At 45.0% G+C, this 144179-nt stretch overlaps 2 protein-coding genes and 1 long non-coding RNA gene across 6 annotated transcripts; 2 read left to right on the top strand and 1 right to left on the bottom strand.

Moving 5' to 3' along the window:
- Positions 1–16196: 16196 nt before the first annotated feature.
- Positions 16197–22741, top strand: KCNK15 (potassium two pore domain channel subfamily K member 15). Its single transcript, XM_039497362.1, has 2 exons — positions 16197–16924; positions 21733–22741. Exons 1-2 carry the CDS (start codon positions 16642–16644, stop codon positions 22647–22649), a joined length of 1200 nt encoding a protein of 399 aa, XP_039353296.1. The 5' UTR covers positions 16197–16641; the 3' UTR covers positions 22650–22741.
- A 19747-nt stretch (positions 22742–42488) lies between these two features.
- Positions 42489–117965, bottom strand: RIMS4 (regulating synaptic membrane exocytosis 4). 4 transcript variants are annotated; one of them, XR_005587806.1, is made up of 8 exons: positions 117264–117965; positions 70378–70519; positions 55576–55688; positions 54811–54912; positions 54414–54553; positions 49215–49513; positions 49029–49068; positions 47506–47619 (listed from the first exon to the last, which is right to left on the bottom strand). XR_005587806.1 is itself a non-coding variant. In XM_039498385.1 (6 exons), exons 1-6 carry the CDS (start codon positions 117358–117360, stop codon positions 47401–47403), a joined length of 813 nt encoding a protein of 270 aa, XP_039354319.1. In that variant the 5' UTR covers positions 117361–117965; the 3' UTR covers positions 42489–47400. The 4 variants fall into 4 exon arrangements, 2 of the variants coding, with proteins under 2 accessions (XP_039354319.1, XP_039354320.1); XR_005587805.1 differs by lacking the exon at positions 49029–49068 and having other exon boundaries at positions 47482–47619; XM_039498385.1 differs by lacking the exons at positions 49029–49068; positions 49215–49513 and having other exon boundaries at positions 42489–47619.
- Positions 86844–94119, top strand: LOC120380570. The gene is made up of 3 exons (XR_005587807.1): positions 86844–86939; positions 87751–87832; positions 93958–94119. It is a non-coding gene; the product is annotated as an uncharacterized LOC120380570 (long non-coding RNA).
- Positions 117966–144179: the final 26214 nt, after the last annotated feature.

Below are 144179 nucleotides of genomic sequence, written 5' to 3'. Positions count from 1 at the left end.
CATCATGCAGAACAGATTCACTGGGATCCACAGCATCAGGCATGAAGTAAAGGAAAATGTTTTAGTGGGCAAAAGTATTTCTTTTGGGGGAAACCTATGTTTAAATAGGCTAGAATAGCTGGTGGGAGAAGCTCAAACCATAGGTAGCAAGGATGTATTCCATTGTCATTACATTAATTGTAGGAGCCAAGTATCGTGGTATTTTGATATCTCAGCTGTGCATTATTACCACAGACATGCCTTAATTTAATGATTAGTAATCAAGCAACATCACTTTTACCTCTTCACAGCATCTTTGCTCCTGAAGAACCCAGACTAACTTTACAGAATGTAAACAACCCAAAATGCAGCCAACTCTGGGGTGGAGTATGAAATCAGGAGATATTCTTTTTTGGTCCCTGTCATATGACATGGGTGAGGGTTACGCAGGGGTCATCCCCCACTGACTCCAGCAGTTAGTGTTACAGAGGTTGGAAACTAATGGGCAAAGCAAACTGCACACCAACAAGGAGAATGGAAACTTTGGCCAGGCACCCCAAAACAAAAGGTTTATTAAAAGTGCCCTATGGAATAATTAATGTTTAAGAGGCACAGACAGGACCTCAACTCATCCATCCAAGAGACTCACACATTGTAATCTGAGCAGCACTTCTTTTACTTAGAGCTAACTGTAAAATGGTTTTAACACCCTCCTCACTCCACGCCAAAATAAAGACCTTTCACAAGTTTCTGAGCAGGTTACACACATCTGAGCACTCCCTGGAGTACAGACAAGGCTTCCTGCCGAATGCGTCTAATTCCAGGAAAATGTCTAATTCCTGGCAGCACCAACAAATGGGTTGAATCACTGACAACACTAACATCAAGGGTGAAGTCCTGGCAAGGCAATCCGAACCACTCCATGGTCAGGGCAGTGCACTGAGATTGCAGGTGTGGTAGGACTTTAATAGTGACTATATGGTTGTTAACCGATGAGCATGATTCATGGAGTCAACAGGGTAACATGGGAAAATGTCCCCCTACTGGTGAAATGTGGTATTGCATAAAACAAAGTTTGCAGAGGCAGTACACCTTTTCTCAAATGTACTAGCTAAGAAAAGGGGTCAGTCAAACCAATGAGAAATAGTATATATAGGGCAGACACTGTGCAAAGTGAAAGCAGAAATGATGCTGGAGGCATTACAATCTAATTTATTTAGCACACACCCTTTAGAATACGAGTGAAGATCAAGAAGATCACTCCTTCTATGTTGTGCTGGACAAAGGGCCAGCAACTGTCATTACCTGTTGTTTCTGACCCAGAAGTTTGATACGCTATCCTGAAGAAGAGCTCTGTGTATCTCAGAAGTGTCTCTCTTTCCCCAATAGAAGTTGATCCAATAAAAGATATTACCTCACCCACCTTGTCTCTGTAATATAAGAACTAAGTTACTATAATTATTATTATATTAATTCTAATTTTTAAAGGTGCAATATGACCAAATATTGGCACAAGGTTTTTAAAAAATAAAGTTCTTAATGAAACCAAATTATTTTCACCTAATGATACATGAGAATTATGTTGCAGAGGCTTATATATCCCTGCCCTCTAAAGCCTGCTCCAAACCCCTTGAAGTGTCCCAGGGACCAGTGTGCTTTGGATGGAGGCTGGATCTGCACATGCCTAACAGTTCTCGCTTTTAGCTGAGCGAGTAGCAATGCCCCTTTAGGATAGTGCTTTTGAAGCCAAAGGAGTTGGGTCTGCAGAGTGATACTGTAGTGAGTCTTAGTGACGGGCCAGCCTCCAAAAGAGACATAAAGACATACAGAGATAGCTTGGGGGGAACCTCGTCCTCCCTCTGAGAGACTTCTGCCTCTCCAAAACTATTCAATTCTTAGCCACTACTGCTGCCCACAAGACAGAAAATTGGTGCATAGCCTAATTAGTATTTTCTGCAGAAGCTGGTTGGTTTAGAAAACTTAGATCCTTAAAATTAATTGCATTTACCCAACATACGCTTTGAATTGTAGCTGTATTTATTGCTGAGACTGAGCACTCGAAAATTTAGTCTATAGAAGGCAGAGCTAAATCAACACAAAAGCCAGTACAACACTACTGTCAGCTGTTATTAGGTAAAAATAGTTTGCTTTAGTTAAGAATGTTATTTAGACGAAGGAAAAAAACCAAACATCATTCTTGGTCTGCACGTTCGTTTCGTTAGCACCGTGTCAGTAGCTATTTGGGGGCAGGGATCATCTTTTTGTTCCATGTTTGTACAGCACCAAGCACAATGGTCTCTTGGTCCATAACTGGGGCTCCTAGGTGCTATTACAGTACAAAATAGAACAATTATTATTATTAAGACTCCTATTGAAGGGGAAACACCCAAAGGTTCAGCAAGGCTGGTTTTGAGGGGCATCTAAAAGGTTTCAATACTTATCAGAATCTTCTCTGAACCTCTTGGGTCTGCAGAATCAGCCTGGTAATCTCCCAAAAGTAGGTTCTGTCATGAGATTCCCTGCATTCTTGCTGGAGCTGCCCAAAAGAGCATCCTCTCTTCACTTACTGCCATTCCCTTTTGCTGCAGGAGAGACAGAACCTCCTGGAAATGAAAAATCATGGAGAAAAGTCAAGTTAACTAAGTGTTCACGAACCTCAAATTAGGTTCAGGCTTCAGTTCTTATCTGGCCGAGCTGCTTTGCCTTTCCCTAATTAGGTCTCATCTTGTTTTATCTCCTAAGATTGAGTCACATATTTTGTAAGTCTTGCAGATATGAGCAACTAGGACATCAGGAGCTGCAGCCCGTACGGACATTTGCTGTGTCAGAGGAACACGGCTGAAAGGAAAGGATCAGGACTGGAATGCGGCATAGTCACACCTGTACAACAGCACAAAGGAGTTGGCCTATAAAAATATGAACACTCCTTTAAACAGCTTTAATTTACAAAGCAGAGAGGATGTGTCTGATTCCTCTCAATTCATCATTCAGGAGAAGAGCCTGGAGTGAATGAGTTGGGAAAATATTTTCATGCAAAGCAAGACCAAAAGATTTTGCTATATTTTGCAGGGAAGGTGGGTGGGCGAGGAGCTGCTTTTACCAATAGGTAGAAAAAGTTGCATATGTTTTGCTGATTTGTTTTTATTCTCTTCTATCCTAAGCAAGAACCACATTCTTATCATGCACAGAGCTAATGAGAGAGTATTCATGTGGGTAAGTTTTAAATTTTATAGCTGAAACTCATCTAGGAAATTAACTGTGATCAGAGGAACTTTGTATGTTATGTTGGAGACTGAATATTCAGACTGGGCTTCATAACATTAATAATGGAAACAGATGAGAAAAAACAGATATTATCAAAGGGGTACTGGTACAACTATGGCTCCTTAGTGCTATGGTAATAAATAATAATAATAATAATAATACTAGAAGACAGTCAAAACTGAAGTAAGATAGAATTGAAGAGATTCCATAAGGGATCTGCCCGAGAAAAAGTAGTTACCTCCTTAATGTGATAATATTTACATGCCTTAGTCTGTGGCTTCAGGTAGTGTCAGAGAGCAGAAAAGTAACAATGCCCTGTTGATTCCCCATTAGATGTTCTTGAGGTCATTTCATTTGTATCTAGCTATTTTCAGAATCAACAGTGTCAGTCACTGAAAGCTGTCGGCTTTGGAAACCAAAGCTATGCACACAAGAATGTCTCTGTTACTATCCTATTGGACACCCAGGGAATTATACCCATTAAATCACCAGCAGCACACAGAACTATATGCAATATTCAGCCTCAACCCAGAAACAATGACTGAGTTTTTACTGACCTTGTACAGTGCCAGCTTATAAGAAGGGAATGGGAAGCTGCTGTTGACCCGAGGCAGGAACCAGTTATTCCATTGTGTCCGCATTTCACCGAGATCGCAATGACTGAAATCCTGATGCTGCTGTGTTCTCGGAGAGTAACTGGAAAGCAAATTGATGACACTGGCTTTCTGCTTCACTGAGCTTCCAGTTCCATTCCATTAACTCAGGGGTGGGACGGGGGTTAATTTCTCAGTTTCATCACTTCTAATTCTGCTAACTGGGGCCATATATCAACATCTGGTGAGGGGATATCAGAAAAAAGCTGAATAAGGGCTTCTTGCCTCCCAAGTTGCTAACAGGCCATTCTGACAAAGGCACATCCCTCGACCCGCGCCACTTCCCGCAGCTCCCATTGTCCTGGAGCAGTGAACCGCGGCCAGTGGGAGCTGCGATCAGCCGAACCTGTGGATGCAGCAGGTAAACAAACTGGCCTGGCCCGCCAGGGGCTTTCCCTGAACAAGCGGCGGACCAGCTTTGAGAACCACTGTGCTAGATCACACTGCCAGACTTCAAACCATTTACACTGGCAGAAAACTGGTCTGACTGTAGGCTGAGACACCCTTTGAGACAACACATGCCTAGAAGACTGTGCGTTAAAGTTTCAGTGAGAAGGAAAGCATAACAAAAGAGGCGATACTTGGTGAGCTGTACTGTAGCTGGGCAGAAAGCTGTAATGACTTCAAACGATTCCTGTGGCTCTAAGGAAAAGGAGGTGGGTTGGAGTGCACACCAGCTCTACTGGAGCGAAGAAAGTTACTCTGTAATCTTCATTCAAAACAAAAACAAACAAAATATAACTGGTTTTTCATTTGCATGAATGGACTGATTCTTTCCCTAACTGGACTAATGATTATGGGATAAAGTGTTGCTACAGGAGAGCTATAAGAGAAGATGTCAGCTGAAGAATGCATAGCCCTTGGCACTCTCACATTTCATACCTGTGTACTGCAGGAGGACACTATAAATTAATGATTAAAGACCAGATTTTCAAAATACCCAGACACCCAATTCCCTATGCAAAATGCAAGTGCAGTTGCACATCTAATGTGTACGCACAATCACCATGAATATATTCAAGTCAATAACTGTGCAGTCAGTCTAGTGTGCCTAACTAGCTATTCATGTGTGCATCAGAGGCACACATCTAAGCAAACTAAGCTGTTTTTGAAAGCAATCTGGCTTTAATCTAAGGACTCCAAATAAGGAGTGGGAACGTATTAGGAATGTAAAGAGATGAGTCTACTTAGAATATGGCAAACTTTCCCCCCATTCCATGGTTTGTTTATTCTTTATTACATTGGTGTCAAGGGAAGCAGCTTCAGTCTAAACAGCAGAAAGGCTACACAGACATAAGCACATATTTATACTGCATGAGATGCTCTTTGTTCTACACAAAACAAAAATTAATCAAAGCAAAATCATAAAACCTCAAATCCCATCTCCAGCTATTTAGCCTCTTATAAACCACAAGGAGAATGTCAGTAAGTGGCCTGTTGGCCTAGCCTGGCTCAAAAATGTAAATTGCTTACATATGCCAATACTATTAGTCTAAAAATGTTTTCAGAGCAGGATGCAGTATATGCAGGAAGCCCTGGGAACCACAGAACACTGCGGCAGTGAGTGGAATCAATAACTATCCAGGATGCAATGTGATCACGACAACATTTTCTGGTTACTTTGTGGGTGAAATTGATCCAGTACTGACCAGGCTGCGGTGGCAGAGCAATCAATATCCTGAGGGGAGAAATGGCTCATTTCTGCTTGAATTGTCGCCAATACCACAGCTGGAGGTTCTGAGTCTGTTAGGAGAACTTAGAGCCATGACCTGTAATTTGAACACTTGTTCCTCGTGGCTGGTGAAGGCCAGTTATAGGTCTTTGCTGGGAGAGACTGTCAACACCTCCCTTGAGGTGTGAGCAGGGTGCTGATTGCTTTAGAGGAAGGCTGTGTTTTGCCTCTGCTCAGAAAACCATCTCTTGATGCTGACACCATATCCCGATGGGAACCCACATCTAATCCTCCATTCTCAGCTCAGATTATGGAAAAGCTTGAGGCAGGACAACTCTCTGAGCATCTGGAAGCCTCCATCTTGACCCTGGGCCATCAGGACTTCAGTCTGTTCCATTAGTTGATGATCTTCTCCTGGCAATGGAATCTATTCAGAAGCTGAAGCTGGTGAAGAAGGTGGTGGCCTGCTTGTTGTATGGGATAACCTGCGGTGAGCTCATGCTCTGGGATCTGCCTGGTGACTTCCGGGTGGAGTTTAAAGTGTCACTTTTGACCTACAAAGCCCTAAGGGCCTTGAGACTTTTCCACTTGAAAGATGCCCCTGTCCCCACTCTGTACTGCTGCAGCTGAGATCAGCTGATGTGCTCAGGTTGGAACTCCCTTGCTATACAGGAATGGGACCTGCTGCAACTCTCAGAGCAGCCTCTCATATTTGGAATTCATTCCTACCTCTTTCTGTCTGAAATAGTCCCAAGCCTCTTGACCTTTCCAGGCAGCCCTGCAGTCTGAAATCAACACTCCCCGCTGGCTGGAGAGTGAGTTAAAACATCACAAAGTGATGAGGGATGGAGCGCACCATGCTGGCCAGAAGGGGAGCCGAGGGCACTCAGCAACTTGGTTTGGACTGCGCTCACACAGGAGTTTGACATGTACTGTATTTCTATGGTGAATTTGATGTCACAATTCAGGATGGCATTTCCACAGGATTGCTGTCTATTTTTTAGATTGTAAATTCCTTGGGGCAGAGACTGCCATTTATTATAGGTTCATACAGCACCTGGCACAATGGGGCTCAGTCTTCCATTGTTCACAATGGCCTTCCATTGTTTCTTGCAATACAAATATTAAACAACAACAACAACAACAGGGACAATGAAGAGAGGAAATATTGTTCTGGATTTGTTTTCAGGCTTCAGTCAGAAAGCCTGAGGTTCTCAGCATGTTTCCAAATATTATAAATAAATAAATATTTAAAAGTGGCGCAAACAAATAAATAAAAGTCACTCCGCTGTGAAACTTGGTAAAGCAGATCAATAATTATTCCAACTTGGTTAGGAATGCAACCCATCCGGTTTATTGCAGGCACTTTGAATCTGGCTCATGTCAAAGTGACGAGCTTATAAAAAAAAAAGTATTAAGCTGAAAATAGAGTTTGTGAACGTTAAATGCCAAGAACCGGCAAAGACAAAGATGTGCTGTCAGCATTTCCAGTCCAAGTCTCCTTCATAGATCAGCATCACAAATTCATGCAACACACGGAATGCAGCTGCATGGAAAGGGTTGTGTGACAACTTGCAGTCCTTATTTTCAGTCAAAAAGGGAAATGTTACAAGGCAGACAACTCAAAACCAGACAAACCAACAAGGACAGAGATCAGGTGTGCTCATTGCTAGATGCCCGGAGAGGAAACCAGATAGGGCTATCTCAGCATGAGGGCTGGTCATGGGATTAAGGAGTCTTTACACACAGACTGAAAAGAGAAGATAAAGTTAGCCATGGCATGTGGCTAGTAAAGCCTGAGATGAAACCCCATACTCTAGGTGTCCCTAAACCTCCAACTGCCAGAAGCTAGGAGTGGATGACAGGGGATGGATCACTTGAAATTGCCCAGTTCTGTTCATTCCCTCCGAAACATCTGGCATTGGCCCCTGTTGGAAGACAGGATAGTGGGCTAGATGGACCATTGGTCTGACCCAGTATGGCCGTTCTGATGTTGAGGGAAGGGCTGGGAAGAACATAACACCTTTTTTGCCTCCACACAATGTGCTGCTCCAGTCTAATCAGACTGTAGCTGGTCAGCTGTCAGGAGATAAACCTGTCCCATTCCCTCTCCAGTGATGACACAGGGATTTCAGGTACAAGGATCAAATCTCTACCTGCTCTGGAATTTCTAAGTTTAAAGTCAAGTATCAGAGGGGTAGCCGTGTTAGTCTGGATATGTAAAAGCAGCAAAGAATCCTGTGCCACAGGATTCTTTGCTAAGTTTAAAGTAACAACTGGTGGAGGAGTGCTTAAGGGTTTTGTTGTCATGACTCAGATACGTCCCCCACACAAGCTACTCCCCTTCTACTTTTCTCTCTAGTTACTTCCACCCTCCCATCTCGCTGTTTCTACCTCCCCTTCCCCATTTCTGCTTCTTTTTTCCCCCACCTCCTAACCATTGAGAATCATAAAGTACTAACACTCCCATTACTTGCAACCCTTGCAGTGCTGCTGAGAGCTGTGGACAAGTCACAACTAACATCCCAAGGTAATTGGAAAAGACCATCTAAACCCCTCGTTTGGATCTTAGTTGCCTTAAGGAAACCAAAGAAGGAGATGCAATTGAGATGCCCACCAAAGGTCTGCCAAGTTTGGTCTATACGGAGCCTTGCAAAAGCACTGAGGATGACAGCAACTGGAAGAAAAGGGAGCTGGGTAAATTCATAATATTTGGAGGTGCGGTTGTGTTTTATGTCTGGAAGCAATTTCCAGGCTGATAATTCTAGGGTAATCTGCATTTATAATATGTTTATACACCGCACCTTCTTTATTAACTAGTTGGTCTTTCCAAATACTTTGCTGAGCAAAATGTCTGCAGCTATCTGGACTAAAGCTCATGAAGAGACAGCAGGAAACACCCAGAGGTGACAGTAAGTTAAGAGGTTCCTTGAGGAGGCCACTGCAGTGACTTGGGTGCCAAGAAAAACCCATGATGGGTAGTGCATCTCTGCAATAGCTGAAGACAAGTATAGTGGGAGCCTAAAGTGACCTGGAATATGGCCTCTAGGGCAGAATGTGAGGCACACCCAGACACGTAAGCCTAGGACAAATAGGAGGTTGGGATGTCGGATTCCTGATCTGAAGACAAGAACTGCTAGGCAGGATCAAAACACGGATCCATCTAGTCTGGTATCTTACCTCTACAAGTGGTCTATCTAATCCAGTATCCTGTGTCTGGGTGCTTCAGAAGAAGGTGCAAACCCAGTATAATACACCTCGGTATAATACACTTCAGTATGCAATATTACCCGCTGGGGGAAGAAGGAATTACATCCTGTGCCCCCAGCTAGTGATCATCTCATGCCATGTAGCACAAGGACTGCCAGCTCTTGGAATTTGATTGGAGACAGTGTAACTGCAGATGCAATTGTTATTCATAGGACGGTCTAATCCTTTTTTGAAATTTACTAATCCTTTGCTTTAATAATATCCTCAGGCATTGTGAGTATATAATCTCAGTATTTAATTCAGAACTGCTGGCGCTTTTGCTAAAATTAAAAAAAGCAGGCATTTGTGCACAAAAATCAAACCATGCTGAGGCTTGCTTTAGAAAGACATTCAGGACTAAACTTGCATGGAACTCAATGGAGCTATGCCGACTTACTCCAGATGAGGATCTAGTCCTCACAGTATAATTCAAATATCAGTGTCTGGTCTTCAGCTCATTGTAACCTCTCCCATTGACTTCAAATAGAGTTGCAGATGCTTAGCCCTTCTGCAAATTAAGCCCTAGGTGTTTCATGTTGGGCATCCAAAAACAGAGGCAGCTAAAATTAGAGGTCACTTGAGAAAATTTGGCCCTGTATGACTTGACTAAGGGTGCATAATGTGTTAGTGGCAGAATGATGGGGACTAGAACCCAGGACTCCAGCATGCCAGTCCTGCACTGCACTGCTGGGTCTGGCGCTACCTCAGCTACTCACTTACATGGGGCATTTAAAATCCAAAGGGAGAGCTTTCTGTAATGCAAACCACCTACCTGTTTCATTATGCTGTGTAAATAAGTGAAGGAGAAAGAGCAGCAGAGGTAACATTGATTCAGAGTTCATCTTTTATTCTGTAGCTACCTATTAGTCAATATGAACATGTGCCTTGTACACATATCCAGCTCTCCACGGAGTGCTGGTGCTGTTTATGCTCTGAACCTCCTAACAGCCCAAGGGGGAGATATCCATCATCAGCAATTGCCAGGGACTAAATTTAAACAGATGCAATTTTGGCCTATATTTAGAATGCATCAAATTAGCATCTTTCAACAGTGAAGGTTAAGCAGCTTTGCTTATTCCAATCCATTACAACCAATAAAGCTTTTTAATAAACTCGCTGCCAGGACAGAATTATTAGGCACATTAATTAGATGCTGGTTTAAATACAAATGATGTTTGACCTTGTCTTCCATCTCCCCCTTGGTAACTAACAGGTTTTTCAAAATTCATCTTACAATGACTGGGAAAACAAACTAACTGTGTTCACTAAAACCTGTCTCATTACAACAATAATACATCATTTATTCTTGTGTCCTACGCTCAGAGCTTGCTCTCTCCCTCCCTCTCACTGTAATAAAAAAATAACAGACATTTAATCTCAGAATTAAACAACTTGCTGGAAACCAATGATAACATGCTTTACCTTGCAGGGCCTGATTCCACCAAGTTTGTATGAGCCTGATCCAAATTCCACTGAAGTCACGTTGATTTAAGTGGGCTTTGTATCAGGGTCCGAGTGTGAAACTTCCATTGAAACCAATGGGAATTGCAGCATCAAAGCCATAAAAGCAATGTGGTGCAGAATGCAATTTAAGCTAGGTAATGCTGCTATTCTCCCCTCATGGAGAAAGCGCAAATGCATTGCACTCAGGTACTATTGTATCACAAAGGTTTCAGAGCCTGCAATCTTCCATGCTATTTTCAAAACAAATGATACAGTGAGAGTGACGTTGATACAGTTCAAAAGACACTACCAACGTGTATTACACCTTCTAAAAACTCTCGTTTCTTCTCCCTCCCTGGCACGCATTACCTGACTTGTTATGGAATGGTAGCTCATGGAAACAGGTATGTGTGGGTTGTTCTTATTGTGGGGTTGCTTGTTATGGGCCTGATTCTGCCACTCTGATGCTGAGTAGTGCCTTACTTCACAAGCAGTCCCACTGATTTAACTGAAGCTGTATATGGACTGAGCTAATGCAAACAGGACACTGAAGAAAAAAACCAAACTGCCCCCCACCACTGTCAAAATGGCTGGAATGTGCATCACAGTGTTGATTTCAGAGTGGTCCTGATATTATCTTCCAAGATTATACATTACATCACTGGCCTCTGTTTTTAGCAACCAGAAGAATAATTTCTTCAATTACTAATGCCACAAGAAAGGGCCATACAGAGCCAGAGATGTAGGCAGGGTTTCCATAGCACAAGACATTGTAAAAACTGGGATTTATTTAGCGTGGTCAGGAGAAGATTTAGAGAGGACATGATTGAGGAAATCCAAATTATACAAATCTGAGAACTGATCAGAACTGGGTAAATGTGGATGCTAGCCCAGTAGAAGACCCCAATGGTCTTAGCCATAAGTGTGCCATAAGGAGAGGAGAGGGGATCGCTATGCTGTGAAAAGGCCATACTTCAATATCGTAATATAACTAGCCAATCAGTGTTGGCTATTGTGGCAATGGACTTCTGGACACATAGAACACAGATCTTTAAGCAGTGATGTTACTGAACCAGTAGCACTTTTGGGGCTCAGAGGCAGGGTGGGTGGGCAAAATCCTTTACAGAGCTATGGTAAAGAAACCCTCTTCAAAATACTGATGCTTTCTCAAGAAAGCAGAACAAATGGCAAGGGCTCAGATTAGCCCAAGGCAACCTCGGATGTGACACTACTATTAAGGCAACCATGAAAGAAAGAAAGAAAGAAACTTTCTTCATCTGGGAGGTGCAGTGTACGTGTGTCTCTCATAACACTTTACCAACATGAATGAATGAGGCTTTGCAGCACAGAGGGAGGGAGGTAAGAAATGTGCTGAAGGCAGCTGGCTCTGGGGTGGAATTCAGCAGCTACTTAACAGCACACAACAATGCTAAATAGCAATTATGGGGAAGAAGTGAGGAACACCAAATACAAGTGAGAGTGCAGTGTATGCGGGTGAGGGGGGAAATCGAGCACTAAGCGGACAATATGTAATTGTTCACAGTGCAATTTGCCCAGGACACCAGGGATAATGGGGTCCTAAATAACCAGCAGTGCTCCAAGATGAGATATTGACTCATAACTTGACACTGAGAAAATCACCACCTTCTGAACCAGCAGCATCTCGGATCTCTCCCATCCACCCATGGGCTCAGGTTGTAAGATCTGACAGGCTCCTAGCACATACTGGCAAGTCTGCACTGCTGAAGAAGGTGAACATAGAACAGACACATTCTTCCAACAGAGGCTTTACTTTTTTTTACCTAAAATGTGGCAATGATTCAGAGTTCATGAGCCGAACAGTACTTTGCTGATGAAACAGCTGAAGCAGTACTCTGTCACAATTTAGAGCAACTGCACCTACATTCCCCCTCTATGGTTCCACAAGACCACCAACTCTCAAGCTTCCAACTCTCCAGCCATCACCTCTCCTGGGCAGAGACCCGCATCTCTCTCCCCACCTGGCAAAGGTATTTCCAGCCTGCAGTTTCCTGACTACACTGTTAATTCCTCAGCAAAGCAGACTGCCTCCTCAGAGGCTATAAAGAGCGTAATTGCCCATGGCTTTAAGTTACTGCAGCGCTTTCCCTAAGCAAGCACATTTATTCTTAAAGTAAAAGCATTGGCAGAAAACATTAAAAGAACCTATTAGCATGCTAATAAGCTTACCAGAGATCACCCCCACCTCAGTTTCCACTAGAGCTGTGGTTGGTATCAGTCTATCCAACCCTTCCCTAAGGATTGGGGCCCTCCCTTTGGACGGAAGGTCCTGTCAATTTGCTGGATCAAAGAGAGGGCCTGGGTGAGTTTAAACTCAGGCTATTTATCCTAAAGTTGTTTCTTTGTCTGTTAGCCTCTGGAGAATCCAGACTGAACTAGTACAGGGGAGCTCCTAAGGAGGTGGTACCTCTCTGGAGGTGTTATAACTGAATGAATTTACCTAACCATGCCCACTGGTCTTAATTCCTAGTAGTCTGTAGTTACCCTTCCCCACAGAATTACACATAATCCCTGGCCCACAATGATACGTAAACTTAATACAGTGAAATCTCCCAAAGACATTGCAAGAAATTGCCATATCTGTCACAATTAGTCACACAGCACTTTGTTGATGGTTTCTGCTTGTGATGGTAAATGCAGATGCCTGTATTTTTTTCTCAGTAAGATCTCTCACTAATGGTGCTAATCTTGGATGTGGGCAGAGAGGAGTGAAGATGGCAGATGTCCAGAACCCAAACAGATTTTTTAAGAGAATTACAGCTAGAAATTGTCTTCTGAACAAGGAAATTATTCTGAAATATAGCCCTGCACCTTTAACACTGTAAGTGGAGTAAAGAGGATTAAAAACTTGCTGGTTTATTCTAAGATAACAAATGAGAGTTTATTTCTTGGAGAAGATATTGTCTCCAATAGCATGAGATTGAGAGAGAATTATCATTCTATTTTCAGAAGTGAAACATAAGGAATACAGGAAGGCTCAGAAAATGGAGCCCTTTTCCTCTTGCTTTTTGATTCATAGCTGAGGCAGTTCAGAGTGGTTGGAATTCATTCCCATCTAAACTGGTGGTTTTTCTAGCTTTATATTATAACAAGCCAGGAACAAAAGTAAACTTCTGTCTCACCACACCGGTTAACAAAACGTCAGAAGTTCAGTCTCCTTAGGCATTCCAGCTCTTGGCTTACCACCCAGACATTGGACTCTGTGATGAGCGGTTACTGAAAACCAATTTCATCAAATTATAGGGTCCTCTAATCCCCAAATATGATCCACTTAGCCAGGTCAATATATAACTCAGATCTTACCCAATAATCATGCTGATGCCAAGCCTTTAGTCACTAAAAACTAAAGAAATAATAATAATAAAAGGAAAGAAGAGAGTTAATAAATCATAAACAGACAAATACTTGCAAAGTCCTTATCTCCAGCTTGTAGCAGTGATGGAATAAACTGCTAGCTTGTAAAGTCTCTCTGATAACTTCCAAAAGATTGGAAGGTTTTCAGTCCATAGTTCAAAAGGCTCCTTTTTGTTGTAAGCCCAGAGAATCATAGTAGGAAAGAAACAAAATGGAGCTATCTCAGGGGCCTTTTATATCCTTTGCCGTGTGCATGGAATTTTACTGTCTCAAACACAGCTCTCAGCCTATGTTTGTGGAAAGTTTTACTAGTCCAAGATGGAGCCCAGCGTCACCTGGGCATATCACGTCTTTACATGCTTTGATGACTCACAGGGGCAGCCATTGCCCATATTCTTGTTGAGGCATCCACAGGAAGAGCTATCTGGGCCTATTATTAGAGTGAAGTGCCCCTAGGCCATCCCTAGCTATTCTGGGGCCCTACACAGCCTCCCTCCATGGGGGGGCAGGCTTGGGGGGCAGGGGAGAACCACCCCCCAGCACTCACTGGCAGTGCGGCTGGGGCCAGGTCCCTGCACCTCCCACCGCCGGCGAGTGCAGGCTTGGCCCTGCTGCACTCCTCAGGGGCGGGAAGAGGTGGGGCAGCGGCAGAACAGGGCAGGGGCTTTGGGGAAGGGGCGGAGCAGGGGCAGGGCTGGCAGGCCTGGGAAAGAGGCGGGGCAGGGGCTGGAGCAGCACATAGCCGCGTACTTTGCGTATGGGTAAGGACAGCCCTGAGTGTCCTTAGTGGACCATCAACACATCGCTGTCTGGCTCCATGCAACTTTTATCAGGTGGGTGTTACTCAGGAATGGAACACATATGTAAGATGCAAACCCACAGCCAATATTCATAACTTTAGATACAAAGATGATACATGCATATAAACAGGATAATCTTACTTAGCAAATCAGAACGTTTCCATTGACACTTTACATTATAGACTTTGTACAAGGTGTGTTGTAATTGTATAACGGTGACAATATCAACGATATAAATGGCCACAGTCAATCATACAGCATCACAAACATAAATCAACGCTTCACAACTAGCCCTTGTTGGCAGTCTCAATCAAAGGCCAAAGGCAGAGACTGAACTCCTCTCTGACCCTCTAGAGGTGGGGTCCCTCCAAGTTAGGGCTGATGCATACTGATGATGAAGGCATGCAGGGGGAGCTTACATTGCAGCATCTCATTCAAAGCAGAATTTGGGTATATTTGATCTGGGGTTGAAACATGTAACTTAGTTCTTTGGTTTTCTCCTTCTGTTTCCTCTGCTTCAAATAATACAGCAGCAGTTATGAGAATCTGATATCTAGGACTGGTGAGAAAATCAGAATAAACGTGATTTTTTTTAAAAATGTGGTTGATTCAATATTGTTGCTAATCGTGAAGTGCTACCTCCCTGGTGAGTCCTACCAAGCAGCACACCTTTTGCTTTCCACATCCGGCACTGCCACCCCAAAGAGTATTTTAGCTGCAACATGCTTTCTCCATGGCTGCATATCCAGCCTGGGTGAATCCTATTCCACTTGAAAGCTACCTGGATCCTGAAGCAAAACAGGGCAGCTTGGCTGCTCTCACTCACGTCAGCATCCAAAACACTCCTTCAACCTGGGAACACTGCCAGAAAGGTATGAACTCAGGCAAAGTTCCTGCTTTATGTAATATTTCCAATAAGTGACACAAAGCCAACCCAGCCTTGATGAAGCTAGAGGGTAGGTGAGAGTGAGCCAAGGTAGAAAGGCTCCCTGAGGAGTCCTCCTCCCCAGTTTGGGCTTAGTGACACCAAATGGAGAAAGATCACCTCTTCCAGTGCTCAGCAATGAGCCTCAGGGTAGGTCAGAGAAAAGCTGATTTTGACCTACCCAGCCCTAAACGGTCTGGGTCCTAGCTGCATTACGGACCAACCTCTCCCTCCCTTCATGGTACAGCAGCAGTGTGATCATTTGAAGGCCATGCGATAATAATCCTCATGTGTGAATGGGATGAGACTGGTGACAAATTCCTCTTCACAGTGGAAGGCCCTTTACTTTGGAACCACTTTGGCTGTGCTCAGGCAGGGGCTGAAAGCAGAAGCAGCTATTATTTAAGCCTAGGGCAGGCTCAGTGCAGCGGGGATGGGGAGACATGGGTTGCCATGACACATCTCGGAAGCGATGCCGCAGTAGGGGCTGCCTGGGGGAGTAGGGGACCGTTTACCTGGTTGGGCAGCACGGCGGAGTGGAAGGTGCTGAAGCAGCAGGTGCCTGTCCCCCTAAGCGGGGGGCTGGAACAATTTGTATAGTGGGGGTGCTGAGAGCCATTGACCCAAACTGTAACCCTGGCTAGGATGGACATCGCTTCAAGCCAGGGGGTGCAGCAGCAGCCCCCGAATCTCTAGTTCCACCAGCACCTATGTGGCCAGGGAAGCCTGAGGGTACGGGAAGGGAGGGGCTCGGCTGTGGTTCTGGAAGGGGGCGGTCCGCTCAGCCAGCCCGGGAACAGCCACAAGCTTCCCACACCCCCTGCGCCAGGAGAAGCGCATCCAGCTGCGTGCCTGCGGAGGGGGAGCGCGCAGCGGGAGGAGCAGCCGCAGGCGGAGCGGCCCCGGGACCAGCCCACCCTCCCCTGGTGCGGGAGGAGGGGACTCCCGGGGCCCTGGCAGCCGGCGCGCGGGCATCGCTACCTTCCAGCCCCTGCAGCAGCACCGCGCAGGGGGGTCTAGGGGCCGGCACCTGAGGGAGCCGCTGCCCGGGCTCTGTGCACGCAGCCGGTGCCGAGGGGAGCCGACACCCGCCGGCCGGTGCATGTCCGCTGCAGGCGGGCGCCGATAACCCGGGCCCAGCGCAGTGGGGAGCTGGCGGCCGGTGCATGCGGCAGGCGATGCCCGCCGGCCGGGGGCTGAGCAAGCCGGCGCTGGTCCCCGGCGCGGTGCCCCGGCCGAGCGCCCCCCAGGCCGCCCCTCGCCATGAAGCGGCAGAACCTGCGCACGGTCTCGCTGATCCTCTGCATCTTCTCCTACCTGCTGGTGGGCGCCGCCGTCTTCGACGCGCTGGAGTCGGAGGCCGAGAGCGGCCGCAGGCGGCTGCTGGAGCAGAAGCGGGGCGAGCTCCGCAGGAAGTACCGCTTCTCGGCCGACGACTACCGCGAGCTGGAGCGGCTGGTGCTGCAGGCCGAGCCGCACCGCGCCGGGGGGCAGTGGAAGTTCGCCGGCTCCTTCTACTTCGCCATCACGGTCATCACCACCATCGGTGAGTGCGGGCTCGGGCCGCCCCGTCCCCCCAGGGCAGCGGGCCGCCCCCCCCCGCCTGCCCCCAGCTCTCCACGGGCAGCGGGGCCGCCCCTGTCCATCCCTCCACGGGCACCAAGCCCCCCCCCTCCAGCCCTCTACGGGCACCCAGCACTCCGCCGCGCCCCTGTCCACCCCTCCCCGGACACCGGGCCGCCCCTGTCCATCCCTCCACGGGCACCAAGCCCCCCCCCCCCTCCAGCCCTCTACGGGCACCCAGCACTCCCCCGCGCCCCTGTCCACCCCTCCACGGACACCGAGCAGCCCCTGTCCATCCCTCTGTGGTCACCGAGCCCCTCACCTGCCCTCACTCCTCCCTGACACCCAGCCCCCTCCCGCCCTCCACGGGCACCCAGCACTCCCCCGCGCCACTGTCCACCCCTCCACGGGCACCGGGCCGTCCCATCCCCCCAGGGCACTGAGCCGCCCCCTGCCTGCACCCATCACCCTGGCCTCATGTGCACCGAGCCATCTGCCCCCACCCCTCCCTGGGCACCGAGCTGCACCTTGTCTCCCCAGCGCATTGATCCTCCCCCTGCCTGTGTCGATCCCCCTGCCCTCATGGGCACTGAGCTGTCCCCCGCCTCTCCCCATGCCTCTCCCCATCCCTCTATGCGTACTGAGCCACCCCCTGCTACCTGCTTCCCCATGTGTCCTCCCTCAGTCCCAGGGTCACTGCACCACTAACAGCTCACTTCTGCAGTCTCCTCCTGAGAGCCATCAGCAGCCCCCATGAACCCCGTCAGCTTGCAGGGTACAGCACAGTACTCTGGAATTTAAGGTTGCTGTCATTTTGGTATCTAAGTGCATCCATGTCATGCTCTGTGCAGCTTCCACCCCACTCCTTGGATTCAGCATCAGGCTCCTTCCCTCCCTGCCACCTGCAAAAAGACTCTTCTCCTTTGCCCCATCTTGCCCCGATGTAAGAAAGCCCCATCACACGCAGTCATGGGAACAAGGTTTTGAACAGCTGGGAGTTCTTATCCCCACTGCCTGCCCATGGTGTCCTTACCTCTGCCTTCAGATTATGCTAACACAGGGGTCGGCAACCTTTCAGAAGTGGTGTGCCGAGTCTTCATTTATTCACTCTGATTTAAGGTTTCGCGTGCCAGTAATATGTTTTAGCGTTTTTAGAAGGTCTCTTTCTATGTCTGTAATATATAACTAAGCTATTGTTGTATGTAAAGTAAATAAGGTTTTAAAAATGTTTAAGAAGCTTCATTTAAAATTAAATGAAAATGCAGAGCCCCCCAGAGCGGTGGCCAGGACCCGGGCAGCGTGAGTGCCACTGAAAATCAGCTCGCGTGCCATAGGTTGCCTACCCCTGTGCTAACAAGACTCAGAAGCCACCTTTCCCCTGATGTGCCCTGTGTGATGTTACGTAGTTCTCATATGCAACAAACTCATCCAACTGCCTGCATTTACCTCTGTGTGGGCACTGAGCACACCCCTGCTGCCTGCACCCCCACCTCTCCATGTGCACTGAGTTCACCCCCACTGCCTGCACCCAGGCACCCCCTCCTCGGGCAGCAAGACTTCATTTGTGGAAATGGGCAGCCTTTGAATTGTTGCAGGGAGCTAAGAGGAACTTTAATGTTGGAAATTGGCCAAAGACTTTAAGTGTCTTCACCTTTTCAGAGGTGTGCAAAATCAGGTTTACCAGTTCCAAAGCAGAGGACAGCATCCATGGATTCCACTCCCCGCTGTATTGCTGACTCCATGTGACCTCAGTTTCCCCATCTGCAAAATGGGAATAATAATAATTGAAAAGTAATATCTAATTCTCTGGGACTTTGGCCAGGGCTCCCTGATGTTTACAAAGCCACCTGAGATCCTATGATAGGAGGGGCTGTGAAAATGCAAAATATTATCAAAATGCTTATGCAAAATGTGAGTATTCTCACAGTCACGTGACAGTATACAGTGGGGGCTGAGCACAGGCCGCTGACTTCATTGCAGGCAGTAGCAAAAGGGCTGCAGGGAACAATGGGAAACCTGACAGGAAAAGACCTATTCCTCTCTATGGGGATGTACAAGTGTGAACATTTTAAGATTTGCTCTATTGAGAAAGTTCTCCAGGAACAGCCTGGATGCCCTCAGTACAATGCATGAAACCCTGACCCCAGGCAAAACTCCCACGGGGGCCCAGATTCCAGCCATATCTTCTCCTCAAAGCCCTGATGTTTGATTGTAGAAGACCTACTTGGGGAGCCTTGCCAGCCACCCCACCTTTGAGTCTCACTATAAAGTTCCAATGTCCCTTTGTGCTGGCTGAGCTGTAATTATTACTTGCAAGTGCAGCCTTGAGCCATGAACCTTGAGATCTAATCCCAGCCTTTTGCCATCCCACAGTCACCTTGGCTAATGGCTTAATCCTTACAGCGGGGTAAATTTTAGTGGAAAGGTGTAAAGCCTTTTCGCAATTGAAAATCAGAATGTAAATGGTAAGTATTTTACTTAGTTGATTGCACACATTCCGTGTGCACAATGATGGATTTAAGATGCTTTGTTTTAGGGTATGTTTCCACTGCCACTGGGAGCAAACTTCCCAGCCCAGGTAGACAGACTTGTGCTAGTGGGGCTCAGGTAGCACACTGAGAATAGCAGCATGGGCATTGTGGCTGGGGTGGCAGGTCTGGCTGTCAAGCCCACCCGTCCCCTGCATCTGAGGTTGGGTGGCAAGCCCGAGTCTCTGCCGAAGCTGCAGTGTCCACATTGCTATTTTTAGTATGCTGGCTCGAGCCCCATTAGTGTGAGTCTGACACACTGGGAGGCTTGCTCCCAGCGGCAGTGTAGGAGTACCTGTAGAGTCTTGCTGACAACATTCAAATGAATGAGTGTCCGTACTCTTCAGGGACATTCCCTGTGTTCTCAGGACAGATCAGAGCACTCTTTACTCAGCAAAATGCTTCATCCACATTTGTGTCACTTGAAGAGCTGTGAAAATAACTGATTTTTTTTCAGTTCACTGACAGTTCTGAGAGGGAAAAAATTATTTTCAAGTCAACCCCTAACCAAAATTTGTTTTGGGTGAATTGAAAGGCAGAAATATTTTTGCGGTTGAACAAAATGTTTCATTTGACCCAAAAGAGAACATTTCTGTCGATTTCAAGCAGTTGGTGTATCAGTGTTTACTCTCTCATTTCCTTTGTGGGTTTGAAAGCATCAGTCATATCCTCTTTTAAGAGTATTGGGGGGAACAACAGCTATTTCTCCACCTTATTGCTGCTTTAGATCATTATTTACCCCTTGGTGTTCCCACAGCATTCTCATGTACCCTAGTACCTGGTGATTGCTGCCAGACCTTGTGCTAAAGGTCTGGTAGCTTTCTGTCACTCAAGTCCTGATTTCGCTCTGTGTTCTGCAAAAGGTGCTTGTTTGATTGTATCAGAGAAAATGACATGAGGTAATTTAAACTCCTTTGACGTTGATGTGTGTATACACAAACAATGGGAAGCAAACTCTCTCTTAGAATATTGCAGTTGTGAGTTTACTACAGTCAGTTATGCAATACCTTGTCTTGCAACCCCATCCAATTTCCTGGAGTGGGAGGTGCACTTGAGAATCTACCAGAGACAGTGTGTGTAAATTGTCTCCTGATCAATCCATCATTGTGATCGGACAGTTTCCCTAAAAGCTCTGCCCTGTGCAACTGTAGGGGAAGCCCAGTCATAGTACTGAATGAGAACTAGAAAGAAAAAGAATGCCTCTTGATGAATATTTTTTCCATATTCTTCATTCAAGTTGTTTAAGTAACTGGAAAAAGTGAAAATTTTAAATAATTGTTTTCAAAAAACCATGCAGCAGTGCAGGGAAACAAACTGGCTCTGTCCCGTCTTAAATTAACTTTTATTGTTCTAGGATGTAAACCTGTCCACAAAAGAAGTTTCCATACCTATTGCCTTCTCAAATGTAGTGTGTTTTTTTGATGAGGCCTCCTGTCCCCATAATGATTACTGCAGGATACAGTATAATTCTTTTGTGTTGAATTTTATCCCTCCATCTGGGGCATAGATCACAAATTTCAATTAAGCTTATCAACTAAGTCAGGTGGGTGCAGAATCCTGAAGATCAGGACCTCAGTGAGTACCTTGTTCTTATCCTACTGTTCTCATGCGCCTCCTTGCTTAGTACACCAATTCTAAATCTCCAAACAAGACAAGGAAATTAAATTTTAATCTGTGTTGGTGAGGATGGAAGATGCAGCGCTTCAGCCTTCTCTGAGCTCTGTAGGGATGGAGTCAGCTCATGGCGCTTCAGTGAAATAAACACTTTGTATTTAAAACAATAGAGTGAAAATGAAAGTGCCTTTGGTCTGATTCTCCTCTCAATTCCCCTGGCATAAATCAGAAGAAAATCCACAGAAGTCAGTAGAGTTACACCGGTGTGAAACCAGCCTGGGAGGAGAAGCAGGCCCTGTCGGTCAAATCCTGCCCATAGGTACTCCAGTGCGAGCCCACAGGCTATCATGGGGTGCAAGAGGGGTAACGTTAGCCCTTTAAAGACCAAATGAAACTCCATCCTTAGTGTACTCTGTTGCAATTCGGAGATCAGCGTGGGTGACCTGCAGGGGAGCGTAGTCCCAAATCTCAGTAAGCGCAAACCATGAGCACACAAATCTGTCTACAAACATTGCTCTTTTCCCCCTCAACCCCCAATCCCCACAGAAACCAGTCTGTCAGCAGTGGAATTTGGCCTGCAATGCTGACATGGGATGCCATTGCTCCTGTGGGTTTAAGTAATGCCTGCCTTTCTCTCTTTCTGGTGCAGGTTATGGACATGCTGCCCCGGGCACAGATGCTGGCAAAGTTTTCTGCATGTTCTATGCAGTCCTTGGTATCCCCCTCACACTGGTTATGTTCCAAAGTCTTGGGGAACGCATGAACACTGTAGTCCGGTTACTGCTGAAGAAAATAAAGAAGTGTCTGGGCTTGAAGAAGACTAATGTCTCTATGAAAAACATGGTCTTCGTAGGCTTATTGTCATGCATGGGGACACTGTGTGTTGGAGCAGCTGCCTTCTCTTATTTTGAGGGCTGGACCTTCTTCCATGCCTATTATTACTGCTTCATAACCCTGACCACTATTGGCTTTGGCGACTTTGTAGCTCTGCAGAAAAACGAAGCTTTGCAGAAGAAGCCACCGTATGTGGCTTTCAGCTTCATGTACATCTTGGTCGGTTTGACTGTGATTGGTGCTTTCCTAAACTTAGTTGTCCTTAGGTTTTTGACTATGAACTCGGAAGATGAGAGGCGCGATGCAGAAGAGAGGGCATCCCTGAGGAGAGTCAGGAACAACATCCACCTGAAAGCTATGGAAGACAGTAAGAACAGAGATGCTATTTTTCTACCCATAGAAGACAGGACAAGTCAAATGAACCTCATCCCACTGATGCAGGAAGACGCTGATAGACCAAGACGTCACTCTTCAAACTCTACCACCAGAGTCCCTTCCTTCTGCACGTGTTTGTGCTACAGACCGCGGCTGTGTGGGAGCCCTGCCCCTTCCCATCCAGAGACCCTAAGCTGCCACACCAATCCCGTTTACTATAATTCCATTTCTTACAAAATTGATGAGGTCTCCCTGAGCATGAGGGATCCCACTGGCGTCTCCTCCCCTGGGAGCACTTTATCATCCAACAGCCCCCGCTGCAGGGAACACCACCACCTGCGAAGGAAATCCATCTAAATGTGCATGCTCTTTGGGAATTTTTACTCTGAACTGTATTCTACTACTGAAGTCATATTTTGATGATAAATTATTAACTGAGGTCATTGTTATTATTCTAATTTCTTCTCCTCTCTCCAGCTACCTGTTAGAATGACTTCAACTCCAGCAGCTGCCAGCTACATAATATGCTGACCAGTAATTTGTTTTAAATACCACTGATGAATAATTGTCTCTCTTAGCAGGAGATGTCAGACCATGTTACACTTTTTTTTGGCAGTATATTAAGGTAGCCGTGCTTATATAATAGCTCCCCACAAATTATAGAATCCGATGTCCTGTTTGTAGGACAGAATTGTTCCCTTGGAAATGGCTTTCAAAAAATCCAGACCCCGGCAGTGCAGTCTGTATTCCAGGTTTGCTCTGATTAATCCTTAGACTGCTGGCTCCTAGCGGTGTATGTCAGGAACCAAACAGGCTCAATGGTATGTGCCAAAATTTACTGAAAACAAAATCTGTATTAACAAGCTCTCCAGCAATGAAGATCCCTCTCTAAATTAGGGATCCTCACAAGTAGGGCACGTGTTCTTCAATGTAACATTTTAGAGATTTGTAAGTGATAATTTGCAGTGAGATAATATACAAAAGGATTTCCTCGCTGGATAGTCACATAATGTCCGAACAGCGAAGGAAGCAATGTTGGCAGAGATTTGCAAAAAGGGAGATGATAGTGTATCAGCTATGGAGATACCTTGTGCAACAGCAGAGGCACCAAGTTTAATGGGGTTACATTTGTGAACAATCCCTGTCTGTCCAAGTTACTTCAATGTCACGCTCACTTCATGTTTGAAACCACCCACAGTGAGGCTCCAAACATGATGCAGCTGGTCATTATGGCAGATAGACCACCTGCTTTTAAGTGGACTCTCCGTGCAAGCCCCAACCTGTGAGCAGGTTGCTCTGTCTTGACTGCAATGTTCTGGTTTCAAAGGAACATCCGGCGACCTCTCAGGTAGGGATGAAATACTCAAACCATCCCTCTGCCTCTGAACTCCACCTCTCTGATGAGGCATGGCCATAGGGCGAGGCTCTTCCAGAGACAGGATGGAGAAGGGTTTGGGGGAAGTGGAATTGGATTTTTTTTGAAGTGTAAGGTTAAAATTGAAGGCGAACAGACTTGGGAATAGTGTGCCTGAGCCACTATCCCCCCCACCTTTGAATCTGAGAGCTGACCCTGTCCTCCATTAGCTCTAAGAACCCCCATCATCGACCTCACTGCTCTAAGGGAGGCCAGAAAGTAGCTCTAGCTAGAATTTCTGTTGCCCCACTTTTGGCTCTTTCCCCAGCACCTGCAGCCTTCCTTACATTCTAGCGTGGAGGGAATCTGTGGTGTTAGCATTAGTCACTCCTGAGTACGATAACCTTCAGGTTCTGCTCAGAGCGATTTGTGCTCGTAAGAACAATGAAAACCCAAACTCATGCTGCCGAGGAGGTGGAGTCTGTGCTCTCAGAAATACTCAGAATTACAAGATCTCAAACCAGTTGGGGTGTTGGGTGCAACCTTGCACCTTCCCACTGTAGTTCAACCACAAAGATGTCACGCTCCAGGGAAGGGGTAAGCTCCTTGCTTTGCAAGACTTTGTGTCTCATCTGCTACTTGAAACGGACAAGCTCTTGTGGGCTGTATGAAAATCCATTCTACACTGGGATCCGTTGGCCTGGAATGGAGATTTCTGGGTAATCATGCCCATCTTGCACTCACAGCCACTGCTCTCATGAAGATTTTTGGCACCCAAAAGGGGCCCTATGAACGGCCCAGAATTGCTGTCTCTGCTCACTGAGATTGATCTTCACTTGTTCCTCTGGGGGACCCGGAGCCAGCTCCCTACCTGGTGTAAATCAGCATAGCTCTGTTTACTTCAGTGGAGCTGAGGTTCTGGCCATTAGTCTTCTGGGGCTTAGCAGCATTCTTCCCCTTCCCTCTCCTCTCATGGTAGCTTGTTGAGCCGTGATACTAAGTGGGGACATGGAGGGTGGCAAGAACAGCTGGGCCCTGACCCCCAGTCCCACTCCCCAGCAGCTGTGGGAAAAGGATCTGCCTCTTACGGAGCCTCAGTCCAGCAGCTGCCTTCGGGGTGAAGAGGATGAGCTTGCAGCCATTTCAAGCTGTTTGCTGGGAGCTTCTTCCCTGGAGAGCAGGAAAAGTGCCCTCCAATGCTCCTGCTATGATCGGCACCAGCTCTAGTAGGGAATTGCCATAGTCTCCTCCACATTTGGTCTCAGAACAGCTCCCAGTGATGCTGGAGTGGGAAGGCTCCAGCGTGGGCCTCACCAGACTTCCTTTCTCCTGACTAGGGAGTGGAGAGTAGAGTGAAAAGAGGTAGGGCTTGTGGTGGGACCTCTCCTTGCAATCCTCTTCCAATACTGGTACTGCCCCTGCATCTTCCTGCATCACCCTGCATCTTCACATATACTCCCCATCAGCCTCTGGCATGACAGCACTCTTCCCCCACAGGGGTCCTGGTCAAACCCACACTATGGAGGTTAACAAACTCTTCCTCTCCAGGCCTTACATACAGCCCTGGCAGAGTGCATACCAGCATGGGGCTGTGGGCTGGAGGGGTCTCATGTCCTTGCTCCTCTCCCACCCCATCCCCCAGCTCCTCAGAAGGCCGCACCGTCTCCTGAGATTTCCACCAACAACCCCCTGAGAGTCCTCTTCCTCGGCTGGGCCTCCTCCCAAGAAGAAGGTGGCAGTGAAAACAAAAGGAGGCCTCTGGCAAAGGTTCCAGCAGTGCAAAATAGCCAGGGGGGCTTTTCTAACAGGTTGGCGGGGCTACATGGTGACCCACAAATGCCCTACCAATGGACCAAGAATATTAACTGGCTGGAATTGAGGGCAACGAGAAGTCAGGTTCCCTTTGCCACATTACAGAGGGAGACTCGTGCTCCGGCAGGATATATACGATGGAGACCCAGAACACACAGTTCTGCACGGGTGCCCTTTCAACCGCATCCATCCTGGGGAAATTAAGTTACATGCACAGCAACCGGTAAATCCTTCAATCATTCCGTGCTCTGCCTGCCGTTCTAGCTATCAACAGCAGCTGCACAGTGGGCCTGATTTCTAACCAAGGATTGATAAATCCCTGCAAGTTTGATCCCATGTGTTTTTATGAGTATTTCATTTATTTCTTTGTGCATGTGCTCCGCCTCCTGCTGAGAATCCTGGCGCAAAGATGGCATGTGGCAGGCACAGATAGAGGCTGTACAGAGGCCATGTGCTAGGCCAACCTCCACCGAATTATCAGTAAAAGCTGGCACGCAAAGTTTGTCCCAGTCAGCCAGTTGTTTCCATTATTCAAACTGTGCTGGTTTATTATCTGTATGATGGCAGCATCTCTATTGAATTACTGTTTGTTCAGGTTTTGGCATTGCTGGTGCAGCTGAATAGCTGATGAGCAGGTGGTTAAATACTCAACTGTATCTCCTGCCCCTGGGGAGCTCCCGCATGCAGCCCATACTTTGGAAATCCTATTAGAATACAACCAGCCATAGGTGGATGCTCAAAGCAAGTGAGTGCTCACTTAAAGTGGGCAGCTGTGCATCTAACTTGCCCCCCCCCCCCAATGACTTACTATTTGTGAAAGCAAGAGATCACATTAGGGTTCTTGGAGGTTAGAAAGTTGCAGTTTAGCTCATACTGTTTGGAGGCAAAGAGCCCCCAGCCCATACTGCTGTGTAAAGCCATTGCACCGAGCTCTAGCTGGGAAGAGAGGTAGGAATCAATCCTGCTGCACATGCAGTAGGGCCAATATGCAGTTGCATATCCCCGTGGATGAGGAGCCTGACGTGTTGGGAGAAGGCTGCTGCAGAGAGAGAGGGTCACCTCCAGTCCTTGTTGCCGTGGATGGTGGAAGGTAGCAAGTGTCTGGGGCCTTGAGTGCTCTGCATAGCAGAGAGGAAGGATGGTTTGCAGTTATGGCATTGGACTGGAACTCAGGAGAGGTGGGCTCAATCCCCGACTCTGCCACAGGCTGCCTGTGTGACACTGGCCAAGTCACTTCTTCTCTCTGTGCCTCAGGTCCCCTGGGGGATAATAACTTCTTTTTCCCACCCTTTGTGTGTCTTAGACTATAAACTCTTTGGGGCAGGGACTGTCTTGCAAAGTGTATGGACAGCACCTTGCACAACTGATCTCAGCAGAGGCCTCCAGGTGCTACCACAATGCAAATAGTACTCTAGGAAGTGCCAGCTCTGGAGTTCCAGCTCACCCCTGCCAGTGCCAGGCACATCACTGTGGGACTCCTGGGCACATCCTCCACCAGCTCAGCTGACAGTACAGCCCCAGTGTAGGGGTCCACCTGGCAGTTTTATCAAGCATCCCCCAGGATACTGGCTCCTGCTGGTTGTCATGACTCTGGCTCACAGTCTGGAGTCATTTTTGTCCAATGCTGCACTCAGTGTCCAATCCTCTGCCTGTTAACGACCCAGCTTTCTGAGTTCCTTGGTAACAAAGGCCAGGCCCATACTGTGCACCCCAAGAACCTGGCTGGACTGTGGCATAGCAGGCCAGTAGCTGTGGCATTCCTGCTTTGCCCCCTTGTCACCTGGTGGTGCCCTGAGCAGCTTTTCCAGCCTTAGTAACTAGCCACCCCATTGCAAGTGTTCACCACTGTGCTTCATTATATCCCTTCTGCAAGCCACAGCCTGGAGTGTTTTTTATATACTATTTATAGTCAGCTTCCCCCACCTGCTTAGCTGCAGCCAGTCCTATCTACTCCTGCCTTCCTTTGTGTGATGCTGCCTTCCTGTCTGCTTAGATAGCCCCAGCTGCTGCAGGTTACTTCCACCCAATTACCCCCTCTACTCAGGTAATTGGCACGCTCTGCTACCTGCCTGTCTGTCAGTCAGTTAATGTGTCCTGGTGAGAAGGTGAGGGCCAGAGTTCTGGGCAGCTCCTGGCTCAGCACACCCTGTTACACCCCTGCTGAGGCAATTGCACAGGAAGCTGCCTTGAGACTGCACTGATGTGAACTGAGCAGAGCTGGATTTGCTCCATGCAGCCCAGGTGTGTTAGGATGCAGTTCCCTCCTTCCCAGCTGCCATGGCTGTGCAAGCAGGTATTGCACTGGATGCATAGCATGGGCGGAGGATGATGCACCTGAAGCTGGATAGCAGAGGAGATTAGGTCAGTAAGTGCAACAGGTGTGGAACAGTGAGCTAAACAGTACGGTCAAATTCAGCCCTGGGGCAAGTGGGCATAACCCTCACTGGATCTGCAGCCATTTGCGTCAGGGATGGGTTTGGCCCTTTGTGTTACATCTGCTTTTCTGCTAAACGCTTTGTTTTATTGTTGCTTCAGCCTCCCAGCTTCACGCTCCTCCCCCCACATTTGTGTTGTTCACCAGTTGCATCTTGTCTGGCACCTAGGCGAAATCCTGGCCTCAGGGATGTAAATTGGAATTTTGTCGTTGACTTCAGTAGGGCCAAGGTTGCACCCTAGGGGTGCAAGCTCCCCGAGGCTGGGACTGTCTTCTCTGTGGCTTTTCTCTATAGTGCTCAAGCCAATGGGGCCGCGATCCTTGGCTGAGGTGCCAAGGCATGGCTGTTTTATACAATAATGGGCCTGTTTCATGCTGCCTTCGGCGTGAGTTATGACGAGCACAAATAAAAGGGGCAGCAATTGAGGTTGGGATCACCAATGGAGAGGTGGGTAAGGAGGCTGCATTGCCATGGGGGGGTGCTATGAGTGCCATGGCAAACAACTCTTCTATTCTTGCTGGTGCAGGGGGGTTTCTCACTTGGAGGTTTTATAGTTTCGATCATGTGGAGCTTATTGTTTAATATCTAGTCTGTGTGTGATTGGAATCAGACTGTCCCTCCATGTGCCAGGGAGGGATCTGAGCAGGGCCAGCCCACAACATTTTGGCACCTGAGGCGGGGAGCTCAAATGCCCCATGCCTCCTTATTTGGGCCAAAACTTTGAAAGGTCTCAGTTCTGACTTCTTCCTGTTCTACTCCTCTCATGGTACTGCTCTGCTACCTACCCCAATAAAGGAGAACTAACAACTTAAAATGCCGTGTTCAAAAATTTTCAGTAACACTTAACTTTCGAACTCCTGAACAGCAAATGTAACTTTTCTTGTGTGCATAGTAAACACTGGCATTTGTATCTGTTTGAATAATCAAAGTGGTGCTTTCCCTGCCTTCTTGGTTGCAAAGATTTGAACTGCTTCCTGAAGGTCCACTGTCTGGGCCAGCCCATGCTCTGTTGAGATGGTTGCAAGGCCGACCAGCCTCTCCCGTGTCATTGTGGAGCGTAGATGAGTTTTTATTAACTTCAGCTTGGAGAAGCTGTGTTCTCCACTGGCAACTGTTACAGGAAGTGTTAGAAGTATGCGCAGAGCAACAAAAGCATTTGGAAAGAAGGTGGTCATCATATTTGTGCACATATATTCCAGAACAGCCTTTGGAGTTGATCCTGCTCAAATGTCTCTTGAAAGGGCTTTCAGTTCATCACCTAAATCACTTGCATCAATATCGCGCCTGTCATCATGTGTCAACACTGTCTCTAGTGCCCTGCATTGCTGGTGTAGGTTTTCTTCAGGTATAGTGAGGAGTTTTGGAATATCATACAACGTCCCAAATATACTGCTGTGTTCCTTGAGCTGCATGAAATGTTCTTCAGCTAACTGTATTGCACAATCTAGCACCTGGTTAAAGAATTCAACTTTGAATTGTTGTTTGGGGTCTTGTATGGGATTATCCTGTGCCTTGTAATCAAAATGTCATCTTCTTCGGTGACTCTTGTATTCTTGAATGGGTGGGAAAATAGCTTCAGTCTGAAGTTCCTCTGCCAACTTCTGTGCATTCTTCAGAACATTTTGAAATCCCTCATCTGACTGGTAAAACTGTAGGTATGACTTTGCTTTGTTCCATTGCTCCAGATATATCAAGGTCAACACCTTGGAAGTCTCTTGCTTACATTTATTTCAAACATGTTATGCCACAACACTAAGTCACACAGAAATTTGAAGTTCTGTATGTTTCTGGTGATTCCATTTCCCTCTGCCACTGTTCTCCCACGAATGGTTCCTGTCATAGCATTATCCTCCATAATGGCAACTATGGCATCATCTATCTTCCCAATTTGGTGTTTGATAGGCTTTATCACTTCCACTCGACTTTCCCAAAATGTGGCACTCAGTGGTTTCAGTGTCAGAGAGGATGTTCCCAGATGTTGCTTCAAAATTTGCCATCAATGAGTTGATGCAGAGAAAAATACATAGATGCTTTGAATTACATTAAATTCAGCAGCTTCACTAGAAGCTGATGCTGCATCACTGACCACCAAGCTCAATGAATGAGAACTACATGGGACAAAAAAAGCTTGGGGGTTTAACTCTCGGATCCCTGTGTCTGCACTCCTCTGTTCTTTCCTCTCATGTTGGCACCATTATCGTAGCCGACCTCTCATGTCAGCTATTGCAATTCCCTTATCTTCCAGCTTTTTAAGAAGCACATTTGTCATACCAGCTCCTGCAGTATCATCAGTGTCAATAAATTCTAGAAAATGCTCTGACAGTCACCATTGCAGGGACATTTTCACTAGGTTCTGTTGTTGTTACAAAACACACCATTAAAGTCATTTGTTCCATATGGCTGATGTCCAGTGTGCAGTCCAGAATAACAGAGTGATATCTTGCTGACTTCAGATCTGCCACAATCTTCTGTTTGACTTTTGTTGCCAGTAACTGTATGATCTCATTTTGAATTGTTTTTCCAAGGTAGTAGTGTGTGTACATTTCTTGGGTGGTGACTCTTAGATGCCCCTGGAGTACAGCATCAAACTCAGCCATCAGCTCTACAATTTTAAGGAAGTTTCCATTGTTTTGCACATCCAGCTGATCTGAAGTGCCACACAGTGCTAGATTTTGGATAGCAAGCATTCTCACAATGACAATGAGCCTTTTCAGAACATTTTGTCAGGAAAGAGACTGATACAATCTTCTCTTGATGCTGATCATCTATGGTGGCCTTTAACCTTAGTCTCATCTCAAGTTCTTTCCACCTATAGAATGCTCTCTGGTGATTTGCTGACTTCTCATGGCATGCCAGATTTCTAGCCAGATTCTTCCAGTCCTTTGTTCCTGTAGAACCCAATGTGGCTGGAACGTTAGACTGGAAGAGTTTGCAACAAAAACACTATGCAGCATTCTGGGTTTTTGAGTACATACGCCATGGCCTCTCCACTTTGTCACCATTGGGGATTTCACACCAGTAAAGTGTTGGATGGAAACGTCTATTTTCTTTGTCTTTGAGGAACATGATGTTTTTCACTTGCTGTGGCCCATGCGGTACAAGGAAGTCCCTCAGGCTACTGCTCAAGTGGTCCACAGTCCTGGATCATCTAGACTTAAGGAACTAAACTTAGCAGCAGCTGTTACTTGTGCCTCCACCACACTCTTCTCTGATCTACACTTACATCCATTAGAGCTGGAGATGGAGATATGGATGCTGTAGTAGCTGCCAGGTCACCTGCACTCTGACTAACTGGAAGATCAGGAATCTCCTCACCACTCTTATCCTCACTGGGACTGGAAGGCTCACCATGAACATTTGTGTCTGTATCTCAAGAGAGCTCCTTTCTGCTTAGATAGAAAAGCTTCCTTTGCTTTCTTTCTTTTTCTGAATGCTGCCCCAGAGGGGTGTTTTTTTCTTTCACTCATGATGGCTGTTCTGTGCTAGCTATAGTGGCTCTCAACACTCAATTGAAGGGGACAAATAGGCAGGCTGATAGCAGGGCCTGTGTGAGGGAAGATATCAGCATCTTAAGGGCCTAATTGGCTCCTACTACTTCAGTTGACTGCCTGTTCTCCTTAAGTGGGTTCAGGGAAGCAGCAGGAAACAGGAAGCTCCCTGAGAAGCTGGTGTGCTAGAGAGGTACATAAAAGACTCCTCCTCCTCTCTCTCCCTGCAGCTCCTGCTGCTTTCTGTTATTCCCTCTCACCTTTTCTCCTGCCTGCCTGTTATGTTTCTTGTGCCCTCCTTCCTCCTGCACAGCATTCCACCATCTGTGCATCTAGAGCATAGAGAATACATATGCACCAGCAGCAGACACAACTTTCTACACTCTGGATCCTAGTGGCGCCCCCCTCCCCCCCCCAGTCTGGCACCTGAGCTGGCTGCCTCAGTTCGCCTCATGGTAAGGCCAGCCTTGGATCTGAGCTAGGGAAGAGTTGAGGATTCCCACATATTCTCAGTTGTGAACTGACAGTTATGAATTAGAGAGGCAGCATGGCCTAGTGCCACTGGGGGACAGGGCTCCTACAGTCCAGTCCTGGCTCTGCCACTGACTCAGTGTGTGACCTTGGGCAAATCCCTTAACCACCAGGGCCAACATTTTTAGAGCTGGGTTTCTAACGTTAGGTTCCTAAATCCACATTTAGGTACCTAAATAAAAGGCCTGAGCATTTGCAGCAGCCAGTGACCTCAGTGGGAACTGTGGGTCCTCATCACTGCTGAACATCAGGATGAATTTTGATGTGTAAAGTCCAAATGCGGGATGCAATGCATGACAGAGTCCTAAAATGAGGGACACACATTTATTCAGGAAAGTCAGAGCCTACGTGATTCCTTCCTGTAATAATAGATTACCCTAGTCCAGTGTTCTAGCCACTAGGCCACACTGCTATAACCTCTGTGCTAGGATTCTTTAGTTCTGGTGTAAAATGACTTTCAGTAATAAAACTGGGGGGTGAGCAGATTTATGTAGGATATGGGTGAGTTTAGGACTAAAAGTGATGTTTCGTGGAATGACCGACATGAGAGGTTTGCTTTGCACCATGCTTGGAAGATGCTCAATATTCAAGGAAACAGAGGGCCATCTGGTGGTTGAATCAGGAAGTGCTAATCTGGAATTAAGCATTTTCAGAAATAAACAGTGAAGTAAAACTATCCCAGTGAGTTTGGGAATTCAGCGTGTTGAGATGCTCTGGATTCCAGGTGCAAAGTAAGGATATCAGGAGACTGAAGAGCATTTCCAGGTAATCATGTAAGGAGCATGGTCCAGAACATCATTCAGTGGAAGAGTCCGTTATAAAAACAAAGAACTAAATATGCTCATCTGTGGTATCACAAACATCCTTGGTGTGAACAGGTGAACAATATTCATGTTTATTGTATACTAGGTTTTTTGGTTTTTCTTGTTTGTTTTTTTTAACTCTATAGCACCTTGTACTCTGTAGGGTTCTCAATCCATGTACATACATCACCATGGAAATGCAGCCAGGTCTGGGGTGTGGAAGGCAGATAGGTGCCACACAAGTGTCCTGAATCACTAAATGAGAAAGGTAGGTGGCATGATGCTCTGGAACAAACCTCGGTGGGAGGAGCTATACTAAGAGCAACCCTGCTGGGGAGCTCACAGTCTGAAAAGACCAGTGACCCAGGAAGGTTAAGGGGAGGGAAATATGTAAGTAGTTCCATTCCAGGTGTAATGTACAGCAGTGCTTCTCAAAGGGGTGGTCTGCAGACCGGTGCTGGTCCGTGAGCCATCAGCTGCCGGTCCGCGGCAAGTTTCCTCATAAGAGTGTCAAATAGGATAATAATTTGGCACCGGTCCCTGGCACACTGGGAAAAAAAATTGCCGGTCCCCCACATCAGATAGCTTGAGAAGCATTGATGTACAGGATTAGGGTAGAACTCCTCAAAAGAGTTTGAGAGCCCTCTAGCGGTCTCTCTGTGTTCCATGTTTCAGAAGCCACCAGAAACCAGACAAGCATCAGTGTGTGTGTGTGTGTGTGAAGCTAGGCCTGGCAGGTCTGTGTATGTTTGTGTGAACATGGTTATTTGCGACCTAGATGGGCTCCTGCAGTCTCTTCAGATTTTTTTTGTTGTGTAAAGAGCAAAAGACTCAGTAGTGGAGCTGGGTGGGAAGCAGTTTTCATGTCCTGTGAGAATTGGAGAGTTTTAAAAAAACAATCCCCATTCTGAACTGGGATAAATTGTCAAAATCTCCAAAATTTTCACAAACTGAAAAGACTCCCCACCCCCTCCCCCAAATTTGAATCAGGTCAATCAAAATGTTTTGACAATTTCTAAATGTTTGGCTTCAATTTTGACTTTTTATTGTAAATTTACTTTAAATTTAGAAATAAAAATCATTTCAAACCAAAAAACCTCAGGACTTTTAGTTCTAAAAATGTCAAAACAGGATATTTCTACAATCTCTAAACATGTTTCCAGTGTATCTTGATGCAGGAAATTAGTCAGAACTGGCCCTTTCCAGCAAGTGGTTTCAGCTTTGGTAAAATTTGCATTTTCTGGTGAAAAAGGTTATGTTAAAAAATATCCTGGCCAGTTCTACTCTCCCCCAGGCTTTGGTCATAGATGAGATGCCAGCTACTCCCATATGCCACTCACCCAGCTCATGGCAGAGGTGGTTCAGGAGGGGAGGAGATGGTAAGGTGAGGGGAGCAGGGTTCACTGCAGGAGACTTTAGGCTCATGTCCTGTCATATTATTTTAATACTCATTATCAGCTGGCTCAGCTGTAATTTTGCAGCTTTGTTAAACCATTACATCGGCTGCTGCAAACAGCCTCCAGTGGAAGTGAACAGGACTCCCTTTGAGTTCACTTGGAGTTGGGCCTGTATTTATTCCAGTGCTGAATGCACCACCACCCCTGCCCCCGATTGAGAAAGGAGCAGCAATAACTTGGAAATTCAAAATGACAAAGTGTCGTATTGGGGCTCAGCTATTCCAATGTATAATACAGCTTGGACCCACTTTGCACTCATGTGCACAAGTGCAGCCCAGCGCCCCTGAGCCAAAGCTCCCTGAGAACCCCCGATTTGCACACCTGCATTGGCGGGAGGGATGTGCAAAACAACGTGCTTGAAAAAATGCCTTAAGTCAGGGGTGAGCAAACTTTTTGGCCCAAGGGCCACATCAGGGTATGGAAATTGTATGGCCGGCCATGAATGCTCACGCAATTTGGGGTTGGGATGTGGGAAGGGATGAGGGCTCTGGCTTGGGGTGTGGGCTCTGGGGTGGGGATGAGGGGTTGGGGGTGCAGGAGGGTGCTCTCGGCTGGGACCAAGGGGTTCGGAGGGTGGGAGGGGATCAGGGCTTGGGCAGGAAGTTGGGGCATGGGAGGGTGTCAGGGGTACTGGCTTCGGGTGGTGCATACATCAAGCAGCTCCCAGAAGCAGCTGCATGTCCCCCCTACGGCTCCTACGTGGAGGCGTGTCCAGGCAGCTCTGCACACTGTCCTGCCCGCAGCCACCACCCTTGCGGCTCCCATTGGCTGCAGTTCCAGGAGCCACGCGGAGCCACAGCAGGCGCAGAGCGGGGCAAGCTCTGACCCCGCTCCCCAGCTGGAGTGCCGGAGCAGGGCAAGCTCCGTATCCTGCTCCCTGGCAGGAGCTCGAGGGCCGGATTAAAGCATCTGAAGGGCCAGATGCAGCCCCCCGGGCTGTAGTTTGCCCTCCTCTGTCTTAGGTGCTTGTTACCAGTGGAATTTAGTGCTGAATTAACACAGAGACCTGCATGTTCAGCGCCCCCCCCCCCGATTTGATGCTAATTGTGCTCACAAGCATGGCTGTGCACAAATTTTGTGTGTGAAGTTGTATGGTTGCTATTGATTTTGCACACACAGCACAGGTGTACCACCACCTTCTTGTGTGGCTTTGAGGCTGTTGACCCTGAGCGTATGATTAGATCCTAGATCATCCTAAGCTGTGCTCTGTGCTCTTGGCAGGATGGCAGGAGACCCTGATTGTCAGCATGGGGCCAACATCCTCTTGTCTTGGTGCTGCTTTCCCAGAGGAGAGTTTTTATTTCACTGAGAAACGTCAAAGTCCACCAGATTTTTTCATGTGAAATGATTAAAAACTGCCCTGCGTCCCTGGTGTTTGTGTTTGGAGGCAAGAGGCCCTGACATGAGTGGAATCCAGGGGCAGAAAGATTCTTTAACTCCTCTCTGGATTTTACGTCAGAGCCCACCACCTTAAAATTACTCTGCAATCATTCATGAGACACAGAAGCCCCAGCACAAAGACACAAATTAAACACACAGCAACCCATGTCAAAACCACCCTGGGAATTGATGGCTGTGACGTTTGCCGGGCCGAGCAGGGTCCTCGGCCATAGGCTGTCGCTGATAATGGTTGGCCAACCCAGAAAGGCAGGGCACCTGCTCACTTATTATTGCTGTTACAGAGCCCGAGTTGCTAGGCAAGATTGATGTTAAGGTCCCCTGTTGCTTAGCAACTGCCTGAGCCTGATGTTGCTTTTGGAAGTTGGTGACGGTTTGACAGCAGGAGATGCCATTCAGCTCTCTACATCTTGCTGGGTTGGGCTGGGTTGACTTAGGCACTGCTGGAGATTTCTCCCTCGACTTTCTCTGTCACCTTTATTCTGAGAGTTAATCAGCAGATACAAAATCACAAGACAGACAGAGGCTAAATTCACTGACTATATTATTGGCAGAAAAGGATTAACTTGTCTCTAAAGAGGAATGAAAGTACATGCTCAGGAAGGTAACTAAGTGTTTTACAAGCGTCTCTTTGGCACTTCGTGTCCTTGGGTGTAGAACAAATTCAGTCTAATTTTGTCATTGTCCGTAGGAACAGAAGCAGATTGTCTCCAGCACTCACTCAGCTGCAGACTGAGAACCCCATGCACCTGAGACAGCCAGAAGCCAGGGATACTCGCTCTGGGGGCTTCACTATAATCTCTAACTGAGCTCCCTAAAAGAGGGGTCTTCTTTGAGGGAAAGTCTGATGCACCCACACCTCCCCCCTGCTCCCTCTCTGTCTCTCTTCTACACAACAGTACTTGGGAGGCCAAAGGGCTTGAAAATGGCATTCATACCCAGAGGAGTGGACAGTGCTTCAGGCCTTAGCTACCTTCCCTTCCTCCTGATCCCATGGCAGTAGCTGAATGTTAGTGGGGATCAATGCGCTTTTACAGCTCGCTGAGGTGATGGGAACTTTATGGTGAACGATGTCGTGTCTTGAAAGTGACACAGGCGTTTGGTAGAAGTTGTTCACTTAAAGGGATTTTTGTTCCTGATGCACTGCTGTCAGAAGTGAAATTTAATGGATTCCATGAGATGGGCCTGAGCCCTAGCTTTTCCCACCAGCTGGGCCTGCTCTCATCTGAATGAAGGGTCTGAAGGCTTCTCAGCTTTCTGCCTTCAGAGAGGTGCAGAACAGATTACCCTCAGAGAGTGGCCACTGCTGGAGACAGGACACCAGACATGGTGGACCAGTGCTCTGAGGTGATTCAGAGAATCCTCTCTTAGATGCCCAGCTGATGTGTTGTGCTCATGTACTGCTGACAGACCCTGGTCATCAGTGGGCAGGATTGAACTTGGGACCTGTGAAGCTTAGTGTACGAGCCTCTACTGCATGAGCTAAAAGCCCCCTGGCTCTTAGCTAAGGCTGCAGCAGACTCATTCATCTCTAATGACTAGTTTACACTGGCAACACTAACACGCTTGTGTGGTCACGGCTCTAAAAAACCCACCTCCATGCTGGGCATAGTGCCCAGTGCTGGGGCACTGTTTACACTGGCAATTTACAGCGCTGCAACTTGCTGCGCTCAGGGGTGTGTTTTTTTAACACCCCTGAGCGAGAAAGTTGCAGCGCTGTAAATTGCCAGTGTAGACAAGCCCTAAGTGGTCATGGTGCTACTAGAGGGAACAGAACACCACACACAGGAGGTGTGTCGGTTACACTCACATGTTCCAGGTCAAACAGATCATTTGGGGTTGGGAAGGAATTTTCCCCAGCTCAGATTAGCAGGAACTGGGGTGTGGGGGGGGGCGGCAGGAATTCACTTTCCTTTGCAGCGTGGGGCAGAGCTTGCCTGCTAGGATCATCTGGGCATATCTCACCTCATCAATTCCCTGCTATTACCGGGACCTTGGACATTGGTGGTGCCTGGTTCTCTCCTGTGCTGTCTGCAGCACACAACAGCTTAGTCTCTGGAGGGCTGAAATGCTGTGCTGTAACTAGTCATCAGATGCACTGTAGAGCTGTGATGTTACACTCCATATTCTTCACAGAAATACAGTTATGAATATGGCATAACTAAGGTATACTTTATGCAAGATGGCTCATGTAAGATATCATTGGAAAGGTTATGATTTACTGAATGTGATTATCCAATATGTATGCATGAATCATTTCTGTATCTGAAGTTAGGAATATTGACTATAACAATTACAACTGTGTGTGTACTTGGGGAAATGCCCACTAGCCAGTAAGCAATCAGCCTTAATGGGCCATTAGAAAAAGACCATGAGTCTTTGAAGATGGCAGGGAGGTTAATCTGGACTCTTCTCCATTGCCTACCCAAGAAGAAAGACGGCTGAAAGTGCCTGGGGGGACAAAGGAACTAACCTGAGGGGAAAGGCAGGGTTCCAGTCTGTAAGAAGAAATAACTGGAACTCTAAGCTACAGAAACTCTGCAACTTGCCTACAATAATATTTAGGGTGAGAAATTACTTCTTGAAACCAGACTCTAAGATCTTACGCTTAGTATGCATGTTTTGTTTTATTTGCTCAGTAATCTGCTTTGTTCTGTTTGCTATCCTGTATAATCACTTAAAATCTGCCTTTTATGTATATTTATTATTACACCCAGTTTGTGCAATTTCAAACTGGGTGTGGGCGGGCAAGAAGTTGTGCATATCTCTCTCTCCACATTGAAGGAGAGGGAAAATGTTTGAGCTTGCACTGTGCAGATCTTTCTATACAGCACAAGACAGTATTATTTTGGGTTTATTCCCCAAAGGGGGATGCACACGAGGGCTGGGTGAATCCTCTCACACAGAGCTGACTTCAGTCTGGGTCTGGCTCTACCTGTGTGTGCGCTGCAAGAGGCTAGAGAGCCTAAATCAGCAAAATGGAGAGGGAATCCAGGCTGGTGGAGCAGGAGGGGGTCAGTGAAACCCCATTAAATCAGGTGGCATCCCAGAAGTGGGGTCTCACCTATCACAGAGGTATCTGGAGGAAAATGCAAGGGCTTGTGCTATACAACAGGTTGGACTAGATGATCTGATGGTCCCTTCTGGCCTTAAACTCTATTTTCTTCTGCAGGTAGCTCTTGTATGGGTATGTTCATCTCTTGGCATTTCTGTTCTCAACCCAATGGGCAAGAGGGGCTTAACATTTAGAAACAAAGGATCAATTAAAAATTAACTATTGGCTACAGTAGCTTTTAGTAAGAGAAGAATAGCCTGAAGAGAGGGCTCTCGGTTCAGACATTTAAGTGAATTCAAGCAACAAGCAATTTGCGTTCATTACGATCCAGTCACTATAGGTGTTCAAGGCCTGATTAGATGGAAAGAATGTATAGGGCAATTCATGCTTGCAGCAAGGGCTGAGACGAGTGAGTCAGCAGTGTTCTTCCAAGCTTACCACCTATGGTGATGCCGAGTCAGTCCATGCCATCCAGTAATCATTTAGGCAGTGAGGGTTTAATGGGACAAGGAATAGGTGATTTAGGAAAACTCTTGTAGCAATGTGTCTGGGAACCGAACTGATGCAATTAAAAACCTCAGATGCAAAAAAAAAAAAAATTTTTTTATTATCACCATTATCAACATTTGTCCTTAGCTTAACACTGAATTGTAAATCACTCATCACATATTGTCTGAATAAAACCTACACACAGGCAAAAAGTACAGGAGACTCCTCCCTTCGCTAGAACTGACTATCCAATGAGATGCACTGAACACTGGGCGCCAAGAGTTACACCTCACTTCACGTACTACAGCGTTGGTCTGGACAGTACAGTCTGCTGCAAAGGCTTCCAGCCAAGGGAGTCCATACACCTTGCAATCAATGAAACGTGGGAACATTGGAAAAGGGACCCTCTCGGAGTCACAGAGAAGCGGGATGCCAGCCTTCCAGCTGTTTACAAGTGATCACATGTACTCTCTCCTCCCCTGCAGTGACATCATGGCTAAGATTTAACTGACTCGTGTCAATTACATTTAGGAAAAATACAGAGAGGGAGAGTTGCAAAGACACAAATTGCAAGTAGAGGCCACTGAAAGCCAATAGGAGTGAGGCAGTGGAACCCTGTGGCTCCTTGCTGGTTATGAACAGAGAATTTTGGATACTTCAGAGACATTTAATGATCCCCAGCAATAATTTAATCCTTAGTCCTAGATTAAGGGTCAGATTTTGCAGCACTTATTCCCATAGATAATCCTTACTTGACTAATCAATTGGGCCATTTGCATAGCAGCTGCAGCAGGATCAATCCATGAGAGTACATACATACACTAGGGAATTTTGCAGTTGGTTTTCTGCACAGAACATTAAGCAGCTGCAGCAGTACTACCAACAGTGTAAACTCCACAGCAGGCTGCCACTGTTGTCACCACCACCAAATCACCCAGTCCTGCTTGGAACAGCTGCGCTGGTGCTGAAAAACAGCTGTGTGATATCTCCGAGTAGATAAGGCCCACTGCCAGGATTCTGGCAGTGAGGTCAGTCCTAGGGTGGAAAGCGTGCCTCATGTCACGATTCTGGGCTCATGCCCCAAGCTGTCAGGCTCTGGCTGCTGAGCTTGTCCCCAGGGAAAGGTGTACTCCAGGCCCGTAGGCCCTAGCTGGAGCCATGGTCAGCCCCTACTCTTCCTGCCCATTTAGAATAAGGTTTGGGAACCTAGAGCTGGGGATTTTGGGCTGAAGATCTGAGCCCAAAAGCAAATTTCCACAGGGAAAGTGGGGGAGCACAGCAAAAAACAGAGAGCGAGAGCGCTCCCATTTCAATCCACTTTAGCCCCTTTCATTTGCATGGCATTTGAGCCTATGGGATCAGTGTTATATTTGCTAGATGCTCCTATCTCCCATTAATACTGACCCCAATGGCAGTTACAGTGGAAGATCCTGCCACTGATCTGAATACAGAGCTGCCATGGGGGCGCTGCAGTTGGATCTGGTTCACTCACCAATGGGGCAGTGCATCCCCCTATGCTTTTTAATTTGAAACAGTTTCGCAAGAAGCTGCCTCCATCTTTGATCCCGAGGATGAAGGTGCCCTGCAGCCTTGCATTCTCACCCTGCTTGGGGATGACAGCAGTCCCTGCGCGGAGAAGGCCAGGGCTATACATTTTAACTAACTTGCTGGATATTTCTCCCCTTGCGGCATTAGAAATTGTCAGTGGCTTCATGGTGGGTCAGGCGCTAGCTAACAGCAACGGCCCTTTCATGTTCTCGGGCCTGGATTACCCCTCTCCCCCCACCACGTACAATTCACACTGTTTCCAGCCTCTAAATATTTCAAAACATTAAGTTTTAGAACAATTCATTGAAACAGAAAAATAGCAGCTTTAGTAGATCAGAAATGTAACCACCTTGGGGCAATTTTTTAAAGTATTTAGGTGCCTAAAATGATCCTATTAGGCACCAATGGGAGTTAAGACACTAGATGCCTATCTCGCTCATCAGGTGCCTAAATGCCTTTAAAAATATAGCCCTAGAGTCCTGTGCTGTAGCCTTTACTCAGCTAACAGAGCTTGGTTTCAGTGGGGATGTCGCCTGAGTAAAGACTGCAGGATTGGTCCCTTTGATAGGCTGCTGCTCACGGCATGGTGGGTGGACTTCGTCCCCAGCACTGGGCTGCCCCTTGAATCCTAGGCAAGGTCCCCGGATCTGGCGTACAACAGATAAGCCCTTCTCTCACCAGTGAACTCATCTCACAGCCAATACTATGTAAATGCACAGTCCAGCTGTTTACACTGCAGAGTTTTGCTTTTAATGTTCTAGCTTTGGCTGTATTTCTAGATATGGTAAGTCACAAAGGGATGAATAGTTGGGTCCTAAACTGTATTTGCTGGTGCTCTGTAAGGCGCTGGCTCCTCTCTGCCTCCTCCTTGGTTTCAGAGGCTATACTGCATTAAATGAACTAAAGCTACAAGGAATTCTCTCCTGGCTGTTATTTTCCAGGTTAGCATGCGTATACATTATGTGTAAATATAGACTCTCTCAATAAACCCCTTTCGTATCTGGCCCAAATTCAGCCACGGTGCAAGTGGATGCAGCTCCACTTTACCTGCTTACCCTTTGTCTGAATTTGGCCCTTCATCTTTTTCAGTGTAGCTGCTATAATGTGTGTATCTTTTGAACAATACAACCATGGTACTTTGCATTTACAATGCTCTTTACAGCTTCCAGACACTGCCCAAACAATAGCCAGTTAATGTTCCACTAGTCATTGGGGCTCCCAGTGTTATTCTGCCAGGTTCTGCAGTCTACCTAGGCAGCAGCTTGGCGATTTTTAAATCAACATGGGGATTTCTTCATGAAGTACCCGATGGCCTGCAAAATCTACACGTATTGAGTTTAGATTCTCTGTTGAGAATTGTATTTGATGCATTATATCTTGAATTTAAAGTCAAAACATTCTTAAAAGCTAACAGAGCCCTGTTCCTGACAGCTTGGAAAGTAATTAAATCAACCCAGCATTATTTAACTTGCTGTGGAACTGCACAGACTATTCTGTCACTAATTTATACATTAACCCATGTTATACTTTACAAAGGTGCATTCTCTCTCCATCTTCGGTGGAATTTTTAATGGACAAATACCATAAATGAAAGGGACAACACCCCCACCCAGAGCCTTCAATGAACAGCTCCATATGCTACTCCAAAAAAACCTCCCTGTAGTTTGCCTGTGGTATTATAAATGAAACAGGCAGCTAGAGAGCAGAATTGGCACAACCCTAGAACGAAAAGCTCTGTGCAGTGGTGGGGGCTGCAGTGGCAGTGGAGAAACAGTCTCATCAAGTTACAAATTGCAAATAGTCCAAGAAAATCAGGGAGACTGAAATATTCATAAAGTTTATACTCAAAGTATTTTAAAAACTGTAGTATGAAGTCACCTACAGTTGCATTTCATTCTTCATCAAAATATCTTTTTTCAATGAGCAAATTTGTTTACGCAGAGTCTATATTGTAATGAATGTTTCTCACATGGCAATAGGCCAATCTTCATTTTTATTAACCATATATTCTAAATTAATATGGATCTTTTCAGAAGTGATGTATTTAATAAGACAGTTATCTACTGTTATCAACAATATGTACTACAGCCTGCAAGTCACAATCTGTGCACATTAAATGGAATATATTATTGCTTGTTAGCCTATTTAGACTCTCGTTATAAAAAGATTTTTATACAGAATACAGGGTTATGACAAAACTAGCTAAGTAGTTTTCATCTTGAAAATACTACATCAATTTCTTCAACAAAGGCTTGGATAACAGCTGAGACTTTATGAACGGTAACAAATATTTCTAACAATTCAATGATCAGTTTACAGAACGTTCTATAGGACTCTTTCCTGGTAATTATTTACATATGCGCTTTTTTTTTTTAAGTTGATAAAATATAACATGGAACATATGACTCAAAAGAACTTCATACCAAGATCATAAAACATTTTTGAAAATGCTAAATTATGTCAGTTAAAAATCATACATCATTTTGTCTTTAAAGAAAAATATTTCTCCTGTTGTAAAATATTAATAAGTGTGTAATAAACTAACTTAAAATGAATTTCATAAAAAGTTGTCTTTCTGTCCACAGATTACCAAACATGCTTTGGTCGAGATTCTGCCAACTGCTTCAACCTTATAAATAGTTCCTTTATATGAACTAGTGACAGTCTGACGCCAGAAAACCTACAACTTTTAAACAGTACCTTGATAAAGGATCCAGTAATTAAGAACATTAAATATATATAGTCACTCAAAGAATTCAGTGATTTTCCTTCAAAAATCCTTTGCCAAGAAGTTGGGATGCATAGGTTGGGCAGGCAGCCCAAAGTTTGCTTAGCCCTGATCCTGCAACTGGATCCACACAGACAAACCCTTATGCTTGGATCCATGGAGGTGCTAGAATCTGAATCAATGGATTCAACTACAAGATCAGCACCTTATTTTGTCTCTATATCATGCCAGCTGGGTCAGGGCAAGGAGAAAGCAATGCCAGGAGATTGGAAAAAATCACATTTTGGCCTGAAGAAGCCAGGACTGATCACAGAGTCACAATTTCAGTGTGTTCACACTACAAACAAGGGAAATCTGTACAACAGGTTTCAGTTCCAATATTCTGCTCTCCTTGTTCATGAAATTCTCATCAGGAAAGGTCATTTTGCCCTTAGGGATATAACCATCATCACTTCCTTAAAGCAAAAGGATAGATAGCAAAGAAGGTAACATCCAGGGATTGACCCCCCATTCCTTTTGCAATTGAACCTCCCATGAACGTTAAGGGCAGCTTTAGGTAGGGAAGAAATGGAGAATTAGCCCTGTGCTGAGCACACAATAATCTGTCCCCATACCCACCCCTCATCTTTACTCAGATCAAAAACATTATCAATTCCTTTGCTTAAAAACAAAACATAACTAACACCTAGATTTAAGACACAAAACAACTGTTTTGTCTTTCACAGGTGGACCTTTGTTCAGGTTTCAGATGCTAGCTGCTCTAGTCAAACGCTACTTTAACAAACTCTAAGTGACCAGGGCAAAAGTTAGAGCTACCATATCACATTATCTTAGAGAGAGACTGTCAGGTCAAATCTGACCAAAAAGTTTAGTTTTCCAAAAATCAACTTTTCCAAGTGTAAGACCCTGCTGAACTCTCCATCACTTGGAGTCCTTAAATCAAGACAGGATACCTAGCTACAAGATTTTCTCTATAACTACATATTATTGAGCTCAATGCAGGAAGTACTGGGTGAAACTGTCCCACCTGAGGCATGCAGGAGGTTTTGCTAGAAAGCTAGAGATGATGATAATGATTCCCCCTGGCCTTAAGCTCTTTGATTGTGAACCATTAGAAGGGTTTCTGTGATTTGTTTTGTTTTAATCCCAGTGAAAAACATTTTTATTTGCTGTAAATACAATCCTTGAGTGTTTGAAACTCAGACACTGTAGCATTCCCCTTGTGCACGAGAAACCATAAAACTGACTAGTCTATTATCACTATCTAAGCTGTGAGAAATGCAGAAGATAAGCAAGACAGCGTAAAATAGATGGTTAACACAGCTTTCAATTGTAATAATGTCTGGTGTTAATAAAATAACACAGAAGAGAAAATATATATTTTTAAAAATAGGGGTTTTAACCGGACAGTGACCTTTTAATGTGATAACAAACACAAACAAGACAGTCTATAGCGTTGAGTAGTCCTATATTTAACTAAACGAATCACATTTGAGCTTGCAGTTTTTGGAGGAGGTGGGATCCCAAAATGTGGAATTTGCTATTCACGGAGGAATTGAGCCTTCCAACTGCCAGTCCCAAAAGGAGATTTCTTGAGATGCTTTTTGGCATATTTATTCCTCCCACTCCCAATCAAAACATGTGGGGAAAAACGTTGCATGCCTCTTACTGGACACAGGTAAAATGTTACTAACTAGTTATACAGGTAGATAGTATCCAAACAAAATACCCAGATAAAATTTTCAAAGCAACTGAAGATAAAACCCCTGTAATTCAGTTTTCAGGTTTGGAATGTATTTATAATTTTCCCATAGTCCTTTTAAAGACATAGTTATTAAAAGATCCAGTGCTACAAACCACTAAATCTACCTAATCTAATCTAGTTCATACACACATTGTACAATATTGCCTAGTTCTCACTACATACCAAGAGGAAAAGGTGTTGACTTGAATTACAGTAAATGTGCTTTTTTTAAAAAAAGCATGCAACAAACTTTCTTTAGCTAATATATAGAAATTGCCTAATACAGTTAGAAAAAATAATTAGACTGAGGCTAGAGACATATTTGTCAAAGGAAATTAAGAGATCGGACTGAAATGTTGGAGCTTGTCATTTTAAGACTCTTAAAATTCTCAGGTTTATGTACTCTCCCTCCCCCAAACATTACAGCAATTTTTACAAAGCATATTGTTGGGTCCATTATTTTTGCTACTATTCTTTTATTATTAATATTGCTATTATTTCAGAATCATTTTAAATCCCTCAGATATAACCATAAGCAGCTCTGTTCTCCATCTTATGCAACTTCATGCTTTATTCTTACTTATTTGTGGTCTGCATGGAGAAACTGTCAGTGTGTTGCAGTGACAGGTCAGGAATCCGTTGGCTCCTAAACATTACAGGGGACCTCAGGTTCTTAAATCACAGAATAAAATACTTCCTTGCACCTAAAATAGCAAACCACTTTGAGACAGCAGTCAAGTCTTCATTAAAAATTACAAGAAAAACCCCTAGTAGAAAAAGCTTAACTGCCACGAAGTCTTTGAGATACTCCAGACTCCTAAAAATGCTCCACAGTTTTGGGGAATGGGTGTCTCCAAGCATAAGATTTTGAATCACCTGAATGATCTATTATATCTAGAGAAATACCCCACTAATCTAGCACATGTGACTGTTTGAGAAAGCTGCTCTCTGCTTAGCAGCTGATAGAATGTACAGTACTTCTCTTTACTGCATTAACCTACAGGATTTGCTCTACAATTAACATCTGATGCACCTTTTTGCTGTTCTTAATCAACAAAATATACATGCTGTGACTACTACGTCTGTTAGATTTCCCCAACTGCTCTCCTGAGTCTGTACTTTGGGGAAGGCATCCTCCTCCTGTGGTTCACTTGACAATGCCTGTGTGTTAATGGGATTGCCTTAAGCAACACAATTTTTTTTTTTTTTAAAAGAGAGAGGAGAGGCATGTGCTCATTAGCACCCCTTCTTGGGTGGCAAACTGAGGTTTTTCTTTGCTACACCCTCCTTCCCTGTAGTAAAATAAAATGGTATTATTTCAGGTCAGTTCATAGCATGGCGTGTTAGCAGAGGAGGGTGGCACTTCACAAGATATGTACCCAGAAAGAAGGAACAGAATGCAGAAGCTAGAAACCACCATGATGGAGGAATGAGCAGCAAAAACTATGGGGGTTTGTAAATTGTGAAATGTCGTATCTGACAATGTGCTAGTAAATCACATCTCAAACTGCAAGTCTGATGTTTGACTCACATTTCCAGTGACCAGAATTGCAGCTAATTAGTTAGCTCGCCTCCTCCATTAGAACTGTCCGGTCTAACCAAAGCATACTCCACTTGTATTCCCATCGAACATGCTTCAGCAGCAGTGTTAGCCAGTACTGTATTAAAGACACTTGCTGGTAATTTGGCACAGTTTAAAACCATGGCAACAATCGTTTTATAGCTAACACGATTCTTTGATGTGGATTTTTTTCTAAAGATAGTTGTAGTTCCTTTTTTCTTTTTTTATGGATTTGTAAGGAGATAGATCTTATAAAAAAAAATCCTGTGAAACGGTCCATTCCTGCTCTTTTCAGATCAGATGTTTGCTTTCGAATCTTTCAGGCATTGTCAAAAAAAAATTCTATGTTTTATGAATTTCTAAAACAAAGTTAAGAAAAATATCTTCCCTGCTCAAAAAAATAAAATAATAAAGCTGCAATTTTTTAGGGTTAATACTGATCTGAAACAAGGGTGCATGAATGACACCCAGAGAAGTGAAACAAGAGGTGTATGTATAATTTCACAACTAGGACTCATGCCCCGTGGCACCTGCTACTTGGCTGGAGAGGGCATACGGCCCTCCCCCTTGTCTTCTGTCTAAGGTCACTCTTCCAGCTCCTCAAGAACTGATTGAACATGCAATGCACTTGAGGTCAGAGTTCCAGCAAACAAAACCTTGACAGCATGTTTAAAAAACAGAAGCAGTTCCCCCCTTCCTTGCTCATTAAGACCTGTCACAGCAGGGTCCCACTGTGCTCTCCAAGGAAAGCTGTGAAGACTGGCGCAGAAGCGGACCTGTAGTGGGATCTACCATCGAGGAGGTAGGGAAAAGCTTGTACCAGCCAATTGCTAAAGTTGACAAATCCAGTTCTTCCAAGAGAACCCTGGCAACTCCCATGAAGTGTTTGCGCTCCATGCGTCCATAGTTCCCCCAGACTATCACCTTGGAAATGAGAGGGGGGGGGGGGTCACAGTTAGTTCTCAAGTAAAGAGCAGCAGGAGATTCATACTTTCATTTTTAAAAAAGAAAGATATTCACACTGAGCCAGATCCAAAGCCCATTCGAGTAAATGCAAAGACTCCCCTGGACTTTTATGGGCTATGGATCAGACATCCAGTTTTTACATCATGGAAAATGCAGTCCTAAAATTTCACACCTTGCCATACCCCATTCAAAATATTAAGAGACTTTAGAAAAAGTGTTGGACTTGTGCTATAAAATCCTTGACTGCTTCTATTAGGCCCCAAGTTTATTTTTTGATATGGTTTTGCAAAGCTTAATATAAGATTTTTTTCCCCCAGAAAAAAAAAATGTGCATGCACACAAGTTTGTGTGTATTTTGTCTTGGGTTTAAATATTCTGCAGAGTTTGCAACAAACCCTGGAACATTGGACAGAGACATCAAGTCTCTCTGTGCCTCATTTCCCCATCTGTAAAATGAGGATACCAGTACTTACTTTCTCTTACCCTTGTCTGGTTAGGCCCTGATCCTGCCAGCTGATCTGCACAATCCCGTTAACAAGAATCTCAGCGAAAAAGAATTTTTTAAAGATATTGAATTCATTCTCAGAGCTGAATCTTTCAGCCAGAGCTCAATTAACTCCCCTTAGTAGCAGTGAGAAGAGACAGTAGGTCTGCAAATCAAGTGTGGATCTAGAGGAACAATCTGGCCCCATATATTCCATTTTTCTTTTAGCTTTGCATCAGCCTGAAGCTTGAAACACAAACAAGACCAGATGCTCATTTCTCCTTCAAACTGTTTGAGTCATTTAAGCCCTTTTTAGGAGTGGAAGAATCGGGGGGGGGGGGGGAAGTCTAGTGATTTTAGACATGTTTGGATCTGCTTAAATAAGGGCCAGATTCTGATACACGAACTCACATTGAGCAGTACCAGGACTACTCCGATAGGAATCAGTGGAATGATTCCTGGAGTAAGATACCAAACAATGCAAGGAAGGGTGACAAATAAAGTGCCAATTTTAAAAGTACAAATATCCTAGGCACTTAGTCAGCTCCCTGATAAGTCTCTCCTGTGCAAGCATCCTGTACTTGAATTGGATGTTCATGCAAGTTTCATCACATTGTAATTCAGGGGGCAGTATACTTGTTTATATTTAAGTATTTTAAGTTATCTTTTGTGCAAGCATTACCATGGAAATTGAATAGACCGAATGTCACAGAAGAGGCCTGCTGAGAGAGAGGGCAGAAACGGGTCCACTGAACTGGAAAAACCATGGACAGACACTAGGTGTCAGAGAATTAAGTAGCAGCACCAAGAGCAAGCTCCACATTTGCTTTTGCATCCAGGTCTTGTGAAACATAACATATGGTGATGACACATGGTTACTCACCTGGAGAACAGACCAGAAGCTACGGATTAGCAAGCTAGCTCTGCAAGACAAGATGCATGCTTGGAGTTACATGGAGAGAAAGGGGAACAGACAGGGGGGGAAGAAAGTCTCCAAGACTACAAGGAAGATCTAATGAAAAAGGGCTGACAAAGACACAGGCAGCGGTGAAAGCGGAATCACACTTACGATGCAATGGATGGTACAACAGATGCAGTAAGGGCCATCAGCAGTGAAACAAACAAGCAAACTGGAAGCTTGTGCACAATCAAAATGGTCCCATTTGGTTCCAAGACAGAGGTGATCAGAGACCTCAGAGTGAGGCCTCGGTTCTGCAGAGGAGGAGATGATGATGATGATGAGCGTGATGATGATGACTGAAGATGAATGGTGCCATCTGACTAATCCCTAGCAGCTGCCAGCTTCCTCCCATAGTCTCTGTATTAGCAGAATATTGCAGCTTTCTCATGGCAGAGCTGCTGCCTCACCTGTAAGGTATCAGTAATGGGGAGGGGAGAAGATACATGCCAAATTAAGTCAGATTATTATTCAGAGAGCTAGAATTCAGGGGAGCTAGACACTGAAGTCAGTGGTTTGGCTGGGGTATAAATTAGCATAGAATTCTACCCCTATTTTTATTCTCTTTGAATAAGCTACAATGAGACATTAAGCTGCCTTTTTTTTTTTTAAGTTACATAATTCAAGTGGAGCAGGCCTGGGAATAGTGGAACCACTGAGTTATGTCCAAGGATCCCACCCTGCTAGCTCTGCGTATGTCATTCCTGGAGTACTGCTCTCCTGCTAAGAGCCAACTATCTGAGCTATTCCCCAGCTAACAGTGCTGTAAGTGAAACATCTCAGAGGGCATCATCATTCTTTTGCCTTTGTTTAGTTACTTTTTGTTTGCAAATAGTTTTCACTGCCCCAGTCAGCAGTGATGGTTGTAGCTGGGCTTGTAGCTGTGACTAAGGTTACTAAATGACATGTGCTGTGGGGTGTCCTGCACAGCCATCGATCACCAAGAATTACTGACTGGCGAGGTGACTGCTAAGGCCAACATCCATCTTGTCAGACACATGGGGTGTGTGGAGTTTAAATCAGCATATAGAATGTTGGATACTTCCTGAATGTTTTCCACAGAAGCAACTGGTTCTCTATGACCATTAATCTCTTATGTGCACCTGGTGGGTGTGGGTTATTATTATTTTTTTTAAAAAAACACTAAAATTTAAAGAGGAGGTTGAGGACATGCAGCCTACGATAATCAGGATCCTGTACTGCATTGGGTTATGCTGGACTCATCACTTCTCATGGCGACAGTGACATGGACACCCTCCCACCTTACACTGGCCAGGAGAACGTGCCCTTTCTTCTCAGACAAGGACTTAGCCACTGTGATCCAGGGTAAGTTGTTGCAGCTCACTCTACTTGGGGGTGAACGTGAAAGCCACACAGCAGCTGTACCTTGTAGAGCATGTGACAATGCATCTCCGAAGAACAAAAGCTGATGGTAGCCCATCCCACAGGTTTGCCTTGTACTCCACTGGCTTCCCCTCCTTTCTGGATTGACTTAAAATTCCTTATAATTTACAAAACTCTTCCTGGGCTTGAATCTGGCTACCTGAATGGCTGTCTGACCAGCATCCCTGAGCCATCAGCATGCTGCATGCCAGAGGAGCAATGTGGATGGAGAAGTTCAGGGTGCAATTCCAGAGCTCTGGGGGCAGAGTGTTCTTGGCAGCAGGGTCCCAGCTGTGGACCTCCTTACTAGAGGAAAACAGGCTGAGCCAGACCCAATCATATTCCTAGCAAACTGCAAGCCCCACGTTTTTGCTAACACATTTCCCCAATAACATACCCAAGGGAGTTCGATGGCTGGGATGATGGGAAATGGGTTAGGCTAAAAGACGTAAAAAACAAGGGTGATGTCATGCTAGGAGTCTACTGCAGGCCACCTAACCAGGTGGAAGAGGCTTTTTTTAAACAACAAAATCATCCAAAGCCCAAGATTTGGTGGTGATGGGGGACTTCAACTATCCAGATATATGTTGGGAAAATAACACAGCAGGGCACAGACTATCCAGTAAGTTCTCGGACTGCATTGCAGACAACTTTTTATTTCAGAAGGTTGAAAAAGCTACCGGGGGGAAGCTGTTCTAGACTTGATTTTAACAAATAGGGAGGAACTCATTGAGAATTTGAAAGTGGAAGGCAGCGTGAGTGAAAGTGATCATGAAATGGTAGAGTTCATAATTCTAAGGAAGGGTAGAAGGGAGTACAGCAAAATAGAGACAATGGATTTCAGGAAGGCAGATTTTGGTAAGCTCAGAGAGCTGATAGGTAAGGTCCCATGGGAATCAAGACTGAGGGGAAAAACGATTGAGGAGAGTTGGCAGTATTTCAAAGGGACACTATTAAGGGCCCAAAAGCAAGCTATTCCGCTGGGTAGGAAAGATAGAAAATGTGGCAAAAGACCACCTTGGCTTAACCACGAGATCTTGCAGGATCTTAAAAAATAAAAAGGAGTCATATAAAAAAATGGAAACTAGGACAAATTACAAAGGATGAATATAGGCAAACAACACAGGAACGCAGGGGCAAGATTAGAAAGGCAAAGGCACAAAATGAGCTCAAGCTAGCTACAGGAATAAAGGGAAACAAGAAGATTTTTTATCAATACATTAGAAGCAAGAGGAAGACCAAGGACAGGGTAGGCCCACTGCTCAGTGAGGAGAGAGAAACAGTAACAGGAAACTAGGAAATGGCAGAGATGCTCAATGACTTCTTTGTTTCGGTTTTCACCGAGAAGTCTGAAGGAATGCCTAACATAGTGAATGCTAATGAGAAGGGGGTAGGTTTGGAAGATAAAATAAAAAAAAGAACGAGTTAAAAATCACTTAGAAAAGTTAGATGCCTGCAAGTCACCAGGGCCTGATGAAATACCTCCTCCATTAGCTCCTTGAGTATTCTAGGATGCATCTGAGCCTCTAGCTATTATCTTTGGAAAATCATGGGAGACAGGAGACATTTCAGAGGATTGGAAAAGGGCAAATATAGTGCCCATCTATAAAAAGGAAAATAGAAACAACCCAGGAAACTACAGACCAGTTAGTTTCACTTCTGTGCCAGGGAAGATAATGGAGCAAATAATTAAGGAAATCATCTGCAAACACTTGGAAGGTGGTAAGGTGATAAGGAATAGCCAGCATGGATTTGTAAAGAACAAATCATGTGAAACCAATCTGATAGCTTTCTTTGATAGGATAACGAGTCTTGTGGATAAGGGAGAAGCGGTGGATGTGGTATACCTAGACTTTAGTAAGGCATTTGATACGGTCTTACATGATATTCTTATCAATAAACTACGTAAATACAACTTAGATGGGGCTACTATACGGTGGGTGCATAACTGGCTGGATAACCGTACTCAGAGAGTAGTTATTAATGGTTCCCAATCCTGCTGGAAAGGTATAACAAGTGGGGTTCTGCAGGGGTCTGTTTTGGGACCGGCTCTGTTCAATATCTTCATCAATGACTTAGATGTTGGCATAGAAAGTACACTTATTAAGTTTGCAGATGATACCAAACTGGGAGGGATTGCAACTGCTTTGGAGGATGGGGTCATAATTCAAAATGATCTGGACAAATTGGAGAAATGGTCTGAGGTAAACAGGATGAAGTTTAATAAAGACAAATGCAAAGTGCTCCACTTAGGAAGGAACAATCCGTTTCACACATACAGAATGGGAAGAGACTGTCTAGGAAGGAGTACAGCAGAAAGGGATCTACGGGTTATAGTGGACTACAAGCTAAATACGAGTCAACAGTGTGATGCTATTGCAAATAAAGCAAACATGATTCTGGGATGCATTAACAGATGTGTTGTGAGCAAAACACGGTAAGTCATTCTTCTGCTTTACTCTGCGCTGGTTAGGCCTCAACTGGAATATTGTGTCCAGTTCTGGGCACTGCATTTCAAGAAAGATGTGGAGAAACTGGAGAGGGTACAGAGAAGAACAACAAGAATGATTAAAGGTCTAGAGAACATGACAAACTGCAGCAAGGGAGGTTTAGGTTGGACATTAGGAAAAAGTTCCTAACTGTCAAGATGGTTAAACACAAATAAACTGCCTAGGGAGGTTGTGGAATCTCCATCTCTGGAGATATTTAAGAGTAGGTTAGATAAATGTCTATCAGGGATGGTCTAGACAGTATTTGGTCCTGCCATGAGGGCAGGGGAGTGGACTCGATGACCTCTCGAGGTTCCTTCTAGCCCTAGAATCTATGAAATAAGTAGAGCAAGAAAATGAGAGAACAAGGGAGAAAGAGAGATAAGGAGTGGAGAGAGAATAGGAAGCAGGGAAACCTAGCACTGTGGGGAGGCAGAGAGAGACCACCTCCCTTGGATATGGGTAGTGCTAAATAAATTTGCATGGCACTTAGATACCAGAGTGATAAATACAATGGACAGACAGACAGACAAACTCAGGGACAGTTCCAGACACCAGCCAACCAAGCACATACTTGGGGCGGGGCGGCGCTCGGGGTTTGTTTGGTTTTTTTGGTTTGGCTGGGCGGTGCTGGGGCGGGGAGGAAAGAGACTTGGGTGGCGCGGCGCTCGAGGGGGGAGCAGGGGCTTGGGTGGCATGGTGCAGCGCTCAGCGGGGGCAGGGGAAGGCTTCGGCAGCATGGCGCTCGGGGCGGGGACTTGGGCGGCGTGGTGCGGTGCTCAGGGGCGGGGACTTGGGCGGTGCGGCAGTTGGGGAGGCGGGGTTTGGCGGCACAGCACTTGGGGGGCAGGGACTTGGGCGGTGTGGTGCTCGGTGGGGCGGGGGCTTGGGCAGCGAGGCGCTCTGTGGGGCGGGGTTTGGGTGGGGCGGTGGGGGGCAGGGGGCTGTCAGGGGGCAAGAAGCGGGGGGCGGGGTCAGATAGGGGCAGGGGCCAGACCATGCCTGGCTGTTTGGGGAGGCACAGCCTCCCCTAACCGGCCCTCCATACAATTTCTGAAACCCGATGCGGCCCTCAGGTCAAAAAGTTTGCCCACCCCGGTCTAGATAAACAACAAAAACAAGCTGCATTCCATGATTCTTTAGCTATCGCAGGTACTTTGTACCTGGTAATGGAGAAAAATGGGCATTTTATCAGTACAGCCACATGCCAATGGTAACCCAACAGGGTTTTAAATCAGAACCTATTTGAATAGGAGGACATTTTTCCTCTATGTTTGTCAAATCCAGATTGAGTGCATTTGGTACAATAAGTTATTGATTCATAAACATATCCCATTATTGTTAATGACTCTGATTCCTTAACAAACTCCATATATTTTGGTGGAGGCTGAGTGCAGAGAGGGGAAGACATCTCATTTCTTCTCCAAGGTGCTCTTACCTGTAATACTTTGCCTTGTGGGCTCTCCGCAAACAGTAACACCTGGTTGTACAGGGGGTCTAATGATTTTCGAGCCACTTTTGTCTTCTTTTTTGCAATGCACACTCCGTTTTCTAGTAGATATGCCTTGATGTAAGCAGCTGAAAGAAAAATGTATTGTCAGCTAGAATCATAATGGTTCATGTTAGAAATGGGAGGATAAAACTTCTCAAATATTATGAAAGAGGTGTTTTCAGCAAAGGATTTTCTATCGAACTGTATTTTCAAGCAAGCACATACAGTACGTGCTCCCAGCTGGGCCAGGAGGCAGAGTCTATATTCTACCTGTCCTCAAGTGCTCCAGGAGGAAGGGATGCATTGGGCTCCGAGTCACTTCAAACAGGCTGAAACACACTACCTGGAAGGGTTTTGGAGCCGGGTTTGGGGGTCAGTCCTCGTGCCTGAATGATATCCACTTCTAGCTGTCCATTTCGCTCCTGTAAACCAATTTCCACATCTCCTACATAACAAACCAGAAATGATTGAAGAGAATCAGAGAGCAAGAAGGCTTTTACATAACAAATCTGATTGTTAAACTGTTTAAAAAAAAACGCATGTCATGCACTGGTGACAACTGCAAGAAAAATGTTGTCCCAAAGTGCCTGTTTCCCTCCTGCATTACTCCAGCACAGCGTTAGAGGGGGGGTAACTCTGAGGCAATTCGAGCCCACATTTCCAAAAGTGATCTCTTATGGTCTCCTAACCCCAGCTGTGGAGGCTCAGGCTGGTGCCATCTAGTCTCTAATCCCCCCAGAATTAGATGCCACTTTGGAAAATGCAGTTGTGATGCACCACAAGAAAATCCTTAGAGTATTCCTGTGCTTCAGCGCATCGGAGAAACGCGAAGCTGCCCAAGATGCATTTAGAGAATGCCCGTTTTGGCTTGACCTTGCCTTTCGTATTTGAAGTCTGTCGGAGGGACAGGTAATGCTGCACATTACATAGCATTAACTTAAACAGGATGACACAAATGAAGAAAATCTAATGGACAAGCACATTTTATCCAACTGAGAACAGGGTTTGGGGCATGGGAAGAGAAGTGCTGGGCAGGTTAGTGGGTGGCTCATGGGAGTGGTACATACAGTACTCATTTTAAACTGATCTCTGCCTTTCTGTTCCTTACCCATGGAGGTGGTGGCCAAGGTCTGACGACCAACAAATTGTGCAGGACCCATGCTCCCCAAGAAGTCACTAAACTGCCCAGCAGATGCCAGATGGACTCCACTGAAATTCAAGCTGCAAAATAAATTGATTTTGGCAAATCATTATTTCAGTACTTGAAAGCAACCTGCTCAGTTAACAGTCTGATTTAATGTATGCCTGAAATGAACAGCTATCTTACGCAGACCTCTTCCTTTCAGAGCTCATTGATTTCCATGCAGTCTAGTTACACATGATGCAATTAAAGTCCCCTTCCCCCCATCTAATAGTGCTGGAGTAGTTAGCTGTGATTACAATATTTCTTTATCTACAAATTAATCATCTAGGATAAAAAAAAATCAACTTTCCTGTCCCTAGTTCAGGTGCTTCCCATCACCCTTTCCCTGCAGGATTAAAGCTGAGCAGTATCTGGGGTGGCCTGTTATTTAGTGCCTGGTAGTTGTTCCTCCTTCCCCCTTTTTTAAAAACAAAAGAAGGACAATAGTGCTTTGGGGTGGGAGGGGTTTCGAAGTGACTGAGCTCAGGTGAGGGATGCCAAACTAAGAAACCTCCCCCCCTCCTGGAATATGCATCTTTCCTGACCCACAGAGACCCCATCTAAGGGTGGGAGTAGTACATTTTGCATTCAGTATCAACTGCTTTTGCAGTCTGGCAGCATCCAGCATGTTCCCTGGGTAGTTTTCATTCAGCAAAGAGTCTAAAATGGTCATGAAGACTAATCCTGCATCCCATGATGAATATGCAGGACATACAGACTGTACCTTCAAACCGTGGTGGGTGGATACAGCACTGCAGCAGAAATAATATGGAGCTGTAAGGGATGCAGGCTTGTGATATGAACCCATTTGCAAGGCACTTATGGCCTTGTCTACTTTGGGGTTTTAGCCACTGGTGTAGCTACATGGGTGCAAACCTACAGTGTAGATGTGGGGCACACAAGTGTAAGCTGTGCCAGTGCAAATCACAGTTTATACTGGTGCGCTGCATTTACACTAGGGGCTTGTGCCAGTGCAGCTACACAACTGCCTAAAAAGCCCTTGTAGACAAGGCTTGAATTGTGTCCCACGGGTTCCTAGTCTGTTTATACATATGATTGGCCCAGCTTTTGACCCATCTTCGCCATGGAAGCTGCTACACATGAATCCTAAGTGTAATTATGAGTCCTCTGTAGTCACGTCCCCACAGGCACATTTCACAGCTTCTTAAAATTGGGTCCTTAAAACAAATCTGTAATAAAGGGTCAAATGTTCATTAACGCTCAGTCTCAAATCAGTACAAATCAACTTTGCAAAATGGTAGCTAACTTACACTAACACAGGGGTTGGCGAGGGGCTCTGCTTGGCCGCAGGGCGGGGGGAGAGACATTAGACCCACGAATATACTATTTAGTCAGCTGCAACTACTCTTATTAGCTATCCACAAGCCCAGCCCACTGCACATAATTATTTCCCGGCATGAGTAGCAAACCTGCCCAAAGAGATCAGAGAGCGCTGGCAAGATAGCCCAGCCTGAGTCCCACACAAGTAACTGATGGAGCATCGCACACTTACACATTAAAGGCCAGATTTTCAAAAACGCTCAGCAAGTTGGGTGCTGGGTTCTGTGGAAAATTTGGCTAGAAGTGTCATAGTGGGAGCTGCTGGGTGCTGAGCACCTGGAAATCCAGCCCTGAGCGCTTTCGAAATTCAGTCTAGTGCAAAACGCCCACAGATCTGCATTAAGTGGAGCACAAGCTTGGGGGAAATTTCTCCTTGAATTAAGAGTTTTCACCATGTGTCTGCTGGTTGTGCAATAGTTCCAGGTGGTATTTCCAGACAAGCCTCACATGGCATGATCTATAATCAGCACTAATTGCAGATGATGCTGATGCTTTTGCTTTATTTTGGATTCAGCTGCTGAAGTCTACATCAGTGATTCTTCAGCTAAGAGAGGCACCTCCCCATGAAGCATGCTATCCTGTGCGGGAAGGTGTAACTACTGGCTGCAGTATATCAATGCTATGCTATATTCCCACTTCCTGGCTTTCTTCTCCCCACTCTGCTGGAGGATGGAGTCTGTCTGCTGTGCTCTGAGGCAGCACTTTCCCAAGTTAGTGCTGCTGGGAGCAGAGGAACAAGACAGATATACTGAATGTGAGATGGAGCCCTGGAGAAGGGACCTTTGAGTCCAGTCCTGCACAGAGACAGTGTTTACTACTCAGGCCCAGCTCCAGGCTCCAGCCCAGCAAGCAGCTGCTTGGGGCGGCCAACGGTGAGGGGAAGCACATCCAGGTCTTTGGCGGCAAGTCCCTCACTCTCTCTCGGAGCGAAGGACCTGCTGCCGAATTGCCGCTGAAGACTGAAGCGGCAGCGGTAGAGCTGCAGATTGCGATCGTGGCTTCCCCCCTCCCACCCCTTTTTGCTGCTTGAGACGGCAAAAACCCTGGAGCCGGCCCTGTTACTACTGGGAGTAGTGAGTGGCTGGTGGGGGTGGGAGGGCCAAAACTGAGTAAGTGCATGTGGGTCACAGCACCACTCAGGTCATGATGGAGGGGCCGTGAAGCCAAAGCTATGGGGCACTGTGCCCCCCCCCCCCGCACCAGGTCACAATGCTACTCAGTCATGTTTGGCCCTGTCATCCTGTCATGACAGAGGGCTGCAGGGCCAAACCTCAAAGGACAGCAGGGTGGCCAGTGCTGTTTCTCCTTGCCACTACCAGAGAACCAGCTCCTGTGCCACCTCTCCCCACCAGGGGCCTGCCTGGCCTAACCCCACTTCCAGCAGCCAGAATCCCCTCTGCTCTGCCCCCAAAGCTTGCTTAGTGACAGCTTCAAGCCCTGCTACAAGTGCAGGGAGCTGCGGGGAGTGCTCAGACGGGGGAGCTGGCCAGGAAAGGGGCAGGAGGGTGCCATAGGGAGGCAGACATGAGAGGGTTTTACCTAGGGCTGAGGGATGGGGCTCCATGGGTGATTCCATTTTGTTTCCTTGCACTGAGCTGGAGTTTTGTTGAAGAAACTCAGAGCCGGAATCCCTTGAGGCACCTTGTGTCGGGCACCCCATGTGAAAAAATTGCTGAGGGTGCCCCTGTGAGCAGCCCTGTGGCTGTAAAACTTCCAGTGCAGAGATTTCCCCTCTCCGGATGAGACACGTGGGTTTAGGGGGGGGGGGAAATCGGCATCCCTGCCTCTCTTGCTTTAGCTATTGTTCCCATCACTGGGTGTTCCTCCAGGATTGCCCAGCAACTGTGTCCTGCATGCTGCCATCTCTCCCACAGCTGGAATCTACACAGGGTCCCCAGTCACTGCCTGTTCCCATGGTGGTCTTCTCTGGCCACTGTCCCCACCCACTCCACGCAATCTGGAACTGCTTCAAGTCCACGCAGCCCTAGCCTATGCCTATGGCGCTGCACCTGGGTATCAGCCACCCCCTCTTGCCTTGTCAAAAGGCAACTGCCACTGGAGGTGGGGAATGGGGAACGGAGTAATTACATGGGTGCGCATGAGACCCCAGCATGCTCGAGCTGCCGGCGGTATGTCCCAGGGAAGCCAGCGTGGCTACCCACAGTAGTGAGGCACCATGCTTGGTGTTCGCACTCAGGCTAGTTGGTGAGAACTTCGTAAGAGCACTTCTGTCCCCATGGGCGTTGGCAATAATCCTGGGACAAAACAATAGTTCCTGCCTAGAAAAGTATTATGCAGCCTCAAGCCACGACTTCTGCCTGGGAACAGGAGAGGAGAAGAAAATAAAGCTGTCTAGAAAGTTAGCAAGCCTGAGAAGAAAGATCTGCAGCAAGGACTGAGCTAAATCTGCTAAAATAAGGACCTTCAAAGTCGGCTTGATGTATTGTATGTGCCCCAGTGCTTATACAGCAGCTTGAGAAGTTGCACTGGCATCTGGAAGGAAACCACTGGGCTCTTCTGGCAGAAAGTTAGGTGGAGTAAGTGAGAACAAATTGTTTCCTTTGCCATAGTTCAGATCAAACGACAGCTCTTGGGAAGACATGCAACAGATGCCAAACTTAGCAAGGGATGCACAGTCCCGCTGCTCTCAGGGGAGAATCATCACTTGGAGCTGTCAAACTCAGGGTTGTGAAGCACCAATGGACAGTTTAGCAGAAGACCTACCCCTGCCAGGGGGTTGGCCGCCACCTGGGTGATCTATTCTAGGGTCTAAACTCAGGTACTGCAGCAGACTGAGATGCATCCATATCCTGGGTCAGTACAAGTTTCTCTTTGGAACTTGCAGTGTGGCTCTGAAACCTGCAGGACTGAACCAAAGCACTTCTGAAAGCTCCCTCGTTTCCTCCTTCTGAAATGGACAGCAGCCCCAGAACAGCTCAAGTGTGACTAGTCACTCATGGCTCTGGTCTTTCAAACTCAGGCTGGCTGTTCCTGAGAGTTCTCCCCCTGCTGTTTGCTGCTTCACAGTACACAGGGCACTCAGCAGCTGACTTTTCCTACCAGTCCTTTGAAGAAATTCATCTGTTTCTCTCCAACTGCCCTTGATTCAGCAATAATCTTTCCAATTGAATTCTCAGGTTGGGAGCATTGGCAGAGAGACACGGTTTACAAGTAGGCCAACCTCACACAAAAGAGGCAGCTCCAGCTTGGGTTACAGCCAGCAGATGGTTTTCACACACACTGGAGTGAATCTGAAAGGGCTTTATTATCCCCTCGCTGAGTATGCCTCAGCTCTGGCCTCATTTCCTTTCCTCTCAAATCAAGCACAGCGGATATGGAGAAGAGTCACTTTCCTTCCGAAACCCTCTACCCTACTGTCACAATCTCTCCTTCCCTCAGTCTGTGACATATGAGCAGAACGGGGCTTGTTTAATTAATCATAACTTTTTCTTTTTTTGACATGTGTCAACTTCAGCATATTTTCCATACAGTTTAGAAAATGAACTCATGGGGTTCTTTTGTTTCCATTCAATATTCAAATTCAGATGCTATTTGACAAAAGACCCTCCACCTTAGATAGAGGAAAAGGCCACAAATCAGCTCTGACCACATAATGTGCTGATTTTTCTTCTCCAAACCCAACAAAAAGCTGCTAAAAATAGCTGCCAGAAATAAGGAGGTAGCATTTCTCATTGGACTTGCAAAGTGACTGCTATAACTAGTGAAGCCCCTGGGACCAGGCAGAGCAGGGTTGTTGCTGCAGTACTAGCTCATGCTGCAAAATAACACATGCAAAGATTGTCAGGTGACATTTGTCAGCATTTTCACAAGATTGGCAGAGAGCCTTTAGACAGGCAAGTGCAGGAGCTGAAGCCAGGGCTGGCCTGAACATGGCTGCATCCCAGCTGGCTGAATAGAAACGGGAATCCATTTCTCTGCCACGGTCCTCTGCTCCCATTTACACTGACTAGAACCCTTTTGTCATGGTGGCATTATAATGAAATTAGGGCTGATGGATTTTTCACACGGAACTTGACTCCTTCACTGACCTACAGGCATGTACAGCACTGGGGAGGACCTATTCTGTGTGATCAGGGGAGATCGAGGGGCAGCTTGGTTTGACCCACGGCTGCAGTAATCTTCAATAGAGAGGTGTAGACCAGAGAGACAAGCAGAACAAACCATGGCCGTGCATATGATGATACCATGGCTGTTATTGAGTACTGATACTGGAACATTCAACGCCACAAGCACAAGCCCCTACCACTTGGGCTAATGGAGTAGACCAGTGGTTTTCAACCTTTTTTCATTTATGGACGCCTAAAATATTAGAAAAGAAGTGTGGACCACTTTGGAAATCTTAGGCATAGTCTGCGGACCACAGGTTGAAAATCACTGGCATAGACCGTATCAGAGGGGTAGCCATGTTAGTCTGTATCCACAGAAACAACGAGGAGTCCGGTGGCACCGTTAAGATGAACAGATTTATTTGGGCATAAGCTTTTGTGGGTAAAAAAACCCACTTGTCATTTTTTTTTTTGGAGCAGACAGCTAAGCCGGATTTATTGTTTAATTGTAAACGGCAGGCTATTACAGTTGCTGTTACTACCCACTAGAGGGAGACAAGATCACAGACACAGGCTTAGTTTATTAGACTTCTAATGCAATGCACCATGTTAATCCAAACAGCCATGCAGCGTTAGTACTCTGGCAGACAGATTTGCAAAGATGTTAGGTATGCAATGTACTGGCAAAATATGTATTTAATTACCCTTGTTGGGTTTGCAAATGGAGTAATTACATGTGCAAGTGATTACAAATGTACCTCCAGAAGTACATTTGTAAGAACTCAGGTGTGCAAAATTACATGATTTGTGCACACGATCCTAATAATTGTGAGAACAAATTAAGCCTGTATTCACATATTTAGTTATACACCTTATGACTTTAGAAGTCTGCCCGGTGCTCTCTGCAGGCTGCATGCCTATCCTGAAGATTGGTGCATCTGAAATCTGTCCTATTTAGTGCAGTGTAGGTATGGCTTAAAAGGCCCCAGGCCAACTGTTGATGCAGCGCCAGTGGCCCACCACCTGCCCCTGTGTTCACCTGATGTTGTGCATAGCCCAGCAAATGCCATTGCTAGTTTTATGCCCTTCACTGCCAAAAGAGACAATTCCTTCTTTGCTGGACCATCTCCCTTTAAATATATTCAAATTCCTGAGCTGCTTTTTCAAAGCCTGTTTGGGAACGGATAGTGGTTTGAACAGTTAGGTGGACAACGCCAATGTCAATAATGAATGGTTCGAAGAAAATCCAGAGCACCAGAGCTTATCGCCTCTGTCCCGAGTACAGCCACGCTCTTCCTCTCCTCAGCCCAGTGCATGGTGTGTTATGCATTAAGTACGCAGAGCTCCTCCCAGCACAGCCAGCTTTGGAAAGACACATCATTAATTTCTTTTCTTGTCCCTGTGGAGTTTGTGACCTCTTTTCACATCTATTTTTAAATCACTTCTGGGATCTTGTGCACCTGGTGCTGTCATTAAGTTATAAAAAAGCTGGCACTTGCCCTCTTACAGTTCACATACTCTGGGCTCTTTCTTTCCAACTTCCACCCCATTTGGTGAGTCCTGACTCTGAGTATCAGTGTCCATTGGAATATACCATTCGCCTCTCTTCACAGTTGAGCCTCCCTAACTCTCTTTTTAGACAATTGCTTTGCCTTTGGTGCAACTCAGAACAACCTGGCGGGTGCTCTAAATCAGTGGTTCTCAACCAGGGGTACGTGTACCCCTGGGAGTGCGCCGATATCTTCCAGGGGATACATCAGCTCATCTCAATATTTGGCTAGTTTTACAAAAGGCTACATAAAAGCACCAGTGAAGTCAGCACAAACTAAAATTTTATACAAGGTCTTATTTATACTGCTCTATATACTGTACACTGAAATGTAAGTACAATATTTATATTCCAATTGATTTATAAGTATATGGTAAAAATGAGAAAGTCAGCAATTTTTCAGCAATAGTGTGCTGTGACGCTTTTGTATTTTTATGTCTGATTTTGTAAGCAAGTAGTTTTTGAGTGAGGAGAAACTTGGGGGATGTAAGATAAATCAGACTCCTGAAAGGGATAGAGTAGTCTGGAAAGGTTGAGAGCCACTGCTCTAAATTGTGCCAGCTTGCAATGACCTATTAATGGCAGGCACTCACCACTGGAGGACCCTGATGCAGAACTTCAGTTGTGTCTCTGCCTCAGTTTCCTCTTACGGACTATCAATAACTTCTTCAATGAGGTTTGTAGATAGTGAACCATGCCCCTTCAGGGGTCTTGCTTATTTAATCAACAGCCAAACATGGTATGCAAACAAGCCTTCAATCCAGCATCCTAGCTGGAGGGTTCAGGTATTCTTAGTCAAACAGCCCCCAGCTGAGTCCTCCTTTCTACTCCTTTCAGGGTTTTCATGTGTAAGAGTCTCACAACCCAGGACCCTCTTCTGGAGTCAGGCCTCCTGCCTTCAGGAAGGGTTCCTTCCAGCGGCGTAGGGTTCCTTCCAGCCGACAAGGCCTAGCGCGGCAAATCTGAGCACCCACGGAGAAGCTCCGCTGCTCCAGCTCGCCTCCTCTGTGAGCGTGCGGCCGCGTCCTGTTGGAGTTGGGGCGGGACTTTGGGGAAGGAGTTGGAATGGGGGCAGGGAAAGGGTGGAGTCGGGGCAGGGCCAGGGGCGGGCAGGGTGACAATTATTTCAGGGCCTATGGGAGGCAAAATCATTAATCCACCACTGGTTCCTTCCCTGGCCTCTGCAGCTCTTCCCTGGAGCAGTGCGTAGTTCCCCTACAACCTGGTCCTCATGCCTCTGTCGGTAAAGTCCTTTTGCTGTGGCTGAGCCTCCCGTTAGGGTTTTGCCCCTCATAGCTCTCTTGGGACCTTTCCTAGATCCCCTTTTCTAGTGAGCTCTCCAAACAGCTCCCCTGAGAAGTTCTTCTCCTCCAGAGCTTTCTCTGTGTTCTGGGACCTCCTGAGCCTTTTATTAGGCTCAGCTGCTCCTTACCTAATTAAGTGCCTCCTGGCCACTCAGGCAATTAACAATCCACAGGTGGGTCTGGGCTGGCTCATTCTCCTTAGCTGAGCCTGTCACAGGTAGGGCGGGTGTCTGATCCCTTCAGTGGGCCCTATGTTACCCTGTGACATGGCCGTACATGGGCAGTTATGCCACCACAAAAGAGCTGCAGCAAGTCTCTTCCCGCCCCGTGTAGGGTCCTGGGGTAGAGCCATTGTGCCAGAGAGCCCCCCAACGATGGGGATATTCTGTAACAGCATGGCAGCCCCACCCCACTGGGTCCATGCCAGGCTCCACCCACTGGTGTAAAAGGGTCCATATCATGCTGCACAATCAGGGCTTCCACCCTCCAGCTCATGAGGTCTGTCCCAACTCTTTTCAGCCATGTAAATCAAATGACTCAGTGAGCTCTGCAGGATCAGAATATCCAGCCTGAATTTAAAACCAACAGAGAGGAAGTGCCTTGCATAATGACAGGTTTCAGAGTAGCTGCCGTGTTAGTCTATAGCCCAGGAAAGCTTATGCTCAAATAAATTTGTTAGTTTCTAAGGTACCACAAGTACTCCTGGTTTTTTTTTTTGGTTTTTTTTAAAGAGAGGAAGTGATTCCCCTTTGGGCCCTGGGCCTTACACCTGGTTCACACTGGTGGAACTGGGTTAACTTCAGTGAAGTTACACAGCCACAGCATATTTAGACAAAGGCTATTTTCACTCCCTTCTGTAATTTTCATGGATTCACTAACACACTACAAGCAACAGGCTACTTGTGATCAACTCAAGCTTCAGAGTAGCAGCCGTGTTAGTCTGTATCGGCAAAAAGAACAGGAGTACTTGTGGCACCTTAGAGACTAACACATTTATTTCAGCATGAGCTTTCGTGAGCTACAGCATCCGAAGTAGTGAGCTGTAGCTCACGAAAGCTCATGCTGAAATAAATTTGTTAGTCTCTAAGGTGCCACAACTCAAGCTTGTCAACTGTCTGAAATGGGCCACTCATTACCACTTCAAAAGTTATTTTTCCTCCCTTGGTATCCCTGCTGTTAACTGAATTGTCTCTTTAGACGGACCTCACACTTGGTAAGGCAACTCCCATCCTTTCATGTATTTATACCTGCTCCTGTATTTTCCACTCCATGCATCTGATGAAGTGGGTTCTAGCCCACGAAAGCTTATGCCCAAATAATTTTATTAGTCTCTAAGGTGCCACAAGGACTCCTCATTATTTAAACATGAAAACATTACTCAGAGATACTACAGTCAGTGTTTTCCACTAGGGGGTTAGGATTCCAATATTTCTCACAGCCTAAAAGGGAATGTCTCAAAGTATATATTTTTAAAGGCTCCTCCATTGTTTTGTATGCAATGTGAAATATAAAATAGAGAACTCCTTCTGAAATGGCATGTGTTCAGAGACAGGATGCTGCAAGGATCAGAAACTATCATTTTCTAAAGAAACATCCCACTCTTCCCCCCCACACACAGTGTAAACTGTCAGTAATAAGTGAGTTGCCTGAATGTGACCACACTACAGAATAAATGCAGCAGTTAACTTTTTAGAGTTGAGTTAAGACTTTCTTTCATAGCTTCAATTATGACACAGGTCATCCCTCTCTTTCTGTCTTCATACACTGTAAGAAGCATGTGTAGCTGTCTTTCTCAAGGAAAGGAGATAAGTTTCCTATAAGACTGAGAATGCTGCTACATCATCCCTTCATTGGAGGTGTGGAAGATTTCAGGAGGTTCCACCAAGCCTCCCAGTTTCCATGAAACAGAAATGTCCTGTGTAATAATTGGGCATCCCAGCTGTTCATAGGCATAGTTTGATTTCTATATTTGAGCAGGCAGCTCCAGTCAGGTAAATGGGGCTATGCGTTAGGAAGGCAAATTCCATGGCCTGCCCGAGGTTTGCAGGTTTTGGGGTTTTTGGGGGGGGAGGGGCAACACCCCATCTGCTCCCACCAAACTATGCCCATGGTTCTGTGTAATAATCTAGCTCATTTTTAAGGCATCCCAGCATTCAGATTTTATAATCTCTATCTAGTTTAGTGACCAGCTGAATATCTGTCAGCTCAGCAGGATGCAGAATTTCTTTGTTTAGGTTGTAGTATTTAACCCAAACTATCTCATTTTAATGTTGACAGCACACAGTGGACATTATTAGTCAGTTGCATGCCTGAATTGCTACAAGAGACTAGTTCTTTGGAACATGTCCAGTTAGGCAGCATGAATCCTCTTTCTTCCCTGGGAACCTTCACTTCACCTATCTGTCTTAAGGTTTTCCATAAAACCCATCACCATACTGTCTTGAAGTAATGACACTGCTCTGTTTAGGCATCTCTATTTAGCTATGCAACATTCTTTGCTATTTGAGCTCTATGCCAGCTCTTCCACAAGCTCTGCTGACATATTTCTAGCTCTGATCCATAGCCCTCTCCCCACCAACTACCCTAGTACTTTCTGCAGCAAAGCTTTCTACAGCATGATGTACCAGCTAGTTTTCTGTAACAGTGTTCTCCATTGGTATTGCAAGTTCCTTCTGTTCTATTATTTTTGGCCATGTTAACAATGTTATCAAAAGTTCTTCAGTGAAATATGCACAAGAGACCTCTCCCACCCACCTTATTAGGCAAGCTCCTGGTATCCCACCACAAAGTAGCCTCAAACATACTGGATTCAAATCTACTCTGACTACATTACAAAGTTACATCTATTAAGCAACTGAAATTTTCCAGTTCCTTGAGTGGTTGCTTGGGATGGGTTTCCCTGTCATTATACATCTAGATATATTCTCTCAATACCACATTTGTCAAAACTTTAAAGAGAAGACATGGCAAATGACAAGGTGTCCTTGCTGGACAGGCTTGCTAATTTCCTCACATATTACACAATCACTCTTCTGCACCTTCACTAGTCACCACCTGCCGAGCTCTTCTGGGAAGAGCAAATCACCTTTGCTTCCTGCAACCTAATCATCCCAGCAGTAGTTAGCAAAAACAAGGCCTACAAGCACCACACATTATAGCCTCTGGCCACCGGCAATCTTCTGTTCCAGGGCTGTGTGTCCTCACATAGTATTTAAAAAATAAATGGCTGGCAGGAAGTTATGTAACAGTCCCTGCAGGGGGGCTGGAACAATTTGTATAGTGGCGGTGCTGAGAGCCACTGAACTGTAAACCCTGTCTATAATGGAATCCACTTCAAGGTAGGGAATGATGCAGCACTGCCCCCCCCGCACCCCTAGAGTTCCAGCTCCTACAAGTCCCTGTTTCCCTCCTGAATGTCGTGTAACATCATTTTGTTCAGAGGGAGCAAAACCCCGGTATAACGGAGTTTGAGCAGAGTCAAGATAAGGCATGGAGGGACCAGGCTCAAACCTGAATTTCTTTGCTCCTTGTTAAACTATCAGATGTTTGTTTGTAAGTTCCAAACACAAGCCAAATTCTGATCCATTTGCTCAGGACACTGTATGCTGGGCACATACTGAAACAGATAATTCTCCTCCTTCCAGACCTTTTCAAATACCTATTTTTGAAAATTTCTCTTGAAAATTATTTCAAAGTACTTATTGGTAACAGCACAACTACCGTGCTGCAAAAAGATTAAATAAGTGAGGTTTTTTTCAGATAACAAAGATTAAAGACCGCCATTATAAAGGCTCTGGTAAGCACCTCTTTTTTAGACCCAACAGTGCTTTAAGATATATAAGAATATGGTTAACACAACTTTAAATGAAATCATCTGGATTTCACACACAGTGATAGTCACACTTAATCCCCACTATAAACTAGGTCGTTTAGAATTTTACACAAAGGAAAATTTACCATTGTAATTCTATTGGATCTGAAATGAGATGAGTACAACTCTTGCTAGCCACATGCCCAATTAATTAAATATATGCGAAATGAGCCATCAATCTATTTTTTAAAAGCATGTATAACTCCAAATTACTGAGAGCAGAGATTCTGTTCCCTCCTTCAGGAAAAAGAAAACTCCTGAGCTTCACCTGCGGACTGAAAGGTACTGGGGATTAATGGGCTGTTGTTAAGAGATCTTCCAGGTAGTCCTCCCCTCATGGAGGATTATAGAAAATACACTCCGAGTTTCCAAAGCCAGCACTTTTGGAGAATGGGCCTAGAACCTCCTGGAAAGAATTTGCATACTGATGTACGGCTTGAAATAGTGGCACAATCTTATCTTGTTAAAGATTGGTTTGTTAAAGGCCTTCGGCTAAGACGGTCTCTGTCCTCATTATGTCTGTAGCAGTAAGAAACCAAGCACTAAAGAAAACCCTGCCAGAGCTAATGTGGTCACATGAATCTCCTTTTCTCCTGTTGTAATTGTGTTCTGCAGGCTGCGAGAGAGGCAAAAATGGATTTGGTTTAAGAGAGTCTAAATTTCTGGTTCTCTAAACAACTCCCCAAACGTGTCTCTTCTTTGTTAAGAACAAGAACGCTAAAAATAATCCAAAATCCCAACATGTTTCTAGCACATACAGCCCTATGGGCTCTTTGTGCTCTCAAACCTGTTTGCTAGTCACTGGTGCTTCTGACAGATAATTGCAGATACCTGGGGGGATTCTCAAGGAGTTCAATTAACTGAGCTGAGAAAAACACACAACAAACATTTATCACCCTTTCCAGAGGAGTATGGGGAGGGCTATCCCATGCCTAGCAGAGCCCTCTAGAACATTATGACTTCTTATTTGAGAAAAAATGGTTATAACAGGAATTTTATAGCAGCTTTAACAAATACATGGGGGTTGCAGGAGGGGATTTATTTTCCTAGACCAAGCTTATAGTTGTGTGTTATTTTCCTTTGCATGTGCAGCACACCACAGCACAATGGCATTTACCGAGGTACAATATTTTTGTTGGAAGAGGCTTCTATTTCTCTACCAATGCCTGGCCATGGCTATGCAATAATACTGCACAGATGTCCCAAAGGATTGTACAGCCTTCCTGAGAGGCCAAACTGCATAAATGTAAAGGAAAGAATCCTGCCCTGCAGGGAAAGCAGATTCTCAGCCTGCATTGCCAAGGGACAGGGCTTAATCTCTAATCCTCCGGATTAGTCTGGAGTGAAGGTAGAACTCAAGAGTGGCAGGGCTGTGGGAGTATGGCAGGATATTTCCCTGGAGGGAGGTCCTCACAGAGGAGATAAACTACACCACAGCTTTGGAGTGACAAGATTTCTGCCTCAGAGACAGCTCCTAATTATTTCTGCCCTGGATGCAGAGCTGTGTAGTGTTCCCACTGTTATCCTTCTTGATATATCAAAGTTTGGTTTTCCCTTAAAATTGTTACTTTTCTCATCACAGCGTTTTAATTATTATTTATTTTAGAGAGCCTTTGGTCTACACAGGCACATACATAGTTCAGTGATGGGTTCATTAGGAATGCCAGGAATGAATGGACAGATAGGACAGACAGAAGCCACAGTTGGTAGTTAATACTTGATCCCAATTCAGACTTCAGTAGCACATCTAAACAGAACATAAGCTGAGTTTAGTTACATGCTGTGAACTTGTGAAGTCAGTTACTGCTCTTGCAGCCACGTGCACAGAATCTGATGTAACAAGGCCCCCTTCTTACTGCAGAAGAGTTTTCCCAAAAAGATTCCCTTGGAAGGCCCCTGGATAGAAAGTGATCATCTCCACACATTGCCTCAACCATGCAAAAACAAAATCAGAATTTCAAGCAACTCAGATCCCCAAAATTTTGGCCTGTTTTCTCTATGCTTCAAGATTTGTACTGTCACAAAGCTGCAAGGGCCAAATCCAGCGTATCATGCTCTCACTGTTCTGCAGACCCAGAAAGCTTTCTAAATATATCACCCGAAGACAATAACTCGGACACCAAACGTTTAAAACTTCCAAGAGTATAACATGTATTTAATTATTTACTAGAGATTATCTTGCTAGATATGTCCCTTCCATCCCCTGACACAATCATTTTCCCTCTAATGAGTTTGTGGTAGAAGATAGACATCAGAAATGTAACACATTATAAACATCAACACTTGTAATCTTATTTACCTTAACCACCCCAGAGAGTTTTCTTTTAAAGGCAAGTCTGTAATGAGTGATGGGTATCCTCTTCAGTTCACACTCATGAGCATACTAAAAGAAGTGTGTAAACGGCAAAACTACTTGCAAACCTTGCAGGGAAAGAACTGCTCTGTTCTGACTCTTAGAGTAACTGAATTCCCTGCCAATGCACCTACAGCATGTGTAAGTCAGACAAATGTATCATTTATCATGCAAGAAGAAATAGGTTTAGGGGGAATGGAGCATTCCAGAAGTGATTATCCAACTGGCCCCTGCTGACTTACTTTCCTTCAGATCCATAGCTGTTCATACTGTCTTCAATGGATTCGTGGCTGGCTTGACGGACCGTCCGGCTTGGCATTTCGACAGCCAGACCAGTTTCTGTGCTCCGCTGGATAGCACCTTTTAGTCTCCGGCCATCTCCGTCTACAAACAAGAGAGACAGCACAGGCAATCAGCTATTGTTCTGAGCATGTATGGTAACACTGCAGAATAACAATCGAATAGAACCAAGGGAAGGCCTTTCAGAGAATTACTCCTGGAATCCAGAAACCACCCTGCACTTCGTTCTTTTCCTATTTTGTCACGCTCAAGCCTGTAGCTCTCACCTTTGTTCATAACGGGCCTGATGTTCAAACAAGCTCGATACCCAGTTGGGCATTCAAAATGCAAATGTAATTGCTAGCCTACTTTGAGCATGCAAATCAGATAATGGAATGCGTGCACGCGCACACACACATGTACACAGCCAAACTATGTGTGGACTTGCCCAATTAGTATGCACACTGTACAATTATGAGCAGAGATTAGGTTCTAAATTGTGGATCTAATATGTTTGAAAATCTGCCCCACTGTTTCAAGTTGTGAGGAATGCCGAGGAATCATAGTGCCAGGACAGTAACAGAAGGATCAAAGGGGAGAGAAGGGGCTCTACAGGACTAGGAACACTCTGAAGGAGAGAACAATTGAGGCACAAGCAATAAGAGACCATAACGGCATCTCCAAAATGGCTTCCCAATGCAGGCCACTCAGAGGGGTTTTAAACAGCAGAGAAGCCCACAGCAAGGGCCACTACATTCACACACGCCCTCAGCTCAAGTCGGGTGGGAATCCGAATCTGGTGATTATCTTTTCCTCTTGGGGTTAATCTTCAAAGACTCTGAAATTAACAGCTGCTATTTGCATCCTTCTCTTTAGCAGTCTGCGTTTCTCAGAATGAATTATGTTATATAATGAATATATAATGAACACCATTAACATTAATTGCTTTCGCTGCTGTTAGGTAGCTAACAAGTTTCTGCCTACATACAATGCTTATCCTGAAATATCGATGTCGGCTGCAAGTTCTCTGAATGAGTTGGAATGTGGGAATCTTTTTTAAAGGTGCCCACCCATAAGCCTGTATAAGAATGTTCTGGATGTTAACACTCAGGTAGTAGATGTGACCCACCAGGCTGCTTTGGTATTCCTATAGAACACTGAATGATGGCAGAGTCCAATGTCCTCTACCAGCTCTGGGCACCATTTTCCTAGGTGCGACCAAAATGCTTGCAAGTATTCAAAACAGTCAACTTACCCTGAGAGAACTGCACATTGCTAAGTGGCATCACTTCCAGAAGCACCCCAACTTTATGAAGAGTGCTTCTGTATGTGAAATGAACCGGTTCAAGACAACATCAGCCCTCGAAGTACCATTTTTAGGGTACTGAGAGTTCTCAAAACATGGAAGAGGATGGGGCCCTCACAGCCACTTCAGAAGCTCTGAGAGCTCAGTCTGTACACATGGAAAGTATTGTGTTAATCTTTCCTATGTGTATAGCAAGCTGCTTGGCCTGGGAATGGTTTTCTCCAGTTCTCTGTGTGAATGAGCATTTCCCAGAAATTGCTGGCCAATTAGCAGGGCCCCTGCCCCATGCTTTGTTTGAAATTAACACTGATAGGTTAACACTAGGGCAAGGCATCTTCTATTAACTTAGCTAAAAAGCCCCTTTCTCTGCACTACCCTGAGGTTTCCAACTGAGTAAACATTTAGGCCGAAAGGCATTCTGTACCAGCTGCTGTCCACATGTACAGTACCATATGCAGGCATCAGACAGTTTGCATGTTTCGGTTAACGTTAAATACAGTTTGTATTGTTTGTGTGCCTGTGGCAGGGTGAACCCCTGCTCCTTCCCTGAAGGGGTTAAAAACAGCCCTGGGATAGGGCTGTGGCAGGAGAAAACAGCCTTTAGGCTGGGCTGATTGGGGAAGTGGCTGCAGCTGGGGCAACGCCCCAAACTGAACAGGGCCTTATAAGAAGGCCAGGGAAGCCAGAAGCAAGGACAGTCTCTCTCTGCATTCAGAGGGAGAAGGGCCTAGTTGCAGGGAGCTGAGACTGGATACCTGAGTGAAGCAGGACTGGGGACAGGCTGAGGAGCTCCAGCCTGGAAAGCCCCAGGCTGCGGCCTAGCGAAGGGCTAACAGGTACTGAGGGTTGCAGAGGGCAGCCCAGGGGTAGGCCAAGGCAGCAGGTCCAAACCCCTTTGCCTGTGATGAGTAGGCTGATACTGCAGTCTGCCCCAGAGTGTGGGGCTAGACAATGACTGGCAGTAGCCAATACGCTGAGGCAAGGTGGGGATAGAGGGTGGGGGTTCCCCAAGGAGGGGAGACCCAGAGAGAAAGGGGTTACTGCCAGGGGCAGCACCCCATGTGAAAGGGCACCGGGTCCAGGGAGGGACATGGGGGCCTGAGGACAGGCAGATCACCAGCCTGCAGAGGGCGCTCCAGCGCTGGACTGAGCCAATTCCCGGAGTCACCAGCAGGAGGCGCCGCAGGGGTGAGTCCGGCCCGTCTACAGTGCCCATCATATGAATCAGAAAGTCAAACAAACATCATAAAAACAACTGTTATCCAAGTCAAAAGCTTCAGACAACACAAATATTCAGACTTCAGTGAAAGAAAAGCCCAATGAGATGGCCTAATCTGGTCCCAGCTACTGCAGGATTATTCCCAATGGTGTATTTTCTAGTGCTTTGTCCAGCCTTGTTCTAAATGTCCACAGCCTAGAACACCCCTCCTTCACTGTAATGTTATCTGTCCCGATAGTCTAATTTCCTCCTTAATTTCATTTTGTTCCCCCTAGTTATACCCTTTCTACCATCCTCAACAATTCCCCTCTCCCTCCTTGCTATGCATACACCCTCAAAATACTCAGATCCTTCCTCTGTTTAGTTGCATATTCAGTTCTTTCCTCATAAAAATCAACCTGAGTCAATAATAATAAACCAGCACTGAAAAATGTTTAAGTGCCTAACCATGAAACATCTGCTCTCAAGATCATTTGATTTTCCTACTGTAACTGGAGATGGCCAGCGAATGAAATACTCAAATTACTATATACCTGCGGTTAACAACAAACTAATAGAGGCTTGTGGTGTGGGCAGGCATTTGGCATCCCAAGGCACCTGCCTGGCACAGTGCACTGCCTTGTCTGACAGATTTTTCAGGCCCAACGCTAAGGTTTTGCCATACAGCAAAAGAGCGTAAAATACAAGGAATGCAGGACACACTCCAGCACTGTATTGGAGATTGTCTCTCACTTCCAGCTGGCACTGGATACATTCTGCTGCAGCAGAACACACAGCCACACATCTGCTGGCCTCCGGAGCTGCCTGCTGCATCTCCTTCTTGGCTGTCCAGTTAAATGTGTGATTCAGGAGCGGGGGAAGGGATGAGGAGGCAAACAAAGGTAGTTTGCAGAGGACTGTGAGGGTCTGCAGGTCCTGAACCCAGGCCTGCGGGCCACTGCTGCATCCATACCACCACTTGGGAGCCCTGAGCCCTTATGCTCCACTAAAGGTACCACTCACAGGGACTTAACTAGAGGAGCTTCAGAGTCCCTGATTGGGCTGAGTGCATTAATTATTTAAACCAGAAAGACACAGGAAGTTGTCTGTGCAGCAAGGTTGATGCTGGCTTGCTGCTGCTACAGACCCTGCCATCTGCTACCTGACTCCCCTACTGTGTCCCCGGTTCCTGACTTCAACCCTGCCCCTGCTCCCGATTCCTGCCCTGAGCCTTGTTCCAGTCCCTGAGCCCTGTTGCCTTGGCTTCCAACTGCTCCAGCTCTGACCCAGGCTACGGCTCTTTGGCTTCTGACTTCGCACTGACCCTTGGCTTCGGCTCCTGTTTCCTGTCTGACCCCATCTCCAACTTGTGGCTCTGACACCTGGCTCTTCACTTCAGATATGCCCATTGCATCTGGCTCCTGAACAGAACGCTGACCACCCAGCCAGACCACCCACGTCCTGGTCACCGGTACCCCTCTTCCACAGACCCAGACAATTTGCACAACCCCTCCCACCATCCCGGGGTCCCAGCAGGAGTAGGAATGGATCAACTGGACCTATCTTTGTCCCATGGGGCACTGGGATCTCAAAAGTGGATTACCCATCTCCAGGCAGATCACCAGGAACTGTGGACTCAAGTGATACAGCTGGCAGCCAAGAACCTGTCGCTACAGACATGAGCGGACAAGCTCCTTGATAAGAATGCTGTGCTTCAGGTGTGGCTTTCAGCATCACACCCTGAACTGTGCCGACTTCTGTTGCTGCTTTGCCTGTGAGCGTACTTCTCCATGGGCCTCATCATCAGTCTATTGTCATGGGAAACGTTAAGACAGGGCATGCAACGGAGTGCAACAGCCCAATACTAACTGACCAGGATGACTTCCTACAGGTGTTCTCCGTGATATTTGATACTTGCTCAAGAGAACTTGCCCTGTGAAAAAAACAATAGAAATGTAGGGCTGGAAGGGACCTCAAGAGGTCATCTAATCCAGCCCTCTGTGCCAAGGCAGGATTAACCATGCATTCCATCCTTGACCAACCCTGATCAGCATTTGTCTAACCTGTTTTGAAAAAACGCCAAGGCTGGGGCTTCTACAACCTCCTCAGGTAAATTGTTCTAGTGCTTAATCAACCATATAAGTTAGAAAGTTTCTCCTAATATCCAACCGAAATCTCCTTTGCTACAGACTAAGTCAATTACTTCTTGTCCTACTCTCGGTGTACAGGGAGAACTGATCACGGTCCTCTTTATAAGAAGTGTCACAGAAGCATCATGGAGAAACAGCACATTCTGCATGAGAAGGTGGAAGAGAAATAATAAAAAAAAATGTTTAGCACTTATGTTTCATCTTTACATGTTCAAAGCTCTTCACAGTCACCCAGCAGCGACTCCCACTGGCCAATAATGAAGCAGCACGGATGGGGTTTGAAAGGACTCTCAGCCAGGCCTCCCTGAGCCCAAGTACTGTATCAGAAAGGTAGGAGTGTTAAAAGCTCCTTTGGAAGACCTGTAAAATGAAGAGTATAATGGTACCACTTGGATGAGGATGTTGCCTGGCAAAATAATTTGTCTTAATTTATTTGTTAGTGCTCTCTGGAATGAGTACAGTGAGCTTTGATCTTTCCTGCCATGTCTGTGGAAGATTTACTCTCTGCACCTTTTCCAATAAAGCAATAAAGTTGCCAGTGCAATGTGTTGCTAAAAAACAGATTCTGGTTTGGAAAGATGAACCATGTTGCCTGGGCACAGCATTCCTCCTCATCAGCTGGTAAATATCTTGTGCACAGAGCACTGTACCTGCCAGACAGTCCAGCAGTGGACTACAGGGAGTGAAAGTGGCTGCCTGGATAAAGCAGCGCACAGATCATCGGACACTTCTAAGCATTCTCTCTCTTCAATGTATTTGCAGCTGTCAACTCCAATAAAAGCCAGCTCTTCTCAAGAATGGTGCAACAAGATTGGCAGTGCTGACTACCTTTAGGAATTGCTTTTGTCTCAATATTGGTAAGAAAAATGGTGGCGCTTCTCTTACTTTCTCCTCCATCTCCCCTGCCACCCCCCACTGGTCCAGCAAGCAAGCCTCGTCTTGCATGGCTCACATTATCTTGTGTATCAGTGCCAAGCTCCTGTCTCGATGCTTACTGACAGTCTCTCTCTGTGCACAGAGGACACAAAGTCCTAAAAATCCACTAAGAATTGTACAGCAACTCATGCAAGGACAGGATTATGCTATTATTGCTATTGGGCACAATTACACTCCAAGAGATGATGGAGTCTCCATTTATTCAGCGGATCTTCCTGAGACTTTCAGTCCTCCTGTTTTCCTTTTATCCCTGTCACCTCTTCTCTTCTTACTTCTCCTCCCCTCCCACAGTTGCTCTGTTACCATCTTTCTCTCTTCCAGTTTCTCACTTTAAAAATTATCCCTTATATTCATCACTCAATTTCTCTCATGCTTGGTCCATTTGGCTTGAACTTTCCTGGCACAGGAGGAAACTAACGTGGGTAGACGTGTCTGAGTGGTGCCTTCCATGCCTTTTAAATTAATTGACATCAATTCAAGGTTGGGAGTAGAAATCGACTGAATTTAAAACTGAATAGCTTTGCTTCTAAGTTAATCTATTGCTTCAAAGCACAGAGTGTGTTAATATGCACAGTTTACGCACAGGCAGAACCAAATCACTACCCCACTGCACAATCGAGCCCCCTGTGGAACACATTAATTAGCCTTTTATCTCTCGAGATCAGTGTTCACATTTTGGCTTTGGTTGCAAGGGGAAAAAAAATCAGCTTTAGCCTTGCTCCTAAGTCCCATTTGTTCCCACTGCAAAACTACTTGACAAACAAATGTTTTACATACTCTGACTAAGAGAGGTCCGAGGCTTGGAGAGGGTGCTCCAGGTCAAGACTGAGGTGCACTAGCACAGCTGAATCAAACAGCTTGTCTCCACTTACTGGGGGATTGACTCATGGCGGTCGATCCACGAGGGGTCAATTTAGCAGGTCTAAATCGAGTGCCGATCGCTCTCCCATCGACTCTGGTACTCCACCAGAACGAGACGTGTAAAGTTAAGTTGACAGGAGAGTTTCTCCCATCGACCCCGCACAGTGTAGACATGGAAATAAGTTGACCTAAGGTACATCAACTCCAGCTACATTATTCACATAGTCGGAGTTGTGTAACTTAGGTCTACTTAGCCCCGTAGTGCAGACCTGCCCTATGATAGGAGAAGGTGTTGCAGGTCAGCATTCAGGGACATCAAGAGAACAAGACTGGGCTGGCAGGTCAGGACTAAGGTGCACTGGCAGAACTGCAGGCAGGAGTTTGCACAGAACCTGCCTGCACTATTCATAACTCAAACAAGGTGCAGTAAATCTCCCTTTTTAGTGCCTGTGGAAACAGTCATTCAATTTTATTTTTTTTTAAGAAACAAAAATATTGATGCATTTTTGCTCACTTCTGCATTTAGCCGGTTTGCTTTGAGTTAGTAAGAAGGTCAGGGATTTGGGGCAGCCCTGTGGGTGAAAATAGGCAAGGGGGAAGCATTGTTCAGCCAGTGAACATCTCAGAAAGGAACCAAATCCTGGGGCAGATAGTGGGTGGAAGCGAAGGCTCCTTGGGCACTGCTGTTGGCCTTTAGTGACTAGACTGACAAGTGCACAATGAAGCAGCTACTGCGAATCTCAGCTCGGAAGCTAACAAGTGATTAAGCTGAACTGCCGGCCACCTCTCGCTGCTCTGCCAAATAAAAGTCTTATTTTCAAAGGCTTCACCGAGAAGAGAACTTGAATGCCAGCTTCTCTGCTTATAAACGCTGTTTTTTAAATGGTTCTCTTTTCTGCTTATTCAGATGCTGAGCTGAATCCCCAGCAGACAATTTGCCAGGAGGCATTTCATTATGAATCCATTCTGAGATTAACAAAACAATCCCTTTGTTCAAATCCAAAAGCGAGGGGGGAAAAAAAACTCTCTACAGAGTGGCATGAATAGCCAACACTTGTGACAGCCCGCCATCCACACGGAATGCACAAGTCAATTTGTCTGTACGAGGCATACCAAACAGTCCTTTTTAGAGAATTTGGAATATTTATTTGTGTTTACAGCAAGTAATGTTCTGTTCGGAAGTAAATGCTGCTGCTGAGCAAAAATATTGTCGTTTCTGATTGAAGTTTAACTAGCTGACCCCCCCCCCCCCCAATCTCTCCACACTTGGGACATCCCACACTAATGACAAGCATTTCACATGTCTACATCCTAATGGGCTGTGAATTACAGCACCTGAAGAGAGGGGACATTTTGCACTGTGCCCAGAAGCAAGTGGGACCAAGATTGATTATAATCTCTGCCTACTTAATCCACTGGAAGCAACAGAAAATGGCAGGGGATGTACAGGAGCACTACTCATCAGCTAGTTCACTTCAGTGTCCTGGTTTCAGCCACAAACCCCCATCTAAGGACACACTTTCTTTTAAACTTCAAATGAAATCTTGGCATAGGACAGAAGAAATATTTTGAGTCATTCTTTAAATCTCCTTAAATTAAATGTATCGGCACTGCAGAGAACAGTCTGTATAATATTTCTTGTGGGGGCTAAAATTAATTAAAGAAGCAATTTTCCAATTGCAAACCTTAAGTTGGCCATAAATCACTCTGTTAGACCATAGCTATGTTCTATAGTTATCAGTAAGTGTTGAAGGAGGGATACCCTCCCATGGTCTACTCATTACACACTGCGCTACAGGAACTGCAAACTGCCTGCGGGGAAATTCCCCAGCACAGTCTGCAGAAGACAGGCTGAAGCTGGATTGGAGTACAGAGGGCTACAGCCATTCAAGCCAGGAAGGTGCAGCGCTAGGGAGGCTACCTACCCTAACTTAGAGTAGTCCTCCTGCAGGGCTGTCTTGGCTCCCCCAACAGCCTGAAACAGGGATGGCTTAAGTCATCTCTGCCCCTTCCTAGAGATGTAGCTCAGGAAGAGACCCTCTCTAATTTCACAAAGCTCAGAACATTCCTCTCCCCTCCCTTAAATGGAAAAAAACCCGTGCCGATAATTTTTGTAAGTCACTGGTGGAAGGTGCCGGCTGGCTGAGGGCCCTGGAGACTGAAGTTCTTTCGTTATCTACTGAACGTGAGCAGCATGAAGAACAATGTCCTCATTCCGGCTCACAGAAGCAGGTCTGCTGCTCATTGGGCAGGCAGGCAGGCAAGGCACGGGGGGGGGGGGGGGGGGGTGTGTAAGCTGAGGTTTGTAAAACAACATCTCTATTTTAGTCTCACTGAAGCTAAACCAAACTCAACCTTTTTTCCTTTCCTCCCCTGTAGGCGGTGGGAAGTGGGACACCGTTCTATCAATCTCTTCTACTGAACCTGCCTTCGAGCCCCACCTCTACTCTGCTGAGGTGCCCACTCTCAAATGGGAGCAGCTGGCCTGTTATTACTTCACTCCAGAAGCAGGTGTGTTCTGGGAGGAGCAACCGCTCTAGCTCTTCCTCAGACACCATATAAGTAGGAAGACCACAAACACCAACTCTTAAGAAAATGTCTAGGTATGCGGTGTTCCAAACATGGGCCCGGCCCCCCCCCCCCCCCCCACTAGCATTATTAGTGCAGGAGGAGTGTTCCTCTCTGAGGAGATGTGAGCTGCAGTTTGTTATTAAATCAAGCTGTAACCACACTTATACAGGCCCCTACCCTATCACCCTTCCCAATGCATCTTGCCTTCCTAGCTTCGAGGGAACTACTTTAGGGGGATGAGAGGAGTGGATTCTCTGTAGCCATGTAATACTTGGTCTTATTGCTGAAAACGTTAATGAGGGTGCCAGTTGTAAGGAGGCATCTGCGATAAGGAAAACCATCTGCTGCAAACTGGGCTAAGGCAAACTCACTTCAAACACTCCACTAATGAGTCATTGGAGAATAATTTCTGAGTAGGGTTAGATTTGAACCAGTGATCTAAAGGGGAAATAGTGTAGGATAACACAGTGATACAAATAATCAGCAGGTGGGGGATCAAACACCCATCTTACTACAGAGGGTGCTAAAGGCACTCCTCTTTCTGGTTTGTGAAGGAGAGGATGACCACTGAACAGGAAACCAAAAAACCACTTTGGATTATTTAAGACATACTTTCTATTCCTTAGATGGTCAACACCAATGTAGTTGGGATTTCTGAGCAACAGAGCCTACCAGCAGACTATTCCTACTGGACTGCAAATTAGGCTTGGGATCAATAAACCATCTAGCTATTTTTTTCTATTATAAAACCTGAAAAAGGAACTCAACCATTTTTGAGGCTTGAGTAAACAACTCCTGTGACATCATAAGCCTTTTTAAAAAGCTACTTGGCAAATTTTCCTGTAACCTTTCTAGATGGAAAATGCCTTTTCAACCAAATTGACTTTTTTTGTGTGCGCGCGCGTGCAAAAAACTTCATTGTGATTGTAATTTTTCATTTTTCAGTGAAAAATTTCAAAATGAAAACATTAAAAGTGTTACAAAAATTCATTTTGGCAGGAAAAGCTACTCTCTGACTCTTACTTTTTTCACAGGAAAAAGGTAGGGAAAGTTTAAAGAGGAGGGTGCACCCCAAAATGAAATTTTTTTTCATAAGTTTTCAAAAAAGACTTTAAAAAACCCTCTTGTTTGAGGGTTTTCATCACAATTTTAAAAAATGACAAATTAGAAATAAAATTTGTCATTTTGTTCAAGAAATATTTAATGGAAATTATTTATTAACCAGATTTATGCTCGTCAGAATTCTTTTCCATGTAACTTGTTTGTGACAGCAGGATCCAAACAGCTTAGTATGGAGGCTGGTGCTGATTTTTTATTTTTTTTTAAATGGAACAAAATAATTGATTTTTTCCCCTTGTAGAGAAGAGTCTTGATTCAATAAAATGACCATGTAGAGAAGGAAAAGCACTGCTATAATTACAGTGCTGAACAGTATAGAGAGAGGTACAAATGTGTGTGTTTTGTTTTTAAATTAGTTCAGTGATCCCTTTGGAACAGAGGGGAAAAATTAAATGCTTCACAGCTTCCACAGAAGCTCTACAAGGCCAGTAGCTTCTTCAGCTTCAGTGATGGTTCAAATGTCTTAATTCATATAAAACAGTAAATTGCACCCTTCAAGAGCCTTGGGTGTTCTTGCCACATAGTAAAATAAACAAGCCAAGTAATGCACAAAACTGCACAAAGCAGCCTCTTCACAAACTACACTTCAGCCACAGATCCCAAACCTTAGTGCACAAGCCCAACTCTAGGCAAAAGCCTTCTCCAAAGCCTGAGGGACGAGGTAGGATTTGCAGCGTGCCCTGAAGGCAAGCAGATTTGGACGATTTTGTATTGTATGTGTGAGCACCTGGAGGAATGGAATTAATTCAAGGCCACTCATAGAGAACACACCGCAGGCAGCTCCATCTCTTTTAAAATAAGGGGCTGCGGTGCTTCTGTTGATCTCAGCTGCAGCAAGGTGGTACAGGGAGAGATGCATCTCTCCCCGTAGTCAGGCCTCAGGCCATTTGAACAACACCTTAACTCTGCTCAGAAACTGACAGCCAGCCAATGCAAAATCAGGGCGTACCTGACCCTTGGGGAATGCACACCTGCAGTCTAATTGTGAGGTGACAATGGATCAGTTCACAGTAGCATGACCTGCTTCTGAATGAAATTGTCATAATCTCTTGGCCAGAAATAAGCAGAGACAAAAAACTGTCCTGGTCAACATGGTTTTATGATTAGCTAATACATACATCTTGGAAAAGAGACAACTAAGGGGGGAGATGATAGATGTCTATGAAATCATGAATGGTGTGGAGAAAGTGAATAGTGAAGTGTTATTTACTCCTTCACAACACATGAACCAGGGGTCACCCAATGAAATTAATAGCCAGCAGGTTTAAAACAAACAAAAGGAAGTACTTCTTCACACAACGCAAGTCAACCTGTGGAACTCATTGCCAGGGGATGTCAGGAAGGCCAAAAATATTACTGGTTTCAAAAGAATTAGAGAAGTTCATGGAGGATAGGTCCATCAATGGCTATTAGCCAAGATGCTCAGGGATGCAACCCCATGCTCCAGGTGTCCCTAAATCTCCAACTGCCAGAAGATAGGACTGGATGACAGGGGATGGATCACTTGAAATTATCCTGCTCTGTTCATTCCCTCTGAAGCACCTGGCACTGCCAGAATACAGTATATGGACTAGATGCACCATTGGTCTAACCTAGTATGGTTGTTCTTAAGATGGTGGGTAAATTAACTCACTTAAAGGAGCAGATATAAACCTCAGCAGGTCTTCCAGTCTTCCCCCATCCTGGGGGCATCACTTTTGATTTATCTAGCTTTAGCCATCTAGCATGCCTATGCCAGCCTCTACCAATCATGGGGTAAAGCATTCAATGGCTCTAGTGGGATTAGATAAGCCCAGGTGTCCCTGGTATACTGACAACACAGAAGTCTGTTTCTTTACTGTCGTTACTAATGGTCCCATATATACATTAGACAAGAGGAAGGACAAGATGGAGGCCCACAGGAGAGGAGGGACAAGATGGAGGCCCACAGGAAAGGACCTTGAGGGCAGTGTGATCTATTGGAAAATTTAGGTTCTGTTCCTGGCTCTACCACTGACCTGCTGTGTGACATTGGGCAAATCACTTCCTGTCTCTGTGGCAGTTTCCTCTCCCACCTTGTGTATGTCTTGTCTCTTTTCATAATACGCCTCTATAGCACAATAGGGTTCTGATCTCATTTGGAGCCTATACAAAAAATAATTACCCCAAAATTCATAAGCCATTGTGTTGTAATACTTATTTCCCATAATGAGGGGGAAATGCCTAACCTAATACATGGAGATTATGGATTCAAACCTGCAGCCATATTGCCCAATCCAACAATCTGAAAGTTCACAAACTAAGAAGTCCCTGGAATCACAAAATAAAATGAAATGCAGACAGGCAGCTACTTTACATTCCAGCACCTTCCTTGGTCTCTCTTGCTGTCACTCCAAGACCCCCCCAGTCCCCCATTTCAGGATAAGGACTTTCTGGACCCAGGATTACCAATGCTAAGAGGTACAAGTGATCTATGTCCTTGGGTTAAATGTCCTCTTCCCTGCCAAACATGACACCTTATAAACATTTGCTCCAGATCCCTACCTAATTACAGGAGAGTTGAAGAACCAGAGCGCTCTGTCCTACTTCCCCCATCTATCTTACACTATTTTTAACTCTGAGGATGTTGTCTCAGCCCAGGATCTGAAATATGAATGAACCAGAGCTGCAGTAAACCTCCAGAGACAGAAGAAAGAAAAGGTGTGAAAATTCCAGAGTTAGGCGATTACAAAGTGTCATTCTAAACAAGTGTCACTCACACCAACTATACCTTTCTCTAGAAGAAAGAGAGAGGCAATAGAGTCCAAAACAGACAGACGACAGAAATTGCTTTTTGGTTTGTTTTTTAAGTGGATTTTGAGCTCATGTAGTTTATGAAAGAGAGAACAGAGGAAATAAAAGATGCCAAACATGTAACTGTCTCACTGGAGTTCCGAGTGAGAGCTGGTGATGCTTAGCTACAAATAAGGCAAAGCTAGGTTTGGGGAAAAGCAATTAATTTGTCCAAACTTGTAACATCTCCATCTTCGCTTCCTTCCCTTAGTCCAAGTGAGGCCCAGGACCCTCTCTTAAAAGGAACATGCCTGCTGTTTGTCAAGATCATCTCATCAATATATAGCGCCACTGCCTTTGGATAACTTGTTATCAATACAATTAAAAGATACAAAGCCAAGTTTTCTGTAACACACATGAAGCTCTATGAATTTCAGTAGGGTTGCAAACATGAAATCTAATGCAAAAATCAGGCTTTGAATTTCCTTTAGCATGACTTATGTTCAGCTTGAATCTATGACCGTTTAAATATATTTTCCTTAAGGAAGTGAATCATCAAGCACATAGGAAGTCATCCCAAATTAGACATTGTTTTATAACTTGTGTCCATTTCAGATTGGTTATTTGATCTACTGTAGGTGTAACTGAATCACAAACGTAAAGTCACACTTAACTTCCAACATTAAACTTCAGATCACACCATATTGTTAAATTTTACTATAGAACCTGTCAGTTTAGTATCTACAGCAAACAAGAACCTGGGTATATGTTTCAATTGACTCTGTGTATCACTAAGAAGAGGACATGCAGAAACTTCCTAGATAGAGTTACATTTACTTGCAAATGAAAAATCCACACTGGTCTGTAGCTCTGGCACATGCAACTGTAGGTTACCTGACGCTCTGTATAAGCTTGAAAGCTTGTCTCTTTCACCAACAGAAGTTGGTCCAATGAAAGATATCACCACACCCACCTTGCCTCTCTTGTACAACAAGTCCCTTTTTAAAACATTACAAAGAACAGCACCCAGACATCCACTTCTAACCTGTCCACAATGCAAAATCAGCGCATGAGGAGGGTTGTTCTGTTTCAGGAAAGCTTGGGGAACAGTCCAATGTGTTTTTCACAGGCAGTTTGTGTTAATGAGCCTGGGTCCCACTGTGTCAGTAATTGGCTCTTCCTATTTGCAAACAAGAGCCCTGCTCCTGCAAATGGATCCATGTATTCTTAAGGGCTCATCCACGTGAAAGACTTTTCAGAATCAAGGGTTAATTTAAAAGCCCCACTCTGCCTGGGGGAGTTAAGGGAAAGCATCCTGTGAAGCAAGTACAGAGCCAAAAAGATAATCTAGGGCCAGCATAATAATTTGGAAGGTTGCAAGCAACAGCAGAATCCCAGACTGCCTGGGGAGAAGCAGGGGCAGCTCTAGGTATTTTGCCGCCCCAAGCACGGCAGGCAGGTTGCCTTCGGCGGCTTGCCTGCGGGAAGTCCCCGGTCCTGCGGATTCGGCGGCAGCCTGTGGGAGGTCTGCCGAAGCCACGGGACCAACAGACCCTCCACAGGCATGCCGAAGGCAACCTGCCTGCCGCCCTCGCGGCGACCGGCAGAGCGTCCCCCGTGGCTTGCCGCCCCAGGCATGCGCCTGGTGTGCTGGTGCCTGGAGCCGCCTCTGGGGAGAAGGTTGGTCTCCAACTCAGGCTGTGCTAGAAGCAGACAGAACCAACCCCTGAGCTGTAGTTTGCATGAGACCATGTGATCCAATGCAACCAGTTTTGAGATCAGTTTTGTCAGGACACAAGCGGGAAACAGACATATCAAATCTACTGTTTTGAACTTGGTAAGAGTCTATGGAAGTCCATCAGTGCACCCGAATCAGCAGGGATCATGAACAGTACCCAAATTGTTCAGAGGCTCAGTTACTTTTTGCATGTTCCACCAATACTCTGGCAAAAAATAACGTAGGACCAAATTTTCAAGGGACCCTAAATCCGAGGTCTAAACTTTCTCATCCACAGATCTGGCAAACTGATAACATCTTGGCTACATCTGGGATTAGTGTGAAAAAACAAAACGCTCAGATGTGAAAAATCTTCCCCGATGAGTTAAAGTGGTTTTGGAAATTTGGCCCAGAGTTTAAGCAGAGTACTGTGTTCTCAACAGAAGAATCATTTAAAACTTGAGCAGGGTAGGAAAAGAGACAATTTCTTTATCCTTTAAAGAATATAGGAGGATGTAGGAACCCATCCAAAATATCATGCTCGTTTAAAAATTACTGAGTATTAGGAAAAAAAATCCATCAATGCAACAGTAGAATACTTGAGGAACAACAGCAAGATCTTGTTTTAATAAACAACCAAATAGATGTGTCAATTACAAGGATTTGGAGGGGAAAAGGCAGGTCATGGTATTCAATATTGTATCAAATGGAATTTGTGCTAGCCACTCTTATCACAGAATAGTTCTGTGCCAGCCAATCAAATGGCTGACCATTAATCATGGATACAGTATGACTGCACCTAGCCATGACTACCCCGTGCCTCTGGAACATGTGTGACCCCAAGGTAATTTAAAATCCTATGGCTGAGGCTGCATAGTTTTGTTCAAAATATTTCTAAATTTATTTTATAGGCGAAGTGGAAATGAAATGAACTTTCCTGGGTTCTGTACCTCTTTGCCAAGGGGGAGTAACAGAGGACAGAACAGAGTAAAAAAAAGACTATGTACTAAGTTGTGACAGAGCCACTGTAAAAATAATTTTGCAGACTACCATAAGTAGTTCAGCCAGATCAAACATTTATTAGAGGAGCATGTATCTGCATTTAGTGTTGAGGAGGAAAAATCATTATACCATAACGAACAGAGAAATATTTGATGTGAACTGATTTATAAAATGTACAAGAAAGGTACAAGACACAGTGTTTAAACAAGGTCAGTCTACAGAAAGAAGAGGGGGAGTAGAGACTGGAATATTACAGACCTTGTAAATTATTCTGAGGTTGCTCATAAGATGCATGTATCTACACAACTGGACTGTTTTCTACCTGTAGTTATCGTAATTAGCCAAGGAACTGGCAGAAATTAAAATGTTGTGGAATTTCTTCTGAGACAAGGTGCTGACAGTGGCAAAGGAAATAAATTTTGGATACAATGCAACAAATTTTCACAACATTTTATTCTGCGACACATACTGTATGTGTGTTAATATTTTATGTGCATCTAGTTACACTGCAGCAGGCATTAGTGCTAAAATGAATGCTGTGCCATTTAGACTCCAGATTCATATTTGCATCAAATAAAGAAATAGATGCAATGAGATATGAAAGAATTTCACACACAAACATAATTTTGAAGCTGAACTTCAGATAAACGCTTTAGATCCCAAATCAGTAACAAATCTCTGTGCATTCTTTAAAATCACAAAGAACACTTAAAATTGAAGCAACAAATTTATTTCCTCCTTCATTTGCTGGCAAGTCTTGAGTTCAGGATTCTGTGTTTCCCTGGCAACAGAGGACGACATCACAAAGATCTTGTAGTAGCAGGTAGTACAAGGACATGCTTTATTTTATTTATTTTGCAGTGTCCTTTTTTGTTGCCAAAGAAACACAGACACCTGGACTCAGGACCTGGCAGGTGACTGAAGGAGGAAATGACATTCCATTATTTCCATTTTAAAATGTCTCTGGAGATGTGGAGCCTGTATAGAGTTAGTGGGATGGAAATCTTAATTTATTTCCAAAGCAAAAATCTCTGAAGTTCCCCTTTAAACATAAATCATTGGACTGAAGAGTTGGTAAGAAACTCCAGCTTGTAAATTCTGTCAATAGTCACTTTGGAAAGCATTTGAAATGAAGACTGCAAATTTAATAACATCACTTTGGAGGGGAATTTTGCCATCCCTGACTATATACAAGGGCAATTTGTTCTTGCCTAAATATTGTAATATTAAAAAAAAAATACAAACCAACCAATAAACCAGCCTAATGTCTTATATTAGGCTTTGCCTTACCCACAGCTCTAAGGTAACACACAGGCAAGGACTTTGTCACCATCCCAACACCAACACCCACACCAATGAGAGGGCCAATGAGCATTTTTGTTTTATACTGGTGCAGGGAGGTACCATGAATCAGGCTCTGGGTGGGTGGAAGTAAAGCTTTTTTTTTTTTTTTTTTTAATCAAAAGTAGCCCTTCCTATTTCAGCTTTCCATGCTGTTGTTGTTGTCCTGCGATAAGCATATCAGGCCACAAAAGTCGAGAATACAAAAAGAACCCAATGCAAGTTGTTGCGTTCAAAGGCTAGATCCAAGGTGTCCAGTCTGAAAGCTTCAGGTTCCCTATGATATTACATTCAAATGCATGGGCAGGTATTAAAGCCTGATCCCAAAACATCTTGCAGAGTGGATATATCTTAGGCCCATCTCTATTGATTTCATTCCTGCAGTGTGTCCTGTCTACAACCTCACAAGAGTGGATGTTATTTTCCAAGATCAGAGGATCTTTCACCTTCTGACCATTTATTTCAGGTAATATTCCTCTTGGTAGGGTGCCAATATGCTCAACAGGTATCATTCCATCCTGAGAGTTTCTGATCTTCCAGTTCTGGTCAGGTCATCAGCTACTTCGTTCCTGTATACACCTAGGGATGATGGAATCCACTCAGAAGGCAAATTACATGTCAGCCTTTTAGCTATATACCGTGGGAGGAACTTTAAATAGTAACAGCGAGAGGCCCATAACACTGCAAACTAGAGGCAGGGAAACGGAACGACAGAGTGTCAGGCTGACGTCCAGTTCATGTTACCAATTTCAGTTACATGTGGCAATTAAGACTCTCTTCTGGGGTCTCCCCATGACACAGCTCTCTGAAGATGTCTCCAATCCTGCTACTGCTGCTGTCTTTGTTACAGCACAAGAAAGCGTGACAACGTTGGCCTCAAGCCTCAAACAGCAGGACTACTCTCCCATTCATGTCAGCAGACAATTCTACATTTCCTTCCTTCGTATGCGTAACTCACTGGTCAGTATGTGTAAAGAGTCTGGTGCAGGCCTCAGCTACAGAACCGAGGTCTTTAGCTCAAGCTGTAGAGGCTCGTGCATTTAGCTCTAGAGGTCCCTGGTATGCAGGGGCGGCTCTAGACAGTAGGCTGCCCCAAGCAGCGCGGAGCGCTGCGCCGCCCTTCCCCGGTCCCGCGGCGGGTCCCCTCTTCCCGCGGCTCCGGTTGAGCTCCCGCCGGCATGCCTGTGGCAGGTCCACCGGAGCCCGGGACCAGCGGACCTGCCGCAGTCATGCCTGCGGGAGCTCCACCGAGCCGCGGGAAGACGGGACCCGCCGCAGTCATGCCTGCGGCAGGTCCGCTGCCCGGCTCCGGTGGACCTGCCGCAGGCATGCCGGCGGGAGCTCCACCGGAGCCAAATGCCGCCCCCCCGGGAAACGGCCGCCCCAAGCGCCTGCTTGGCGCGCTGGTGTCTAGAGCCGCCCCTGCTGGTATGCCAGTCAAAATAGTGACCATCAACTCGTTCCAACTGAATCTTAAGGACCTTCTTTTTCTGCCTTCTTCAGTTAACTCACCTGCTGCCTTTACATTCTTTTGGCTGCTGCTTTTATTTTAGTTTCATTCTGTAACTATTTAACTCCAAAGTACTTTAGGAACCTGTTTGCATGGACCACACTGCGCACCATAAAGCTGTATTGTAAAAAAATCACCTGTCTCCCAAGAGCACTAGTCCCACCCTCAATGGAGAATCCCAGATGTGCTGCATAGGGATGTTAATCGTTGCTTCAGAGTAGCCAGTAACACTTAGTTCCCCCCATTTCTGATTTTACCACTCATCTGTAGAGGCTGGGCTGTCGAGGGAAACGGAGAACATCTAGAATCAAAGCTAAATACAGTGTATTTTGTCAGCCACTTCCATGGTGAAAATTCAATTATAGCAAGTCCCTCAGCCCGCGCCGCTTCCAGCGGCTCCCATTGGCCCGGAGCAGTGATCCACGGCCAGTGGGAGCCGCGATCGGCCGGACCTGCGGATGGGGCAGGTAAACACACTGGCCTGGCCTGCCAGGGGCTTTCCCTACACAAGCAGCGACCCCTGTTTGAGAAACCCTGCCTTAATCATTCACATGTATGATGTGCCTCTTTCTCCTATCTTTTGCTTTTTTACAATGTAAACTCTTTGGCAGTGGGACCATGTCTTCCTTTATGTTTTGCCAGCATATATAATGTGTGCTACTTATAGCTTTGCCCAATGCCTGCAAGGAGCCCTGCAGAGTAATTTTCAGCTTCACCCGAAGTTTGTAAAAGTATTGCATAGATATATAGGTATCAATCATATTACCAGGTGGCAAAACAGCCTCCAGATTATTAATAGTCACTGACATGCCATATTGCCCTATTCACTAAGTTTATGCAAATGATAACATCAGAAACTGCCTATCACAGACATGGCAACAAAGCTTAGCTTAATAAATCAATGAAAACACACACTAAATAATTTGCCATAAAAAGCCAACAATAAAAGGCTACTGAGAAATCTTAACCAAAGCTCTCTCTAATGTTATGCACTAAAGGCTAAATTCTACCCTCCATTTTGCATGTGCCTGCTGAAATCAATTACAGCTGTGTACTCATAACTGAATGCTGAATTTGGCCTTAAGTTGGTGAACATAAGATTCACAATATCATCCTTCTAAATTCATTATAATTTATTCATATTTTTAGGCTGGGATTTAGCTCCTGAAGTCTGGAATGTGCACTCTTGACTGACCAAAATCCTCCTGACTAGCTGTGATAAGACTTTGTCCCTGTTTATTGAATCTATGCTGTTAGACCGTAAAACCATCATGTGATTCCTTATGCGGCCCATGAAATTCTGACACAGGACCTGGGACTGAGATGCAGCATAATTTCTTCTGCACTTGAGCAATTTAATTCTGATTTAACAACTTGAAAACTGATTAACAGTGAGAGTTTCTGTCCCTCTCTGCGAGTTCTGGCCATGTGCAATTTTCTCTGAGCTCACTTCCAAGACCACCATATTTGACCAATATGCTATACAGCCTTTGGTGACAGTGTGTGTCAGTGTAATAGGCCTTTCCAAATGCATGCAGATGACTCATTTATGTAATATTTCCATAAAAACACATTTTCATAACACAGCTTCTGTCACCCGGTTTGTTAGTGACCATAAAAATCAAGTCAGTGCCAGCTCTGTTGGGGGTGGGGGGGCAGGAGGCAATTGCCTCACTCAGAGAGATGGCAAAGTCAAATTAAAGCAAAACTCATTAACCTTCCTCTCCATTTACCGCTGTTCCATTAGCCACAGAGCTCTTTCAATGGAAGGTCCCAGCAGGGCAGCTGGTCTGGTGCTCCACACTGTTCAGCATATGTTCCTGCAGGCAGAAATGCCAACCCTTTGCTTTCACTGAATAGCTCAAAGCCACAAAAGGGGATGAAGAGACACTTTCAAAAGTGCCTTAATTAATTAGTACATGTGCAGCTTAAGGAACAGGGCTCAGCACGAAATGTCCCAAAGGCCTGACCTTTGGGTTGGACGAGCTATTTGCTCCAATGATGCAGAAAGAAAAATCCATTTCACTGAATTCTCAAATGTACCAAAATATCACAGATTACTGGGTGCCATCTGAAATTTTGCCCAAGGCCACCACTACCTGCAGGAATCCTAATTGTTAGGACCATCTCCAGATATGTATGTGCCTCGGGCCTTGATCCTGTGCCCACTGAAGTCAACGGTAATGCTCCCATTGACTTCAATGGGTGCAGGATCAGGCACAAAGTAATTAGGGGGATCTTATTATTGTAATCCTTCTCCTACCTTGCCCTTTCTCCCAGTTTTGTCTTTTATTCACTTTCATCTGCTGTGGCATGTCTGAATTTAGACTGTATTTAGAATGCCCTTCAAGGCACCTCCAGGTGTCTTCACCTGGTTCTGTTACATTCCTAACATGCTTTGGGGTATTTAATAATAGTAACAACCCAAAGATCTCATGGTTGGTTACCCAAAGGCACTGGTGGATGAAGAGACACTCTAATAATGAAAGGAATCTCCGTTGCTCCTTTCACAGTAACAAAAAGTCTGAGTCTTTCATTAGACAGACACCCACCCAGTTGCAGATTAGTTCAATCATTTGTTCTTCTTTCTTTTTAAAGGAATGATTATCATCTCTGTCAGCATTTTATTAAGTAGGCAACTGAGAGCCTTATTCCTGTCTTAGTTACTTAACTGATTTGTGTAATTAGTGCTGGGAGAATAAAATGGCAAGTTATCTGTTGAAGTTTGCCTTTTCCTCTTCATAAATTGTCCAGGAACAGTTTGATTTTTTTAAAAATATATTTGTTTCAAAGGATTCTCTGGTCAATAACGCTTGGTTTGTACACAAGCAAGTCAGCATGCCTATTTGATATGGAACATTCAAGCACAGTTAGGTAGCTTTGAGAAGGCATAGGTTATTGGGTTTTGCTCCCACAAGAATGATCCTTAGACTGTTCGGGTCATGACTGCAGTCTCTTCTATTTGCTTTTTGTGAAAAAAGTGTGGCAACTAACTGTGATGCTCCCAATGTGATGTGTGAGTCTCTGGTTGAGACATGGGGACGTTCGCATGAGCTGGCACCTGGCCTGTCAGCATCACACAAACCTGGGGAAATTCTACATTAGACTTCATCTTTACAGATAAAGGCCTGGCCCACACTAGGAATTAGCACAGTATAATTATGTCACTCGGGGTTTGAAAAATCCACACCCCTGAGTGATGCAGTTAAACAGATCTACCCCCCAGTGTAGACACCACTAGGTCAATGGGAGAATTCTCCCATTGATCTGGCTACCACCTCTTGGGAAGGTGGATTACCTACACTGACGGGAGAACCCTTCCCAGGTAGTGTCTTCACTGAAGTGCTAAAGCTATGCAGCTGCAGCAGTGGTTAAAACCAAAGCAGACTGTGAAGAACTTCAAAAAGATCTCACAAAACTAAGTGATTGGGCAACAAAATGGCAAATGAAATTTAATGTGGATAAATGTAAAGTAATGCACATTGGAAAAAATAACCCCAATTATACATACAATATGATGGGGACTAATTTAGCTACAACAAGTCAGGAAAAAGATCTTGGAGTCATCATGGATAGTTCTCTGAAGATGTCCACGCAGTGTGCAGAGGCAGTCAAAAAAGCAAACAGGATGTTAGGAATCATTAAAAAGGGGATAGAGAATAAGACTGAGAATATATTATTGCCCTTATATAAATCCATGGTATGCCCACATCTTGAATACTGTGTACAGATGTGGTCTCCTCACCTCAAAAAAGATACTGGCACTAGAAAAGGTTCAGAAAAGGGCAACTAAAATGATTAGGGGTTTGGAGAGGGTCCCATATGAGGAAAGATTAAAGAGGCTAGGACTCTTCAGCTTGGAAAAGGGGAGACTAAGGGGGGATATGATAGAGGTATATAAAATCATGAGTGATGTGGAGAAAGTGGATAAGGAAAAGTTATTTACTTATTCCCATAATACAAGAACTAGGGGTCACCAAATGAAATTAATAGGCAGCAGGTTTAGAACAAATAAAAGGAAGTTCTTCTTCATGCAGCGCACAGTCAACTTGTGGAACTCCTTACCTGAGGAGGTTATGAAGGCTAGGACTATAACAGCGTTTAAAAGAGAACTGGATAAATTCATGGTGGTTAAGTCCATAAATGGCTATTAGCCAGAATGGGTAAGGAATGGTGACCCTAGCCTCTGTTTGTCAGAGGATGGAGATGGATGGCAGGAGAGAGATCACTTGATCATTGCCTGTTAGGTTCACTCCCTCTGGGGCACCTGGCATTGGCCACTGTCGGTAGACAGATACTGGGCTAGATGGACCTTTGATCTGACCCGGTACAGCCGTTCTTATGTTCTAACTGCATCACTGTAGTGTTTTAAGGGTAGAGGAGTCCAAAGAGGAACTGATCACAGAACTAAAAATTAATGGCAGCTTAGACACAAGTGATCATGACTTGATCACATTTATTATCATAGAATCATAGAATTCAAGATCAGAAGGGACCATTATGATCATCTAGTCTGACCTCCTGCAAGATGCAGGCCACATAAGCCGATCCACCCACTCCTTAGCAAGTGAACCCTGCCCCATGCTTCGGAGGAAGGCGAAAAACCTCCAGGGCCATAGCCAATCTTCCAATTATAATGTGCAAACACAAAGTCCAACCAGTAAGATATATATACTTGGTTCTTTCAAAGGGCCAGTGTCACAAAGCTGAAAACTACTATGAACCCCAAATCAAGTGGGAGGAAGAATTTAATCAGAAAAATGTGAATGATAATTGGGAATTGTTTAAGAACACATTACCAGATGCTCAAAAAGCCACAATCCCACATTTAAGGAAGAAGCTCATATTGGTTAAAAAACTGACATGGTTTAGAGGGGAGGTGAAGGCAGCTACAAAAATTATTATACACACATACACATATATACACATACACACACACGGAAGAAAGAGAAAGTTGACAGTAATGAATATAAATCAGAAGCTAGGAATTGTAGAAAACTGATAACTTGCATCTACGAGTTTTAAAAGAGCTAGCTGAGAAGCTCACAGGTCTGCTAATGTTGATTTTCATTAAATTTCAGCACACCAGGGAAGTTCCAGAAGACTGGAAGAAAGATAATTTTGTGTCATATTTAAACAAAATAAGCAGGATGATCTAGGTAATTATTGGCCCATCAGTCTGAAATCAATCCTGGACAAGATAATGGAGCAGCTGATACAGGAGTTAATTAATAAAGAATTAAAGGAGGGTAATATAATTAATGCCAATCAGCACTGGATTTTGGAAAATAGATCCTGTCAAACTAACCTGATTTTTTTAAATGTGATTTCAAGTTTGGTTGATAAAGAAAATAGTGTTGAAGTAATATATTTAAACTTCTGTAAGGCATTTGACTTGGTACCACACAATATTTTGATTGAAACACTAGAACAATATAAAATGAACATAGCACCCATTGAACGGATTAATAGCTGGCTAACTGATAGGTCTCAAAATGTAATTGTAAACGGAGGGGTGAGGGATCATCATCAAGCAGATATGTTTCTAGTGGAGTCCCCAACAGGATCTGTTCTTGCCCCTACACTATACAAAATTTTATCAATGATTTGGAAGAAAACAAACTGGTCACTCAAAGTTTGCAGATGACAAAAATTGGGCGAGCGGTAAATAATGAAGAGGACAGGTCACTGATGTAGAGCAAACTATTGCTCGGCAAACTGGGTGCAAACAAACAATATGGTTAGGCATCTAAGTACCTTTCTGGATCTGGTCCTTACGGCCTGGAATTAGGAAGGAATTCAGAGAATTTGCTTTCTGTAACTTGATATTCCTGCTCCTTGGTCACATAACATAACACTTCTGCTTCCCAACTGAGTGAATCCCAGAAAGAACTTTCAAGACGCCTACACGAACTCCTCTGATGCAAACACTCAGCTGATTATAAATTTGCAGTGGTTCACTTGTAACCCTTTTTTGTCTTTCTCCAAATATTTTTGCAAAAAAATCCCCTCACAAATGTTTACAAGTAGCATGTAAAAAGGGGTCACAAATAGAGAGCAAGGAAGTCTGAGGGTTTTGTTTTTATGAAGTAGACAATACCTTTTGGCAGTATTTATCCAGCTCTAGAAATGAGTGGGAGGATAATAATACCTGGCAATTTCATATAGTGCTTTACAAACATTATCTAATTAAGCATCACAATCTCCTTATGAAGATGAAGTGTTATATCACCTCATTGCACATAGAGGGGAAAGGTAAGACATAATGGCAAAGATTAGTTTAGCACCCAGGAGGTCCAGCCTTCTCTTAGTAGCCAGCATGGGACAAAATGCTGCGTGGTTAAAACCATACCTGTTTACATTTGCAATCTGTGCTTAATACAAGTCTTGGTTTTACTTCACTGTGTTATAGCATGAGGATACCCTTCCAAGTCAACTCATTAATAAATCAAAATGACAATAAAACGGTTGGCAGTAGATAAATTATTGAACTAAAAGTAATTTACCAGTCAGACACAAAACTAAACTACGTAAGCCAGGAGCTACTGAATATGGAGTCTGATTTGCCTGGGGATGGTTTTTCTTGATGCATTGTAAATTATCAGTCTAGCAAACTCTAGAAAGAGGAGGGAACACACTTCTGATCTCTTCATTAAAGCAAGACGAGTAATAACATTAGTCATCTCTCTCAGACAGTGCCCTTTAATGACATTAGGTACTTTGACAAGGCTATGTCCCTTCTCCACCCCACTGACACCAAGTAGTGCAATTATTATTGAAACATTAAATGCTGTAGGCCAGATCCACAGCTGATGTAAAGCGTCACTGACGTCGATGGAGCTACTCCAGTTTACTCCAGCAGAGGATCCTAGCCCATTGTGTGTTTTCGCTGTAGATTGTGAGTTCACATCAGTGCTACTTCAGCTCCTGTAACTATCCATGTAATGCACCTTGATAATTATTCATTCTCAGGTGTTGTGCTGCCTAAAGGTTAGCACTTCTCCTTTAGATTCTGTATATTGTCATCCCATCTTATCATAGCACACCACACTCCTAACCATCTGTACAAAATGAACCCAGCCAGCTTGTCTTCACTTTGTTACAGAGCCCAGCTCTCCAAATCAGTGGTTAAAGTTCTTGAACTGGAAGATGGAAGCAAGTTGCACACAGATAAGACAATGCACTGAAAGGCTGCTTTGCAAGGTGGTGGGAAGAGAATATTCATGATTCAAGGAGTTTAAATAGATAGCCCTGGGGGATCTTTTCAGGTCCCAACGGCTGATTAACTACTGAGACTGTAGCCTGCTGGATAAAGGACGGTTACCTATTTACTGATCTCTGACTGCTGTTTGAACCTGGTTTATCTGGCTAGCCCTGGATAGGAGTCAGCCCTATATTTCCTATATACTGTGTACTCCTTAGATCTCTTCTTTTCCCTTCAAGGCCTGTAATTTCATTTACTCCAGAGGGAACTCTGTACATGCACTGAGGGGAGAACAGAACCTTTCATTCCAATTGCCAAGAGCTAAACAGTACATTTTTATTTTAATTAAAACATTTTCCCACTGAAGGTATTATAAATATGTATCAGTTGCATTAAATAAAATCTTCTTTGGACATTTATGCTTAACACACACCCCACTGTATTTATCAAACATCCCTCTATATTATAAAGTACTGAGTAATATGAATCCATTTCTTTGTACAGTGTCATTCATTCTGCAGTGTCAGAAAGTGTTTCATGGCTGATACATTTTGTATGGAAGGTTTTATCTTTGAAGCTTAATAGATCCCTATATGCAGCCTCTAATAATGACTTTACTGACAAGATGAAAGCTGCTGCAGACATTTTGAAGAGAGCTAATTATTTACTGCACTGTTCCAACTAAGGTACAGTTCACCTCCCAGATCTTAGACTGTCTCCAACCCTCAAAAGCCAGGAGATTTAGAAGGATTAGACACCGACGTGCTGGAGTGGGCCCTCAGCAACTACTTGTTAAAATTCCACTATCTAGCTTTCAGGAAGGTTTCTGGTGGCTTCCCTGACTCAAATGGCATTTATCTCTTCTCTGGATATTTATTTCAGTTTATGAAGCACCTATCCATACTGCTAGGCACTCTACTATAATTCAAACATAACAGTCAATAAAACCTAATCCCAAAATAAAAAAAAAGATACAAATCAATAAATGTAATCAAATGACCTGCCAACCCAGAACTATTGTGAATCCTCCTAGACCAACCCTGTTATGGAGGAATTTTTGCTGAAGCAAGCTCTTAAAATACTTTTGATGAATATGCTTTCTTACCCCTTTGAACCAGGTGTCGAGTGTGTTAAAAGAAAATGTCCCAAAGGAAGATATACCCAGAATCTCCAAAATGGTCTTTGACCCACCCTCACAATTTCTAGTTACACAAGCTTGGATATATGGATAATATATTTGGCATATTTTCACAGACAAAGTCTAGATGCTACTAGGAAATGCACTTGGGACCAGATTTTTTAAAAAAAAAGGTTTTTAGGTGCCTAACGGTGCATCTAGGCACCTAACTTCTATTGGTTTTAATGGGAGTTAGGCACCTAGGCACTTTTGAAAATCCCATTAGGTGCCTATCTGCATTTTTAGATACTTAAATACCTTTTAAAATCTGGCCCTTAGTCTCAGTTTGTTGCCCAGTGGTGCTCTCTCTCTCCCGCCCTTGGTTGAATCAAGAAAGACTTTTAGTAGAAAGGGACGCAGACAAATTGTAGTCTAATCAGCTTCAAGAAATGACACTGAAGCAGTTTAAGGTCTTACACCTGTCCTCTCCCTGGTCAACACCCCCCCCCACCCCACACACAGCCAATTTCTGTCGTTTTATAGTCACATTTGCCTATTTTTAAAATGTTTTTCTCTCTAACATGGGGAGAAGGACCCGACAAATAAGGGGAAATGTCTGACTATACCCAGAATACAGGAAAAGTGCTGTCCAAGTAGAGAAGCTAAACAAAATGTTATTTCATTATTTTCTCTAATCTCTGTTACAGGAAACTTGTCACAGTAGTAAGTTTAAAAAAAGAAGAAGAAGATGCGATTCCACCCCTCCCCCACAGAAGCTAACAATATCCTGTTAAGTGGGGAAACAAGAACACACCCCCAGTACTAGCTCTACCCTCTGTACACTACAATACAAGGGGGTTTGTTACCAGCAAGGTGAGAATATTGCATGAGAACTCCTCATGCAATATTAGCAGCACATCCTGGGAATTAAAGACTGAAATCATGTTCTTAACTCACTCTGTTGCACCAAAAGCTTCCCTGTCCTACAGCTTTGCTCCAAGGTTCTTAGCTGAGGGGCTACATCAACAGTAAAGCTTTGGTCCAGCCAGACCAAATTTAAAATGGCATTTTCACTCCGATTCTTTTGGCTTTTACTCATTTAAGACCTTTAACACTGTTATGATGCACTTTTGTGGCATGTAAGGGTATATTTACACCACAATAAAAAACCCACAGCACCGAGTGTCAGAGCCTGGATCAATGGGGTTGGGCTGCATGGCTAAACATTGCAGTGTTGAGATTTGGATTTAGACTGGAGCCTGGGCTTGGAGACCATCCCCCTCGAGATGTTTCAGGGTTGGAGCCTGGGATCAGAAACCCCACAAGAGGGGTAGGTCTTGGAAAAAGGAAGAGCAGTCAGTGGCCTTCTACAGAGTGTTCATTAAACATGGGCAGGACTTTAAAAAAAAAATTTAAGAATAGTTTTGAGCAACAGACAAGAGAGCAGAGCTGAAACCTTGACTTGGTCCAGGCATTACGTGCTATTGAAACATCACCATAGTCTTAATACTGGTATGGTTAGTCCTACTGAAATTCAAGGTTTACAGAATGCACCTCGATCATGTATGTCCAACCAGTATCATTATAAAACAGGGGATTTCTAGCCACTAATAGAAATAGTTCTACAGCAAATGAACTCTTCATCACATGTTAACTACTAAGCAGAATTTGATGATTTTTTTTGTACAATTTCAACAGATATATCTATGTCCATTTTAAAACATTTATTTCTAATTTTTATTGATTTAAAATGTCTAGTGTGCAAAATGAGTTTAAAGCATTTTTCTTAATTTTATATATTTAAATTTTCACAGCTGTGTGAAATTATAGGAAGGAGAGAATCAGAATTATTTAATGACAATAGACATTTGTTTAAAAAGAGTCAAAGCTTTAAAGCCATTAAAACACAAATTATCAACATCACATATCAAAATATACAAACTATCCTTAAATCAAACTCCACTTTCACAAGCAGCAATTTTCTTACTTTGCCTATCTGTAAATGTTGACTTATCAATGGAAATCATGTGCGTGCGCACGGGGTGAAACTGATGTTTACCAACATTGACCGATAATCTAATCCTGCCAAGCCAATGTATACAGCATAGCCAAGGAAAAGCAGTCACCAATGAAGAGCCACTATTTGACAAAAGCTATCTATCTCAAAGCGATATATATTATTTGATTTACTGAGGGTAGGAAATACCCTCAGTAAATCATGTCAGAGGGGTACCTGTTGTTCAGAGTTGAGCTTTAATTGTGACCACAATAGTTAAAGATGGAAAATGCAGTTTAGGACACTGATTCAACCAGGTCAGAGACTCAGTTGCTGCTATACCAGATTGTGGCCAGAAATCCAGGAGGAAACAAATGTTATACAGGTATCAGCACATGCATATCTACAGGTCCATTTCTGGAGTATTTTACACAGGATATTTTCTCTTGCATTGGGCAGCCATTAGAGAGTCACAATATTTAGTCAATCCTTTTATTTCCACAGTTATTAATCATGCACCATTTAATCACTGGTTTGTCATTTACTTTCCTAATCTCTTTCAAATCCTTCTACTTATTTTCACATAGTTTTTCCAAGCCGATTTTATGTGCCTTGCTAATTACACTTCTTCACTGCCGCACACTGTGTAGCACACACACATTGAGCCAGAAGGTGACTCGATCATTTGCTTTGTTACATGCCCAATGAATCACCTGCTATCAAAACACTCAAAATGCATATGACATTTCTGTAAAAAAAGTCATATTTAATTAGCTAGCTAGCCTGTTAACACCACATTGGAGAGGAGGTTGCATCCCACAGGGAGAATATGTTTCTACAGATCTTAGCACCAAGGATGAGGAGGGAAAAGGTTTGCCCAGGGCTTATTCCTCTGCAACTAGCACAGAATTTTTTACCCATTTTTGACTGGTCAATTCTAAAAGGGATGGTCATTTGTCCTGAACTGCAATATCAGTGCATGCTGGATCAGCACCTCCCGATAGGTGCAGAAGGATCACAGCTGCTAAAGTATGTGTATGAGCCCAGCACAAGAGGTCCTGGTCAGCAGCGGCAAAGTCGTACAGAGGTGATGAGCACTGTAGATGGATGAGATAGAAGCGGACAGCACCTTAAAATTTAAACACTCACAAATGAATTATTCATGGTCAAAGGAAGACAAGAAGTGGGGCAAAGATATGAGAATGAGGATGAAGAGAGAATAGGAAAAAGGAGGAAGTGAGGGAAATAGATGATTGACTGCCTCCCGTGGTCAGCAATGGGCTAGCTCTTGGAAGTAACCAGCACAGTAAAAGCTGCAATCAAAAATCATGTGCTTCCAGTGACCTTTCTAGAGGTAAAGCTGCAGTCCCTTGCAGGGTACTGACTATGCAAATGTACAGAGGACTGCATCACTCTGAAGCTTGTTCTCTAATCTAGCTTTCTTTTTTCTTTTTAAAAGTGAGTCTCTAGTGTTGTGGTTGCAAAGAGCCTCAAACATGAGTGTAACTGATGCAAAAGTAGGACTGTAGAGAGCCTGGAGCAGTAGCTCTGAGGGCTGCAACCTGTCCCATTCATCTCAGCGAGGGGAGAGACCCAGGGTGTTTAAATTTAAATACCAACATTGCTAATTATTTCGTTCATCGTGTAAGAAAGGAAAGGAAGGGGCACTGCTCAGCACAACTTACTATGAGCAACCTCTCACTTCAGTGGTGTCTGGAAGATGCCCCCTCTCTCCCTCCCCGACACACACTTCAGTCATGAAGGAACTCAGCATCCCAAGCTCCTGGACACAGTCAAGCCCCACCAAGGGGGAATGAAGCTCAAAGAGCCCAGTGGAGCTTGGAAAGCGCACACAGTCATATTTTGACAATAGCATCTCAAGTGGGCAGAGCTTGGAAGAGTATCACCATTCCCTCTCTCCCCACTCCAGTTCCACACACACACATTCCAAATTGTCCAATTAAAAAAAAATACTGATGGCATTAAGGCCTGATTCACTAATTTTGAAAATGGTTTCTGATTGCTCCTGGACATACCTAAACTGAACCCCTGGGCTACTTGCTTTCATGTGAAAGTGAAGCATCCCCTCAATTACTCATTCAAAATGTCAAATGCATTTTGGTTCCCAAAGCTGTCAGACTAACTCCTTTCAATATCAGTAAGATACACTTTAAGTAATAATTAAAAGTTACTGTAGGTGACTTAAAATCTGCTGTAAAAATAAAATTTTTCTGCGCAAGAAGTTCCTTTCCTGGCATATTTTGCATTTGTGTACACCTAATACTTTTGGGCTTTCAGATGATTGATGTTTGTTTGTAGCTGTTAATAAAACTTGTTGCTAAAAGTGGTTACAATTATGGAGCTATTAATATGCTGTGACATCAGTCAAGTCAGTTTCCGAGTGAATCACAGTTACAAGCTTGTAGGTGTTCCATAGCTAGTTGTCAGGCTGAAATAGAGCTGTGTTAAATATAATCCAACTCTGTCCTAGTTTTTTCGGCAACAATAATGTGCTGAACACCTACAGGACTGAGGTGATAGGCACTCAGAAATCAAGACAAACTATTTATGACCACTTAGATCAATAAGATTTAAAATGTTTGCTCTTGGCTGTGATTTTCCTTATATTTAAAGACTAGGAAAGCTTAAGAAAGTCGGTTAATAAATTCATTATGAAATTGAGTCATGTAAGATGTACTTGTGTAGAGATTTCAGTCTTTTTTCTTGGCACCTATTTCACAGAAAAGGTGCATCCTCACAACCTCACGTGAAAGACTGTGATAACCTTCCTCTGAATAACTAGTTAGCACTATAGCTGACAAGCTCCATTTCCTTACATCGTTTTACAGAATACCAAAGACCAAATCCTTCTCAGATTGTATGTGGCTACAGCTGCATGGACTACATTTGGGTTAAATGAGCAGCAAATCAGGGTGTGCTCCTGACCAGAGCTGAGCAAACAGAAGGGAAAATCATGTCTGGATATTTTGGCAAATTAGATGCTGAATTTCAGTTCTTCACAATTTCACCTCTTTTGTAATCACTTTTCCCAAATATTCATTTGCACTAACTCCTGTTGGTACGAATGGTCATGGAAAAATTCATCTCAAGCCTGTAGTGGACACCTATTTAGGGAATAGACAATTTTACACATTTTAGGGAATTAAAATTATGGGCGGAAGTAGCAGGCTTCCTGCTTTTCCCTGTCAATCTGTCCTAAAAACCTGCTGTCTCTTTGCAGCAGACAGCTCCAGTGAACAGACTGAACACAAAGAAAGCCAAATTCACCAGCTAAAATGTCCTATGAATAGTTTGCCTGGTGTTATTCCCAACAGAATTATTCCCATATCCGTGTGTCTTGACTGACCCTATTGAATTCAGTGCTCCATGAGGTGTAAATCGGGCAGACTTTAGCCAGCTGCTTGAGAGCCCGAGGAACAGGGCTGACGCCACACCATACTAAAAGCTGCATAATGCTTTGCTGCCTTTTGGTTGGTTTGAGCGGGGGAAGAAACAAAAGCCTCTGGACCAGGAGTGTTGCAGATGGAAGGTACTTGGGTCACAAACGTGGCCTTTGCCTGTTAGACAGCAGATGAGAATTCAGTGGAAACAGATTAAAAAACAAGCTTCTAAGAAGCCAACTTGGTGTCCTGAAAGTCTGCAAAGCAAAGAATGGAGGGTCTGCAGAAGTGAGCCCAGAAGAACAGGTCTGATCAGAATCTCAACTGAACCGTCCTTTCCCTCTTTTTCAAGCTGTGCTTTCTTCAACCTTCTATTTAATTCTTCGCATCGTCCCTCTTTCAAGTAAAACACTTGAGACTAGATGTTAAAACTGTGAGAGAATAATTCTTACCGCACAAGGCCACAGCTGTGTAGTGGGGCCATTGTGTAAATGAGAATCAGACCCTGGATGTGCAATTGCACATGCAAAGAGATGTGCTCTCACCACACTTAGGTAAATGGATATGCAAACTAACCTGCATGAGCTGTTGTGATAATTGTGTATGCAAATATGGATGGCCAGTGAGATGAATAACTGCTAATTGCACATGCAAATTAAGTGCACATCTGTGCATGCACAGAATTGGGAAATCAACCTTTTTTTATTCCTGCTCACATAGAGTTAAGGTGACCAGATGTCCCAATTTTTGGGTCTTTTTCTTATATAGGCTTCCATTACCCCCGACCCCATCCTGATTTTTCACACTTGCTGTCTGGTCACCCTTTATGGGGTACACAGTCCACCCCTTTGAGATGAGATCTATCCTATTGTATTTAGAGTGCCAGTCATCATGGTATCAGGACTGCAAACAGAAGTGGCAAGTGTTATTGTGTGAATGGCTGTAGACTGTAACAAAAGGGGCCACACAAGAAACATCTTGCTTATCTATGCTATACACTTAACAAGCGACTGTGCAGCATCCTGGATTGTAGCTTGCCAGTATAATCAGCAATACAGAGAACTGTCTTCCAAGAGTCAGGAATACAAACCCAATAAATGTGTATCTTCTGCATAAATGAAAAAACAGACTGTAATAATGGAAAATAAGACCTGGAGGAAATGCATAAATACAGAGGAGGATGCGGAGAATCCTAGAGGGACTTTTTTGTACGCAAAAGTAGCAACTGGGTTGAATTATTTATAGTCAAGATAAAACACTGATTAAGAAATGAATGAAACCGCGAGAGCTGTGTGCAAAATTCTACCCCAAGACCTCAGGCTCCTGTCCAAAAGAAAAAGCCTGATGATCAACAGTGTCAGATGCAGCTGACAGATCTCACATAATAATAGCAGTAGAGATCAGACACTGTGAGGCTGCATATGGAAATCAGTGGCTAACCCTCTACAAAGCATTCTCAGGACTAAAAGGATTGTATCTGAAACATGACTTGAATGTTTCCATACACTGAGTGATCTTGGAGCTGCACCTCAAATAAGTGAGAGCTAGGGATCCAAATGGCCAAGCCACCCAGGTACACAGCAGATGTCCTTCCTAGAGGCCTGACCACAGACACAGGGTCATTTTAAAGTACAGGATAAAAGAGAAACAACAACTGTTCTTAATACAATGTGGTAATCACTGTGTCTATAACAGGAACACCTGCCTTAGTAAAGTCACCTGTAAATCCAGAGGGGGCTTCTTTTTTGAACTCAGTCTCAACTATCATCAACATACCCTTACTAAAAAAAATACCATAGGATTACCGCATAAATTTTTAAGGTCCCACATGGAGAAAAAAAAAAGTATAGCCATGGTAGCTTGTACTGATACCACAGCATAAGAACAGGTACCATGGGATTTTTACTGTTACCATGGAAATGTCCTCATACTGTGTAGCGTTTTGACACTGTCTGTTTTATTACAAGCTGCAACCACGTGGCCAATTGCAGAGCTCACAAAGTGGCTGGCTGTTAAGAGTTCACCACAGTTATCGCTGCAGCTGACAGCCAATTCAAACTGTCTGGATGTTGGAATTTGACCAATCTGGCAGCGATCTGTTCTAAAGTGCATGAGGAAGCTTTTTAACAGAAACAGTCCCATAAATCTCACAATGATACAATATCCATTATCTGCAAGATTGAACATCGGATTGTTTATCTACTTTCTGCATTATTTTTCCTGGTTTTCAGAGCAGCATTTGAAACACACTTCCTCAATTTATTTGAATTACTGTACCTAACTCAAAGCCTGCTACTTCAAACGGATAGTCCCATTGGCTTTGATAAAATTCTTCACATGAGAAAGGGCTACAGGATCATAGAATCACAGAAATGTGGGGCTAGAAGGGACATTGAGAAGTCATCTAATCCAGCTCCCTGGGCTGAGAGAGGACTAAAACCTAGACCACCGCTCACAAGTGTGTGTCCAATCTGTTCTTAAAAACCTCCAGTGCTGGGAATTCCACAACCTTTTGGAAGCCTATTCCAGAATTTAACTACCCTTTATAGTTAGAAAGTTGTTCCCAATATCTAATCCTAAATATCCCTTGCTGCAGATTAGGATGGGTACTACTTGTCCTACCTCCAGCAGACATGGAGAACAATTGATCGCCATTCTCTTTTTAACAACTTATACCATAATTAAAGACTATTATCAGGTCCCTGCTCAGTCTTCTTTTCTCAAGACTAAACATGCCCAGTTTTTTAACCTTTCCGCATATGTCAAGTTTTCTAAACCTTCTATTGTTTTTCTTGCTCTTACCCCTGGACGCTCTCCAGTTTGTCCACATCTTTCCTAAAACGTGATGCCCAGAATTGGACACAGTACTACAGCGCTGAGTAGAGTGTGACAATTACCTCCTGTGTTTTACATGCAACACTCCTGTTAATACAACCCAGACTTATATTAGCCTTTTTTGCAACTGCAACACATTGTTGACTCATTCAATTTGCGATTCACTATGACCCCCAGATCCTTTTCATCAGCACTACACCTGGCCAGTTATTCCCCATTTTGTAGATGTGCATTTGATTTTGCCTCCCTATGTGTAATACTTTGCACTTGTCATTACTGAATTTCATCTTGTTGATTTCACACCAATTCTCCAATTTGTCACAGACATTTTGAATTCCAATCCTGTCCTCTAAAGTGCTTGCAATCCCTCCCCAGCTTGGTGTCATCTGCAAATTTTATAAGTATGCTTTCTATTCCTTTATCCAAGTCATTAATAAAAATATTGACTAGTACTGGAGCCAAGACTGATATCTGTGGGACCCCACTAGATAGAACCTCCTAGTTTGACAGAGAACTATTCACTGAGTAGGGTCTTTCAGCCAGTTGTGCACCCACCTTATAGTAATTGAATCTAGACCACATATCCTTAGTTTGCTTATGAGAATGTCATGTGGGATTGTGTCAAAAGCCTTGCTAAATATTGAGATATATGAGTCTACTGCTTCCCCCCACTCCAGTAGGTCTGTAACCCTGTCAGAGAAGGAAATTAGGTTGGTTTGGCATGATTTGATCTTGACAAATCCATGCTGACTATTCCTTATAGCCCAATTATCCTCCAGGTTCTTACAAATTGATTGTTTACCAGTATCTTTCCAGGTATCAAAATCAGGCTGACTGGTTTACAATTCCCTGGGTCCTCCTTTTGCCCTCATTTTGAAGATGGGTATTATTTACCCTTCTCCAGTCCTCTGGGACCTCATCCATCCTCCATGAGTTCTCAAAGATCATCATGAGTAGTCCAGAGACTACTTCAGCTAGTTCCTCAAGTTACCTTAGGATAAATTTTATCAGATCCTGCCAACTTGAATACATCTAAGTTATCTAAATATTCTTTAACCTGTTCTAATCCCTGTTCTGACCTGTTTCTTCCCTCTTGTTTAAGATTTAATTGTGTTGAGTATCTGATCACTATTAACCTTTTTAGTGAAAACCAAAGCAAAATAGGCATTAACACCTCAGCCTTCTTAATGTTAGCAGTTATTAGCTCTCCTTCCTGGGTAAGTAGAGGACCTACACTTTCCTTCATCTTTCTCTTGCTCCTAATTTATTTAAAGAACCTCTTCCTATTGCCTTTTATGTCCCTTCCTTGGTGTAACTCATTTTGTCTCAACCTTTCCAATTTTGTCCCTACAAGCTCATGCTATTCAACATTTCAAATAAACATAGCAAAATTCCTATGGTCTGAAAACAAGGCTATGTTTTCACTGACAAAAAAGGAGTTTTCTCACAGTGAGGGAGCTAACTTGAATCAGCTGTCTTGTGAAATTCTAGGAGAAACTATGCACACTAGAGTTTTTATCTCAATGTAACAAGTCAGGGTAAGCCACAGGTGGGGGTATATAGGGTTGAGCTTGACTAGCTATCTGTGCCTTTTCTCCAGTAGGATTTTACAGAGAGAATGCTAATGCAAGCTCACTCTCGTCTTAAAAACACAGCCCAAACCACCAATAACTCCAAACCACATGCAAGACTGGAGGCCTATCATATTTTACATCAGTTAACAGAGGGTTTCAACCAATGGGACTGTAGCATGTAAATGACAGAGACATGAGCGATTGGCTGAGCTACTCTACCTTGTCTAGAATAATCCTACTATTCAGCAATATACCACTCAGCCAGAAATCAATCTCATCTTTAAAAAGCAAAAAAGTCTCTCTCCTTTCTTATTTCCCTAACAATCCTATCAAAACACAAATGTGCAAAAAAGAGTCCATATGAATATCTGGTTCAAGATTTTAATATTGTGTGTATCAACACAGAGAAGGAACCCTGAATAGGCAGCCCAGGCCAGGATGGAGCATATGCCCAGCAATAAAGGGTTAATAGGAAACCTGAAAGCCAGTAAATCCATTCTGTGGCACCTGAAGTGGAGACAGCTCATTAAGGATTAGACCCAGCTGGGGACAAGCAGACCAGGTGGTTTCAATAACCAGAGGAAGGACTGCAAGGCCAAAAGGGGAGAACAGAGGAGAGCTGCAGACAGGAGCGTATACCTTGGGACTGGCCTTGAAGGGAGAGGGCAGATACAGCAGGGGTGAAGGTGTTCCAGGCTGCTCTCAGTGAGGCTAGCTGCCCTTACAAAGCTCCTCTGCAACAGGGGAAGCTGCAAGGAAAGATGAAGTTCCAGGGAGAGAGGACTGGAGAACACTCCTCCATGACAGACTCCTGCCAACAGGCAAAGGGAGGAAGCAGCCCAATGAACCAGAATTTGGAACATAAGAAACAGACCCTGGCTGCTTATCAAAAGTGCCCTGGACTGGAACCCAGAGAAGGGTGGGCCTGCATTCTTCTACATCCCTTCACAGGAGGGGTGAGCTAAGTCTCAGGAGTAAAAGGGAAAGGGCTACTGCCGAAGGCCCGATTCATGGCCACTAAGACTTAGTGTTTCCATTTGAACTTTTTGGTGACTCTACATGCAATGAGGCTCAGAGGGAAGGAAGTCGTAAGAAGGAACCAAACACAGAGTGGCCTAGTAACTGCCAACGGGGCGACAAGAGACGAAAAAGGCTGCTATACCACAATTAGCCATAAGGAAGACAGAAAATCCATGCCCACACTGGTCCAGGAGCTGTACATAGACACAGTTATGATTGTCTGTTTTTACACCGTTGTGGTGAGCACAGTGGACAAGGTATACCAGTCTATTGAAATTATAACTGCAGATATGACACTATGGAAAGGACATGCATAACACAGGCCCTAAATTGACTGACTAAGCACGCTTTTGGCAGGTTCTTTGGGAAGCATCCACCCTAATACTGCTTTCTACATACACTTCTATTATTGACACACCAACTGCAGTTTAGTTCCAGTTCATAATATGTAGGTGGTTTTCAAGCAAGCTGCAGTTATGCTGTGGGTGATGGTATGCAATGCCCCTGCCACGGAATTCTCTTCCTTTGGCTGCTGAAACCATCCATGAAGTAAAGCAGAATTCATGAGGCCTTGATAACAAGGCACATTAGAAGAGGTTTTTTATTGTATATGTTTATAGAGTTATAGAAATGCAGGTCTGGAAGGTCATGGATTCCAGCCCACTGCTCCAAGTCAGGATTAAGTATATCAGCCCATCCCTGACAGGTATTTTGTCTAACCTGTTCTTTAAAAATTCCCAATGAACAGGATTCCATAATCTCCCTGGGTAACCTGTTCCTCTGCTTAACTATCCTTGTAGTTAGGAACAAGATTTTAATCTGAAATGTATATCCCCCTTACTGCAAACTACTCCAATTACTACATGTGCTAACCTCATCGACATGGAAGAATACTTGATCACAGTCTTTAGAACAAGCTTTTACATATTTGAAGACTGTTACATCCCCCCGCTCCCCCCAGACTTCTCTGCTCTAGACTAAACATGCCAAATTTTTCAACCTTTCCTCATAGGTCATGTTTTTTTAAACCCCTTTTTATTTTTGTTGCTCTTCTTTAGAGTTTCTTCAGATCTTTCTTAAAGTCCAAAACTGGACACAATACTCCAGGTGAGACTTCACTAGTGCTGCGTAGAGTACAATTATTATCTCCCATTTCTTACATATGACACTCCTTTAAATGCATCCCAGAATGACATTTGCCTTTTTCACAACAGCATCACACTGCTGACTCATTTTCAATGTGATCCACTATAATCCCCAGATCCCTTTCTGCAGTAAAGCTGCCTATTTAGTTCTTCCCCATTTTGTATTTGTGCATTTGATTTTTCCTTTCTAAGTGTAGTGCTTTGCACTTGTCTTCACTGAATTCCTTCTTGTTGATTTCAGACCAATTTTGTAATTTATTGTTATCTTTTAAATTCTAATCCTGGCCACTGAAGTGCTTACAAGACCATCCAGCTTGGTGTCAGCTGCACATTTTATAAGCATATTCTCTGCTCCATCATCCAAGTCATTAATGAAAATATTTAATAGTACCAGACCAAGATAGACCCCTGTGGGACTGCACTTGACATGTCCTGCCAGTTTGACGGTGAACAATTGATAACTACTCTACACCGTCTCTGCATTACCCCACACTTAAAGGCAGCACACGCCTTTCTGTTTAAAGTAGTATTTCTCCATATTTTATTAAGGCAACATAGATATGAACATGCATTCCTGTAGGTCAATTACATTTTCAATGACGGGGAAAAAAATGTACAATCTTTCTCAACCTGTTATAACCGGTGTTGATCACTCAGAGCATTTTACAGACAACTGGCATTCTGCAAAGCCAGCTGAGTTTTTCAGTGTTTGGGTAAAATGGCATAACAGAGTAGTGGGGCTGAGACAAAATGGGTTACTGGCTGTCATTGTGATTTGACTGATTTGATTGTGGCTTGATTTTGTTTGGGGGGTGGGGGTACTGATTTTTTTATTATTTGTATGTGTGTTATTTGTATGTCCAAATAAATAAAATGTGCTGCCCAATTACTATGCCAGCTAGATGCTCAAAACGTGTGTGCAGTTCTGTGCTTAGTTTGTACATGCAATTACGTACCAAATTAGCCATCAATTGCTGCTCTATTCTCCCTTGTCTTTATATCTGTTCACAGATTATACATTTTAGATTTCACCCCTTCATTCAGACGGCAAAACAGAACCTTGTATGAATATCACTTTGGTAGATGTACATTCAAAGTCTTCTAAATAGTTATAGTATGGTATATTATAAACATTACATGGATGGACCCATCAAAGATCAACACATTAGTGTGCTTTAGGAATCACATCCCGGTAGTCCGCATTACTGCTCCACGTACATAAATTCTTAGGCCTAGGCTATACTAGCGGGGAGGTTCGAACTAAGATATGCAACTTCAGCTACGCGAATAGCGTAGCTTAAGTCGAAGTATCTTAGTTTGACTTACCTGGCCGTCCTCACGGCGGCGAGTCGATTGCCGCAGCTCCCCCGTCGACTCTGCTTACTCCTCCTGCCAAGGTGGAATACGGGTGTCGATCAGCGGATCGATTTATCGCGTCCAGATGAGATGCGATAAATCGATCCCCGATACATCGATCACTACCCACCGATCCAGAGGGTAGTATAGATGTACCCTTAGATACAAGTAACCATTTTTGGTGTTTTTCCAGTGTTTCTTTGATAAACATCACTTGGGGGGGCGTTGTATCGGGGTGTTTTATCGGATAAATCCAAGAGTCTGAAGCTGTATAAATAGTTCTGAGGAGAAGACAACATTCTTATTTAAGTATGCTAATGGCATTTCAAAGTGCCCTGCGTGGTGCTGCAAGACCTATCTACAAGAAGACAAGATTGCAGTGATCAGAGCCCAGTGTAAACCTGTCAAATGCCACGTCAAACTGCAGTGCTGAAACATGTTAGCAACTCACAGTTTTCTAAATTAAAACGTGCACATTTCTAACCTAGCCCACAGCACTCAGCAATATGGGCAGAATAACTCAGAATATCAAAAAAATAATTGTACAAATAAATTATTCCTCAAAATAACTGGCCCAATTAAGTTTAATTCCTCTCTACACAAAGCAGATGCATATATTCTGTCAAATAGTGATGTTGAAGTAAAGTAGTTACAGCATTTCACAACTCGTCCTCATGTAGAAACCTGGCAGAGTAAAGGATTCACAGAGAACTGTGCTTTTGACTTAATAAATGTTGCACTAGAATTAATTTTACATGAATTAGAAGTGGTGAGGAAACAGCTGCTCTTAGTTAGAAAGGTTTTCACGGACAGGATCTCCTACTTAGAGTAAACTGACAGCAAAACAATCCACATAAAGAGACATCATGGAGGGAAGGGTTTCTCTTCCCCAAGCTTTGGGGTTCAAATGATAGTGTATAATCAGCATTCTTCATCTTCAGTACTGGTCTCTTTAACGCTCACTAGCACTTTTCAAACAGGTGTAATAGGTGCAGATGGACTCTAAATGTAGCTACGCTGCTATAAAGGAAATCCACATGAGATTTTCAAAAAAAGTTTAGCGAACAGTTGGGGCACTAAGGATTCCCTGATATCCTCAAATACAGATTTTTTCAGGTTGTTGGCACTTTTGAAAAGTTGAAAAAATTGGTTTGGGTTAGAAAAAAAAATCACAAAAATTTGAAATTTCTGGCAATGGAAAAATTGAAGAAAAAACTGTTTTGGGTCAAGTGAAATATGTTAAAATCTTAAGCTTTTTTTAGACATCGAAATGTTTACAAATAAAATTAAAGGAAATTTCAAAACAAAGTAATTTCAAACTGAAAAACAAACATTTTGTTTTGAAAATATTGAAATGAAATGTTTAGATTTTTCAGAATTTGTTAGGGTTTTTTTCCCCCTAAGAAAAACCAAACAAACAATTTGGCAAAATCTACTTTCTGAATCTGCATTTTTTGACGAAAAAATGTTTTTGTTCTAAAAATTTCATCCAGAGCTGGCTAGGCCTATAGAGGGGGACCATGCCTACACAGCATACTCATGCACACTGAGGAGCTGCAGAAGGAATTCAGTTTACTTGAGTCAGAATTCCTCGTGTCTGGGGCAGTGCACCTCTGGATTATCACCAGTGCCTCATAGGCATAACTGAGCCCCTAGTTAACAATAGGCTTTGCATGTCACTGTACTAGAATCAAGAGACAATGACTTCAGTCAGACATGTATTAAGAACACATTTGGGATTTAAAAATTACCATTCCAGTCATGCAGCGCACAGATGTTCTCGCTACCTCTTACATACTATTACCATAAACACATAGCACTTGCATAATAGAGCACTGACCAATTACCCTGTAAGAGGAAGCTTATAGGGTCCTCCAAAGCTTTCCAAGGCAATCTAAGAGAAGCCAAACCAGCCCATATGAATTCAAAAATGAACTTCACATTATGGAATTCACTTATATTAACAAACAATTAGCATCTTCTATAAAGTTGTTTGTATTCAATTGCAGCACAGCATTGGAATTGAAAATATCAATGAGAACTTTAGAACACACAGTGGCTCTTTTTATTTCATAATTTTATACATATTTTAATGATTAACCATACAGAGAAATTCAGCCAACCCAATCCAGACAAAGACATTACAGACTTCCCCACAAGCCCACAGCAATCACATTACTCTAGTCCAATATGTCTTAACTCTGAAATGTTAATTTAATGGAGCTGTAAAAACATTTAGCTTCTCTTCAAAGCACATGCTGGTAATAGAATAGTGGCTGTCACTCTATGACATTGTGTACAAGCAGCAGCACCATAGTTGCTTGGACTTGGTTGTCTCAAGAAATGGATAACTCTACTGCTTCCTGAGCTAGCATCTGTGTAAGTGAAGGTGGGATTTACCAACATTTTGGGAGACAGTTTGACATTTTGACAGCAGCAACCATTTTGTCTCTTGGTCAGAGTTAATTTGTGTTCTTTATTCTATCCTCAACAAGTTTTATTTTTAACTCACATTCACTTGCGTTAGTTCACCATTTGGCAAGCAAGGCTCTTGCAACAGATTGCCACATGGATACAAAGATATATAATGTTTGATTTCAGCCAATCCCAGGAAAAATGTACTGTCATGTTGTAGTACAATTAAGATTTCTATCTTGATATTAATAAGTATATGCTCTGGATTAAGGCTCACATTTTCAAAGATGAGCACATAAAAATGCACCCACACTTATGCACTTAATTTACACGTGCCATGACCATGATTGTGTTTGCAGTCAAGGAAAATGCAAACTAAGGCCCCAATCCTGCAAATTACTGCTTGCGTGTGTTTTAGACAGCTGTTACCACAATGAACTCCACTAGCTTCAAAAACATTCCAAGCAGGCGCAGGATTGTGATAGAGGTGAACAAACGCTCTCCATGCACAAATGTGAAAATTCAAGCTTCACTATAATTTATTCTATTTCGCTTTTTTTGGTCTATTGCTTTATAATTGTACAATGATCAGAGCTAGGACAGACACTTCTATCAATTATAATGATGATATAGGACCATTAATAATGAAGACCCCTGTTTTGAAGTTCTTGTCCCCACTGACATGGATGGAAATTTTGACTGAATGAGGACTGCTACACTTGACCAATATAAAGTACAGGAAAGTTACATTTATTAGGTTTAAAAGAGTTAGTAACCCATAGCTCTTATGCGATTTATCTAGACAGTAATTTCTCCATATTACAGCACTGCTGTATCTTAATGGTGAGAAGACCCTGTCACTCATTTAGGGCATCCTTCTCTGGATCAGTCTGGCTACTCCTCAGCTATTGATTCCATTTAGTAATACAAATTTCAGCGCCACTTCCTACCTCACACCTTTTCAAACCCATGAAACCTGTAACAGGTCCTGCATGCAGAAAGGCATATTTGCAGGTCACTCAATCTCCCTGGCACAGGATGTAGTTCAGGGACCATTCAGCTGAGAGAACAGTTTCCTTACTAGAAGTTCTGCATGTCTATCTGCATCTTGTGGACCCTGACCCCTCTGCCCCTGCATAGACTAGTATGGACTGAGGCTTTTTCTGTACCCATTTCACCACTGAGAAGACAGTAGAGGCTTTGATACATCAGAAGAGTTCAGCCTAGGTATTACTGGCAAATTGGCAGACACAAGAGACGTGAACGCAATTCAGCTGATGCCCAGACCATGGACAGCAAAGAAAAATGAGGCCCAAGTCAGGAGGGGAAATCTTCTGCAATTAAAAGCATTTTTAAAAGATTATTACCTACCAAGTTCAAAATCTGGCCCCTTTTCCAGGCCAGTGTTAACTCTAGCCAATCAGCGGAGGCCAGCAATGCAGGAGCCCTTAGGTTCAGTAGTGCCATTTATGTTTCCACTTCATGCTGTGTTGAAGGCCAGGCCAGCTCTAGCGAATTTCCTTCCCAATTATTTTAATCTGACCCAAGTGAGAAAACTTGATGGTGATCTGGGGTCAAGAGCCTTCTTTCCTTTGGAATACAGTATGTCAAGTTTCCTTTAAACTCTGCCATTTATTAAACTTTTCTTCCTCATTAAGAACATTCCCTTCTAGTATAGCAGAGAGTCTCATCTTCATTCAAAATGGATGATAAATTTCTCAAAAGTGGATTGTTTGCTCTGTCAGCATTCCCCCTTTCTTCATATCCTGGGGTCAATTTCTTTTCTGTTGTCATCTTCTACAGGTGATATTTTGCCAAATGCAGTATCCATTACCCTTTGTTGTGTGTCAGATTATTTTTTTTAAATTAGAATTTAGAATGCAATCAGATCTGGTCAGAATCTTGTGAATTTCAGAAGCTTGCTTAAATCTCAGTGTTATAGTCTCATGTTTGTCACAATGTGATTATTTATGATTTCTCTAATTTCCACAAAATAGGTATGGTCCTACAAAAATTGTTATTTATGTTTTTGTATTTTTTGTGAAAGAGGCAACAATCCAAAATGTCACTTTTTCCTTTCTGAAACCACCAGTAGAAATAGCTGCAGTGCTCATAAAAATATTAATACAAATTCATATTTCTAAAGTAAGGGCCAATATTGCAAATACTTATTACGAACCATAATGCCTCCTTCCCTGAGTAGTTACATTAAGATTAATGGGGCTAACTCAGGATAGTAAGCAGTGCTCCAGTAATAAGCGCTTGAAGGATGAGGCCATAATTGCAGATTTCATGAATTCAAAGACATATATTTTTATAGGCTGGAATACTAACATTCATGAGTGATTGTTCAGGAATGAGATCAAGTAAATAAAATTCTGACTACAACCATATATCTTTAGATGCTGGAATAGGAAGATGCGTTCACTTAAAGTATCAGTCTTCTCAGACTCAACAGAGTCAGCCCTTCAGTGAGGAAATATCTGTTCAAGTCAATGTGTCAGGTTCTTGGGCTCCAAAAAGTGTCTCACTAGAAATAATTTCTGAAGCAACAATACAGGCTTCTCGAAGCTCCTGTTATTGCCTTGCATGGTCCTCCAGTTGTCACAATCAAATTGACTATGAAGAGCAAATAAATCATTTGTTGAGATCTCACACCTCTTCTTCTTTTAAAATATATTCAGTTGGAGGATGCTAAAACCTCCTTCCTCTCCTCCAGGCTTGCTTGTATGCTGATAGAAGTTAATAACTTTGATTTTTATATATTTATTTTTACTTTGATTCCTCTAAAAACAATTATTTTGTATGTGTGACATCTTACTTGCACCCATCTATTCTTGTGGGGAGCTGCATTTATTGGAATGAATTTACAAGACAGATATTTGAGAGATGCAGCCAAGATGGTAGGTATTAAAATATCCATGTGCCTCTTAAGTAACAATCTCTACATTTGTTACAAATAAAAGAGATTAAAAATATATTACCAGAAAGTGACCTTGTGCGTACAGTGCAAATCATTACGCATTTTCATAATAAATTGATAGGCATGAAGAGCATGCTTATATCCTACTCTCCATATGTAATCTAATTTTAATACATCCTTTTCCCACTCAGCTTTGTGCCTTCTATCATGCTGTCCCCTATGCCTGGAATGCTCTCAATGATCTTTCTCTCCTGTTCAATCCTACCTCTTGAATTATCTCGCCTTCATGTTTCTCCCTATTACCCTTTCTCCTGAAGCATTCTGTCTTGTCTGGTTTACACTATAGAGCAGGGACTATATTTGCAAATCTGGATAAATTACTGCCTAAATTCTAAAAGAGCTGTTTAAATATTACCAGTTTAGTGTATTTAGTCTGAAGAGTTCATTGTTCACTTTGAAAAGCACTTGGAGCTTGGACACAATGTACAGCAGAAGATGCCTTTTCTGTTTAAAGTACCGTCATCCACCATCCTCTCTGGAAGGCAGCTGAGCATAAGAGAAGGATTAAGACTTGCACCATTCGTTTGTGAAGACACTGACTTCAATGTAAACCAGAAGAGAGTGAGTGCATTTTCTTATGCAAAAAAAATCTCTCTTTTTAATCCCTTCACCCTAATGCAGGTTCCTAACCCCATGTCTCACTATACACAAAACGTGCTGGGGCACTGGGCAGCCATTAGTAGGTGGCTTAGGGAAGGCAATCAGTGGATGGGTCTCTGTCACACCCCAACTCCTCAGCTGAGCCAGGCAGGGCTAGAGCCAACACATCACAGTCTCACATTCTCCTACTAAAACCCAGCAAATCTAGCCTGTCTACCCTCATGGCTGAAAGAGTCACAGCCACCAGCTGCGCTCACTCCTCTTTAGCATCAGTGCTTCTACAGCACAGCTCCAGGGTTGGTGTGAGACATCACACACACACAGCTAGAACTCTCATTCACTCTCCTCTCCCTTCCCCCCCCCCAACACACACACAATGTCCTGAGCTGCCTCACTATTTCTGCCAGGTCTATCGGGCCCTCCTCCATTAATTCATTCACTGACTACCTCCCCCACCCACCCTCATTCATGTGTTAGCCGCCTCCTCCTCTCTCCATTCACAGCCCCTCCGGACTCAGAGGCACTGGCCCTCTCTTCCCTGCCCTCCACTGATGCCCCTCAGGTCCCTCTGCCCCCAAGCAGAATCTCCTGTACCTCCCCCCAGGCACGGTCCCCACCCCTCGGGCCAGGCTCTCCCCCATGTGCACCCTCCTGATCCTCCTCGTGCTTTACACCCCCCGCCTGCCCCACCGACACCCTTCCAGCGCCCCAGGCTCCGCGCCCCACGGCCGGGCCCCTTACCCGCGTCCTCCTCGTCAAAGCTGTTCATGCAGGGGAAGTAGATGGCCAGGGCCTCGAAGGAGGCGGACAGGCTGAGCCGGCTCTGCGAGCGCTCCATGAAGAGCCCGGGGCCGGGGGCGCTGCCGGGGGCCTCGGCTGCCGCCTGCGGCTTGGGCAGCTTCGACGCCCCATTCTTCACTCGGAGCACGGCCCGCGGCGTCTTGGCTACTGCGGGGGCCTCGGGGAGGCGAGACGGGGGCTGCGGCGGCGGCGGGCAGGCGGGAGGCGGAGGGGCTCAGCCCCGCCCGCGGGAGGCTGCTGGACTCCCCGGGGGAGCTGGGCGCTGCTCCGGGGACGGGCAGAGAGCGATGGGCAGGCACCTGCCGCCGGGGTCCCTGGGCGCGATACAGGCACCGAGGCGGCTGGCGCTGGCCGGTGCCCCCGGGCGCGATGCAGGCACCGAGGCGGCTGGCGCTGGCGGAGCGCGGACAGCCGTTAGCCAGAGGAGGCTATGGAGGCTGCGGCGGCGGCAGTCCCTGGGAGAGGCGCCGGGAGGCTGGAAGGAGACACGGGCGGCAGCTGCCCAGCTTCTACTCGCCGCCTTCCTATGGCTCCCCCTTCCCCAGCGGGCGCGGCTGGCCGGATGTGTCCCCTGGCGAGCTGCGCTCCCCTCGCCTGCTCCCGACGCCCCAACACTTCATTCAGCGGCGCGCCGGGGCGGGGGCTGCCATGAAGTCATCCAGGGCGAGCGGCAGCTCCAATCAAAGCCGGCGGGGCGGGGGAGCTGATTGCGCGAAAGGGGGCCGGGCTAGCAGGCGCTAGGTTGGCCCCTAGGCTGTGCCCGAGCTCGGCTCCTTCCAGCGCACCTGCCTCTGGAGCGCTCCCCAGGGGCAGCGCCCGGGCCCTGCCACTGCGTCCTGCCGGGCGGAGCGGGTGGGCAGAGCCAGTCCCTGCTCCACGCTGTGCCCGCGCAGCCCCGCCGTGCACCGGCTGCCGTGGAGCAGGGAGCGCTGGGGTCTGCTGGAGTTCCTCGAGGGCCTGCATTAGGGGGCTGGGGGCTAAAGTCACTAGACACGTGAAGGGGGAGTGCTTGGGGACCAGTCCAGGGGGAGGGAGAGCGGTGGGCAGCTGCTCCCCCATGCACTGCAGGAGAAGGGGAGAGGGAGAGCTCGCCCTGGTTTCACAGCGGATGGGGGGCTGAGCCCCCCTTCCCGTTAACCCCTGGGCATAGGTGCTGGAACTAGGGGTGCTGCCGCACCTCCAGGCTTGAAGTGGTTTCCATGTATACTGGGTTTACAGTTTGGGTCAACAGCTCTCAGCACCCCCACTATCCAAATTGTGTTGCTGAGGGGGGTCTGGATGATTATCCTCTATAACTGTGTGCCTGTCTTCCCCCACCGCTGTCCCCATTTCTCCCTGAGGCTTGTGCTATTTCAGGACTTTCTGAGGCCAGGGTTGGATTTAAGGATTTCAGTGGGCAAACACACTGGGGGCTTCTGTCATGAAACCCAGGTGGACTGTCCCACAGAGGTGCGGGAGTGGGTAGCTGGAAATCAGAAGCAGCAGAGGCTGAGAAGAAGGGGTAATGGGAGCAGGTGGTGAGCTTGGGGAGGTAACGGAAAGGATTTGCTTTCCCTTGTTGACCAGAACGTAGTGGGTGGGTATGAATCGCCCTACACAATATTCTGGATATTAGCCTCTCTCTAATCAACAGAACAGCATTAACTCACCCCCCTCCTACAGTCTCTTTCACTCCTTCCTTTTCATCCATGTTTTTTCTTTCAGTCTCACCCTCCCTCCCTTTCCCTGGGGTGGGCTGTCTCCCTTATTCCCCTTTCCAATTTCTCCCCTTCTTCCTTCTCTCACTTCCCCACTCTGCTGTATTTCTGATGCCCTCTTCACACCCAGTACCAGCCATGCTCTCGCATGTATAATCAAGGCTAAGATTCTGTCATGGTTCCTTTTAAGAAAAGTCACGGGCAATAAAAATTCACGGAAGCTGTGACCTGTCTGTGACTTTTGCTGCTGCGGCTCCATGGTTTCCCCCGCCACCATGGTGGCTGGGAGCTGTGGGGTTCCCCCTCTGCCCGTGGCAGCTGGGAGCGGCAGAGTGACCATATTTCCAAAAGAGAAAATGGGACACCCCCCAGCCACTTACCTGAGGCACCCCTCTCCCCCTGCGCGAGGCTGTCGCCTGTCACTGGAACCCCGAGGCGGGCTCCCTCAAGAGTCTGTCACCTGTCGCTGGAACCTTGCAGAGGGCCCCGCTGGCCATAGGCGCTGACTTCCTGATTTCCTGGGGGGTGCTTGACCCCTGCCCCTCCCCTCAAAGCCCCACCCCTTTCCCCAAGGCCCTGCCCTACCTTCTTTCTGCCCCCATTCCACCCCCTCCCCCAAGGGTGCCCCATAGACAACTGGTGCCTCCCCATACTGTGGGGGGCACAATCTAAAGGGGAAGACATGTCGCCATCATCATCGTCCCCCCCAGGAAACCCTGTCCCCTGCACCCAGCCTGAGGCCACTTCACTGTCCCTGATTCACATTACCTGCGGGGGGGGGCACTCTATCCTCCCTCTGCACCTGCCCCCCCCAGCACATTCCTGGCAGGAGGGAGCTCAGGTGGGGAGTGGGAGGGAGCTGCTTCTAATGCCAACCCCTTCCAGTCGCTGCCCTGCAGCCCAGCAGCTGTCTGAGAGAGCCTGGCTGGGGAGGCGACTTCCACTCCCTGCCTGGGCTCGGACCGTGGCTGAGCAAGCCAGAAACGTGCCAGGGGGAGGGGGGCTCTGACTCGCTTGCCCCCGGATCCTGGGGTGAGTTTGTTCTTACTTCCCCCCCTCCAACAGCCAGGGGAAAAGGGGTAACGTGGGAACCTGCAAGCAGGGAGGGTGGGAAGGAGAGAGGAGGGGGTGGTACCAGGGCCACCCAGAGGATTCAGGGGGCCTGGGGTCCCCCACCACCAAATTGCCACCGAAGACCAGGCACTTCGGCGGCGGATCCCGGAGTGGAAGGACCCCCTGCCGCCGAATTGCCGCCGAAGACCCGGAGCGGAAGAAGCTCCAGGGGGCCGGACCCCGCGAGAGTTTCCCGGGGCCCCCAGAGCAAGTGAAGGACCCCGCTCCAGGGACCCCGAAAAATTCTCGTGGTGGCCCTTGTGGGGCCCAGGGCCTGGGGCAAGTTGCCCCACTTGCCCCTCCCCCCCCGGCGGCCCTGGGTGGTACAGAGCAGGGCTGACTGGGCCAACAGCACATTGGTTTATAGGAGCACCCCAATCTTTGTTTATGTTAGTGGTTTAGTCCTAATAAGCATGGTATTGTCTATTATCCTTTATCTCTGCCCCTCCCTTGCCCTTTATCTTTCCCTCTCTTGGAAGATCCCATTGCACATAGCATCATAGGACTGGAAGGGACCTTGAGAGGTCATCTAGTTCAGTCCCCTGCACTCATGGCAGGACTAAGTATCATGTAGACCATATTATATTATCCCTGACAGGTGTTTATCATCTAACTGGCTCTTAAAAATCTCCAATGATGGAGATTCCACAGCCTCCCTAGGCAATTTATTCCAGTGCTTAACCACCCTGACAGGAAGTTTTTTCTAATGTCCAACCTAAACTGCCCTTCCTGCAATTTAAGCCTGTTGTTTCTTGTCCTATGCTTAGAGGTTAAGGAGAACTATTTTTCTCCATCCTCTTTGTAGCAACCTTTTATGTATTTGAAAATTGTTACGTCCCCTCTCAGTCTTCTCTTCTCTAGATTAAACAAACCCAGTTTTTTCAATCTTCCCTCATAGGTCATGTTTTCTAGACCTTTCATCATTTTTGTTGCTCGTCTCTGGACTTTCTCCAGTTTCTCCACATCTTTCCTGAAATGTGGTGCCTAGAACTGGACACAATACTCCAGTTGATGCCTAATCAGCATGGAATAGAGCAGAAGAATTACTTTTCATGTCTTACAACACTCCTGCTAATACATCCCAGAATGATGTTCACTTTTTTTTTTTTTGCAACACCGTTAACTCATATTTAGAGTTCACTATGACTCCTAGTTCCCTTTCCACAGTACTTCTTCCTAGGTAGCCATTTCCCATTTTTTGTGTGTGCAACTGATTGTTCCTTCCTAAGTGGAGAACATCTGGCAGCCTCTCTTTTAGGCATGAGTTTACTGTTTATTTTAGATGTGGGCCCTCAGAGCTGGAAAAGAGATTGCATTTTTCCCAACACTATATTTTATAGTTAAGAGATTATCCCTTCCATCCCTACAGAATTTATAAATTGTTGAAACCAATTGTTTTGTAGGTACTCTAAAAGTAATTCTCAGGAAAGAAATTCTCTCGAGTTCTTGAACAACACTGTAGGAGTCTAATAAAGAATTATATCCTGAATTATAGCCAAAATTATATTTTGTAATATGGGTCTAAAACTTCCTAGACCTCTCCAGGACTTTTCCAAAAAGAATAGGTCTGAGATAGAGCCCTTTATATGCATCAGATCTGTGAAGTATTACCATTTTTCCCTAGCTGTCCAGTAAATTTTTATAGCTGTCTTAAACAGCGCTCCTGTCTATATTACACCTTTATAAGACACTATATCCACTAAAGTGTTATGGGAAGTTATGATGCTAATATTTTTCCAGTTATTTAGTTTACAGTGGCTGGAATTGTCTAGATACTCGTTATATGCGGTGTGGATAATCATTTTACGGGACTTGTTCTATCTGCTTTATAGTCTTAGAAGAACATTTGGATCCCATGTTTCATAGTAAGTGTCAGTGAAAGGCAAATGTTCCATATCTCAGAATGCAGGGAAACCCTTCCAAAAATAGCCATCATGCCTACAGCACTGAATGCTCTTGATCAAATAATTTTAGTAAAACTACAAATGGTTAAGTGTGCCTTCCCACAGCAGCTACAGCATTTGTTTCTGCACTGTACATCTTATTGGATGCATATTCCTTAAGTACAGTAGCAGAGGCTACAAGGTAAGAACTAAAAAATTTATTAAAGCTAATGTTAAAATTATATAATACACAGGTTGAGAAATGAGTGTCTGTACATCTGGGTATAGTGCTTAGATTATCCACAAATACAAAGTTTGTTTTTAAAGTCATAAGAGACATATAGTGCATAATTAGCAATAACCCAAATTTAGGTGAATACATTTAAGAATACAATTTAGATATTAGCATCCAAGTATTTGGGTACACCACTCATAAAAAGTTCATACAGAGAATTGGTTGTGGAAAGCAAATATAGCAATGGGTGAAGATAGTCCCTCAGTAAATGAGAATTTAAGGTAGGTTGTCCATTTAGAAAATACAATCCATGAGGGAAGTATTTCAGTTACTTTCCCCACTGCACTCCAGCTCATCCCTCCTGGTATTGCCGATGTCTGGTGATGTGTTCTTTGTAGATGTCCCTCGACCATCTGATGATGTCCAACACCATGAGTTGCCGCATCAGCCAAGTGTAGCATTGACCGATTCCACATTCCTGCAACACTTGCTCGTTACTGGGGTCCCATGCACCCAAGGCTCTGATGATCAGCACATGTGTCTGAACCTGGTAACCCTTAGCTCTCAAGGTTTCGGCCAGGGGGTGTATTTCTCCAGCTTTTGAGTTCAGGCATACCTGGAACCAGCTAGAGCGAATGGCCCAGGATAGAAGACTATGGAGATCTGTGGTTGGCGGCCCATACCCCGGTTGGGGTGACGGGCATGAATGAATGATGAATCCCAGAAGGTCAGGGTCCTGTTCTTAAAGGGCACTGTGATGTCCACCATGAAGGTCTTCTTCCCATCCTCATTGGTGATGGCGATGTCTGGTTGCAGTTGGCTGTTGGTTCCAGCCGGGGATGGCGGAGTTCACTTTCCCCACGAGTGGTGGGATGGCTCTGGCCAGGTGACTCAAAAAGCTATTGTTGACCAAAGAGAATACTGAGACCTCTTCGCTCTCAGTACAGTGTTTCTAACATCAAGACAAAGAATGCCATTCATACCTTCTGCACACAGCAACAGACCAATTCACATCTCCTTCCCTTCCACAGACTTACATGTTTGTCAAGAATTATCTCCAGTTAGTCATCAAAAGGGTGCTCTCAGCCTTCTTGAAGGAGTCTGCACCAAACTAACCCTGGATAGCACTTAGCTCCCTGCATTAAAATACACTTGCTGCCCTGCCATCATTCATGTGGTTTCTTGCCCCATATGCCTGAATCTTTTCAGGCACTTAAATGACTGTTTGAAGGTCCCGTGGTTCCAGGCAGAACGCATACACAATCAAACGATTTCCCCTAATCATTGATAGGAGGGTAAAAATAGACTTGAAAGAGACTCTTTTCCCTTAGCTCTTTTTCACAAGCAAGCAGATGATTCCCTTAGTCTGGAACAAGTACTCCTACTGAAATAGGGGGACCCTCCAGCCAACAATTAAAGAAGATACGAGGGCTCTGCAACCTGCTCTAACTTCTAGCTCAAGCCAGTTTTGTGGTAGTAGAATTATTGATATGGGCAATCACTAAAACCAATTTAACCATAAATTCCTTTATTAAATCCAAAGGCCAAATGGTATTTATACAATTGCTCTAAACGTGCATAAAAACGCTAATAAGCAATTTAGTACATCCAAACTTAAGAACAGCCATACCGGGTCATGCCAATGGTCCATCTAGTCCAGTATCCTGTCTTCTGATGGTGGCCAATGCCAGATGCTTCAGAGGAAATGAACAGAACAGGTATTCATCAAGTGATCCATCCAGTCGCCCATTCCCAGCTTCTGGCAAACAGAGGGTAGGGACACCATCCCTGCCTATCTTGACTAATAGCATTGATGGACCTGTCCTCCATGAGTAACAAAATATTTATAAGCATTTGGTCAAGATACTTACAAATGGGCTAAACCCTAGGGAGTGCTTAGACCATATTGGTCGGCTCCAACGTGGGCAGTGAGTCATTAGTAATGAACCCTTTAACAAACAAGTGATGTCATTGCCAATTACTGACTTCAGCTAAAAACCAATTTGAGACAGTTCACCCTTATTTCCAGTCTTAATTTGGATAAGCTGTACAGCTTCCTTTTTCCTCAAGGTCTTTCCTTTTTTGTCTGTTCCCCCTTCACCCCACCCCACCCTACCCTTACCAGCAGAACAATGGGAAGGTTTGGGCTTGTTTCTTTTAAGATAGTTTTTCTTTGTCTTCTTAGTGCAGCTCTGTATTTATTAATTACTTTCGAAACAACATTCTTCCCCCACTACAAGTAATATTACTTATTATTCTCATGACTTTTTTACTTGCTGACTGGGGCCTTCTTTACAACACATATACACATATCCTTAACTGAACTTAAGCTAACTTTAATTCTTTAATTTTATTTTCATCCAACATATGGCATCTGCTTTAACAGACTTGGATTGGAATTTGGGGTGCTACATAAACAATGGAGCGAGTTTTAGACCATTTCCCAAAGGCTACTTTGCTGGGTTTATCTGCTGGCAAACCTCCTCCAGAATTACTGGCTCTAGATCAAAAGTACCAGCTGTCCCTCGGAGCTAAACATTGCTCACTCAGGAAGCTCAAAAGCAGCGTAGGCACAATTGCATCATTTACTCCCATTTACGTGAAAGCCCATAATATGGAGAAATCCTTTCTGGTTGACTAAAGCCTCAGATGGAAAAGAAGATGGAGGCACATCCTCTGCTGTTAACTTGGTCCACTAGTACTAGACAGTCTTCCCTGATGGCACAAAGGAAAACATCACCAGCATATTCATTCCATCCACTCTCCGCAGTAACCAACTGCCATCACAATTAAACTGCACACGTGTCTTTGCAACTGCAAATGCAGTTCAGAACCTAGGGTGTTCTTGGAAAAAAATACATGCTGATAAGTCCTCTACTACAACTAAATGCAGCAGAACTAGTGCCTGCAGCATTTCCTCCTCTGAAATGCTCGAGACAAACTACAAAACTTCAGAGGGCACCTTTCTGCTCTAGACACCGTTAGATCTGTAGGGCTGCGATGTAACCTCTCTGTGTCTGATGCTTGTAGATGCTGTATTTATTTACAGATGCAGTAAGCAACCAGGGGCAGCTCTAGGTATTTTGCCACCCCAAGCACGGCAGGCAGGCTGCCTTTGGCGGCTTGCCTGCGGGAGGTCCCCGGTCCCGCGGATTCGGCTTGCCGCCCCAGGTACATGCTTGGCATGCTGGTGCCTGGAGCCTCCCCTGTAAGTAACATAAATATTACTGTGTGTTATATTGATGCCTCTGACTGTCTAAAACTGCCAACAAAATTAAGGGCCTTATCCTGCCTCCATTGAAGTTCCGCTGAGGATAATTGGCTTGCAGTGGCCTGCAGAACCTTTATTACTGGTGATGCACAAGAAGGAAAGAGCCTGGCTTGATTGTCAGATCCCAGGCTGAGTTTGCAGGGTTGGCAGCTAGAAGAGAGACTTTTTTACTTGAAAAACGGAAAATAAGTTGAGCTGGAGTCACTGCATGGCAATAAAACATGGAACCCCATGATGACACTTTCACAGACACTTTTCACAGCAGAACTGCAATTTAAATTCCATTTTCAAAGACAGACAGTACAGCAGAAAGAGCAGAATGAACTTATTGGGGATAGTGATGAAGCCAGGTGCTGAGCTCTGGATGGAAGAAGAACTATGAGGGACACATTACCATATTTTTAACAAGGCATTGCAACAGTACCAAGCAAGACCTTAACAGCAGCAACAGTGAGAAATCCCTGTACATTGAAGCTGTTAGTTCCTGTCTATAGTCTTGGCAACAGATTCAATGCAAGGAGCAAGAGACATCTATGAGTCAAAAACTACTTCCAGGTTCCAAGGCACAGAAGCTGCCTAAAAATGATAGGAGCTGATTTCTATTTAATTAATGCTTAAATCTAACATGTTAGAATAAGGAATAAGTTTATCCCCTGGCCCATGGTTTGGTAATCTGAAGTACTGTAAACCCTCTGAGGTTTCCTTTTTACAACTATCTAATCTAGAGACAGTGTTACCTACTGGATAATGAACCAGACTGGCATTCAGAAGATCTGGCTTCTATTTCCAGCTCTCCCACTGACTTGATGGGGAACCTTGCTTTTTCCATTCTCTGCCTCAGTTTTCCCATCTGTAAAATGGGGATAATGCTATTTCCCTCCTTTGTAAAGTGCTTTGAGATCTATCAGTGACCTGCTCTGTGACAGCTAGGTATTATTATTTCCAAAAACATAGCAGCTAAATGATCTTCCTCTCATGCTGCTCCAGACATGTTCCCTTCCCATACTTGTCTATTCCCTTCACAGGCTTCCTTTCCCTTTTCAGATCAAATTCAAGTCCCTTGTCCTCATATTAAGGCTCTGTACAGCTTCTCAGCCTTTGTTTCCTCCAAAGTCCCATCTTGGGCTCTTTACCCTACCTGCTCTTGTCTCCTTACTGCTCCCCGTTTCCCATTGTCAACTTCATGCCCCCTATGCTTGGAATAGCGGCTTTCTGCCTGAGCACCATGCAGTCTCCATTGACACTTTTCTCCTTTAGCTCCACTTCTTCTTTCCTTTCAGCCTTCCATTGACCAAACCAGCTGTCTGCTCTCCCCTCCTGCCTTATCTTTAGAATTGTTTGTATGCTGTCTGCCCATTTTTGAAGGTTTGCTCCTCAGGGTAGGGCCTTGCCTAAGCTGTGCTTTGTGGAGCATGACATCCACCAGCAGCATGCTGCTGTGATGGTTACATGGAATCCTGTTCAGCATTAGACAAGTCAGATAGGTCCAGCTCAAAATAAATAAATTCTTAAAAAAAAAAATCCACCTAATGTGAGGCAAAGTTGCATCAGTGACATGCAAAAAGGACAGATAGATCAGAAAGGTAATGCCCCAATCCAGATGCCTTGAGGAGATCTAGGCTATGGGCTATGTGTGCAAGGAAAAAGGATTCACAATGGAACCAAATGTTTCTAACAGATTCAAATGTTTCCTTCTCCATCAGCCTGAATAGGACAGTACTGCAACATATGGAGTCTCAGGACAGGCAAGGAAGAAGTCGTGTGGTCTGTTGTATGACTAGTTGTAGATAAACTGGGCACAGTTGAGAGAGAGCAGATAAACACTGAGATTTAGCACATCCAAGTCACTAAGAACCTTAACTAAGGCTGCTTTAGTGAAATTGGCTAATCTATTGATTCCTCGACAAAAGCAGTCTCTGACTAGCTGAATATGGTAAGCACTGGCTGGATTTTTCCTGCTGGCTTCTTCTCTTCCCAGTAATTATGTAGCTTGTATTTTTACCTTGAGTCTTAGATCTCTGGAACAGCCTAGGAGATGATCTTTATATGCAAGGGTGAGAGGATTTGTTGCTTTCCTCTCCCATAGGGGTCTGTCGTCTGTGTACTGCTGTTTGTAAATAAACAATCATTGTTTGTTATTGTTGTTCTTTCTTCCTTGTCCTCCCACCACTTGCTCAAAAAAGAATCCACATGTTAATTAAGCTGGGGAGCTCAAACGCAGTTGTGAGGCAACTCCTCCCAGTAGGGTAGTAAAGATACGCCACAATGAATCCGCCGAGTAAATATAGCAACATGAATGACAAATAACTTCCGGGGCTCTACAGTCTGGTCATACTCTTCCCCCTCCACTAGGAAAGGCAGACACAAGGCCGTCATCACCACATACTCAAAACCAGTGCCATTCAAGCCACACAAAGCTCTCCAGGGCCACAGATGCACCTGTAGCTGATTCTACATGTCTCTTACGAGATTGCATCAATACCTGAGATGATACTGAGTTGCAGTGACACCAGGGCCGGCTCCAGGCACCAGCCGACCAAGCATGTGCTTGGGGTTGCACCTTGTAAGGGGCGGCCGATCTTGGGGTGACGGGGCAGTGCTGTGGGGGTTTTTTTCCTTTATTTGTTTTGTTTTGGCGAAGCGGCACTCTTTTTTTTTTTTTGGTGGGGCGGGGCGGCGCTAGGGTTTTTTTTTTGTTTCGGCGGGGTGGTGCTCGGGGGGGTTGTTTCGGCAGGGTGGCGCTTGGTTTTTTTTTTTGTTTCGGCAGGATAGTGCTCGGAGGGGTTGTTTCGGTGAGGCGGCGCTCGGGTTTTTTTTTTTGTTTCAGCAGGGCGCCGCTTGGGGTTGGGGTTTTTTGGTTTGGCAGGGCAGGGCGGTGCTTGGGTTTTTTTTTTTTTGTTTTGGCAGGGTGGCGCTCGGGGGGATTGTTTTTGTTTCGGCAGGGCAGCGCTCGGGGGGGGGTTGTTACGGCGAGGAGACGCCTTTTTTTTTTTTTTTGCATGAGGCGGCATAAAAGTTAGAGCCAGCCCCAAATGACACAAAGATCATATTGCAAACCTCTAGCTAAAAAAGTAACTTTCCCTGTGTAAGTGTTGTTTAATGAACATTATATAGCCGCAGACATTTGCATTTATTCATTATTTGTATTACAATAGTACCTAGAAGCCCAACCAAGATTGATGTCCCAGTGTGCTAGGCCCTGTACAGCCCCCTTGTGACCTACCCCAAAGAGCTGGCAGTATAAATAAACACAGACAAAAAGCAGAAAAAAGGAAGTTATTATCCCCATTATACAAATGGAGAGCTTGCGGCACAGAGCGTTTAAATGACTTGCCCAAGTGTCACAAACTTTGTGGGTGACAGAGCAAGGAACTGAATGCAGGTGTGCCAAGAGCCTTACCCCCGAGAGACCAACCCTCCTCTTTTCCATGATTCTTTATTAACTTCAGAGCTTACAATCTAAATGAAATTGCACTATCCATAGGAAATTCTACATCATTATGAAAGCAGCCAGACTGGCCTTCACATAACCTTTCTTAGAGTAGTACTGTATTCAGTTTATTAATGTCCCAGCCAGATGTGCGCACTGCTCCCTAGCCTTGCTGCTGTGTCTCAAACAGCAGAATTCTATGCTATGTGGTACCCTCTTGTTCCAAATACACACCCCACCTTGAAGCAATGGCTGCAGCTTTCACCGTTTGTTAGTCTTCTGTCTTATCTTAATAGCCAGTTGTGACTTGGGTTCACACATCTCTCTCTTTCTTTAGCTGTCAAGAACAAGGCCACAGAGGTGCTAAGCTACTAGCTAAAGAGAGATGAAGCTGAGTGTGTCAGTAATGAGACACTGGCCTGCCAGCCTCAGGTTACTTGTTTTTTCCTCACTGTTTCTTTTTCTTCTCACATTTGTCTAGTCAATCTTTTCCCAAAGGGTAAGAGCACATTAAGCTCCACTCCAGCTGCCTCACAGTTCACTCTACTATCCCAGTTTGCAACTATAAATATGGGCAAGATCCTCTATTTCAGGGGCTCCCAGCCTTTGAGAGTGACTGTGCCATTTCACCAAGCTATGGCTGTGCCCACCACTTCCTGTTCCACTCTGCACTGTCCGTCCTGATCTGTGATTTAATCAGCAGAGATGGGTGAAGAGACATTATTTAAATCAGGATTAAATTCCTTCCCTCAGATCCCGCACGATCTACTGAAACATGGACTAGATCCCAGCCTGTTTGGGATCCAGGTAATTTTATTTTGGTGACTTTTCCCCATTGAAATGTACCAGCTCAGCACCCAGCATGGGGGAGGGGGAAATGCCTTCAGATAGAAAATGCTGTTACTACCAAGAGCAGGTGTTTGCACATCCACTTCACTGAAATATCACAGGAACAGCATGTCCCCAGAGCCTGTGATATTCTGCAGCACTGCAGGCTGGGAAATCAGGGTGGAGCCAGGCAGAGAGAGGGGAAGAGAAGCTGGAGGAAGATGGGGCAGAGGGTAGGTATGGATGGGACAGGATGCCAGAGAGGAAAAATAACAAGGCTGGAAGAATGCCGAGCTGGTTGAGTCACTAGGGAAGGTGGTATTAACTGGAGAAAAGAGCTTGGAAGAAAGGAGGGGAATTGGGCAGGATTAGGGACAAGACAACTGGAGAAATGAGGGAGATGGGGAGAACCACAGATTTGGAGCAAGCAGACACAAAGGTGCAGTGCATAGACCTGAATGGTCCACATGGCTCTACCCAGCTGCAAATGTTACATCCATACAGAGAAAGAGAAATCTGGAAGTCAGAGCCACAAATGATCATGTGTGTGTTTAAGTAACAGATTTTGCACCCACAAATAAAGTTCATGGATGCAAATCAGGCAGTTAAACATCTATCCTGCTTGGGGGTGAAAAATTATAGGTTGTTTTTGGAAGTTTGACCCATAAAGTCTTAGTTTAAAAAAACTGCAGACGTTTTGCGCAATATATTGGGTGTGGGGGTGAGCAGCATGTGGTTGATTGTGAGCATAGGATTTATGCAGACAAACTGCTTCCTTCATTCATACCCACTCATGCCACAAGCATTGTCACAGACGGAGGCGATGCTGGAAGTGACAGGTGGAATTTAATGCATTTGAATTTTAATCAGTCATTTTGGCAAAACACAATAACGCTTCAGCTGGTGGGTAATTCAGACTCAGTTCCACAAATACAGACTCATCCACTACAGATGTAATTTCCCCACCTCTTACCTACTATATAGAAATATGAGTGATAGTCGGAAAAGCAATGATGGTTTGAGAATTAGCTTGGCTCGTTATTACGCTGCCACATTACTAAGTGATTCTGTGGCATTCTGCCCAGGTCATGCCTAGAAATACTTAAATTTAATCTTATCCTGGACTTTACAAGAAAAGATAGTGAGTGAACCTGATTCTCTGCGGGTTTTAAAATATTGTTTTACCATTAACAGTCAATGCCAAGAATATCAAATTAAATATTCTATGGGGATGGGCTCTTATGATGTCAGCTGTGTTGTCCCTAAAGAATTCAGAAGGTAGGTCTTTTTGAACATTCCAACATCCTCTCTTCTTGAGTTTCAAAATTTGGATCCAGATTTTGAACTTCCATAATTCAGGTGTCTTTGTACAACTGACTCAATTTAGGCTGAGAGTGCGGTTTCAATGCCTGATGGTCAGCACTGAAAGCATTAGCTCTGATCTCTTGCATTAAAGGAGTAAATCCACACACCTGGAACTGGTAGCAGACCCATTAACCTGTGTGTATCAGCTACTGAAGTGGCCTGTGTCACACATTGACCAGGGGGTTAATTTGGAACTGGCCTTTTAGTTTGGGCTCACTTGTTTAATTATTTTGTATGCACAAAATTCTGCTCTCAGCTGAACATCTCATCTCAGTTTCTGATCCCTTGGCATGTGTCGAGCTCCAGGGGTTTGAGGAGTTACAGCAGGATGTACATTTCTTCCAGGCTGAGGTTCATTCACTGAGCGAGTTCTCAACCTGGGAGGCTTTTTTAAAAAGAGGCTTCTGAGTTCACAGTAAGAGCAGGACAGAAATAACCCTACATATCAATTTATGTAGATGGGTTTTGGTGCTTCTAAAAGTTGCAGAAAATTGATTTGCTCTGGGTTGGGATGGTCCTCAGCAGGTTTACACAATAACAGATGATTCACCATGGTACCTAGAGCAGAATCTCTGCCTGGAAGAAGTCACCACTGCAAATGGGAACAGTAAGTGCAAAACAAGCTGCCTTCCCGTTCGTGTATTTATGCTGAGGCTGGACCCTACAGAACAGCTCAGAGGAGGTGGTTAGCTATTGCTACTAATTCTATGGGGAAGGCACTCGGATACTGTGGTGATGGACAGTAGGATAAAACCCTCAGAATAATAAATGGCAGAAATGTTGCCTTCATCTCACAACAGGCCAGCAGAAGTTTAGTAACGTTCATCTCGAGGCATCTTATAGGATGCCCCATTTCTCGCCCTCCCCCCATCCCATAGGTCCAGTTCTGACCAATGCATCCTTCCTACTGAAGAGAACTTGTCAGCACCCTCTCCTTGACCATGAGTTGACAAGAAGAGATATGTCACTCTTAACCAAAGTGCTCCCTGCTGATCTGGGTCCATAGGACCCAGTTCTGAATTCCCTTAGAGGAGAGGGAAAACAGACACTAGGGAAAGCCCATATGGGGAAGTGGGGATGCAAATCTGGTTCAAAGAACTCAGCTGTATTGAAACGCTGACATTCCAGAGCAGAGAAGGGTCTTGAGCTAATGCAAAATGAAGATGAGGGGTCAAGGGTTTTATCCTTAGGAAAAGATAACAGCTTCATTCAAGGTAAGTTAGGCTAGACTGGGCTGGGGCGAACGAGATTCTGCTAGCAGTGATAAGATGAAGGCTTCGGTGAATGGAGCCACTAGCCTACGGGAATTCTTTGAACGTGCCAATAAAGTAGTGGACAAAGGATAACCAGCTGATGTAATATACTTGGACTTCCAAAAGCCACACAAGAGGCTTCTAAAGAAGCCATGCGGTGAGAGGCAAAGTATTGTCATAACCAAAACCTGGCTCGGAGACAGAAAGCAGAATGGGAGTGAGATGGTCAATTTTCATCACAACAAAAGGTTGCCTCAAGGTTCTGTATTGGCCCTGAGTTGCTTCTGATCTTTATTGATGATCTGGAAAAAAGGGGTTAATAAACCTGACCGTATGTCCCTCACCCACAGTTTGTAGGTACTGCTGTGTGAGGCGCCATCCTGCACTTAGCCACCTGCTGTGAGAAGAGTCCTTACAGCCAGCATCTCTCTGTGAACAGGTGCCACAGAAGTGAAGATGTGTCTTTCAGACACCGACAGAAAGTGCATGATCTACAGAAACGCACCAGCTGCAGTATGTGGGCACTGGAATGTTACAGCTGTTTTCTGCATTCCATGGCAACTCCAAACTCTCTTGGAGCCAATGGGAGGCTTTCCCTTGACTTCCAGGGCTTTGGATCAGATCCTGTGTGGGAGCCAGGCACTTAGGGGCAGGTGTGACCCATTATTTTAAGCCTTCACACAAAGGTGGATTCACTGTGTGCCTCACACATTTTCATAGCCAATAATGAAGCTGAGACCCATGTGATTCTCTATGCAGCAGCTTTACATGCAGGTGAAAACAAAGGGAAACCCCTCAGTGCAGTTATGCTGGGAGTCTCCTGCCCCTGGCTGAGTTGGCAGGAGCCATGCTGAGCTGGTCTTGGTGGGGAGTTGTCTCCCCTTGACTGAGCTCATCTCAGCTGGAGCAGGTTGAGAGCAGAGGTTCAGCCACTATGGTCCATATCCATTACCAGGTGGTTTCATTGCAGATCCCTGATCGCTTCCACTGCTTGGTTTTCCTATCTGTGGCTTGGTTGTAGAGGCCAGGACTAGCTCAGATTTACAGGAATAACTGCAGAGTAGATGCTTCTACCTGAAGTACTTGCCAAGCATTCCTGGGTCAACGCTCGCCTGAGGCTTTGGCCCTTTAACTAGGCCGCTTTAAATAAAAGCCAGATAAAGTTACTGACTGTTTTTTATAAAAGCCTCAGGCTTTCAAAGGAACACTAAATATTTATTTGTAAACAGAGCTGTTTGGGTAATTTAATGCCAGCTTCCTGCATAGAGCCCTGGTTTTCCTAAAAATACCTCTACTCACGGAAGCCAGCAATACCACTACTCATGGAAGCACAATATCCCAGAAGCTACAGGGCTGAAAACACCACCTCCTGCACATCAGACTTGCAGCGTTTGCTCCCAGCAACCTGACAAGGAAGTAGCACAAGTTAGTGAATGGGCCTGAGGCTGTTGCCTATTCAGCTTTAGAGGTGGGTCCCTAAGCTCAGAGCAGAGAATGATCATGCATTATGCTGGAGCTGGGCCTGAATGGTTCATGCTGGGTGCGAGGACCTCACTCAGTTAGCTTCTGACCATGACAGTTCAAAGCCTGTGCTTCTGCAGTCAGCCAACAGGAGGAGGCTAGCCACTTAATCACCCCATAATGCTCAGCATGCCCTGATATGGAGTGCTCACCATCAGCCACTTCCCCCATAGCCATTCTACAGGGCTAACAAAAGTCTGCTTGAAGCCCCACAAGTTTTATTGTGTAAATGCCCATAGAACCTAGGGCTGCCCCTATTTCCCATCCCTGGCTGTGGCACACAGAGTAGGTGGAAGTTTGATTTTCGGAAGGAATTGGTGGTGTTACTTAGCATTAAGGGGACTTCTCCAATGCATTGAGGTTCCTTCCACTCGGGGCATAGAAAGTGAAATGCAGGATTAGTGTTAAACCGCAGAGGCTGTTATTATGCAGAACTCCATTGTTTTTCTGGATACTCCTCCTAACTGGAAGGTGCCTTTTGCAATAATTTGCCTACTACTGAGAAATCTTCCTCAGGCTGTTTTGTTTCTGCTAGTGCCTGACCATTTGTTCCCGGTGAGTGTGTGTCACAGTCAAGTACAGCAGAGACGAAAACAGCTCAGCTCCTTCTCATACTTGTGTTCAGGATATGGCAGTCGCTCTGTGCAATGAAATATTGCAGAGAACCTGCCTTTGTCTCCCTCACAGAGGAGAAAGAAACAGTTCTAATGAAGGACCTAAGCAACTTCAAGCTGTCTGCTCTCAAACCATGAGTCATGCTAGTTTCTCTTTAGGGGGCACATCTCTTATGTTGGAGGTTAATATTTCTGTTCTGTGCAATCGTGGGCTGGCTCTTTAATGTAGTTTCAGTTGTTGACTAACATTCTTTGCTCTGAAATTCTGACATTTTGCACTCTCTCCCCAGTAAGCCTGTCTGAAAACAGCTGTAGAGAGAGAATAGAATCCATTCACCCCTGAAGGACAGGCAGGGGTGTTTCTGGGCAGCTCCCTCTAGGAATAATCCAAGATTCTGCTGTACAATGATGGAGGATTTCACCACAGTTCACTCACAGGACAGCCTGCAACTATAGCTGTTTGGTGCCGTTCCCCCACAATATTCACGCAGTGTGTCTGTTGAAATGGGTTTGAGTTGCAAAGTTTGTGGGAGGTGGATCTAGGGGGTTGATCCTGGCCCATCTCTAACCTTCTGCTTTCACAGTCAGAGAGCAACAAAGATGGGTTCCACATGAGCAGGAGAGCCCCAAGACACAGAGAGCAGTGTACCTGAAGCAACAGACCAAAATCTAGTTACCAGCTTCTAACCCCTGTGTGACTTCCACACTTGGTGGATTAGTTCCTATCTGTAGACATGAATGGTTTGAACACTAGAACCATAGGGTTAGAAGGGACCGAAAGGGTCATTAACCCCCTGCCAAGATGCAGGAATTGTTATGTCAAAACCATCCAAGACAGATGGCTATCTAGTCTCCTTTTGAAAACCTCCAATGAAGGAGCTTCCACAACCTCCCTGGGCAGTCAGTTCCATTGTCCTACTTTTCTTATAGTTAAGAAGTTTTTCCTGAGATTTAATCTAAATGTGCTCTGGTGTTGTTTGAACCCATTGCCTCTGTGGCAAGACAAAACAACTTTTTTTTTCCAAGTAGTGAAGACTGCTATCATGTCCCCCCTCAATCTCAATGAATTGGGCTGATGGGAAAACTGTGGACTTTTGAATGGGGCTGCATGGCAGATACAAGTTTCATCTTACAAAGGACTTTGAGATTTCAAAATCAGGTTTTTTTCTGAATCAGAACAAAAACCAGAAACTTCAAAGTTCTCCACGAAGGAAAATTCACCCCCAAGCTTTTGTTGTGGATTAATCAAAACTTTGTTTCCATTTCAAGTATTTTTATTTTTTTTCTATTATAATAATAAAAGTCAGAACAAAAAAAAGTCAAAATATTTTGTTCAAAAAATGTTGAAGTGGGATATTTTGACAGTTTGAACTTTTTATTTTCTGGTTTTCTTCCAAAATGGAATTCTGAAGAAATCAACCCAATTTCATGAAGCATTTTGACTTTGATGCACGTGCATATTCCAACAGAATATGGTTCCACTGAAGTTTCTCCAACCCCCTCTAGTTCTGAGCTGGGAATGGTGAGGGAGAGAGCGGTCCAGTGATATGCTGTCCAATCCTCTGAGACAGTGTCAGGGAAGTTGGCTGGTGCCCCATTAATAAACAGTCTGAGGGGCTATGGAAGCATGGGATCAGAGCAGCCATCACTAGCCAAAGGGAAATTTAAGATCCCGGGAAAAGGTAGCTTAGAATGAGAGCTGTGTGGAAAATCCAATGGCCCCATTTAGACCAACCTGGTCATATCAGCCTCCTGGTTGAGTAGAGATACTATTTGACATTGTAAACCAATTGACTGTCACCCATGCATCCCCTCATGGTCAGGGGTGCCCCTGCCTTCAATTCTCCCTCTTCCAGGTCCTTTTAGGCTTCAACAGACACCACATACTTTGCTTATCCAATCACAACACACTTATTCAGGCCTGCATTTATTCAGGCAGAACAAACTCAAAAGTAAAACTCAAAGTCCCAAAAATCTGCCCCAGGGCCTGGCTCTTACCTCAGAGCCTGGATGAACAAATAGGGTCTTTCACAGGGTCTTCATTAGTTCTTAGGCAGTGTCCTACTCTGGGGCTCAACTTGCAGTTACCATGCTCAGAGCTGACTTCAGCTCTCTTATGAGAAACCAGCTGGTTGAGGTTCCTTCCCTGCACCAGGTGTCTCTGGTTGGTTCATTTAGCAAGCCTGCTCAAGGATTCAAGTCTCCTGCCGGCACCTTCCTCACTCCCTTTGCTGTTTCACAGGCATATGTCCCAGAGCAGTGTAAAGGACTGGCTTTTAGCCATGTCACCCTCTAGTCTAGTGGCTATAGTCTATAAAATGGATGACAGAGCTGATATAGGTAGCAGTGTAAAGGAGTTCTCCTTTAGTGCGAATGATGGAGGCCTACATTGTTTGGTGCTGAAGGCAAGAGTGCTAGTCTGTGTGTGATTTATACAGTAACTGTGTGTCTAATGCCTGCGAAGGTTAGTCTTGTGATTAAGGCATTGGACAGGAACTCGGGGATATGGATTCAGTTCCAGGCTCAGCCAGAAATAATCTGTCCGATCCTATTGGGATCCAGGAAGTGCCCGCCCACTGCTAAAGGACCTCCCCCCAGCCTAAGGGGAGGATCCACAGGACCCGGAAGCCATGCAATTCCTGGGGACAACTAATGAAATAACAGGGACAAGAGTGAGGTCAAAGGGTCAAAAGAAGGGAACCTGACGGGGACACCGAGCAGAGAACCCCGGACAGCACCCACTGCTACTCAAAGGCATCAAGGGAGCCAGTGGATGCCACCCAGAGCAACTCTGCTCGGATGCGTGAATGGACAAAGGCTCGGAAATAGGCCCCACAGTCACAAGAGAGCTGGTCGGCCATCCTCTTCTCCCTGGTTTTATAGATGGCCATTTTAGCCAGGGCTAGGAGGCGGTTGACTCGGAGGTCCCGTGACTTTGTGGGGCCACGGATGGGGAGTGCATAGATAAGGAGATGAGGGAAAAGTGCAACCAAAAACATAACAGGATGTCTAAGAGGAGCCGGAATAGGGGCTGCAACCTGGCGCATGCCAAGTAAACGTGCGCCAGGGTCTCCCTCACACCGCAGAATGGGCTGGTGTCCGGGACGGGGGTGAACCACGCCAAGTACACACCCGTACTCATGGCTCCGTGAAGGAGACGCCGACTGATATCTCCGTTGGGCCTCAGGACCAGGGTAGAGTATAGGCTGGCCCACCGGGGCTCCTCACACTCTAGAGGTGGCAGGAGGTCCCACCACTTTGTGTCGGGGTGGGATGCGAGGGTGAGGAAGTGAAAGGTGTGGAACACAAGCGTGTATAGATGTGTCTTTGGCGTGGTCTGGAAACGAACCGGCTGCAAGTCATGCAGCCGGCTCACTGTGAAGGGGCGGGGTGGCCGGTTGGGTCCATGGGGCAGGGGCCTGATGACAAGGTCTGGAGGGCCTGGGGTGGAGGGTGGGTGGGGCGTGCCCTCTCACAGGATCCGGTCGAGATAGGCCCGAGCAGCGAGCAGCAAAGCGGCCCTCACCTCCTGAAGTACGCTCTGGGAAGTACAAGGCCTGGAGAGCCCCATGCGCCGAGTGAGCGTCAGGGGATCCAGCCAGTCTCCCTGGTCGTAGTCCAGGAAGTCTCCGACTCTGGTGACTTCTGCCAGGACCAACCTCTGGTGCACCGTGGGGGACTCCGCCATCTGCACACAGAGCTGGGGGTTGTGTAGCAGAGGCTCCGCAAGGAGATCATCCCCCACGGTAGCCGCCACAGACTGTCTGATGTTGGGTAAGTCTCTGTGCCCCAGTAAGCTAGCTATAAAAATGGGGATAATATAATACTTCCTTTGGCTAGTTAGACTAAGATCTTCAAGGCGGGGATGGCTTCTTACTCTTTGTACAGCACCCGGCACAACGGAACCCTGATTTTGGTTACAGCTTCTAGGCACTGCTGTAACACAAATAATAATAGTCTGCAGATGTTATTTTTGTTACATCAGAATGGAGATGACATGAGAATCTACATGCACATACTGGCTTCCTACTGATACAAACAGAAGTGCAGACAGAGCAAAATCAAAGAAAAGTGGAGGCAAGAATCCAGGTTTTGTGCTCTTGGGAGCTGCAAAATAGGCTAAGATGCTAAAAATAACCTGCTACTAGTTCCAGACACTCCAGCTCTTTACAGAGACAAGGAAAGCTCAAGCTGACTTTTAACACAGGGTGCTTGTTCCTTCTGAGTAGTGTCATCATGACCTTCCACAGCATTCCCAGACCAGACCAGCGAAATGACAAGGGAGTTCTTCATTCTTCTTTTGTTCTTTTTGTTCCGGTTCTTGAGGAGGTCAGGGCAATTATTGTCAGTGAATATTCTTTTGCCTTTTTAAATGGATAGGACTCACTCCTGCAGCCCGTTTGTCTTTGCTCTCTGTCGGGATCCTAGGGAATGAGTTTAGTGGCAGGAAAGTTCATGGGAACAGCAACATTTAAGCAAATACTGGAGAACAGTCACACAAAAAATGGTGAATTCACAATTGCCTTTGCCTCAGAAACCTTTTTCTAAAGGGTTACACTCATTTTAGTCAGGGACCACAGCTGCTTTTGAAAATTTGATCTAGTATTTATCTAAGTGACTAAGCAGCACAAATCCTATTACTCAGCCCCACAGGCTTCAGAGAGAGATTGCCTGGGTAAAAAAAACTCAGTAAAGTCCTTGGGATTTGGCCCAGAGAGTCTAGAATACAAACTCCTGGGACTTTCCTCCCTGTGTCGAACAGAGAGGAAGAGGAAATAATAAGGGTCATTGGAAAAACGCAAGATAAACACAGGATAATCTCTTAGGCAATAATTCCTCATTTAAGAGCAAACACAAGGAAACAATTTAGTAGCTACCATGCCATTAAACAGATGGACTAAACCACTTCAAGAGCAATCAGGTATCTCAGAGCTCAGAAGTACCCATCTGTCTACAAACCAAAGGGGGGAATATGTTCAGTGGCTCAGGTATTTCCAAAGCCGGAGTCACACAAATCTCTCACTGTTGTTATTATTATTCCTATTTTATGAAACGTTTGTATGAAGTATCATTGATGTTTCTGGTGCTTTACAGAAAACAGAGATGCAGTCCCTGCCTGAGATGCACAGATCCCTAGCGCTGATTTTCTGAAAAGAACGTGTTTTTAACTGCTTAAAACCCCTGAGGCACAAGATCAATCATCCCAAGTGAAAAAAACCAACCAACTTGAATTCATTTAAATATAAAAGCACCGAACTTGGTAATATCTGAACCAATTTTTATCCTCCCCAAATGATTTATTTCGGTTGTAAGCTCTTTGGGGCAGGGCAAAATCTTTTTGTTGTATGTTTGTATAGCACCTCGCATGAAGGGCTACTGGGCCATAGCTACAGCATCTAACTACAGCTAATAATAACGTACAGAACATCCGGTGTGTGTAGGATAGTATCATAGAGACACAGACAATAGAGTGGAAGCAGCCATGTTAGAGCATCTTGTGAGGAAGGACACTATCCTGTCACTCAAGGGACCTGTATTTAATTTCCTGTTCTGCCGCAGACTTCCTGGGTGACCATGGGCAAGTCACTTAGTCTCTCTGTGCCTCAGTTCCCCATCTATAGCACAGGGATAATAGCATTTGATAGATAATGGTCACTGTCCTAGCTTAGGGGTGTTGTAGGGATGAATATATTAAAGACTGAGAGGTGTTCAGATAGAATGGTACTGGGGCCAAAGAGGTATCTAAAATAGGTAAATCTGGTGGCCAGTGCAGAATTGTTTCCTACAGTATCTACACCTGTACTTTGTCTAGTCCAGTTTTAGACATGCCAAAGGCTGGGGCTTGTTCTGCAATCCTGTGCCTTGGAAGAGTATTCCATAGTCTGACAGAGCTACCTATTGGAAACCTGGATACCACAGTGGTGAGTACAGTATAAATGGGACATATTCTCTGTTTTCAGCCCAAATTTTGACCCCCTTGTATGAGACAGAGACACGGCCCCTTCCTTTCTTTTATGCTGGGCAGCGGCAGAACAGAATGTTCTGAAATAGAGAAACAAGGCCAAGCAAGAGCCAGCCCCAGGAAGAGGCCGTCTCTCACCTTACCCTGTACATTAATGATACTGGTACAAATCCTGCTCCCTTTATGCCATTAAACCCTTGGAAGTCAGTGGGCCACGTTCTCCATTATGGTCCGGCCGGAGGAGAATGCCCCTTGTGTGGGGGGATGTCCCAGCAGTGTAATGCTGGCACAGCCAGCTCCTGGACCAGCTCCCCTACCCCTAACTGAGCCAGCAGAGGGAGAGGACATGGCATGACAATCCTCCCTGGCATAAGGTCGCTAGGCTGCTCTAGCTAACTCCAGGAATGGGCCAGCACAGAGCTCTGAGACGGGGAAATTATGGTCGGGGGGTTCAATCCTGCACTCACTGAAGTCAGTGTGATTCCCTACAATAGGAGGGTGTGCCTGATTGGCCCATTCTCTACAGGCTTTAAAGCTCTTCTAGTGGGGAGCAAGTAGGGTGACCAGATGTCCCGATTTTATAGGGACAGTCCCAATTTTTGGGTCTTTTTCTTATATAGGCTCCTATTACCCCCCACCCTGTCCAAATTTTTCACACTTGCTGTCTGGGCACCCTAGGAGCAAGTGTAGCAGTGTCTTGCTAGGAGTGGATGGACTATTTTCTTACCAGTAGCAATGAATCTCCTGAAAGGTCTATTGAAACACCATACAAAGACACCCACAATTTTGGGGCAGAGGGTACGCGTGTCTTTGTCTACAGCATGTTTATGTGGAGACCTCATCACTGTCTTCGGCCAGCTGCCTCCAGAAGTCCCTCCAAGACAGACACTGAAATAAGTTAACTAAATAAGAATGTGATCACAGGAATGAAATAAACTTAAGGGATATGGCTTTAGGGGGCCTGTGGGCTTCCCCTCAAATCTATCACTCCCTCACCTGTATCTATCCTGCCACAGCTCAGAAAGGGAACAGATGCTTTTCAGAGGAAGTCAGGGATGGGGTCATGGAGCATCTTTCTCGCCAGGGGAATGTGTTTCAAGGGAAGGGATTGACAGGCCCCATCTCACCTTCGAAGATAACTGTGGCCCTGTTTACAGCCACTATCAAAACCATCTAACAGACAGAACCAGAGACAGTAACAAAGGGAAACCAAGCAAGCACAGAGGGAGGCCGGGGTCCCTTGTCAGCCATCACCAATGTTTAGAACTGATATGAGTTTTCGAGAGTAGGCAATTCATTCTTGATTGTGCATAGGAAGTATAAATCCAAAGTCCACTCTGTTACACTAGCGTCAATCCAGAATAACCCATGTCTCCTTCCTCTGACTGCCTTGCTTGGGTGGGGAACCAGGGCCGGCTCCAGGCACCAGCCGACCAAGCACGTGCTTGGGGCGGCACCTTGGGGCAGGGCGGCGCTCGGGTTTTTTTTTTTGTTCGGCGGGGCAGCGCTGGAGGGTTTTGTTTGTTTTTGTTTCGGCTGGGCGGTGCTCGGAGGGGGGGCGGGGGCTTCGGGCGGCGCAGCGCTCAGGGGGGTGGGAGCTTCGGGGGTGCGGGGGTTTGGGTGGGGGCTTTGGCAGCGTGGTGCTTGAGGGGCAGGGGCTTGCCCAGCGTGGCACTCGGGGCCAGGGCTTCAGGCGGCTCGGCACGCGGGGCGTTCGGTGGCGCAGCGCTTGGGGGGATGGGGAGTCGGGCGGTGCGGCACTGGGTGGGGGCTTTGGTGGTGTGGCGCTCGGGGGGACAGGGGCTTGTCCGGCGTGGCGCTTGGGGGGGCGGGGCTTCAGGCGGCGCTCAGAGGAGAAGGGCTTCGGGCGGTGCAGTGCTCATGGGGGGCAGCGCTCTTTTTTTTTGCTTGAGGCATCAAAAAAGTTAGAGCCGGCCCTGTGGGGAACACACTAAGGACTTAGACTGTAGCAACTGGAGGGAGTGCATAGCTCCAGGCTGAAATCTCTCTGGGCAAGTTGCCCTCTCCATTTCCAAGATAGCTCCATTACAGCTCCGCAGCCACATAGCACCCGGTAAATATTAAAGAATGCCCATTGCGTTCATTCTGCACACGTGAGATTTGCAGATGAGAGCGGAAGAAGCCAGTTCTGTTGCAGGCAGGCTAGTGCTGCTGGGCCAGCCTGCTTTCTTTCGGCTCACAGAGTGTGAAATCCAGGGATAAGAGGAGAAATAACAAGTACACAGATGCTGCTGATGCTGCCATGTTCCCATTGTGAAGCTGTCACTCAAACAACTTGTTATGTATGGGTATGACGTCAGATCCAGATCTAACAAACTTTGCTGTCAGTCAAAAGCCTTTTAACAAATGGATATGGTGACAGCTTTGCACTACAAAACCCCACCCCTTCCATATTTTGTTTTATTTTTATAAACTGACAGCTTTAAAATTAAAATTCCTGGTCAGTTGCGACTCTCCCTGTCAAGTAACTAACAGCTGTGGCCATGCTGGTTTATAAATGAATTGTACGAGAAAATTTCTATTGAATGTAAATACAAATGGAATCTTTATATGAGGTAATGAACTGATTAGTGTGTATGTGTCCTACTGTCCTCTGTGGGACAGCATCAGAACTGTTCAGCTGTATGTCATGGCCCCTATACTGCTAACAGCTAATGGCGAGTCTCCTTTAGAGCAAGTGATAGAAGCTGATGTTTTGGGAGCAGAAGAATCTGAATTCTATCCTTGCTGACACTGTGAAGGTCCAGTAAATGGTATGCAGCATAGTGACAACAATCACAAAGTCCTAGGTGGCCAGATTTCTGTCTGTCTGGCTAGGCATATATACCACACCCATTTCCAGGGTGTGCCAGTGTTTTACAAGTGCCAACACTTATAACTCTGTTTTGTTTCTTCCTTGCCCCATTCATAAGGGTGTTTTTCTTCTGCTATGTGGGAAAGCTAAGCTAAAGAGGCAGGTTTGCACTCTGTTCTGAAGCTTCTTGATCATTCCAGTCCAACCTGGGACAGGGAGAGAAGACAAATATCATGGGAACTTGATCTAAAAAGAGAATAAGCCTCCCGCTCCATTCTTGTTACTGTCGCTGTGCAGCTCATTACACTGAGGAGGGCAACTCAGCCTTTGTAGTTTGCTGCAGACCCCTCCATCCAACCTGAAGTCACCACCCTTTTCTCCTTCATCCTGAACAAGCCTGGTGCGGAAGTGTAATATTTATTTTAAGCGGTCAATAAATGCCCCTTGTACTCCAGGAGGTCACCTCCCTTAATCTGTGCAGTCTGATTACGTAACAGAGATACTGAACAAATAGCTTAACATTTAATCTTCGTTTCCTTCCATCTCAAGCACGGCAAATCAATTCCTGGGCAGAAGCTGCAGCAGCTCAGGGCTGGGAGCACACACTGGTCACATTAAAAAAGGGCCATCTGAAATGGGCTAAAAAAGCAAAATTTAGCATGGTTCCCCTGTCCCTCTGAGCAACACCCAGCCCAGTCAGGGTCCTAGAACAGAACTGCCACATGCAGCTCTAAACATTTCAGACATCCTTGCCCTCCAGATGCAGTCTTATGCTCCCTCCGGGTGCTCAGAGGGCCTGGGGATGGGCAGAGTATAAGAAGCTAGAAGGAAACAGGAGCTAGGTAGCCCCACTTCCTGGACTTCAGAGC

This window comes from Mauremys reevesii, linkage group 13, assembly GCF_016161935.1.
Source record: "Mauremys reevesii isolate NIE-2019 linkage group 13, ASM1616193v1, whole genome shotgun sequence".
NCBI lineage: Eukaryota > Metazoa > Chordata > Testudines > Geoemydidae > Mauremys > Mauremys reevesii.
Note: the sequence above shows the minus strand (reverse complement) of the source record. Positions and strands in the feature narration are given on the sequence as shown.

Bases quoted from the DNA above. Each gene is read 5' to 3' on its own strand.
- RIMS4 (XM_039498385.1), bottom strand. From the start codon at position 117,360: ATGGAGCGCTCGCAGAGCCGGCTCAGCCTGTCCGCCTCCTTCGAGGCC. The intron at 70,520-117,263 runs GTAAGGGGCCCG...TCTTGTTTGTAG, and splicing joins CTTTGACGAGGAGGACGCGG to ACGGAGATGGCCGGAGACTA. The intron at 54,913-55,575 runs GTAAGGAACAGA...TTTGTTATGTAG, and splicing joins CTTGGCCACCACCTCCATGG to GAGATGTGGAAATTGGTTTA.
- KCNK15 (XM_039497362.1), top strand. From the start codon at position 16,642: ATGAAGCGGCAGAACCTGCGCACGGTCTCGCTGATCCTCTGCATCTTC. The intron at 16,925-21,732 runs GTGAGTGCGGGC...TTTCTGGTGCAG, and splicing joins CACGGTCATCACCACCATCG to GTTATGGACATGCTGCCCCG.